This window comes from Azolla caroliniana, unplaced genomic scaffold (genome assembly GCF_043228905.1).
Source record: "Azolla caroliniana isolate FFs.n. ecotype wild unplaced genomic scaffold, voAzoCaro1.0.p SCAF_6, whole genome shotgun sequence".
NCBI classification, from domain to species: Eukaryota; Viridiplantae; Streptophyta; class Polypodiopsida; order Salviniales; family Salviniaceae; genus Azolla; species Azolla caroliniana.
In genome coordinates this window covers 5734569-5878747 of record NW_028230441.1, presented here as the reverse complement: position 1 = coordinate 5878747, position 144179 = coordinate 5734569, and the positions used below count along the sequence as shown (strand labels likewise).

At 38.9% G+C, this 144179-nt stretch overlaps 9 protein-coding genes across 14 annotated transcripts in view; 4 read left to right on the top strand and 5 right to left on the bottom strand.

The window, feature by feature from the left end:
* Window positions 1-6303, top strand: part of LOC147862813 (nodulin homeobox-like) — a 16089-nt gene extending 9786 nt beyond the window's left edge. Inside the window, exons 13-15 of the mRNA XM_087321079.1 lie at window positions 4772-4832; window positions 4917-5141; window positions 5220-6303. Coding sequence (XP_087177205.1) covers window positions 4772-4832; window positions 4917-5141; window positions 5220-5534 — 601 coding nt within the window. The 3' untranslated portion in view covers window positions 5535-6303. The remainder of the gene's footprint in view (window positions 1-4771; window positions 4833-4916; window positions 5142-5219) is intronic.
* Window positions 6304-11060: 4757 nt separating this feature from the next.
* LOC147862812 (citrate-binding protein-like) lies at window positions 11061-12897 on the top strand. The gene is made up of 2 exons (XM_087321081.1): window positions 11061-11341; window positions 12296-12897. Exons 1-2 carry the CDS (start codon window positions 11063-11065, stop codon window positions 12758-12760), a joined length of 744 nt encoding a protein of 247 aa, XP_087177207.1. The 5' UTR covers window positions 11061-11062; the 3' UTR covers window positions 12761-12897.
* A 113-nt stretch (window positions 12898-13010) lies between these two features.
* On the bottom strand, window positions 13011-17138 carry LOC147862811 (uncharacterized). The gene is made up of 3 exons (XM_087321080.1): window positions 16936-17138; window positions 15223-15333; window positions 13011-14724 (listed from the first exon to the last, which is right to left on the bottom strand). The coding sequence occupies exons 1-3, from the start codon at window positions 17005-17007 to the stop codon at window positions 13432-13434; spliced, it is 1476 nt and encodes a 491-aa protein (XP_087177206.1). The 5' UTR covers window positions 17008-17138; the 3' UTR covers window positions 13011-13431.
* Window positions 17139-26575: 9437 nt separating this feature from the next.
* Window positions 26576-31816, bottom strand: LOC147862810 (uncharacterized). Of its 2 annotated transcripts, XM_087321530.1 has the most exons (11): window positions 31328-31816; window positions 30492-30561; window positions 30296-30385; window positions 30060-30176; window positions 29591-29944; window positions 29096-29505; window positions 28523-28622; window positions 28356-28415; window positions 28003-28089; window positions 27751-27879; window positions 26576-27508 (listed from the first exon to the last, which is right to left on the bottom strand). In XM_087321530.1, the coding sequence occupies exons 1-11, from the start codon at window positions 31477-31479 to the stop codon at window positions 27170-27172; spliced, it is 1908 nt and encodes a 635-aa protein (XP_087177656.1). In that variant the 5' UTR covers window positions 31480-31816; the 3' UTR covers window positions 26576-27169. The 2 variants fall into 2 exon arrangements, with proteins under 2 accessions (XP_087177656.1, XP_087177657.1); XM_087321531.1 differs by lacking the exon at window positions 30492-30561 and having other exon boundaries at window positions 31328-31451.
* Window positions 31817-53846: 22030 nt separating this feature from the next.
* On the top strand, window positions 53847-66293 carry LOC147862809 (uncharacterized). 4 transcript variants are annotated; one of them, XR_015529980.1, is made up of 29 exons: window positions 53847-54310; window positions 54481-54702; window positions 55454-55613; window positions 55696-55788; window positions 55888-56008; window positions 56104-56266; window positions 56357-56531; window positions 56826-56960; window positions 57069-57548; window positions 57891-58578; window positions 58662-58726; window positions 58821-58940; window positions 59114-59350; window positions 59452-59499; window positions 59603-59767; window positions 60548-60691; window positions 60776-60838; window positions 61034-61144; window positions 61411-61494; window positions 61576-61623; window positions 61714-61788; window positions 61862-61957; window positions 63387-63467; window positions 63591-63662; window positions 63746-63790; window positions 64945-65028; window positions 65106-65209; window positions 65465-65670; window positions 65816-66293. XR_015529980.1 is itself a non-coding variant. In XM_087321672.1 (28 exons), the coding sequence occupies exons 2-28, from the start codon at window positions 54482-54484 to the stop codon at window positions 65580-65582; spliced, it is 3996 nt and encodes a 1331-aa protein (XP_087177798.1). In that variant the 5' UTR covers window positions 53847-54296; window position 54481; the 3' UTR covers window positions 65583-66293. The 4 variants fall into 4 exon arrangements, 3 of the variants coding, with proteins under 3 accessions (XP_087177798.1, XP_087177799.1, XP_087177797.1); XM_087321672.1 differs by having other exon boundaries at window positions 53847-54296; window positions 65465-66293; XM_087321673.1 differs by having other exon boundaries at window positions 57891-58574; window positions 58658-58726; window positions 65465-66293.
* Window positions 66294-76109: 9816 nt separating this feature from the next.
* Window positions 76110-78583, bottom strand: LOC147862808 (putative carboxylesterase 16). Its single transcript, XM_087321231.1, has 2 exons — window positions 77297-78583; window positions 76110-76741 (listed from the first exon to the last, which is right to left on the bottom strand). Exons 1-2 carry the CDS (start codon window positions 78286-78288, stop codon window positions 76204-76206), a joined length of 1530 nt encoding a protein of 509 aa, XP_087177357.1. The 5' UTR covers window positions 78289-78583; the 3' UTR covers window positions 76110-76203.
* Window positions 78584-84701: 6118 nt separating this feature from the next.
* Window positions 84702-90934, top strand: CHR1 (chromatin remodeling 1). The gene is made up of 17 exons (XM_087321424.1): window positions 84702-84815; window positions 85175-85326; window positions 85689-85745; window positions 85855-86055; window positions 86265-86354; window positions 86897-87255; window positions 87327-87513; window positions 87605-87780; window positions 87876-87939; window positions 88661-88850; window positions 88972-89067; window positions 89188-89282; window positions 89416-89535; window positions 89624-89743; window positions 89826-89924; window positions 90307-90411; window positions 90506-90934. The coding sequence occupies exons 2-17, from the start codon at window positions 85186-85188 to the stop codon at window positions 90746-90748; spliced, it is 2343 nt and encodes a 780-aa protein (XP_087177550.1). The 5' UTR covers window positions 84702-84815; window positions 85175-85185; the 3' UTR covers window positions 90749-90934.
* Window positions 90935-92574: 1640 nt separating this feature from the next.
* LOC147862806 (AP-1 complex subunit gamma-2-like) lies at window positions 92575-103627 on the bottom strand. The gene is made up of 18 exons (XM_087320794.1): window positions 103449-103627; window positions 101646-101948; window positions 101417-101558; window positions 101028-101201; window positions 99157-99333; window positions 98800-98954; window positions 98574-98664; window positions 97962-98125; window positions 97822-97876; window positions 95766-95888; window positions 95605-95700; window positions 95155-95282; window positions 94877-94981; window positions 94289-94590; window positions 93945-94187; window positions 93694-93863; window positions 93228-93332; window positions 92575-93127 (listed from the first exon to the last, which is right to left on the bottom strand). Exons 1-18 carry the CDS (start codon window positions 103463-103465, stop codon window positions 93032-93034), a joined length of 2646 nt encoding a protein of 881 aa, XP_087176920.1. The 5' UTR covers window positions 103466-103627; the 3' UTR covers window positions 92575-93031.
* A 2806-nt stretch (window positions 103628-106433) lies between these two features.
* Window positions 106434-118336, bottom strand: AAE17 (acyl-activating enzyme 17). 2 transcript variants are annotated; one of them, XM_087320778.1, is made up of 14 exons: window positions 117950-118331; window positions 115104-115233; window positions 114101-114357; window positions 113508-113712; window positions 111658-111698; window positions 111259-111387; window positions 110413-110486; window positions 110110-110330; window positions 109314-109408; window positions 108997-109213; window positions 107600-107725; window positions 107415-107513; window positions 107109-107318; window positions 106434-106746 (listed from the first exon to the last, which is right to left on the bottom strand). In XM_087320778.1, the coding sequence occupies exons 1-14, from the start codon at window positions 118207-118209 to the stop codon at window positions 106645-106647; spliced, it is 2166 nt and encodes a 721-aa protein (XP_087176904.1). In that variant the 5' UTR covers window positions 118210-118331; the 3' UTR covers window positions 106434-106644. The 2 variants fall into 2 exon arrangements, 1 of the variants encoding a protein (XP_087176904.1); XR_015529905.1 differs by lacking the exon at window positions 106434-106746 and having other exon boundaries at window positions 107177-107318; window positions 107415-107520; window positions 117950-118336.
* Between the last annotated feature and the right edge of the window lie 25843 nt (window positions 118337-144179).

Sequence of the window (144179 nt, the reverse complement as noted above, 5' to 3'; positions counted from 1 at the left end):
ATGCACTTAATGAACTCCAAAGTCTCAACAGACTGTATGAGGATTCTATATAGTAGTATTTAGAGAACCTATGACGACCATGAGAGCGGCTACAGATGTCCGATTCACAAGAGGATTGTTGGAGGACGCCAAGCCCAGAATTGATCTCTCCCTTCTGCCATCTCCCTCTGCATTTATTACAGTTTATTTTTAGAACCTACCACTACTTCATTACAGCATTTAATGTCTAACTTGAGAATCTCACATGTGCCGAAAACCAGATTCCCTCGTCTGTTTTTATCTTATTTACTTTTATATTTACTGAGTAATACTTATTTTATTTTGATATGTTGTTCTCAAGACGAGACAACACTTCAGATGTAATCTTTTGTTTGGTCTTATAGGCCATTTTGGCCTCTTAAAGGTGTTAAATCATTGTGTATCTAGGAATATTTTATCTTCTTTCATGAATGCATGGGTTATAAAACCCACTCATATTTTTGTACTTAAAGGTTTTGAGCTGCTGCTACCTCTTTGGCATCTTACAACTGCTCATAACAGTTTCTCACATGGTATCAGAGCTGTGAGGTCTTCATAGTCTCCACGCAAAATTTCATCCATTGAACTCAATTTTCTTTGAGTAGGCAACCATTTGTTTTTTTCCATTTCCATCCCTCCCACCCGAAAGAGAACACTCTCCAAACCGCCTATATTTTCCCACTTGAGCTATCCTTTATGGAGGAGGCAGCCCTTGTGCACCTGGTTGCGACAATCCATTTATATCTTTATAGGAACCAACTATTATCTCTTCCACCATTCCGCAACTTCCCAAAGAGTGCATTCTAGATGGAACCAACTATCTCTATTGTTTCATCTTCAACACCCACACAAGATGCTATTGACTCTTGGTGAGACAAAGATGGTCACGCTCATGCTTTCATGCTCTTCTACATAAAGCCTTAAGATGCTCGTCAATTTCTTAGCAAAGATGACAAGACAGCAAAATAGTTGTCGGATACAATCCAACAAAGGTATTATAGAGCCAATAAGGCTCAAATTATCACTTTGGAGAACCAACTAGCTATCTTCTAATGGTCCTGATATTATGGAGCAGATCATAGATTTTGCCTCTATCCAAAAGCAACTTGTTTCCTTGGGTAGCAAGGCCACTGAAGAAGAGTTTGTGCATCACTTAGTATCCAAGCTCCCAGAATCTTTGAAGCCATTTTGGGACACTATTTTCCTTCTTCCCACTGCTTAGCAATGGGCACGGTTCCGTTTCAAGGCAAAGAAACCAAACCAAACCGTTTATGAACTCTCAAGTATTTAAACCAAACCATTCAAGAAAAAGTAAACCAAACCGTTTAGGGAAAAGTTGAAACCAAACCTAACCATTTAAGTTAAACTAATTAAATAGTTAAATAAATATAATACATTAAATTAAATAAGCATTTAAGTTAAATTTATTAAATCAATAAAAGAAACTTTAATTGAACCATTAAATTAATAAACTATTAAGGTAAAAAAAAGTTAACCAAAAACCTATAAACCTTTAAACCAAACCTATAAACCCGAGTTTTAGAACCGAACCATTTATCGAAAATCTAAACCATTAATTTTTTTTGGAACCAATAAACCGTTAAACCATGGCTTAACGGTTCGGTTCGGTTTGAGCTGAAACTGTGCCCCATTGCTACCATTGCTCCCTCTTTGAATACATTTGTTGGGATGTTACAAGATAGGGCTGCAAGGCGTACTAGCAGTTCATCTTGTTGTTAACAGCAAAAGAAAATGGAATGCCTCACCTAATAACAGTAAATCTTCATCTTGACCAGCCAATAATCCAGCCCACAAGGAGCTTATTTGACACTAGTGTGGCTTTAAAGGTCACATCTAGCATAATTACCGAAAAATCTTAAGGGATAATGTCACAAAGACATTGTAGAACATTACACATTGACGTTTTAATTAGAAAACCTCCATATTGTATTGATTCTACACATCTGATTGGTTTTGTCACTCTTATGAGTTTCAGCTAGCCCTTCTTTTGCCTAGATCAAATTTGTTCTGGTTTCTATTCTTGTACATGTTTATTTGTTTCTCATGAGGACATTGATATCTTCCAATACCTTGAATTTAGAGGCAATTCAAACAAAGAGAAATTTAGAAGCTAATAACCTGGAAATGCTTCGTCTATGAAGCACTTCACATTTGCCGAAATATAGCTTGGATTGTCCCCGTCTAAATATGACCAAGGTGGAAAAGAATAGATTGATCCAAACTGATATTATTAACATGGAAAACAATATAACATGGATCAGCCCCTAAGTATTACTTAGTACAAAGATGGCCCACTACAAGACACACTTTCTACACACATCCAAGGATGGATTCATCATCAAGCCACCTTATATGGACATACATCTATCCTATGCACTGCGCAGTGGGATAGGGCAGCTGAGAACTTCATCACATCAGTTAGAGATTGAGGTAGGCAGATATACATGAATACCTCTAGAAAAAAGAATTTGCCAATTGTGTCATGAAGGACTGGAATCTGAAGAACACTAAGTTTGTCACCATAGTTTCTTTTATGAAATAAGAGGGAGATACCATTGCCTCTTTAAACAAGGCTTTGGCCCAGTATGCAAGGTAATGGAATATGATGACCAACAATGCCTAGGACTTTTCTTGCTTGAACTCAATAGACATAGGGAAAAGTTGTTGAAGGACAATAGTACAGCCACACAAGCTCATCTGCAAAGAACAATCATAACTTTCTTTAGCCCCATCACTCCTAATGCTACAACTCAATCAAGGGATACACAAATGGGCTCCCAACCAGGACATAACAAAGGGGTTAAAATAGATCGGGCAATAGCAATTTGTCGTGCACGTAAGCCTCCGACCGCAGCCTTGTTGTCATCAACAGAAGGCCATTATCTCCTGCCATCATAGGTGCTTCCCTCACTTTGGAGACCTCTTCATTCTTGATCAACCTATGCTAGAGATCTTTCAAAGACAAAAGTTATAATATATCTAACTTGAGAATTTCACATGTGCTGAAAACCTGATTCTTTAGTCTCTTTTTATCTTATTTATTTTTATATTTACTTAGTAATATTTATTTTATTTTGATTTGTTGTTCTCAAAGACAAGACAACACTTAAGATGTAATCTATTGTTTGGTCTTATCGACTATTTTGGCCTTTTGAAAGAAGTTAATATATCGTTCTTTCTTTCAGTCCTGATGTTATTGATCTCTGACTTAGACTACCCATAACTTACGAGTTTATGCCATCAATATCTCTTTTGACCCACAATCATAATTCGTGTTTCATGTTTCTTCATTTTCCCAAATTATGGCATTTTTCAGGCAGCTATGCATTCCGCCATGCATTCGTTTAAAAGGTTTCATCAAACTTCAGTGAAGTCCACCATCTTTTGTTCTACAATTTAAATCCTGGTTTAATTCCATCTCATACCAAGCACAGAGGACCTGCCAAGCTTAGACCTGCCAAGCTTATGTATCTTTGCATCTATATCCCATACAGATCACAAAGGCAATTAATTAGATTAGGTCTCAACCAAACTCCCAAATGAACTAGATATTGTAGCAGCTAATATGGCTGTAAATATCCGAATTAGCTGGCATCGTAGCACCCCTAAATTCTGAACTCTGAATGATAACTGATATCATATTAGAGTGGAAGTTGATTGTGAAGTAAGGCATACTAAGAGGATACTCATGAGTTGGCTCAACCCATAAAGAGATTATATTTCTGAACAAAATATTTTACTAGACTGTCAACCTTAGACATGCTCCTTAGTGAGCTCAGCTGAATAACTGTACCCACAGGTGTTCTGGACATCACCTGGAACACATCTGTTTTTCAAGAGTGGCAATATGATTACAAATAGCCTGTTATTGAATGTATTAGTCATTCCTACAAGTCATCATGCTACAGGTTCCTCCAAATGTCAGTTGATCCAACTGTTGCAGTGTTCTCTACATTTTTCGTGAACCAAAGGATACTGCACCCTTAATATATATGACTGTACCTCTAATTATATATTTGTTTATTTAGTTTGTTGTTCTTGCTCATGGGTGAGGAAAACATGAGTTTTACCGATTGATTGAGACAGCCATCATTGCGGCCCCTGACAACAATCTCTAGCTTTCATGGTAAATGATTCCCAATTATTTGGTAGAAAACATCACTATCAGGTTGCACACTGAGGGATATTTCTTATAATATCATTGATTTTGAAAGACTGTTAAAGATTTGAGAAGCTTGATTAATTTCTGATTATGTGCTCATTATTACGGCCTTATTGTATGCTCAGTCTTTCCATGAAGTCTTATTGTATGCTTAATTTCTGATTATGTGCTCATCATTACAGCCTTATTGTATGCTCAGTCTTGTTGTATGTGCTCATCATTACAGCCTTATTGTATGCTCAGTCTTATTGTATGTGCTCATCATTAAGGCCTTTTTGTAATGCTTAGTCTGATTATGTGCTCATCATTACAACCTTATTGTATGCTCGGTCTTTCCATGAAGCACATAATTACTGATTATGTGCTCATCATTACGGCCTTATCGTATGCTCATCATTACGGCCTTATTGTATTCTCAGTCTTAATAAATACTTCTACTTTAATCTCTTGATGTTCTCACTTTTTGTAATGTCTAATGTATAGTAAAATCTACGTCCAATATGTATAATATACTCAAGGGGGCAATATTTCCACTTCAAAGATAATGTTTGATATATTTGCCTTCTGCAGCAACTTCTATTCTGCTGTTCATGAAGCCATGTGCCCATCAGCTTCAGAGTCTACAATGCAAGTGAGGAATTCTGTATAAGCTACTAAGTTATTATCAGAAGTTATTTTCAACTTTGTCTAATGTATTATATCTTCTTTCCCTCAGGATTATCCTATAATTGCATATCTTAGAGATGCACATGAACAGAAACGGAGTACAATTCTCTCTCGTTGGAGAAGCTCCGAACGATGGCAACGTGTGCATGCATGGGAACCAACTGGTAAAGAAGATATTAATAATAATACTGGAGCCTTTGCCAACCAAAGTATGGCCAATGGGCCATGTAAGGAAGATGGTGATCAAAATCTCAATTGGAATAAGTTAATGCAGGTTAGTAACACACTAATCAATGATGGTTCAATGGTGTGTTTCACAGTTTACTTATGTGGGTAGTCTTTAAACTTGCAGAAAGCTCAAGAATTTGGAAGTGATCAGATGCTTGTGAAAAGGAAATGGGACAGATTAGGACTAGATGATCAGGAGTTTCCAATGAAGAGAGAATACCTGCAGCCGGTAAAGAAGGAATATTCAGATTGGAATACAAATAAATCGCATGTGGGTGCTGAAGACTATGCGAAGCCAGGAACAAACAATAGTAGAGAAAATGCAATGAATTGGCATGAGCATGAAAAATATGTTCTCAGAGTAGAGGGTACTGATCATCTTGATGATGTTTCCATAGCAAATATCATCAGGTCTATGAATTACAGGTTACCAGAGTAACCCATTCAATCTTTATGCTCAACAGCAGCCTTCATGAATCACTGATTTGTTTAAGCTCTCACAAGAGAAGAATCTGGTAAGGGCTAATGAAAGGACCACATATTTTACGAGATGGGAGATTCTCATAGAAGCTTCTGAAGGATTTGTGTCATTCATACGTATGCCTATGAAGAACTCTTCTCGGAGGAAACAACATGATTCCTGTGAGTTGAATTCAATTATTAGTCAGAATCAAGTTTGGATTGGGAGAGGTTGGGCATCAAAAAGTGGCCTATGTTGAAGAAGATGGTTGGCATCACAAAAACGAAGCCGCATCTAGTGGAAAGCTGGTATCAGGATGCAGTGACCTGAGATCTTGAAGTCATTACCTCCCCTGAAGCACTCGACAGACATGTTGCACGTTTTGATGTAATCATGTCGATGAAGTGGAGTTAAAAGTGATTGAAGAAGATATTCCATTTGCTCTGATGTCTCTGAAGTTCTCTATTTATTGTCCACACAAGGTACAAGAAAATAATAGGCTGATATTTTTTATGGCAGCAAAAAAAGCCATCGTATCATCAAGCTACATGTGAATGAGTCCACATCCAAGACATTGAAATCCTGTGTTTGACCGCTCTCTATGTTGAGGAATGTATCATCATTGTAACAATACAAATCGATATTTCATTCATTTTTTCAACGAAAATCTTGTTCCTATAAGGTCCCTCACGGGGATAGCTATAACATTGTGTACCATTAAGGCAAAAATATTATTTGTTTTTCTTTTGGTTTTCTGTTTTTTATTTTTTTGTGAGATACCTACCTCTCTCTCTCAAGATGATAATAGAATCTATCGATCTATTATTTGTGCAAACACAGTTACATTGATAAAGGGGTGTGAAAAACGCTACAATGGTAAGACAATTGAGTGTGATCACCATTGCAAGTGTAGTGGGACATTGAATTGCCAATAAATAAGATGAACACTCCACCAAGGAAAGAATTTCTACTTGCTTCAATAAAGAAGTTTGCGACAATAGTACTCCCTTAACTTTCATAGGTGTATTTTGACTTCATGCCTACATCAAATACTAAAGCTTTGTGCACATCCCAACTATGGTGCAATGCCCAATAGCTCAGAAATAGAAAAACGAAACAAAGAAATGTAAGAACACATCTTATGAGCAACCAAACATGGCATGGAATGATGAGTACTATCTTCTTCCACTTGAACAGTGCAATTGCCTATTGCTAGTCCACATCACTTTAGAGCAAATTGAAAGGCAAACCCCAAATCAATACTCTACAAATGAAGACCCATGATTATTTGACATCATCTTTGGTAAAAGAGATTAATAGTCCCTTGCAAAAATGCCATTTGATAGCATAAATACTAATCAACCCACAATTGTTCTTTAGTTTGTAGAGGTAATTAACCTTGCATCAATGTTATATTTTTTTAGTTGTTTCTAGATAAACCCATATAAATTGGGCGGGAAAATTCTTTGAGATCAAGCCTCAACTACATTTCCCACCTCTTTGGCCCCCAAATGAAACAATTAATGGAGCGTGCAATCACGCTTTTTCATGCCAATATCATTATCGAGAAGACATGAGTAACTCTTTTGCAAAGAATTACAATGATCTACTAGATTATGGTGCCCATACAAATAAGGCGAGTGCTTCATGCCATGAGACAACCAACTGTTGAACACATGAAAAATAAGGAATTTTAAGTGGAATACTTTTATTTAGTAATTGTCACCGTGATGTATTAATCCTTGTCCTCCCATGTGTTATACCCTTATTCTCAATGAAATATTTGACAATAAATCTCCATGATTGTAAGTGTGAACACGTCTTGTTATCATGAAAATCTATGATCCTCAAGGAAACCTATGTGATTCCCATCTTATTCCTCTTTCTCTACAACAAATATCGAAGAGGTTGCAAAACGGAATGCAAAGCTCTCTTTGTCCATGGTAATGATGGGAAATCATATAAGACCATGGTCTCCAACTTTCCATTATACATTATACATTATACATTATACATGAACTAAGCGTAAAAAAATAGAGTATTTTCTAACCATGGACACTTCCCATCCTAGACATTCCAAATCCCCTCAATACATGAGATGAGGCTAAACTTCTTCTAATTAATATGCAATCCAAATGTCAATGCAAATTTGTTCTATATGAGTCCATCATCTTCTCAAGATTTTCAATTCCACCACTAAGCATTACTTACCAAACAACATCTTGTCCTAATAAAAATCTAAGGCGAGACATACATGGTCCAACGCCCCCCATTGTATGCATTAACTCGAAAACAAAGGACCAATTATCATGATAATAAGTTCTCTTCAAATCTAATTGCACCATAATCAATTCTTGATAAGTGTGCCTTGCACAATGCATGGCCATTTGAACATATCACATCAAGCAATATGTTCCTACCTACAAAGAAATAGGTTGCCATTAGTGAAATGACTCTAGCGATGCCACATTTGGAACTAATTTAATGAGACCACAACCTTCATGCTTGAAACATACAACCAAAATCCCAACAATATTAAAACATCAAAGTTGGGGTCCCTCATCCTTTGTGAAATCCTCATCCAATTCATCACTAAGGAGGTTGTGCATAATATAACCAACCAAGTCATAAAATTCCAACCACCCCATATTCATTATAAACAATTGTATGCAATCAACTCCTTGAAGTACATAACGAACACAATTACAATTATTGTAATATTATCCAAAATAAAATCATCCCCTGCTTCACATATACCACATTAAATTCGTGCATAAGCAAGATATAATGTGTGGAAAAACAAATGAGATTGACATTAATTATCTATAAACCCATTCTTGAGTTGTTGCATCAAGTAAGGATATATGCATATCAATTGAACAATTGCAAACCTCAAAACAAATAGAAAAGCAATTTGAAGAGCTCACATATTGTATAACTATCATACGAAGTGATGCTAGTAAAAAGGAATCAACACGCACCATATATATTCTATCTAGCTAACTCCACTCATATGTTTATATTGTGCATATTGGAAGGTAAAACCTATATCATTCCATTGCAACAGCGTCCATACACCCAACTTAGTACCTCAACAACTAATGAAACCCAACCAATTTACTCATGACCATCAATGGTTGAATATTGTTAGATAGATTTTGATACATTTGCACGCATTAAAATCATCCATAAGCAATCCCGAGAAGTTGCATTATGGCATCAAAATTAGCCAAAATATAAAGGCATGTAAGGTATGCAAAGAAGGGCTAATGGAGGATGACTATCACTTGCTTTATAAAGGCCTATAAGGTATGCAATGAAATCTTGTTAGTTGGGTGTTTGACATTATGAAATGGTTTAAAGATGCGAAGTGGAAGATCAATTGGATCTTTCGGGTGATGTTATGAAGTACATGACCATTGAGGACATATAACTACGGACACCCAAGGATGAAGAGGCAAGATGCTATAATATCAAAATTGGAATATTAGGTTGCAGATGTTAACTCTCAATCTTGGCCCTAATAAAAGATAAGGAAGCCAAAATCTATCCAACTACATCTTACTACCTCCATCAGCTTTGGCTCTCGAAGACCCCTTAACAATCTATTGAACTCGCTCACACAAGTGAAGTGTTGAGGTAGCATAATGAAATCTTCATCCAAATATGAAGATTTGTAAGGCATGCAATGGAAATCTACAAAGGAGGAATCACACAGACGATGATATATTGTTTATTTTATCCTATATGTCAAATTTGGCCTCGTGGTGGATGAAACAACACTATTTATACAAATGGTGTGTGTGTGTGTGTGTGTTGTTGAACTTTGTTTCATTTATCATGTCTATATATAGTTGCATTATAGGAATAAGAAAGCATCACAAGATGCAAAAATACCTCCGCTCAAAACTAATCATCCATTTTCAGTTTATGATTACTTGCATATGTCAAGAAATAGGAAGGCATTGGAATATGTATCCACCATAACTTGTATAAAATGGAACAAGAAACACTCCTAGAATGTATTGTATTGGTTGCATTGCTTGCTTGAAACCTTGTTGTTTCATCCATGATGAAATTCAACAAATAAAGTGAAACAAATCTAAACTACTCAAGTTTTCTTATTTCCTAGAAAATGCCCTAGTGAATTTTGTTATTTACTTAAATGGTCTTGACTCAACCCTCAAAAGGGAGAAAAATATAAGGAATTTGACCATATAATTGCTCTTGAGATATTGCAACGAAAATCGGGGAATAACAAAAATGGGGTGGATATTGAGAAACGCAAAAAAAGGGAGAGTTAAGCAAGAAAATAATTTCTGGATCAAACGAATGCATTTACAAGGCTTGTGACAATTAAACAAGTCAAATCTCCATGCACATCATTCACAAAGGGGTGCAAGCTAATTATCACATTTCATCATTAGACGTGCAACATTAAACAATTTAATGAGGATGGGAGATTGTAACCTAAATATCATAAGAGTTTATCTTTATTTATGTGAGAATCTATTGAACGTGAATTCACAAATATCGACGATAATGGAAGTGCAAATTGCACACGTTTTCAACAAGAATAAATCACTAACTAACGTTGGACATATAAAAAAATGTAGGAAATAGCTTAGTGTATATATTTCGTAAGGGTTCTTATGTTCTTAACTTTCTCACTAGTCAGTGCAGGTTAGAGAAGAAACGTATTGTCGATGGGAAGCTTAAACATATGCAAGTAAAATGAGGTTGAAAAATCCAAAAGTGGTTTCCCATGAATTTGACAATGTTTGCATTCAACGACTTAAATGAATTTCATTTGACTTTTGCATAACTATATTAAAGATTTTATACATACAATATATATATATATATATATATTATATATAAGCTAAATCATTAAAAGTGCTTCTCATCTAAGGGTAGGTAATTTAAGTGTGACCCGTGGCTTCTTGGTAATGGCAACTCTACACATTGTCGTTTTGGTAATTTGAAGTCTAACCTACTTATCTGAGAATTTTTCTTAACATACTTTAGTGTAGATTTGGATTTATAATTGATTTATTTGTGCCTTTATGTGTATAGCAATACCCTTTCAAACATACAAATATGTTTATGTACATTACCTCTATGAGTATGTATATTGCATATGTATAAATATATAAATATATATTAAGGGGCGACAGAGATATGTATGAAGTAATAGAGGTGAGAAAATTGAGTTTCAAACCCAAGATGTAGTGCTTATAATATAACAAACTTACCACTAGGGTAAGCTAATTATGAAAAAAAAAAAAAAAAGAGGGAAGAGAGAGAGAGAGAGAGAAAGTCAAAATGTGAGTTGGTGAGGGATTAGGTAAAATGTGGGTGGCCATGCACAATAATAAAACCATATATCCATAGATATACATATAGATAGATCATCTAGTACATATTATTAACTAAACTTAGATAGAGACGATAATATAAAGAGAGAGACGGAGAGGATGGTGATTTTGATGGTGATTGTGATGATAATGGTCGCGGCATCCACTATGGTGGTCATGATAAATGGCGACATGAGCAATGGTACTCCTAATGTGTCGATGCCCCAAGTGCCTTTGTTTGTGCCAATCACTGCAGGCTTCAAGCAAATGGCCTTCAGTTGCGAAATCCAAATCCCATACAACATGGGGATGACTGACCGGTTTGGGTTCGATGTTGACACTGGTGTCTACAACATGTGGGTCCTCGCTACTGACAAACCCTATCTCCCCGGAAACCCCACCCTCCCTCGGTCTGAACTCCGACTTGCGGTAATTTAAAGATATTTTTAACCTTAAATATTTACTCCTCTTGATTTGGTGAAATACCCTTAACTTCTTCTATATTTCTCTTTATTTGGTGGCATATCCGCAAATTCCACTAGGCACGTCTTCCCCCACCACCACCACCACCACCACCACCACACACACACACACACAAAAAGTGTAAAATTAACAATATAGACAAATACACACATACCCATATACATGTATAGAACATGGCATGCATGTCATGTGCTTCTCTTTGTCGTCATTTTCTACATATATGAAAACCCTTACAAGCATAAATACATGTTTACATCATGCATAATTACTGTGGTGAATGTTCATATGGTTCTCAATGTTGGTGCTTAAATAGCGAATAAATAATATGGTACAAATGTTTGTTTGGTTATTGGTTCCATTGTTTAAATAATGCATAAGTATTGTTGTTAGAACATCTTCCACATTTACATCATGCACAAAATCGCATCAATGCACAAGTTCTCCATTAAATTCCTTCAATTTACCGATATTCTCTCAAAACTGAATGTATATGGGCTTCCTCACAAAAGAGGAGAAATTATTTTATTTTATTTTTATTTATTTATTTGTTAGAAATATTTATGACCCAAAATCCAACATAAATGTTTGAATTTTCTACTAAAGAAATCCTACTGTTGAAGTAATTTCTTAAAATTTTAAATTTGTCCACTGGAAATATTAATGTGTCTTACAATATGAATAAATAAATAATTTTTCTACTGCATTCTTCCCGTTACTTTATGATATTTTCCATGATTTCTGATCCATTGATGCATGAAATAGAAAAATAATTAAACCAACTTTATCCTCTTAGATCTTTTTCGTCTATGAGATTCAATGCTTAAGAGTGGAAGACAGCAATTTGCAAGTGTCTGAGGGGAACTCGTGCTTGTTTTTTTATGTTCTTTATCATCAAATTAGGGTGTAGATTACACTAGTGGAGTGTGGCAATTCGAAGGAGACTTCTTTGTTGCTTCACCAATAACTGGCATTTGTATCATGCAAGTGTTTGGGGGTACAAATTCCACAGCCACGGCCTTGCAGCTACATATATCGAATGGCACACTCGTTAGGGCTGGGGGCAACCTACCAAGTTCAAACATTATCGATGGTGTATATGATCGTTGGGTTCATGTAAATGTAATTCATGATGCTGATCAAGGCAACATCCAAATATATATCGACCGGATTCTCCAGTACTATGAGGATAATGCTAGCTACAAAACGCATTATTTCAAATGTGGGAGTGCCTATACTCAAAGAAACCCTAGCCCTTGTCTTGAAAGTAGGTGGAAAAACATTGCTGTATGGAAAAAACCAGGTCAAGCCTTGAAAGAGGAGGTACACACAGCCATGGCTACTACAGCTGCATGCTTTCCACAATAGCATGGATGTATATATTAGTCATCCATTGTACTCTTAATTTGGGCCACATAAATATTCACTTCCTAGCATTCTAAGACTACAAATTATGCAAGTATATGCAATAACCAAGCCTCAAACATTTACATTAACAAAAAGTTTTGTTTGTTAAGTGCCAAAAGAATCCAATATTTATGATCTGGTTCTAGTTGAATTCTTTACCAGAAATATATCATCAGATGTATGTAAAAGAGTTCAAGACTAGGATATTAAAGACTGGAAATGAAACCTTTTGATTGCTCATTAAGTATTTCCATGTTTGAGAAGTTAAAAGCTTTGGGCATAAAAAGACCTGGATAGTTCCCCAATACTATAATTAGTATACACTTAGATTTTAGCATTCGGGTGAACGTGAACCAACAAACTCATTTTACAAACACAGTTCCGTTCGGTTGAAGCAAAGCTCAATCTTCATGTTTTATCATACCATCTAGAGTAAGTAATCAATCTCCACCTATAGAACACAATTCCCACTTCACCCTCGCTATCTTTTAGTTAACTCCAAATCTTGCAGCAACAAAGTGTGCTCTTTTGGGTTCAGCTGAGATACCCTTCTATCTTCACTATTTCCACTATCATCCTATTTGTAAAATGCCCTTCTAAACTTACATGTTGCTGAGGGGCCTTCAGAAGCTTTACTTCTTGAGATCACAGCAAATTTGACTTTTTATAGAATAGGTATCTTTCCGCCTATCTCTACACTCTTCATTTTCTAAACCATAATCCAAAGCTTTATCTCTTTCTGCCCTGATTTGTGCTAAGCTCTTAGGTCCCACAAATGTCAATACATGTGCCTTCGTTCCTACTTTATCATTGCATCCACGTTGACCTTTTGATTTGTTTTTCACATGTCCATATCTCCTATGTAAGTTTCCTAACTGCATTGTATCACCTTCATAATCTAACCTAAAATCGCGACGTACTCTTTTGACCTCCCTATTATACTTTCCTCTTCCATATTGATATGGCCTCTTGTGGTTCTCTCCTTTTTTCTCAATCAACACATGGTCATTCTGCTGAATTTCATAAAGATTAAGATAATCCATTTCCTCAAAATTTTCACCATCTCCATTCACAGCAATAAATTCTTTCCGAAGTAGTCTTCTTTGAATAAGATGGTCTCGAAGATCCCTACCGGCTCTTATTCTTTCTCTTTGAGAAGAGCTATCTGGCCTCCTCGTTGTTTCACACATACCACTGTCATAATCAAATTCATGAAATTGCTCAGGAACAAGGTGTCCAATCTCATATAGACATTGAGTATAATACTCTCCATCTTCTTTGTAATATTCCTCATCTTCTTTATACACAGAGCCATTGGATTCATCATGAACAGAAGGAGACACTTCCTTTGATATCTCATTCTTATCCCTGTGTTCTTCTTTTTGCAAGAAGTTTTTCTGAGAATGTGTTCTCACAAGCACATGTGGCTGGATGTTTTTTGATTCTGGCTCTTGTTGCCGATTTGTCATGGCTTCTTGCCTCAGTCTGTTGCTTAAGAGAGAATCAGCTTGTTCTTTGGAGCAAAAGAATGTTACAGAATCACCAGAAACTCGTGTTTTTTCCTTATTGATCACAGGAGAACTTTGTGCTCTAACGTAGACATTAGGAAGATTTTGTGAAGCCCCCTTCACAGAAGGAGATGAAAGATCATGAACAACTGAGCCATTCCCTTTGAAAGGTGTTGATGACTTCTCATTTATTTCCAAACCTTTGCAAATTGGAATTGGTGCAACTTGTGACTTTTGAATTAATGTTTCAACCCCTGATGAGCTATGCAGAAATGTACAATTCTCACCTCTAGCACAGTAACCACTAGAGAAGAAGTAACAAGGTCCTCTAGGTTTGCTCGATACAGTTACTGACGCAGTGTGGGATGAGGGGACTGGAGTTGTCGTAGACACCGTATTTGGTCTTCCATCCAATGGCTACATTTAAAAGAGGAAATAAAAGAATAAACTGAGATTTTTAAGGAAGGTGTAGAGAAAGGATTATCATATGGCACGTAAGTTCATTTTCTAAGCATTTAATATTGTCAAGAATTGAAAATGCAATGTATATTGATAACTTTATCAAAATTCAATCATACAATGTATGTAATGATGTCAAGAAGTGAACATTCAAAGTATAGATCATAAAATGATTGGCATAGACTACATTAAAAGGAAATTTTCTAAAAATGCAACTAATCTTTAATATTTCAGAAACATAGAGTATGCAAGTTCAATTTCTAATCTGGAGTTGTGTGGAGGGTCGAATCTACAGTCTTATTTATGGATTGTTATAGAAATCACCACATTGGATGTAATTACACTAGCTTAATTATGCTAAAAGTTCAATTTCAGACTCCAGAATCTTGTGAAGGATTGTGTGTTCACAAAAGACAACCACACTCACATAAATACGAGGTAGAGGAACAAACTTACAGGGTGCCGAAATGAGCAATTTTCCATAAGACAATTTCCAGCAAACCAAAACCAGCAATCCCGCGGGTTCATTCGAGCTGATTCACTGTGCCTGAACTCGCATGCATTCCCCTAAGGGCAATACCATCCAGCATATTAAAAATCAATATCTAAGGAAGCACTTATGTGATGACAGAAAGAATCAAGACTTGGGTTCATCCCCTGTCTCAGTGAATATCATACTCCTGGTTTTATAGAAGTTTCGTTTCCCTTTGCATACCATTGTAAACAGAATATGGAAAGCAATAATTTGAAGTTGTTATAATAGAACCAACACTTGCATAATAAAGATAATGCCGCAATACCAAATAATTTATGGAAAACCACTATTACTGGAACCTCATCCTCATTCTTCATAGAAGAGCAAAGCACTGAATGCTTAATATCTCAATCTCAGATGAAGATGCAACACAAAGCTAACACAACCACAATCAGAAAGACAAATGAGTGAAAGAGAACAACAAGAAAATAATACTCTTGAATTTGATTGATTTTGACAAATGTATGCTCTATATTCAACAAACTGCATTCATTTCCTTAATTTCTACTAAATTGCTAATATATTCTCTATATCAATAAACCTCATTCTTTAATTGATTTCTTTACTGAACTTAAAACTAAATATTTGCACTATTATTAGGACCTTATCTTCATTCTTCATAGAAGAGCAAACCTTATCTCTATCTTAGATGAAGATGCAATACAGACAAACACGCCCACAAGCACACTAATTTGCTAAAGAAATATATTCTCTATATCAATAATCTCATAATTTAATTTATTTCTTTACTGAACTTATACATAGTATGTGCAACAAATTCATAATTTCCATATTTTGCTCAATTGTTACACCATTTCTTGAAGGATGTGGAGTCTACAATAAAAAACTGTTAACAATTTTACTGATTTTATACAGAAATGCATCCTCCAATCATACGTCCAAAAACTTCATTCTTTCCAAAACATTACTGACTTTCAACAGGAATATATCCTGTCCATTCAACAAACTTCACCATGAATGTTATAGAAACTCCATAATCCTAAACATTAAAAACTTGTTACACCATTTCTTGAAGGATGTGGAGTCTACAATAAAAAACTGTTAACAATTTTACTGATTTTATACAGAAATGCATCCTCCAATCATACGTCCAAAAACTTCATTCTTTCCAAAACATTACTGACTTTCAACAGGAATATATCCTGTCCATTCAACAAACTTCACCATGAATGTTATAGAAACTCCATAATCCTAAACATTAAAAACCTACATTGTTTCTCTAGGCTTTTTCCTAATTTTCTACATAAAAGGTATGCTCTACATTCAAAAAATTATATCCGTTCCCCTAAAATTTAGTGATTTCCTGCATGCATCACCATCTAAATTCAAAACCTTCATCCTGTCCCTACATTTAGCTGATTTTTTACAAAATCATGCTCTACGTTCACAAAACTGCATCCTTTCCATGAATTTTACTAACAGTCTCTAGAAGCACGCACATTCGAGATTCTTCAAGGAAGATTAATCCACTACATATCAAAATGCTTCTCTCCATCTCAGACGTCGAAACATGAGATAGAAACGCGGGATGGAAACGTGAGATGGGAATGCGACATAAAAACTTGGCACAGCGAGAGAGAGAGAGAGAGAGAGAGAGAGAGAGAGACCAGTACCTTCTTGCAAGTGAGGGGAGACGCGAGGTAATACACACAGTCTGTGTTGCGCTTCTGTGCATCTTCGGCCATGGAAGAAGCTTGACGAGGGATCGAACAGATTTAAGATTGCATCGAGAAGAAACACGAACGGGACAGAGACAGAAAGCGGGAGAGGTTTAGGGTTTTCTTCCTGCAGGGAGTTGTAAATCTTTGGTTTACGTGAGAGAGAGAGAGAGATTAACGTCTTCTAAGACCAAATTTGACCAGGAGGTAATGGGTTCAAATCCTATATTCCACAGTGACATCTAGTAAATTTAGAGGGTATGTAGGGAGCAATAGAGAGGTGAGAAACTTGGGTTCGAAACCCCAAGTCCTAGGGCTAGTAGTGTAACAACTTACCACTATGGTAATTACGATGAAGAGAAAGACAAAGAAAATGGCTCTAATGATGTTTGCCGACCCATGAAAAAGTTGAACTAACTCCCGGTCATCGGCCGATCAATAAGCTCCTCCTCGAGTTCTTTATTGGTTTGAACATGTTACGTCTAGCCCAAGCTAGTCTAGTGACTTTCTTTTTATCGTGTAGTGGTGAGTTGCTAGACTACTAACCCTAGATCTTGGGTTCAAGACCCAACTTCCATATATATATATATATATATATATATTATTACTTTACTAGATGCTACCATGGAATGTAGGGGTTGGACTCATGACCTTTTGGTATCCACCAGGTGGCCTTACCAACACACTCTAGTGGCTCTCCCTTTTTGTATGGGCTATCTTTGTGGGGATGATCAAGCTTGAGTACCTTTGGATCAAGAGAGGGCATCGATATCCCTTAAGTAAAGGGTCCAACTCTCATGATGTGTTTTGTGATATTCAAATGACAATAGGATCAACTCTCATCAAGTTGATGCACTCTTTGTGATGACCCTACATGTAAAAATGGCATCTTTGGATCTTTATCAGGAATTGGGCAAACTTTGGCATTTTTCACTACTTTTCGCTAGGCAACCCTATCCATCATTGGTATCCATGCTATCATGTTTATCTTTGATATCCTCACGTGTAGGGCATCTACAAACATAGTGTTCCTCATCTTCACCTCTACATGGCAAAGTTTGCAGTTCCTCTTTTCTCTAGATACTTAAGTTGCATAACAATCTCTAGATAGCATGAAGAAACTAATGAGTGGCCAATGTTTAAGAAGTTACGTGAATGATCTTTTTAATAGGACACCTTAGGCAGCAATGGCAATATATTGTTTTATAGGGAATACTCACTCTCACTATGAGCACAATAGGTTTTGGTTTCTAGTATCCTAGATCCATCTATCAAGTCAATCTTAAACTTACAAATGTCCATGCTTTTTATATTATATTGACCCCAGGAGCAATAGAGGAAATGTTGGAATAAGTCTTGGGTTTGTGTGTGCCTCAAATATCCAATCAATGGAGGCATTACAAGTTGTTCATTTGACGTTTATCATTGGTAGTTGACGAAGAAACCAACCATACATTGATCATTCTTGATAGTCATCTTCAAATGAATGTGACATCTAATTGTTTTGGCCTCTAAGATGACATACAAGCCAATGCAATCACAAATCCTTGTATGGTTTAAAGGAGACTCCTCAAGTATGCCATTGAAGCATTCACACTCCTTTTTTGCACTATATGTTTGAGAAGAGTTTTCTTGAATCTACCTTGTATGCGTTGTCGTGAAGAAAACCGTCCATAGGCGGAATCGGCACACCAAGGCGTGGGAACCGGTTCTTCACGCGCGCACGCTCCAAGTTGTACATAGAAGCGAATAAGGAGGATAATCGGCAGGAACGGGCCCTAACTCACGTGGAGACAAAGACCGCGCGAACAGTCTTTTCGGTGGCGCGCGCGAACTGTACGAGTCGGCGGCGTAACTACGCGGACGCGTGAAAAACGGAGCGGATCCCTGTCCAAAAGGGACAGGGAATAAAGCTGACACGACGGCCTGCTCGGCGGGCTATATAAGGAGCGGGAAAGAGCTGTTGCAGGGATCTCGCGCGGAGAGGAGGAAGTGCTGTCGGACCGTTTCTGGAGGCTTCTCTCTCTCTGCTTCCCTCCTTCTGGAGTTCCATAGCTTTCTGTGCAGGGTTCCGGGGAGGCTCGCGCTGTTTCGAGGAACGCCCGAGTGCTTCCGGCAGCACCTCCAACCTGCTACCCCCCATTCCCCCATTCCTTTTGTGCATCGAAGCGGACAAGTATCGGCATCTGTTCGCCGGCTTGTTCGGTTGTAACCAACCTGAGCCCCATCGTGGGTTGTAGTCGTGTTAGCCATTTTTGTTAATATACATCTTTAGTCGTTCGCATCTGTCTGTGTCGGTGTCTGTTCGCGTTCTCCGTGCTGAAGGGCCGTGTCCCTGTGTATCCCCGGCCCTGCGTAGCCGGCTCTCTCTCTTTCTCCCCCCTCGCTTGCTCTTTGGTTCGAGGCCCCCGCGGTCCCGCCTCATATCCACACGCACTTGCGAAACATCTCGACATCTTTGGTGAACCCGACGTGAAAGAGGCGGCAGAAGAGCGGAAGATGAGGGGGTCGGATCTCGCAGAGGCCATGGCTTCGGCCGTGGATCGGATTGTAAACGCGCGCGAGAGCACCGGTGCCCTCGACAGAGCTATTGAGGCGGTCGTCGGCACGATCGGCCGGTTCGATGGGAAGGATGCCACGAAGTATTTGGCGTCCTACGGTGCAGAGATGCTGATGCGGGACATTCCGGAAGAAAGGCGTCTTGCCGGATTTCCCCGAGTGGCGATGCCGAGCATCCATGCGGAGGTGCTCGAGGTGCGGACGGAGAGCCGTACCTGGGAGGAGTTCGAAGGTCGGCTCCTAGAGAAATACGGGCTGGACGACGCGCTCCGGCTTTCGAAGCGAAGGTTCATGGAATGGGTGGAGTCCCCGGGGAAGGGAAGAAACGCGTCGGCGCTCCTCCGGGAGTTCGAGGAAAACTTTGCGCGCCTTTCGGCGCTCGACCGAACCATCCTGGACACGAGCCGGGTCTTGCTGTTTGTCAAGTCGGTCGACGAGCGGGATCGGGAGCAAGTGGGCCTCTTGCTGGAAACCGAAGACGGGCTCACTACCGACTGGGCGGCTGTCAGGAAGGTCTGTGGCCGTTTCGACAAACGGCGAGAATGGGCGGATAACGGGGCGACCGGGTCGGGCTCGGTCGCAGCAAGGAAGCTCGAACCAGCGCCACAGGTGCGCAAGGAAGAGACCCGGGAGTGGTTGGAAACCGGTTCGGCTTCGACCGGCGTAGTCAGAGGCTCAACCGGAGGAGCGGCGCTGGAGGAATTGACGAAGGCGATAAAGGACCTCCAAATCGCGCAGGCCCGAAGGGAAGGAGGCGAACCGGCTCGTGACCGACGGCCGGCGGCGGGAAACAGGTGCATGTGGTGCGATGAAGTCGGCCACATTCGGAAGGACTGCGGCGACTTCGCGGAGGCGCTGAGGGACAGGGTGGTGTACCTATGGGAAGGACGGGTGCATGCCAGCGACACCCGAAGGGCCCTGAGCCGAAACGACGGAAAGGGTGGCATGAAAAGGTTGATGGAAGAGGCGGCGGCCCGACACGCGGAAACCGTCCACTACTCGGCGTCGGCCGGCATTCGAGTCGGGGGCGGCGAGGCCCGAAGGGAAAGCAAAGCCGGATTCTGGCCGACGATGCTGGAAGGCCTTGCCGGGGCAAGGCTTAAAGGGGAGGAATCGGACAGTGCGGAGAAACGGGTACGGGAGATGACCGGGTGGAGCGACCCGGTCGAGGAAAGGACGGGCTTCGTGGAAGCCGCTTGCCGGAACTACGAGGCTCTGGTAGAAGAGAAGCGGGTGGGGAGACCCGGGACGACCGGGCCCTCACAACGATGCGAGACCCGGTCCGGGCCACGACGGGACGAAGCCGGCGGGGCCGGCACGCAAGATAAACCCCAGAAGGGCGGGTACCGTCTGGGGACGGAGATAGAAAGGACCACGGACTTACGAAAGGTCCTGGAGGAACGGATCCTCGACAGCAAGGTGGAGCTGTCGTTACGAGAGGTGCTGGGAATCGCCAAGAAGGAGTTCCACGACTCCATCGTGGACCTGGTGAAACGGAAGAGGCTTTCGACGGAGACAGAACCGGAAAGACCGGTGGAAGTGCGGACGACGCACCTAGACGACATGGCGCTGGGAGACGAGTGGGCAGAAAGCCACTATTCGAGACCACACTGGGCCCGAGCGACCACGGAGACCCCGGTGAAGATCGGCGATGTCCGGGAACCGGTGATAGCTTTGGTGGACCACGGATCGGAGATCAATTTGATGTCCATGGACTTCTATAAGAAGGGCAAATGGTCGATCAACACCAAGCACGGGTGGAAAATAAGGGCGGCAACGCGCGCCACCGAGGAACTGCACGGGGCCTGTCCGAATGTGCGAGTCAAGATTGGCGACGTCGAGATTGACCAGCACTTCTTCGTGCAGGAGACGTCTTCGCATCCGGTCATTCTGGGAGAGCCGTACATCACGGCGGCGCGAATGGAGACCAAAGTGCTGGACAATGGTTCGGCCTACGCGAGGGTCAAAAGCCAAGACGGGCGCCATTCGGTCCAGTTTCTGACGGTAAGGCCGAACCACGAACGTAACCGCGATTCCCTCGGTTCCGAAAACCGAGAGGATTTTTAGAGAGGACTGCCAAGGCGTGGGGCCGCGACAGTCCGGATGCTCCGGGAAAACCCCACATCTGTACGATAAAACCGTGTACAATAGGTAGGAAATTTTGCTTCTCCGACAGCGGAGCATGTACGATGGTCGGCATCACCGGCCGAGAGAAAACAAAGACGGAGGGGAGACTTCGGGCGTGCGGAGTTCTCGGCCCTGACGAAGGAATCAACGGAGCCGTGGAGGCAGTCTCCTTCGACGACACCTTGGGAATGCTGGGGGGGGTAGTCGAAGAAGACTTTAACGAAGACCGGACGATACCGGTATGTTCAGAAGAAATGTACGAAGTCATCGCGGACTTCGGTCGAGGGCTCGAGTCGGAACGGACGGCCCGAGTGAGCACCAAGTACAAGACCGTGGACCGGAAGGTGAGGCCAGTCGCGGCACCCTTACCGGAGGGCAGCGAGTCCCGAATCAAAGGGGTTGCATCGGACCCCAGCTTACGAGATCCGGCCTGCATAGGACACACCTTCACCAACGAGACGCTCCGCGAGCTGAAGATCGGTGGGGGCGGGTTCCTACTGCCGGTGGAGGAAGACCGGTTTCGGAGAATGCTCGGAAGGCACGGGAAAGCCTTCGCATTCTCACCGGAGGAAATCGGGTGCGTGGACCCGACGATCGTAGAACCAATGGTGATATTCACGGTACCGCATGTACTGTGGAATCTCAAGCCAATTTCGGTTCCGAGAGCTCACATCCCGAAGTTGATGGAGTTGTTGAAGCAGAAAGTTGATATGGGCATTCTCGAGCCGTCGAGCGCCCCGTATTCAAACCGCTGGTTTACCGTACCAAAGAAAAACGGATCATTGCGCTTCATCCAGGACCTGCAGCCGGTCAATAGAGTGACCATTCGGAACGCGGGGATCGGACCGACCATAGACGAGTTCGCGGAGGCCTTCGCCGGAAGGTCGATTTACTCGGTCGGTGATCTATACTCAGGGTACGACCAGTTCCAGCTAGCCGTGGAGAGCAGAGACATTACGACGATGCGAACTCCCCTCGGCCTAGTGCGGATGTGTACGCTGCCGCAAGGAGGGACCAACTCGGTAGCCCACATGGTGAATGCGATGAACAAGGTGCTGAGGGACTGCATCCCGAACGTCACCATGCCGTTTCTAGACGACATCCCGATCAAGGGATGCCCGGTAGAAGAGAAGGACGAGACAATCGGGCCGGACGGATGCCGGCGATTCGTGACGGCGCACATCGACGACTGCGAGAAGGTGCTGCAAAGGCTAGAGGATGCGAGGCTCACCTTCTCGGGGGAGAAATCAGCCTTCGGGCAGTCGGAAATCATGGTGGTCGGACACTTATGTGGGCCATATGGCCGGAAACCGTCTCCGGCAAAGGTAGAAGCCATCTCCGCGATGAAGCCCGACTGCCGCTCGGTCACGGAAGTACGAAGATTCCTGGGGGCATGCGCATTCTACCACATATGGATCCCGCATTACGCCCACGTTGCGGAGCCGCTATACGGATTATTGAGGAAAGGGCGAAGATTCGAATGGCTAGACAAGCACACAGAGTCGGTCCGGAAGCTGAAGGAGGCTCTTTCGGCAGCACCGGCGCTCCGAAAGGCCGTCTACGGGAAGGGCACCCCAGTGTACATAACGGTTGACACGAGTCCGACCGGAATCGGGTGGGTCGTCAACCAAGAAGACGAGGACGGCAATCGGTTTCCGATCCGATTCGGCGCGAAGGTCCTCAGCGAACGGCAGCGAGGATACGCCCAGGTTAAACGCGAACTCTGGGGTATCGTTTCGGCGGTGAAGGCCGACAAGGACTATCTGATCGGGACGGAGGTAATCATAGAGACGGATTGCATGCCGATTCTTGGCATGGTTTCCGGATGCGCGACGCCGGACCTGGCAATGCTCAGGTGGATAGCGTATATCAAGTCCCTAGACCCGGTAATACGACACATTTCCGGGAAAGACAACGCCAGGGCCGACATGCTTTCAAGGGCGAGATTCGATAACGAGGGCGGCATGGTTTCGGAGGACGAAGAGGTCGGCGTGGACTTCTTCGAGACTGCGTATGTAACGACCGACGGAACAAGCACTCCGGCGCTTAGCGACTTCGACGCGAGCAAGTACGACGGGGAGTGGCTGCAGATCGGTGGGTTTTTGAAGACAATGACACCCGATGCGTCATGGACGAAGGACGAGGCCAACCGGATCCGAAAGAAAGCGTACCGGTTCTTCCTCCGGGATGGCTATCTATGGAAGCACCCGAAGAAGAGGGACGGCGCTCCGCTCCGGGTGGTGGCGATGAAGGAAGAACAGGAGGAGCTGCTGACGGCCTACCACGACAGCCCTTGGGCCGGACACCGTGGAACATGGGCTACGTTTGAGAAACTGAAGGGGAAGTATTGGTGGCCGGGGCAGTACCAGGACGTGCATCGGTTCGTGACGACTTGCGAGAGCTGTCAGATGCACTCCACAGTCCGACACCGGGACGAGCTTCACCCTACGTACCCTCCGACCATCCACTTCAAATGGATGGTAGATCTGGTGACGATGCCAATGGGGGTAGGACAGATGCGGTACCTGGCCCTAGCACGGGAGGATCTGACGAACCAGGTGGAAGGCCGAGCCCTCCCGAACAAAACGACCGCGGCCGTATGTCGGTTCCTAATCGAGGACGTGATATGCCGGTACGGGTGCGTCGGGAAGATCGTGGCTGATCGAGGGGAGCTGGACACCGAAGAAGCCGCGGAGCTGTTCGACCAGCTCGGAGTTAAGCTCTCGCTCACCACTGCGTACAATCCGGAGGCGAATGGAAAGGTGGAGCGCGGGCACGGACCGATCGTCAAGGCGTTGGTTCGGGCATGCGGAGGCCAAGTCGGTAACTGGCCGCGGCTGCTACCTTATGCTTTGTGGGCAGACCGGACCACGCACAGTTCGGTAACCGGGTACATGCCGGCGGAGCTCATGTTCGGCCAGAAGCCGATCATGCCGATGGAGCGGACGATCTCCTCGTGGGCAACGGTCGACTGGAGGGACGAGATGAGCCGGGAGGAGTTGTTGGCCGCGCGTATACGACAGCTCGAGCGGAGACCGGAGGACGTGGAACTGGCTGCGGAGAGGCTCCGGGTGGCGAGGGCAAAGAACAAAGCCAGGTTCGACCGGACGCACCGGCTCCGACCAAAGAAGATCGAAGAAGGTGACTGGGTGCTCGTCTACGACAGCAGCCTCGACAACCAGCACCGAGCTACACGGAAGTTCGCACGAAGGTGGTTTGGGCCTTACGCGGTACGGAGCGCCAATGGCAACGGGACATATCACCTGGCGGAACTCGACGGCACGAGAATGGCGATACCGGTTGCAGGGAAGCGGATCAAAGCGTTCAAGAAGCGACACGACGACGAGCCCGACCCGGCTCTCCTGGTCGGCAGTGACGAACGATCCGAAAACGAGGAAGAACCGACGGGCGAGGAATGAAGACGGGCCGGTTTTCTCCGTCCCAACTCTCTTGGCGCATACCGGAGGATGCGCGGTTAGGTGGGGGCGGATGTCGTGAAGAAAACCGTCCATAGGCGGAATCGGCACACCAAGGCGTGGGAACCGGTTCTTCACGCGCGCACGCTCCAAGTTGTACATAGAAGCGAATAAGGAGGATAATCGGCAGGAACGGGCCCTAACTCACGTGGAGACAAAGACCGCGCGAACAGTCTTTTCGGTGGCGCGCGCGAACTGTACGAGTCGGCGGCGTAACTACGCGGACGCGTGAAAAACGGAGCGGATCCCTGTCCAAAAGGGACAGGGAATAAAGCTGACACGACGGCCTGCTCGGCGGGCTATATAAGGAGCGGGAAAGAGCTGTTGCAGGGATCTCGCGCGGAGAGGAGGAAGTGCTGTCGGACCGTTTCTGGAGGCTTCTCTCTCTCTGCTTCCCTCCTTCTGGAGTTCCATAGCTTTCTGTGCAGGGTTCCGGGGAGGCTCGCGCTGTTTCGAGGAACGCCCGAGTGCTTCCGGCAGCACCTCCAACCTGCTACCCCCCATTCCCCCATTCCTTTTGTGCATCGAAGCGGACAAGTATCGGCATCTGTTCGCCGGCTTGTTCGGTTGTAACCAACCTGAGCCCCATCGTGGGTTGTAGTCGTGTTAGCCATTTTTGTTAATATACATCTTTAGTCGTTCGCATCTGTCTGTGTCGGTGTCTGTTCGCGTTCTCCGTGCTGAAGGGCCGTGTCCCTGTGTATCCCCGGCCCTGCGTAGCCGGCTCTCTCTCTTTCTCCCCCCTCGCTTGCTCTTTGGTTCGAGGCCCCCGCGGTCCCGCCTCATATCCACACGCACTTGCGAAACATCTCGACAGCGTAAAGGAATTTTATAATGTTATACTTGTCAACAATATTAGAGAATTATGTTAACAATTGATTGTCAATGTGGGCACTCATTAAAGAAATAGCATTGATACAGTAAGTAACAAAACAATGTGAACAATTGATTGCTAAAAATATTTTCTTGCAATAAATTTAACCATACGAGTCGTATCATGTACCCATCCCAAAGAATATTCTAACAAACATTATAGAGGAAAAAATATTCTTTGCCTTCACAATATAAATCACATGCCAAAGTCTCTAAAGAGTTACAAAAATTCTGGATATCGCAAATATACTCAACATTGGCAATTTTTTATACAAAGCCTAATCATAAGATCTTGTTAATTTTTTTATTTTTAAATCCACAAATCCAATTTTCATTGAAAGACACAAAATCTCTCCAATTTATGTTCCTATGTCCATGACAAATATGGGATGTTTATGCATGAACATTTGTGGAATATGTTGAAACTTGAGAACATGAAATAGCACAACATGTCAATTCATATATTCAAGAACCACAAAATATTCAAAATTGTCTACTTATAAGTAATGATTTTATTAAACTTGATTCCCTATCATTTTAGAGCCATAATGACAATAGTAGAGACAATAAGGCTTTGATTAATTCTCCACTACGAATAATCCTCGTAAAATTGTGTTGTTATTACGATGCATGTAGACATGTAGTTTTGGCTTTAGAATTTATAATAACTTAATTACAATCCGACTTGGAAATGGGTTGGTTTTGAATAGAAGTGTCTCCCATGTGTAAAGTTTGTCTGTCTTCAAAAACATGTTTGTTATCTAGACCTCATTTTGCCAGCAGTAATATGAGCTCATTTTTGAGATGTTGAACCGTTAGCAATTAGAAGGAGCCTTGGGCTCAAAGTTATTATTGGGCAATATTGAGGGGGTGTTCACTGCCTAAAACAATAGTGAATATTGTCATAAAGTAGATGTCTATCTTGTTTTTATAAGGTAAAGGGAATAATGATAAGATGCATCATTGGGTTGACAGGCCACTCGATCCCTTCTCAAAACTTTCAATATGTCGCGCCAATCATCACGATTGCAAAATGTTGAACTGCTGAAACACATCATCAATAAATACTAGGCCTGTAAATCCTCAAGTAATCGAGGGTTGATTCTCGAACCATATAACATGAATGGAACACACCCTCAACCTCTTCGCGAACATTAGATGGTTAACCAGCAAGGGGCGATGCGTTGAGCCTTAGGATGAAACATGTATCTGAAGTTAAAGTTGTAGGGCTGCCACTCTATGCAATGAGATGCATTCTTGTTCGGCCTTGATCGGATGCATTTGAGCAAGATATCCTTCTCTTTCTCATCTATGTGATGAGATAACCATTCTAGAAGAGCACTTGATGAAATCGATGCTTCTCTTGCATACCACTCCAAGATCTTCGGTAGAAGTACCTTCTTATCATTGCGGAATCCAATGCTGGCTTGTAAGTATTCAGATCTTGCAGCATCTAGTTCTTCATTCACGTTCTTTGATGTGTACACTCTGACCTGCTCAAAAAGTATGGATGCCACATAAACCAATGAAAGGAAGATCAGCTTTCTTTTTTCTTTTTTCTTGACATAATCTATGGTTATATGATCATTTTCCACCATGTCCACAACAGAAAACTCAATTACCAAAAACTAGCAAAAACTTGTGACCGAGATAGTATTTAATACGATGACATTTCCACTATGTGTGCGAAGTTTGATTTATCAAAATGAAGTATCAAAAACTCTTGACAGCATACCGCAGGATCTGACCACCCGCCGCAGCATAATGCAAAGCAAACAAGAGGTTCTGAATTTTTAATCGCATACGATCTCCGTTCGTCACCAGATTTGAGCTTGGACCCCGATAGTAACAAACTTTGCATCCACTTCACAAAAAATAAAGATGGAATGTGTGAACTCCATAGATCATATGCGTTGCCAGTATTTCATTATGTCTAGTATTTAGCGCATATGTATGTTTGTATATCTATGCATCATGTAATGTCTACCTGAGTTGGACGATGCGATCGAAATCCCAAAATGGAGTGCTCGATCGTATAAGCATTTATAGAGCGCCCTCCAATTCTATATGCAGCCTTCATGATAAACATATGTCGGCATGATGTATAGAGAGAACGATGAAAACAATTCAATATGATAAAACAATAACATACAAATATCACATGCATTCCTGCACACATGACTTTCATTCCTATGCATATAACAAGATGCATTCCTGAACATAAGACTACATGTACATTCCTATGCAAATACAAAAGGACGCTTTGAGTGACAAACAGCACTCTTCATCCCCACCAAATTTGAGAGTACGAAAGAGGAAAAATTAGCTTCAGTTTCTTACTCGTTGAAGCAGAGTCATGCGTTTCAGCTGGTTACGAGGTATTCCATAGGCCAGATATGCCTGACAAATCGAAGAATCAAAACATTGAACTCTTTTGCAGCGTATATAAAAAACTTCACACTAGCTTCATATCATTATTACAACAATTCTGCTCAATGTTTCATTACATGCATGAGAAGGGCGTTGTAGATGTTGATCCAAAATGCTAACTTCTCATCATGCTTGAGTTTACTAGGATCGACCTTCTCTAGCTGCTCAACCATTGACCTGAACAAGATATGCACATCTTAGTTACCACTTTCCTTGTATTCTTTCTCTTAATGGAGAGGTCAGTCGCCATTAATGGCAACAACTAAGGGCAGGGTCTGGAGTTGAGTGTACCTGACCTATGGCTATGGCTTAACCTGAAAGGGTCAGAACCATTATGCCAAACCTATTACTTATAGTGAGTTTATTATTATTACACTATTAGGAGTTATTGAAGTTAGAGTATGCTCTTTAGCTGTTGGACGGCCTTTGCTAGGCACAACCTCTGTAATCTTTGGATGGCTATAGTATAGACATAGTCTTACCCTTTCTGACTATTGAAAGGGTACCCATGTGCATCTCTCAAGCCTTAATTAACTCCTAATAGTGTAGTATGCTCATAACATCTTGGCTCTCACTTCCCTTGTATTGCATGGATATAGGAATATTCTCAGATAACTATTGTTGAGTCTACATATTGTCTGACTGATTACCTGAACTCACGTAGCAGGCGCGCAGCATGACTTAACCTCTCTTTATCCACACAGATCCACGGAACTTCTACCATGCAGCTATAAGCCCTAGGTACTCCACTTTTACCTTTTACTTGAAATGGGTCGATCAACAATTCATCATATGAATGTTCGGCTTTGTGTCCAGGAGACCATCCATCACTAAGAATGCCATGTATCGAAGACAAACTCGTTGATGATGATGTTGATGAAGATGGAGAGTCTGGCACTGGAAGATTCGTCGGTGCAGGATCTGAAAGCTTGCAATAGATAGTTACCATGCAACGGATCAACTCTTCTGACAACTTGTTCGGTGTTGCGGATAGATAGTCTCTCAAGGATCTTGGCCCATCTTCATTCAGAGAGCCACCAGTGCTGATCTTCGGGATGGTCTACAAGGACAAGCATCATATATACAAGTCTACTTGAGACAAGACACTTTATTCTTACGAAAACTCTTTTGTGAAGATATACTACCTTGTAGTGCACAAGGTTCTGAGAGTGAGGAAGATTGCCCAAGCTCATTGCTTCATTGGATTTACTACTCGCATCACCTAATTGTGGGTGGATTGGCACCAAAGAATCGTTGCGAATATTAGTGCCAGGTACATTTTGTAATTTGATGTGCTCTAATTGAGGTTTTTGATGTTGCATATTCTGAACTTCATCATAGATCATGAGCTCAGTTTGAGCTCCATTCTTTTGCCCAACATTAGATAACGAGTGAGAAAAGCACCGAGTGAAAATGTCGCGGTAAACAGACAGCACTTGCTGCTCAAGCTCTCCCACTTCCTCCTCAAGGATGCTTATCTCATACAAAATCTCTTGGGCCTTTACGTACAAAACCAGTTCAAAAAGCAAGTATCAATAATAAGAACAATTATATACTTTGCTTTAATATGCACCATGTCTTGAACTTGAAAATGCATGTTCTTTTGTTACTTACTTGTGGTGTAAGGTACTGATGAACCGTCGATATTGCCTCTGATGATTGGCCCATAGCTGTTTCAAGGGCATGCCTCACAGCTTGTTGGTTCTTGAGCTGTTTTTGAAGCTCTTCTACCTAAGCACACAACATAAAAAAATATAACATGATGCAAGAATTCACACCTCAAGCGAAAATTTAGACTTAAGAGCAAAAATCCCAGAATAAACAAATAAGAAGAGAAAAGAACTGCTTACATTTTGTTCCAGAGCAGCCCTTCGATTATGCAAAGAGTGTCGCCTCTCTCGTCCATCCTCATCATTTTGTGACAATACTTGAACCAAGGACTAAAAATGAAATATAGTGATGATTCATGTCAATGAGTTAGGATATAAAGCTTTCCGTGAAGAATTCACTAACAAGAAGTAAACCTTTTGAGCTGAAATTATTAACCTGCATATGTTGGAAGTTACTCAGTGATATTTTATCCCTGCTCTCCAAATCATAGGCATTCTCTGGAGCACTGTAGTAAAATAAGATTGTAATAGAATTCCATGCAAGAAAGAAAATAAAAGAAGATGATTGCATATGTTATGTGCACATAGAAAATCAAAAAGAAAAAAAACTCACAAAAGTATTTGTATATATAACATTTCAAACTAGTCTTTTCGAACAATGTTTACCAAAGACTAAGAGGAAATGCTACTAATATATATATATATATTAAGCACTTAGAATATAAATACAATAAATCTACCGATTCCTTAAGGTTATTCATATGCTCATAAACAGCACAGAGTAGCATACATCTTATCATAAAGTGCTCCAATTTGAAAACCAATTGTGGGCTGCTAATGAAGCCTAAATTTTGTTTGAACTGTTTGCAAAATGAAAATCAGCTAAATTCAAAAGAATTACACATAAAATATCAGTAATATGTACATATACTTGACAGTAATTATGAAATCTTTGAGGGGTTCACATTCAAGCTTTTGAAGCTTCATTATTGAATGCAAAACATGTTCCATGTGAAATCTTAATTGCCTTGGACTTCAAATGTAAGTCCAAACTACTGAATCCATCACATTATTTATAAAGAAAATGACATTAAGGATTCAAAGTGCAGATAATTTATGCTAACTAAAACAAATTGAGAAACGTTTGAAGGTTTAATTTTTTGAGACTTTATGGTGGAGCATAAAAGTTCCTCGTGAAACCTTACGTTAAGGCCATAACCCATAGCGCATTTTCTACCAAAATTGCAAGAATTGGCGAAAGGAATTCAATACCTTCTCGATCGGCAATGTGAACTCTTGTAATATGATGATGGTAGTGAAGATGGTGAAGGAGAAGAGTTGCAATGGGCTTTTAGTTCTAAAATGGACTCCTTTTTTAATTCATGAACTAGTGATGTTGGTCTTCTAGCCATGCCTTCCAGCATGATAATATCTATAACCCAATTCCACCCCTGAAGTGAAAATTCATGAACAAAGTCATTTTCCCTTTTCTCTTCCTTATCCCTCTTCTTCTTCTTCTTCTTCTTCTTCTTCTTCTTTTATTCTGTTTGCTACTGATGATGATGATAATGATGATGACGAGCTCCTCTGTTTTGTTATTTGTTTGACTTTAAGATATATTGTTTCAGCTGAATCACTACTGGGTGGAAAGAAGAGACAGGGGAGGAGAAACAGAGGAAATGGCAGGTGGGTGGGGGAATTAAAGCTATATAAGAATGAAAAGTGAAGAGAAGCTAAGAAAGATATGGAGAGAGAGAGAGAGAGAGAGAGAGAGAGAGAACAGGGGAAGAGAGAGAATAAACACCAGAGCATTAAATTTGTGAAAGGAACCCAACAGAAAGAGCTTAGTCAGTCTTTGGTGAAAGAAGCCCCCCCCCCATCCTACTCGATGGAAAAGCATTAGAGTGAGAAATGAGAAAGAGAGAGATAGAGAGAGAGAGAGAGAGAATGTGTGTGTGTGTGTGGTGTGGTGTGGTATGTGTGTGATTGTGTGAAACAGAAAGAGAGAGAATGTGTGTGTGTGTATGTGAAACAGCTAGAGAGAGAGAGAGGTAAACATTGTGCGTGTGTGTGTCTGTGTGTGAAACCGCAAGAGAGAAAGAGAGAGAGAGAGAAGGATTGGACATGGATGGTTCCACACATGTGGGGGTTATTAGGAAGCCCAACCTTCCAAATGACTTGGTTGTCCTCTCTCTCTTTATCGTAATTAGCTTACCCTATTGGTAAGTTGTCTCTACGTCTTGGGTTCGAAACCCAATTTCTCTCACCTCTCTATTATATATTTCATACATATCTCTTAATTCACTAGATGCCAACGTGGAATGTATGGTTTAACTTTGAACCCATGACCTCCTGGTCTCCATTGGGCAACCTTACCAACTAAGCTACATCTCTCACTCTCCCTCTCTTGATCAAGAGATCCTACCATATCTCTTGTAACATTGACAATGTCAAAAGTTACTCGAAGTTACTAATTGTTGGCAAAGTGCATGAAGTTTTCGGCTTCATGGGTTTGGTTTCTAGGTTGAGGAAGACATCGACTTTTTATGAATAGACAATTATTTCATACCCTGCGCAAGTCAATGATCCCAACAATCCACCTAAAAAATCACCATTTCTTTAACACCTTAATTTGCGTGGATCTAACTTATATTACCAATCGCATTGCAATTTGCACCAATAATTATGTATCTATGTCGCCTCCGTGTTGGCAACCTCACCGTTGGAGAATTGTTGTTATTCTCCCTTAATCGGGTCAAGAAAATCATTGCAATAGATCAGCCCACTAAACAAAAGCAAACACCAATAACAATTGAAGATTCAAAATAGAGTGCGAATAAAGAAAATCAATTCATTAACTTAGTTGGGTAAAGGAAATCGTTCGAGTAGATCATTCAGCTATAAATGTAAACATCAATAACAATTCAAGAATCAAATAGATTGTGAATAAAGAAAATAAATGGATTAACTCAATTGGGTAAAGGAAATCATTACATTAGATTAGTATGCTAAACAGAAGTAAACATCAATAACAATTGAAGAATCAAATAGGGTACACCGTACAAATAAAGAAGTCTCACTTGCTTAACAATCTTTGTTAATTGTAGGTTCCACATTGAGTTTGTCATTTACATTTTTTTTTAAACATGCTCCAAGGCCAACGTTTCTATATTGACAATCTCAATTTTGGTTATTGGGCATTTTATTGCTTCGAAGGGAATATAAGATGTTCCTTACTCGAACCTTACCTTGGCCATGTACCATGTCCTTTAATTTAAATGGCACAACTTGCAAAGAGGAATTGTGAATGGACTACTCAATTGATCCTCATCAATACATTATCCTTTGGTTTTCACATCATATTTTGATTCCTAGCCAATTTTTTTGTGGGTCATTTACTAAGAAGCAAATTTGTTATCATGCACAAAGCCAAACTAAATTGTCTCGATTTGCAAAGGCAAAGTTTCTATGAATAATCTCAATTCGTTATGTTTAATTGATGATATCCTTGGACATATACATCCTCTCTTAATTATTTGGCTCGATTTACAAAGGCGACGCGTGCATGACGTAGTTCTCGATCAATTCTCTTTGTAATGTTATCTTTTTTCTATTTCTTGTTCTATATCCAATGTCATTCTTTTTAATCGGAGGTTGTGGAAAACAAATTTATAGAACCATTATTTATGAGCAAATTGCTAATGTGCATGACTTCAAGCCTAATTTTACTTTAGTAAGTTTTGAAGAAGATGGCAAACAGTAAAAAATGGTGACTAACGATCAATGTTGCATGATCTTGACCTAAGATTATGAATATTTTTTTATACATGAAAAAGACAACATCAAGTACCTTGCTCTATCCATGAACCCACAATCGTGGTAATTTTTATATCCTTTACCAGTCATATTTATATAATTTGAAAGTAAAATTTGGATATTGTTTTGAGTCCACAACGTGTAAGTAATCATGCAAGGGGATGTTGCAAGTGTTATTTCTCTTAGACATGCTTTTATACAAAAAACAAATATACCCCAAAATCCACAAATAGTGATTGGAAATTTTGAAATATGGCAATTTGTAAGTAGTATTATGATTTGGTATATTTGGAAGGCAGTGTCCTTGAAGATATTTCCAAAATATGATAGAAAGGCCCTACTGAGACAATAACCAAGATTTGGACTAAGATTGTGCATAATCTGAGAGGTTATTTGGATAGCATAAAGGATGACACTAGTAGGGTTCTTTGAAGTTTGGAGTTTTATGCCATATTGGACAAATGTATATTTTATAGGCGTTTTTTGACAAGGTGGAGTGGTTCTACTCTATACCGAAGCATCTATTTAACCAACGGTTAGAACTTAACATTGGTAAAAAAAAGAGGGTAATTACCTTTATGTACGTATTTCATGTGCAACCTTAGGGCATTTTTGTAAAACTAAGGTAGTATCTTTTTCTTAGAAAAATAAGTACTAATGTAGGGGGCATGTAAAGGCTCCCAAAAAGTCGATGTGAGCAATTCAACCTATTATCAAAGCACAAGTTTTGATATTGCACCATCATGTTTTTTCTAAAAATTATAATACTATATAAAATGGACAGGCATCTCCAAAGTATTGTAAATGATGTATAAATGCAATACTTTCACATGTATGCTAGCAAATGATGTCTCACCTCTCACAAATATATAGGAATAATACGTGAGTTCAACAAAAAAGTGTTTTAAATCCATAACGACCTTCTTTTAGATACCAAATGGCATCATCCAAAAGGGTTATTCACACATTAAAGAAAGGACACATTTAATGCATGGAAATGTGACTGACAATTCTTATTTATCTTAAGCCTTCAACGCATGTGATATCATATATGTAAGGTTATAAACTGTGAAACACATGTGTTGTACTTAAGAGTAACATTACACAAATATCCAACTTACCTATTGACCGTTTCTGTTGTTTATTCTTATCTCATTCCATGTGTCCTTGTATGTCTTCTCGGACTACTTATGTTACGAGGATGTGCTAACCTTTCCCACGTATTATTTCTTTCATGTGTATTATATCCTTGCACATTTCCTTCTGGGGTACCTATGTTACAAATATCATCCGCCTCTATGCAATCTCACTTTTGATATTTTAGGTCATCTAGCTTATCTCCTTGTTTTATAATTTTATTTAAAATATGCACAAGCATGGTCTTCCTTTTTTTATATCAATGTGACAAACATTATGAACTTGGAAACCAAGATTTTGAAGTACGTTATATCTCATTACATCACTTGCCTCTTTTGTGATATTTTCAATTGCGTTGATCCATTTTGTGAACAAAACATTAGTGCCATGTAAGAAATAACATTAAGTCCACTTGGTAATCACGAGGACAAGTTTTACCAATATATCTAGGTTTGCAAAGTCATCGCATGCTAAAGTATGGGATCAAAGTCACTCCTTTTTATAATGATACAAGAGGCTCTATATATCTCATCCAAGTAAGAATTGGCAACTATAGATTCACAAGGTTACACCTTCAAAATTCTTCACCAGCGCTCAAGGTGTTTGTGCTTTGCAACCATAGCAAAGGTGTTTGATGTCAAGCTCGTTATAAATTATATGCAATTGTTGTTTTTTAAATCATGCACACTAGAGGCATGCTCTAAAAATATGGCTTTACAAACCTCTTTCACGCCCCAATTAGTTTTGTTTCCTAAAGTTAATACTAAAAGATTTACCATAAGTTCACGTCGCGAGTTGTTTTTTGACATACAAAGACGTTGTTTCACATTGTGGTTTAACATGTAATGACTCCATTATATACAAAAAGAATAGGTGCATAATAGGCCTTGCGACCTATATATTGCGTCATAATATATGTAGGTGTTCATTCATTTTGGTGTGATTCATTTTGTTCTTTCTTATCGTGGACTCTAGACATGGGATGTAACAACCATACAAATATCGTGTGTAAATGTAGTCACATATATTTCATTCATATTATTCATCGTTGTTAGAGTTGTAAACTATCGTTTCCCCTAAATGAGTTATCAAAACGATTGTTATGAGCAATCAATTAGTGTTGGTGACTCAACCTAATTAGACGTGGGCTTTTATGACAAAAACAATGCTGAACCCACAAATTTAATGTTGCAAACATCATGGTTTTATCATCATAACAATATGTATTCCATTCTACAGTTATGCAAGATGTAAAGTGCCCCTATTTTAGTTATAGCTATAAAGGCTATATATTTTACTGTATCATGATTTAGTACGTAATGTCATGTTGTGAGACTTCGTATGTATTGTATTCCCCCTTTATACAAGAGATAATATTAGTGTTTCCCGTAATTCTCATGTACTTCTGATTCTTCATATCCACTTGGCATCAAATTTTGTAGAAATATTCTCAACGATATATGTCCAGATAATAAGCGCGTTTACAAACACTTATCATGGTCACCACAAAATATTTTTAACACATCGTAGAAGTTCTCCACATTCAATGTGTGTGTGAAAACATGGTCTAAATTCATGGGTTCCTCATGCTCTTGTTGGCATGGATGAATGTAAATATACATCGGGGAGACATAACCAGTCCTTTCATTTCCTAAGGGTAATTTATAGAGTCCTTAGGTAAACATGAAAGTAAGGGAAACACTATGAATGTAATCACATATTTGGGTTCACCAAATGCATTGTTTTTGTAATCATGCCTAATGGCTTGAACAATCAAACAAATGCCATCAAGAAATGTAGTATAAATAACTTCATAATAGTATCAAACCTTTTTCTTAATATACAATGGAAAACCTGTCCATATTGACATCACCCTACCATCATACTAATTACAAGTTTACAACTAATAGTACTACACCTAAACATCAAACAATAGTATGTAAAATTAAACATCAACAACAGTTCGGTTTGAACTGAACCAAACCACAAAACCGTGGGTTAATGGCTAAAACGGGTTGATTCGGTTTAACGATTTTAAATAATTTAAAAAATATTTATTTATTTTCTAAACAACTTTTCATTTTAAAGCCTAATTCTCGAATTTTAGGAAAAATCTTCAAATGTTTGAAAAATTAAAATTTGAAATAATGAAAATTTTTAATTTTTAAATTTGACCTAAGTTGAAAACCGAAACTGTGCTTTTAGCGGTTTAATGATTTCGATTTTTACCTAACGGTTCAGTTTAAACGGTTTTGTGGTTCAATTCAGCTCGGTTTTTATTATTTAAAAGCGGTTTGGTTTGGACACTCTCAAAATGAACTGAACCGTTGCTGATTGTTAATCAACACAATAAAATATTGTAGTTCAATCACTAGAGATGTTCATACTGGAGTATACCTGTCAAAGACTACAAAAATAATCCTTAATAACTATTGCAAAATGACATGTAAACCATAATTAAAACCCATGTTCCCAATTGTATAGGTTTATCATCATATAGCCAAATTTACTCATTGAATACCACCGAAACGTGAGAGCTATCGTTATTGTATAGATTATGCCTTGGTATTTTGTGATTAAGCATATTGTCATTCATCTCTTTGTAGGTCTTACAAATGTAGACAACAATAGTTTCGCACCAAATCTATTAATTATATTTGTTTCAAACATGGTTTTCTTGGGCTTTTGCAAGATTATCTCCAAAATCAATGACGACATTTAATAATATGTTGGAATGCATAGGCTTGAGTTTATGAGCTTATCGTTTCAGAACATGGCGAAGACAAGTTATTCCAAACTGTCACAATAAATTTGCATTTTGATAACTTCGACATTTTGTAAGATATACATACATTCAAAAAAGTTGAGGTTATGATTCAATAAAGGACATAAATACTCACTAAACAATTGTCATCTTATCTAGGGTTACCTAGAATATATACAGTATATGTATATGTCTATATTACTACATTTTCACTAAGAAAGTCGCTTCTAGAAAAAGTGGGGACAAGATCTGACATAAATCGGGAGTCTCTCAAAGACATTATCTTTACTTGTAGTGTTTCTCCTTTTCATAGTAAAAAGGAAAAAAACCATTCTAGTGTTAATAGTCAAAACCTAGGTGCTATAAAGGGGCATGCTATTTAATATATTTAACCCTAAACCATGTAATCTTTTATACGTCCTCTTTACCAGTAAAGGTGTCTCTCCTACTTTACATTAATTCTCATCATATTATGAACCTAATTGAACAAATAAATCAAAATCAAGCATTTTGCCCACACTGTCTTCTTCCTTGAGTTTCAAAGACTCATTGCCATTGTCAGGTTTTCTTAGCAATGTTGGTATGATCTTCTTTGATATTTTGTTATGACACTGGTATTTGGTGATATTGGAGAGCATAATGGACGTTGATCTACAACTTAAAAAAACCGATTCGCCAAAAAGAACCCAATGAATGTTATACTCTCTTTTTGTATAACATGAGGATAAATGACATGATATTTTTATGTGTAGTCGGGATAACAAAAGTTTCTTGTATAATTATGTATGAAATGTACTATTGTAACATTTTGTCTTATAATCATTGTGAAATTTCGTATGATAGCTATTGCAACATATTGCATGGTAGCCAAATGGTGAGTATGCTCGAAGGCGAGTGTGCATTAACACTAGGTGGTGAGCACACACAAAACTAGGGCTACTATATATGTGAATGGCCCAATGATAGAGACCATTACGAGGATCAAGGACGTGATATTTTTATGTGTAGTAGGGACAACAAAAGTTTATTTTATAATCATGTATGAAATGTACTATTGTAGCATTTTGCCTTATATTGTGAAATTTCGCACAATAGCTATTGCAACATGTTGCATGTTAGCCAAATGGTGAGTATCCACAAATGCAACTATGCATTAACACTAGGTGGTTAGCACACACAAAATTAGGGGCACTATATTTGTGAATGGTTCTATGCTAAGAGACCATTATGATTCAATGTTAGTTTTTGGATAATTACACAAAACAATGAGTATTATGTCACCATATACAATAATTGAAGGTCATGTAGAAGACTCTCTCATTTTACAAATATCTATTACTCAAAGAAAACCAACAACTGTCCACACTCTAAGTCTCTCATTTATAGATTTAACCTTGCACAAAATTGAATGTGATGAGCCGAGGACATATAGATAGATAGATTCTATTATCGTCTTCGGATGTCAAATATGACCTATGAGACTAAAAATATTAAATTTCACGTTGTCACGAAGATTCGCACTTGCGGGTCAGCTGGGCGGAACCATCGGGGTCTTGGGCTAGGGAGTTGAGGAAATGAGGGAGTTGGGCACCCAACGGCCCTCGGTGTGACGATCTTCGGTTGTGTCGGCTTGCGTCATTCGTCCAAGTTGGTTCTTGACCGAATCGCATATCAATCGAACGGTCGAACCGGCTTCAGCCCACCCAGTGTCAATCATCTACTCTTGGGCCGATGGTTTCTGGCTCGTTGATCTTAGCTCGTCGAACGTTCGGCCTTGTGGAACGTTCAACGATTGTTCAACGAGTCATTTGTCAAACATTGGTGAGTGTTCGATGAGTCGCTCGTCGAAAGTTGGTGATCATTCGATGAGTCGTTTGTCAAATGTTGGTGAGTGTTCAATGAGTCGCTCGTCAAACATTGGCGATCATTCGACGAGTCGTTCGTCGAATGTTGGAGAAGAGTTCAACAAGCCACTCGCTGAATGATGGGGCTTGGCAGGTCCTCTGATCGCTGAGCGTCGAGCTTCCACACCGAGCATCACTCACCAACCACTGGTGTTGATCAACGGCGTCACGACTCAAATGTGCGGTTTCAACACTGTTGTGAAGATTTTTGACAACGGCAAGAAAGTCTACTAAAAGTGGGAAAATTGGGCATATGCACACCTGTGCACGCAAAGGGGATTTATGCACATGCACATTAAGAAAGGTAAATGGGAGTTCAACATGAAAAGTAGAGAATATTATGTACTTTAAGTCACACGTAGGAGAGGAGAGTCATGGGTAGGTGAGGAAATCAAGAAAGGAATGTTGTAACGGTTGCATTGTAACAATGACCCCACCCTGTGAAGCTATAAACGGGGAGGGTTGGTGACTGTTGGACTCTCTCGTCTATTTTGGGGTTGGAGAGGGCTTTGGTGTTCAGACTTTGGTATCCTTGTGAGAGTGTTCTCTATTACTACCGCGAGGCCTCCGCTCGCAGTGGCGAGCTTGTGTGCTCCCTGACTGGAGGCTCACTTGCATGTATTCGTTGTGATTTGATTGTTATTTAGTCGGCTCCACGCAAAGCTATATCAGTCTCTGTTGTTAATCAGATGTGTGTCATTTGTTGTTTACTAGTGGAATAATCGTCTATTGTCACTAAAAAATTTCTACTTTTTAACTAATAGATCACGTCAGATTGGAAAGTGGATGGTGGGATGTATATGTGCACGATCGCGCCCGATTGACAAAAGGGAACGATTGAGTCGATTGATCAAACAAAGTTGAAAAACACTAAGCGACCACCTAGACTGAACGTTCAAACCCGAGCCAGGCTAAGCCGCAACGATTAGTCGAATTGGGCTTGTCCGAATAGGTCAATGTATCCGACAATCGACTGAAACCATATCGATGTGATCAAACGAGTCGGTCAAATCCGATTCGGCCAACCAAACTAAACAGGTCGGAAGAAGAACTGGACGAGCCGACTGCTAGATGGACTCCGTCTGATCGGACATGAGGGCCCAATCTGGCCCACTTTAAAAGAACCCAAGCTCATCCTCCCTTGTCCCAAACCCCAGTGGTCTTGCCCCAGCCGACCTACAAGCTGCGGATATCCGCGACAACGCAACAAGTAAATGAGTTAACAAATGAACAAAGAAACATTGGGACATTTGAAACAAGTAATATGTCACATTCTCTTTTCAACTCATGGTGAGATGTTAAAAAATGCTTTGTTTTAGCATACTTTCAAAAAGGTATGATGCATGCGTACATGGTTTTTTAAAACATAGTGGAATTTAGAACTACATAATTTCATGGCAAGATGTGAATTCTATATCTCTTGTTTTGATATCCAATTCAAAATTGCAGAACAGAATTGCATGTAGTTTGATTTTTATTAACTGTAATTGTGGCATGGGAAAAAATAGTGCCCCACTTTTGGAAATTACATTTAGAGTTTTTTATCCTATATTTACATATAGTGAATCACAAAGTAATTTATGAAAGTGGCAGTTATCTATTGCGGTTAGGGTTTAATAGCATGCCGCCCAATTCGACATCCAAATGCATTATTGTCGAATGGTACCCACGATCCCTTCAGTATTCCCAATGCTACGAGTGATTTTGAAAGCAACTCGACAACACTTAGTACTTAGTCTAAGGAAATATTCAACATGTGTCGAATTAGGCCCTGCGTTGTGATCCATTACAAGTTGCATATGCAAAATAAGGAATGTATCTTGCTCCTCACCATTAAGTGATAAATACTTTTACCGCGTTCCCCTTAAGTTTACCTTTCCAATTTTAGAAAGACAGAGATTGCCACAACATGTCTTTCTTGAATCGCAAACAAGCTGACGATCAGAACATAAAAAGTTAAATCTCTTTTGACTAACATGTCGAGGAATTCTTTTAAATGTAAGAGGTTGAGTAACACCAACATCATCTGTAGAGGTTGCATTAGGCTCGAAGCTTGCACACATTCCGCTCTATTGGGTACCACTTTCACCCGGCCCATTGACAAGGTGAATTGAGAATAGTGAGTTTGAATTATTACAAGCATCATTGTTCATCTGTTGACCCAAGTCCTTTGGAACTCTTCTATATTTGTACTCATTTATTGAGAAATATGAGTTATTCTATAAAGCATAAGGGACTACAAGAAATAAAGATGTTCTATTAGAAGAAGATTACATTCTCAATACCCTCCCTTTATTTTAGAAATTATACAAGATTGTGCAACAACTATTGTATGCATACATAGTTACAATGATTTTTGGAAATAATCACCTAGAAGAAGTTATGTAGTATGTAATTAGATTGCATTTGTTTTTTAAAAAATCGATTTTTCCTAATTAATTAATAAAATAAAAATTTTAAAATTTTAAATTCCTATATAAGGAAAGGTCCACAGTTCATTCTCACCATCACGATTTAGAATTCTAAGAGCTTAGAGCACAATCGATATTTTCACAAGCAAAAGCACCTCGTCTCTAGCCTACCAACATGAACAAGGGAAAGAAAGTTGCCAAGTACGTCATATTCTTCCCAATTCAAAAGATTCCATTAAGATGCTTTTACAAATCGAATAATAATTTATTGTTTTATTCTGTATAAATATTGTGATATGCATCTGATTGTGGTAGGAAAATCCACAATCCGATGCACTGCGTCGGATTCTAGTGCAAATATACTAGAATTTGATGCACTGCATCAATTTCGGGTTGAAACGTAGGTATTTCAACTAGAATCCAATGCACTACATCAGATTCAGGTTGAAACATAGGTATTTCAACTAGAATCCGATGCATTTCATCACATTTGGGTTGAAATGTAGGTATTTCAACCAGAATGCAATGCAATGCATCAAAATTTGGTTGAAATGTAGGCATTTCCACTAGAATCTGACGCACTGCGTCGGATTTAAAAGTGTGGGAAATTTTTATATGTTTTTTTTTTGTTTAAGTTGAAGACTCGAACTCCGACAAAATGATATTCAAAGATATTTTTAAAAGACGTGTCCCGTAGGACACTGTTCGATTCAACACGGAATGGGACAACAAAGTCCTCTCTTGGAACCACAAAAAGTAACAAAACTATGCTCCTTGAAGGCAAGTCGTTCGAACATAAGTTTTAAAATTACTTGAATTTAGAATGGGCTCTTGTGTACGTCGAGGAAGATAAAGTGCTTCTACTAATATTAGCAAAGTCAAATGGTAAAGATAAGCTCCAGGTCGGGAAAACCTTTACATATGGGAAAGTGTGCAAGATTGAAATCCAGAATCGTCTTGGTTGGTGCCACAACGAATATGCTCGAGCTATTACCGAAAAGACACTACACGTTGCTTGTTGTTGACATACCATATGGTTTCCAAATCACGGGATCCACGTACGATGATGTGCCTTTCAAGTACCCCCAGATTGAGAAAATGGTAAAGAACTTCGCAGAGTTGACCTTGGCCCCGTTATGGAGGGTTGTCATATTTCACAACATGGGTCAATTGTTATCAGTCACAATTGCTCTGAAGTCACGATGTCATGCCACCGAACACATGCATTGGTGTGTTACACTTTGTTTTTTCATAATATGATATTAAAAATCTTGTTCTTATATGTTGCAAATTCAATCTTTTAACCATTTCGTCGGATGTCAATAGGATTAAAACGAATATTACATGTAGCCCCGACGACAGTATGGTTATTGCGGTTGAACATCTTTGTGTGGGTTACTACGATTCAATAACAAAGAAGAAGGCTCGAGCACATGTTAATGAACACAACATGGTCAATTATATCATGTACAATTGTGACGAAGAAGTTACAACATGTTTCGGGTGATAAGAGTCTTGTGAACCCTTATCAAAAACTGCAAAGATTAATCAACCGCCTCATAGAGCTCTTCTTAAACCCAAATGATTGGGTTCTCGATTTGGCAGAAGTAAACCCTAAACCCTAAACCCTTACTCAATTTCATTTAGATTAAGTTAAAGACTATAATTCTTATTTGTAGTTGTTCACTTCCATTCCATTATCATGTTGTACTACAACTTGTGCATTACAGATGTTTCGAAACTATGTTGCATCGGAGAAGGACCTTGAACAAGTAAACATCATCAAAATGAGGATCCAAGGTATCTGGGATTGTCTCGATCAAGATCAAGAAGTTGGAGCCAAGCACATAAATGAAACAAAGAGGTTCTAGATAACTTCAAGAGAACCAATGGAACCAATAGATGAAGAAACATGGGACCTTGTGGACCTAGAAGATGTATCAGAGTTTGAACATATGCAGGATTCCGCGGAGCATGAAGGTGATGCTAATGAGAACAATCTAGAACAATCAACTCTTTTTGAGAGCCCACCATATCGGACTTGCTTATAGATTGATTTATATGGCAAACTAAATAATTTGAGGAATATCAAATGTTAATATTTGACTTCTAACTTCTTTGTATATGTGAACAATATTAATCCTTTATGTTTTAATTTATGTCACTGGTGCATTTCCTCACATTTTGCACAAAATGTTTAAGTAACTTTCATATTTTGGAACTTTGGGTATTCACGTGATATTATACTTAGTCATTTGTTGTAGAATGATTGGATAATTAAGCTTGTTCTATGATATTACACGTGGAAGGTGTCAAGCAACATAGGTTAAAAGGTTGTTTTCAAATTGTATCATTTTACGCGGTAGATAACTGCCACATTCATAAATTACATTAGGATATATATTATATGTAAATATACTATAAAATTATCATTGTACCACTTTCAAAAGTGGGATACTATTTTTATATTCGCCACAATTACGGTAAATAAAATTGAACTTGCATGGAATTCTATTATGCAATTTAGAATTGGATACCAAAACAAGAGATATAGAATTCACATATTGTTTGGAATTTATTTAGTTCTAAATTTCGTTATGTTTTAATAAACCATGTACGCATGCGGCGTACCTTTTTAAATTCTACTAAAATAAGACATTTTTTAACATCTCACCAAGATGTGAAAAAGACAATTCGACATATTACTTGTTTCAAATGACTCGGTGTTCATGTGTAATAACATAGAACAAATTTAACTATCCAATCATACTACAACAAATGGCAAAGTATAATATCATGTGAATACTCCAAACTAAGAAAGAGCATTTAGACAAATAGTATATATATATATTGTTAGGATTTCGGTCCCTCCGGATGGGATATGAGTACCCGACAAGGAAGACCCGGTGAGAACCTCTCACCGGATAAAGGGACACATAGATAAATATGTTTATGAGAGCCCGTTGGGGCTATACTTGTAAATAGTCATAATGTCATATTAGTATAAATATGACCTAGGGCAAACAAAGCAGTGGGTGCGTGGATCATTGTTGTTGTCATTATTTTGTACAGAGTTATTGGTGTAACTGATGTACAGAGCATAGCAGAGGGAAAGAGAGAGAGAGACAGAGTGAGTCTCTATTGTAACCGCCGCCAGGCGAAGATAGTGTGCACGAGGTCGTTGCCTCTATGCCCCCTGTTGTATTCCTCTTGACATAGTGATAGTTTGGAGTCTGTGGGCTCTCGTGGTTTTTCCCATTTAGGGTTATCCACGCTAACATCCTGACAATGTATTCTCTTATGTTTGTGTACTTACTTCCATTTCTCATCTTTCTATGTTTGATTATCATTAAGTGATCTAAGTCTCGGTTGTGGTCGAGCATTATTCCGCATATATACGTTACATACACACACACACACACACAATTTATACTATTTTGTTCAAGAAGTCAGGAAATGCAGCGGTGTAATATTGTTCAAATATACAAAGAAGTAACAAGTCAAAGATTAACATTTAACATTCCTCAAATTATAGAGTTCACCATATAAATCAATCTATAAGTAAGTCCGGTATGGCGGGCTCTTCAGGAAGAGTTGATTGTTCTAGATGGTCCTCATTAGCATTGCCTACATGCTCTGTTGAATCATGCGTATGTTTAGACTCTGATACATCTTCTAGGTCCACAAGGTGCCCTGATTCTTCATCAATTGGTTCCATTGGTTCTCTTAAAGTCATCTGGAACCTCTTTGTTTCATTGATGTGCTGGGCTTCAACTTCTTGATCTTGATCAGGATAGTCCCAAATACCTTGGATCCTCATTTTAATGAAGATTGGAACAACTAAGGAAGTGTTGGAAAAGGTTGTTTTTCAAGATGTGAATAGCTATCTGGAAATGCTTCGATGGACAGGTATGCCAAATGTGGTATGTTTGGAACAACCAAGGAAGTGTTGGAAAAGTTTGTTTTTCAAGATGTGAATAGCTATGTGGCAATGCTTCGATGGACAGGTATGCCAAATGTGGTATGTTTGGAACAACCAAGGAAGTGTTGGAAAAGTTTGTTTTTCAAGATGTGAATAGCTTGCAATGCACTCATTATAATATATGTCCATCATGGACACGACCACAAAGCACTCGATTCATTTGAACAAATGCAAAGCATGGGCATTTCTCCAGATATGGTTACTTTTATCTATATCTTGAAGGCATATGGGAGTACTAGAGCCATAGAGAAGGGGAAACAAATTCATTATGTTATTTCCAATAAAGGGTTTTTTGGAGAACGATATTATGCTTGGCATCGCGTTGGTTGATATGTATGTGAAATGTGGATGTCAATTATAAAAATGATGCCATTTTCAAATTACCCTACAATTGGAGGTTGGGAAATTGAGTTTCGATCTGGCAATACCATTGGATAATAGTTGAATGTAAGAATACGTCTATTTATTGATGATTGCCATAGATCCTTGAATGATGTTTGGGTATTCAAAGTCATTCTCATGCTTATGGGATAACTAAAAATGGCATAGGACAAAAGGTCATGTGGCGTTATAGCAACAACTAACTTGTTGCAAAAGCTTCCTGATGAGCCTTCTTTATCATCATGGATGGTTATTTTAAGATATTGTCAACGTCATGGAAATGTTGATGTGGCAAAAGAAGCAATTGAAATTTATCATCAAGTTGGAGCCAAAAAAAAAACACTGTTGTTGGCTTTTTTTGTGGAGGTTGACTATGCATCTTGCTAATTTGGAGAATGGGGAAAAAAGAGAGAATATAGTCTCTTGAACAACATTGATTTCAAGTTATGCTGAAAATGAGGGTGGGGAGGATGCTCTTATGCCACTCATGATACATTGGGAAGGTATATCTCTTAATGTTGTGGTCAGTATTCGAGCAGTAGAAAAAGACAATAAGTGTACAACAACATCTGCAAACAGGGTCAATTGGTAGTCTCTTCAATACTTGGTTGACAATGATATACCTTCAAAAACAAGCATTATCAGGTGCAATAAAAGGATCACTATTTTGGCATTGTTGGAGCTTTCGGTGAGGTGCATGAAGATGGATCAATCAACAAGGAATTTCAAGAACTTTAGGAATTGTTTACTAAAGGAAAAACTGTTCCAAACGAATCAGTATTTTTTCTTACAAAGAGATGCAAAAAAGAAGGAAACTTGGCTTGTGCTAAGCACACAACCACTAAAGGTTACAGTTTCGTTGCAAATACAAGTCCAACATAACCACTAGAGATGGAGAGGCACTCTAATTAACAAGGTCCACGCCCCAAACCCAGGATTGTTTGATTCCAACACAAAGGCATACAAAACATTATTAAGTTGAATAGGTTAATCCAACACAAGAAAGATAATAGGCAAGAAGGCGGTTATATATCCTACAATTATATTAAGTTTGGATTCTAGGTGGGTTGGAGATATCAAGGGTCACATATGCCTTGTCTATCCTATGTCAAAGATGTTAATCTCTTCTACCCTAATCACAAATTCCATTAGAAAATCCTAGTAGATGATGATGATGACAATTATGAAGATCAAGAAAATGGTTTGTTAGCAAACATCATTATCACAAATAAGATGATAGACATGATAACCATACAGTTGCAAGTGGATATGACTTGAATGTATTTGTGAGCAATGCTCTTATATACATGTATTGCAAGTGCAAAGACACTGACAATGCAAGGAGATTATGAAAAAACGTGAGATGTCTGCTGAGATTGAAAGAACGGGGTTGTTGAATGAACATTGTTCTTGGATATGCCAAATATGAATAAGATTGGCTAGAAAATTTATTTATCTTTACCGAGAAAGAGGAGATTATGAAGAAACGTGAGATGTCTGCTGAGATTGAAAGAACGGGGTTGCTGAATGAACATTTTTCTTGGATATGCCAAACATGAATAAGATTGGCTAGAAAATTTATTTATCTTTACCGAGAAAGATTGGCTACAGTCATTCGACATGGCTATACAATATTTGTTGTAATATTGGATTATCTTGTATATTGTCCACTTTAATTTTAATACCAATGGAGGATAGTTTTTTACGAAAAAAACAAATGAAGTTTACTTGTTCAGGGTCATTCTCCAATGCAACACAATTTCGAAACATCTTTAATGCACAAGTTGTAAGTAGTACCTAATGGCGAAATGAAAGTGAACAAGTCCAAATAATAATTATATTCTATAATTTAATCCAAATGATTTTGAGTAAATTTATATTATATATCTGTGCTAGAGAACAAATCTAGAACCCAATCATTTGGGTTTGAGAAGAGCTAGATGAGGCGGTTTGATTAATCTTTGAGGTTTTTGATACGAGTTCACAAACTCTTGTCACCCAAAACATGTCGTAACTTCTTTGTCACAACTAGGCACATGATATTATTGACCACGTTGCGTTCATTAACATGTGTTCGAGCCATCTTCTTCATTATTGAATCGTAGTAACCCACACAAAGATGTTCAACCACACTAACCATATGGTCGTTGGATGTACGTGTAATATTTGTTTTAATCTTATTAACATCAAATGAAATGGTTAAAAACTGAATCTTCAACATATAAGAACAAGATTTTCAATACCATATTGTGAAAAAACAACATGTAACACACCAATGCATGTGTTCGGTGGCATGACATCGTGACTTCAGAGCAATTGTGACCGATAACGATTGACTCATGCTATAAAATATGACAATTATCCATAACGGGGCCAAGGTCAACTTTGCGAAGTCCTTTACCATCTTCTCTATCCGAGGATACTTAAAAGACACATCATCGTACGTGGATCCCGTGATCCATAATCCATATGGTATGTCAACAACAAGCAACATGTAGTGCCTTTTCGGCAATAGCTCGAGCATATTCGCCACATCCCCATTGAATACCCTGTAATGTAGTTGTTTGAAAGGATTGGCTCTGTGCAAAAAACTTTTCATTGTATCCGAATCCTCCGACAATTCCAACTCCTTTCCCTTTGTCATTCTCTTCTCGTATTTAGCACGTTCTAAGTGCATGATGAATGAACTTGGAATGTTGTCATTACTGTCACTAACTTTCTTTGATCGAGGTGGCTTCTACATACGACGATTTTATAAGGAAATAACATAAAAAATCAATATATTCAAATTGAAATGACCCATACTCATTCTCTAAATACAATGAAGTATTCTTCCAATGCCTTATATGATGATGTTATTGGGCAAGCTTGTTCCACTTATTCCCAAGTTGGCAAGCTCAATTTTTGCATCATCAATTCTTGAATCTTCATGTATACTTTGTGACATAGAAATAAATAAAATGTGAGGTTAGTCATCAATGCAAAAGAACAAACAAATATATGAGTAGCATAATAGTATTACTCAGTGACCATCTCGTCTAAGTTGAACTCCTTGGCAGCAACCCGATAAAGTACAAATATTAATAATTTGTCATATTTAATACCTTGCAATGACCTCCAAGGTAGCAACTTCATGTCTTCCGCCAGCTCTTCAATAACTAAGTCACTTTTACACGAGTTTGTCTTCATTTCCACATGCAGATCTAACTTTCCCTTTATAGTCCTTTTCCCTTTGACCTCTTTACACTCTCACATGCTATATTTTGTCTTGAAGTTCCCATACCTCACCGGTTCTAAAGGCCAACTAAAACCACGAGTCATATTTTTGTAGTCTTCCTGATTTTGTACTCTCATCAATTGCAATCCCCACCTCTAGTAGACACCGACGACGCAAACCAGGGTGCAACATGGGTCTAAACCTTTGCAATGCATCAAGGTCATAGTGAAAGAATTTGATGCGTTCGATACAAGACATCTTCTGTCTATAATCGTTATCATTGTTATGGTCCCAAGCCAACAACTTGGCCTCTTCGTGAGTGAGACTTGCATTCAACGTACTTAAAGAATGGGGTGAGAGGATATTCTTTGACTAATTGTTAACGGGCTTCAATTGAATGAGATCCTCCAGTAACATAATATGTGTAATCATCTACAGAGCTATACTTGAAGTCTACAATTGTCGGACATTGATCAAGGTCTACCATAACTAAGAATGGTATGACAATTGCATGTGGATTGATCTTCATTTTGCTCTTCAAGTTTTGTACATGAACAACGTGCGGTTCTCTTATCTTGAGCAGTCGTCGTCCTGTTGTAGGATCAATTGGAGGCCTCTGTATTGAAATAATGGGTAGATGGAATAGTTATCCTTTACATACAAGTTTAGTTTGGCTATGTTTTCTCTTATCTTATTATGCTCAGATGTCAATACACCAGAAGATATCTGTCCTCCTAGAGCCACTACCTCAAGTTGTTGCTCGTCCTCTTACTCTTCCATGAACTCTAAGAGTTCAAGCTTTTCATCACCCGATCTTGCTTGTTTTTTATACCTCTTGTGTTTAGGTTTTGATTTCCGGGACTTCTTTTTTTTTTTTTTTTGGGGGGGGGGGGGGGGGGGGGGCGGTAATCCTCTTTTGTGCTCATCATCTTCCCAGTTACATACGGCCGAAGAGAAACTATTATATTATTTTTAGTTTGCACATCTTTGCGTAATGATTTCGGGTGGCAATTGTCAACTACCGGGTTTCCTTCATTGAGTCGCACTTGTTTGGTACCAGCCGAGCTCTCTATGTCAATGAAGATATTGGGCGAATCACTATCTTCATATTTATATTACACACTTTCCCATAGGTAAAGGTTTTCCCTAATGGGAGCTTATCTTTACCCTCAGACTATGCAAATATTAGGAGAAGCACTCCATCTTCCTCAACGTACACAAGACTCCATTCTAAATTTATTTTCTGAGAGCTTTTCTTCGAGGAGCATTAGTTTATTGTTTTTGGTGTTTCCTATGGAGGATTTTGAGGCCCCATCCCCTACTGAATCAAATAGTGTCCTAGGGGACATGTATTTTGCAAATGTATTCGAGTCTCGTTTTGTCGGAGTTCGGATCTTCAACTTAAAAGCTGGCACTTTCTGATGAGACTCACTAAAATGTACAACGGATAAAAAAACTTCAATTTTCATACCATTTTGTGGAATAAACTTAAACTAAATGCAAAAATGCATGGCAAATGAGACCATATTATATATTTCTAGCCTTAATTTAGTCCAAAAATGATATTGATTTCAACTAGAATCCGATGCATATGAAAAGTTTATTACAAAAAAATTACTAAATCTTTAATCAATTTGTAAAAGCATCTTAAGGGAATCTTTTAAGTTGGGAAGAATATGACGTACCTGGTGACTTTCTTTCCCTTGGTCGTGGTGGCTGGCTGGAGACGATGTGCTTTTGATTGCGAAAAAATTGAGATTGCTTTGTGCTCTTGGAATTCTAGGTCGTGATGGTGAGAAGAGGGGTCGACCTTTCTTTATATAAGAAATTCAAAAAAATATTTTCCTTTAATTTTATTTATTTATTTTACAAATTAATTACTTTTATATAAATACAAATGATTTTTTTAAAGAAAATCTGTTTTTTAAACAAAATTAAAAAAACCCTATTATGATATAACTTATTTTTGTACTTATTTTTAAAGCTATTGCTATGCAAAGGATAGTTGTTGCATAATCTTGTAGTCTGAAATAGAGGGAGGATTTTGAGAATGTCTTCTTCTTCTAGTAGAATGTCTTATTTTTAGTAGCCCCTTTTGCTTTATCGAATAACTCGTATTTCTCAATCAATGATTACAATTACACAAGAGTTTCACTTGACTCGGGTCAACAAATAAACAATGGTGTTCATAATAATTCAAACTCACTTTTCTCAATCGACCTTGACAATGGGCCGGGTCAAAGTGGTACCCAACAAAGCAAAGTGTGTGCAAGCTTCGAATAGAATGTAACCGCTACTGATGATGTTGGCGTCACTCAACCTCTCACATCCAAAAGAGTTCTTCAGTAGGTTAGTAAAAAATGATTTAACTATTTATGTTCCGAACGTCAACTAGTTTGCGATTCAAGCAAGACGTGTTGTGGGAATTTCTACCTACCTAAAATTGGAAAGGCAAACTTAAGGGGAAGACGATAAAAGTATTTATCATTCAGTGGTTACAAACAAGATACATTCCTTATTTCGCATATGTAGCTTGTAAAGGATCACAACACATGGCCAAATTCAATGCATGTTGAATATTACCTTGGACTGAGTAATAAGTGTTGTCGGGTTGCTTTCAAAATCACTCATACCATTGGTAATATGAGGCTCTAGAGAGTTCAACAACGAATAGTAAAGGGATCGTGGTTACCATTCGACAATAATGCAACTTGATGTACGGGTCTTATTGGGAGACATGTTATTAGGTGGATGGAAATATATTTATCAAAACAATGCGATATTATGCCTACTATTGGAAGATTTCATTTGTCTTATAGCTTCACTCGTAACGAGGTTTACCAAGCATATAAGGATGTCATGTTGTTAGAAGGTGTACCTTACATACAATATATACATCTTAATTGATTATCATGAAGTTACAAATTTAACAATGTGGTTATACAACATAAGGTAAGGATGGGTGTTAGTTCAATATGCACAAGTTTTAAAAGTATGGCAAGGGGTGGATTGTCGGTCCCTTCACTCCTAAGTACTATGACCTACATTGACAATCACCACATCCTAACAACAACCAACTATTATACTAAGTGAGTGGAGGTAAAAGTGTTCTTAGATAACATGGTATCGCCAATGGGTGCCTCCATGTGAACATATAGATGTCAGTTTAATTGTATGATCAAACTAGTCAATGACCAAGGAAGCCTTTAAGACATTAGGCCATTTAGGACCTCACCCACCAATATGGCATGGTCCACAAGTGCATCACAACATACTATTACCACAAGCCAATGATTTGGTTGAGTGATCGTACAAGACACTACAACAAATCCCGAAGAAAAGTGTCAACAATAACCCACTGAGTTTCGGACCAAGAGCTCCATTCAATGGTACGGGTGTGTATGATGAGCTACAAAACAAGCATCCAAACCACCCCTTCACTACAATATGAGATTTTTGCCTCCCTAATTACTTAGAGCACTTAGCCTCCCTTGATATTTGGACTCTCTAAATCTTTTATCGACCTACCTTATACGAGGTATTATTCACCTCCATTGTCACTCCGTTCAAACCTTGCGCCCATCCCCACATTTGTGTAGGCCCACCTAGGTAGCCTCATAAAACTCTTCCTCTTCTACTCTCTCAAGGCTTCCGATCCTCTCAATGCATGCATGGCTGCCGGAGCTTGTACCGAGAAGTTAGGACTCTAGTACAGATAGATAGATTTCTGAGGCGCAGAGCCCACCCTCTTTGGTATAGATAGATAGATATCTGAGGCTCAGAGCCCACCCTCTTTGGTATAGATAGATAGATATCCGAGGCTCAGAACCCACCCTCTTTAAGTTTAGGCTCATAAAACTCTTCCTCTTCTACTCTCTCAAGGCTTCCGATCCTCTCAATGCATGCATGGCTGGCTGAGCTTGTACCGAGAAGTTAGGACTCTGGTACAGATAGATAGATTTTCGAGGCTCAGAGCCCACCCTCTTTGGTATAGATAGATGGATATCTCCCTCTTTGGTATAGATAGATAGATAGATATCCGAGGCTCAGAACCCACCCTCTTTAAGTTTCATGGAATGCATGGTTTACCGTCTACTTGATGCAAAAACTCACATTATAATCTATATGAAATAATAACATACATATACATATATGTATTGTTGTATCTCTGTATGCTTACAGAGCCAAAAGAAAAGACGGAAGATTTTTCTTTCCCTCCTCAGAGCTCAATTTCTCTTTTGGCGATAGCGTTTCTAAACTCATACAGAGATCAAAAGAAAACCCTAAAAAAAACGACCTACGCTACTCTCCTTTCAGATTAGGGTTTTGCAGGAGCGCTTTCATGCTTCCTTCAGGGCAACTCTCGTGGGTTCCTCGGAATTAGGGGTTCCGGGGTCTTTTGAATTAGGGGGTTTCCATGAGCTCAGGGCAAGCACAGAGAAAAGCCTAAACCGGTCGCTAATCTTCCTTCAGATTAGGATTTTGAAACAGAGTTTCGTGGTTACTTCGATTGAGTGCTTTCATGGATTCGTCTTATTAGGGTTCTATACGAACTCTGAAGCTAGTTTCCATGGTTTCTGAGACAGGTTTTCATTTGGGCTCGTTCCCTCTCAACTAGCTGCAGAAAAGGTTAAAAAACTGTGGTAATTATTTTTAATATGTATTTGAAAAATAGTGTAATTCTGATTTTGTCTTTTGTTGTTTTCTGTAATAGTGTCGAGGATATCAATGAAACTTAGTTTGTAGAAGACGATATGGAATATGAATACAACTTGTTTTTTAAGTAGTAGAATTTTTTTTTTCTTTGTTTTAGCATGGAAATGGTGGGCGTTATGGGTTCTCTAAGAGACCAAGCTATGGCCATATTCAACGATTTGAAGCTTCAAACAGATGTGTCTGCGAAAATAGACATACTGAAAAGCTTGAAAGAGATGGTCATGAATAAAGATGCATTGTCTCTCCTACACGAATTTGTTCCTTTGCTCATGGATTTGAAGAATGATGATGCTGTTCCTATTAAAAGCTACCTTTCCCAGTAAGTGTCTTATCTATCTCTTGATTGCTTTGATTGATTTTCTATATGATGAATATAGTCTGTAGAGTTTCCCAGTAAGTGTCCTGGTAGACTCAACAGAAGTATAGTGATTTATCTTTTCACACATGTAAAGGTGCCTCTAATACTAGCAGGCTCACTCAACTTAAATGTAGTTTTTTTCTCTAATGATTCTACATCTATTGATTGCTTTTTGACTCCTACTACCATGTACACGCAAATGATACACACCGATGTATATATATGTGTGTGTGCACATATATATATCTTAAATTTGAAGAATGATACTGCCGATACAATTAAAAGCTACCTTGACCATTTAATATCTTAAAATCTCTCTCTCTCTCTCTCTCCCTGCATTTTGAAAGTAGTCTATTCTTGGAAGATTGTTTTCCAAGTCTTCGATAATGAAGAAGATCTCTAGTGTTAATCTCACTTTTCAGTTTTTTGATTCTAATGCTAGATGACCAATGGCTGAGGTTCCAATAGTGAACTAGTATTTATCTCGGGTTTCACTATTTTATCTCGAAATTTAAGGCGAAGCTTGATCTAGACATTAAAAGACCCCTTTCCAATTAGGAGGCATTCGCGACCGAAGTTTAACATTTTTCTTATCATGCACAAGTGTATATAGACAGATACATGTCTTATATCAATTGTATCTTTTATAAAGCTGGCCTTCAAGGCCACTGATACATAGTATTTGTTAACACTCCTATTCCATACTCTATAGGGTTATCGAAGAAATTGGATTAAAGCACTTAGAACGCAATGCAGCAATGGTTCCTGTTCTTCTCACACTTTTATCAGATCACTCCCCAACAGTCGTACGACATGCCATCTCAGCTAGTTCTAATCTATTTGGGAACACATTTTTAGAGGTGGCTAAGCAGGTATGTGAATTGTGTTGAAACTTAACTCAGACTGTCGTTAACTTCATTTAATCCTTCTCACCTTTTGGAATAATGTGATAAGGGCATCTATGGTGGATGTGTTGGCAAATTTCTTGAGGAATCTTGGCATTCTCTAATCACACTCAAGGATGCTATATATGGCATGGCAAGAGAGGTAAAAAAGTCAATTCTCCACTATCCATAAGATTCTGAATGAAATTCTTGTTTAATCTTCTGAATGTTGCGTATTGTCTATGTCTTCCCCTGAATGCAGATCCAGAGTAAGAGTGATGGCTTGCAGCTATTAACAATTAAATTCTTAGAAATGACAATTCTCCTCTTCACAGCAGATCCAAATGGGGCATCACAACCTCCTACACAACAGAATTGGGATGGTAAGTAATAAGAATACATCACATATAAAAAAATCAAAATGCTGTATAATTCATGACTATTTTAATACTGGATCTGAAAGAATGGATTTTGATAGGTCACATCTTTAATATTTCTTGGCTGGTGGGTGGACACCCTATTCTTGATGCTGAACAATTGGGACGGGAAGCTGATGGAAACCTTGCACACCTTCTTGATCAACTTCAAGCACAACATTTTCTAAAGCTACCTGGTCCTGTTGCCATTGTGCTTGTAAACAGGTTGGTTTTCTTTTGGATTGATGATAAGGAGAACATGGCATATTTTGGGACGTTGTCATTTTCAATTCTGATTCTAGATTTTCCGTTCAGTTTGGCTTCCATTGCAAAGCGGAGGTATGCAACTTATGGGAGAATTCTGCCTGCCTTGATCGGGCTTGGCCCAATCTGTGAAGAGATGAAAGGGCCTCAAAGGGCGAGTGTCATTCATGCAGTAAAAAATGCACTTCTTAATCTCCTCAAATGTACACATTCTGGTGTTGGACTTGTAAGTGCCACCTCCATGTTTTCTTTTACTGGTTGCTGGTTCTTGTTATGAAAATGATTTTAGGCCTTAGTTGAAAACAATTGTGCTTAATTCTACCAGATTTAAGCTTCTCTGGGTTGAAATAGAGTTAGCTTTTGTGAAAAGGAAATGGTAGTTCAGCAATGATAAAGTCTCCCTCTGAAATGCTTTTATAGATATTGCTAGTTATTGATCTGTCAATCTGTCATTTTCTTGTTCTGTATGTTTTAGTTGAAAATTAGCAGATTTGACTAAAAGTGTGATATTGACTGGCAGTGGAGAGAGCAGTTGAAGTCAGCTCTTAAAGCAATGAATGCTGGGGATGCTGCTGAAGCAGCTGTTCGACAGACTGACAGAATCCTTCGAAATGCAGAAAAGGAGCGAGCTTTTCGTGAGGCACGTCTACCAAAGGTTAACACTCTTTGTGTTCATTTGATCGATGCATACATTATATCTTGTACTTTGTGAACCTCATAATGAATTGCCAGCCCATTGATTCTCCTTATCATGAAATGTAAGGATGAGAGTTTACAACCATTGGACCACAAGAGACCTTTGCAAGAGAATGGGTGTGTATCAAATGACTTGGAAAACTCAGGAAAACGCATAAGACCCACATCAAATACTATGATGGAAGGCTCAGCAGATAGGCAAACCAGTGGGGCTAATGGTCAAGGTGTCAATACAGAATCAACCCTTCATAATGAGGTGTCACAATTGCAGCAAATGATTGATATAATTGGAGCGTTGGTTGCAAAAGGTGAAAGGGCAGCAGCTTCAATTGAGCTGCTGATCACAAGCCTCCCACCTGACATGCTTGCGGATGTGGTAATAGAGAACATGAAAAATCTACCATCAACAGCACCTGCTCTACCCTCTGGCATCACTGGGGTGCAATCAAGCACAGTTGGATCTGAAATGCCACAGGGACTAACTATACAATCAACACCTGCATCAGAACTTCCTTCATCTGTTGATCATCGCCGTGATCCACGCAGAGTAAGGACAATGCTCTAGTTGATTGAGAATGCTAATTAATTGGCTTCAAAAGTAAAATTTCAATTGGCTTTAAACTTTAACAAGAACTTGCATTTGTGTTTATAATCTAAAGCTGATTATTTGTAAATCATTATTGGCATGGTGTATTTCAAATTTATCGTCGATTGCATGGATGGTTATTTGTAATCTTATAGGTTTTTATAGTATACCAATGATGATTATGTATTATGTTTTGTATATAAAATAGAATGTGGTGATTCGTCTCCTATCTGTGGTTGGTAATCACATCTTTGATTGTGAAGGCATAAGATTTACTTTGATCTTGCTACTTCATTTTCTCAGGATCCACGCCGGCTGGACCCCCGTCGTGTAGCTGTATCAGTTGCTGTATCTCAGCCTTCAGTAAGCATTGCAGTGAAGAGTGAGGAACAAGAAGCAGATGTGCCAAGTCCTACAAGTGTAGCGGCAGTTGAACCATGTAGTAGTCCTGGTAGCATTTCGATAATTGGGGACATAAAAGAGGAAAATGCCGTAGCATCTTCTATTCCTGAGGAGATAAATTCCCCTCCAAGCATTCATGAAGCCAAAACAAGTCTAGAAAGTACATCTGATGATTCCTTGCTTGATGCCATCATTCCAGATGTAGATTCTTCACAACCAAAGCAAAGTTGTCTGGCCATATCATTGGAAACTATTGTAAAACCTTCAACACCTCCCAGTCCTCTAGACACAGAAGACAATACACTGCTGCTTGAGCCTATGGACATTGAAGAAAATGGGATTGACTTATCCCCTGGAGTTGGTGAAGCAAATACAACTGGATTAACAGATATCATAGAACCTGAAGATTCAGAAATGGCATTGAGAGCCAGTGTGCAAGTAACGCCGTCAGTGCATATTCCTGATGCTCAACAATCAGAATTATGGAAGATGATCATGCTACGTATTTTGGAAAGCTATAAGGTGGCTGGATCTGCCACCAGCAGTCATTTATGCTTCAGTCTGGTGGCACGATTAGTTTCCCAGGCTAGTACATCCTTGCGGCTTTATGTTGATTAGTTTGCAATGATTCTCTTTTCCATGACAACTTTTTACTTGTCCAATTCCAGACAGATGGGAATGAGGAAGCTGCGAGTATTCTACTGAAATACATACTGTCGGACTATGTGAACAATAAGGTATTGCAGAAACTATTCGTACCTCAATTTATATTTTGAAGGGACACAAACTTTCAATCCCTGTACTTTACATCATTCTTTTTATATTTTGAAGGGTCATGAACTTTCAATGCACATACTTTACCAATTATGTGCTGAGAAGGCGTCTTGTACAGATGAGGGTGATTTAGGAACAATCGCCTCAATAGATTATGAATTCTTCTTCATTGCTGTGGTGAGTCTATAGAGAAAACTGCATTATAAGCTTGTGTCCACTGAATGCAAGTTTAGGTTTATAAATATTCTTATTCTCCACAAATTTTCAGGGTCAGGTGAAATTCTCCAATTTAGGTACAGACAGGAAGCTGTATTTCATTTAACCTGACATTGTTAAGAATATCTTTGCAGGCGGAGGGACTACGGGATACACTTCCACCTACAGACAAGTCGCTAAGCAAATTGCTTGGAGAGGCGCCTGTTCTTCCTGACAGAGCTCTGAAACTGTTGGAATCACTGTGTATCCCAGCTAAGGAGAGTCTTCAGCCTCCAAATGGTGATCGAATAACTCAAGGTTTAAGTGCTGTTTGGGTTCTGATCTTGCTACGGCCTCCAATGCGTTCAAAGTGCTTAGAGATTGCACTGAAGGTTGTTGCCTTTTACATTGGATGTGTTCCTGAATTAAAGCTAACTCTTCACCTATATTGCCCCTGAATTCACTGATTGATTTTCCGTCACATTATTTTCAGTGTGCAGTGCATGAATTTGATGAAGTGCGGACAAAGGCTATACGTCTGGTATTTCAACTCGTATCTCTTATTTGTGTTGGTTTTTAGATTGAAGATGAAAATCTTTGGTTCCTCATGAAATATATCATAGTCTCTGGTGTCTAAATGACAGGTTGCAAACAAACTTTATGCTCTCCACTATATTGCTCAAAGAATAGAAGATTTTGCAACCGGCATGCTACATTCAGCTGTGGGAAGGGAACTAAACTTGAAGCAAGGTGCTGCAAAAACTTCAGGGTGTGATGATGCATTATTAGACAACCAGCCTACTGAACAGGTTTGTTATCGTGGCTTTTGGAAAATTTCTTATTTGCATCATGCATGGATATGGTAATCTCTTTGTTTCACTAAGATACAATATTGTCAGGACAGTTATTTGTCTGATCATGTTGACCAGAATTGGTTGGATCCTCAATATTACAGGTTTACGTCTTGCTTCTAAAATATTTACTGCATAATCCATGTTTAAATTATAAATAGTTTTTTTAGATACCCAAACAAATATGAACTATTGCAGAAGAAAATGGAAAAGTAATCACATTTAAATCTTATATGTGAGCTCTATGCTTTGGACAGTAAAAAGGGATTCCAAAAGGAAGGAAAGAAAACATGTAAATCCAAACTCATATTTATAATAACAGTTGACCATTATTTTGGGTATAAAACCTATGCTATCTCTTCATCATTAAATCCAAGTATTGTTAAAAGTTTAGTTAACAAATTGGGGTACTGTGCTATGCTTGCTTCGATTCCTATATTAGAAAAAATCATTGCCTAAAGGTTGTGTGCAGCTTTGCATAGTAGTCTGTGCCTAGAAATAAGCACCTTTTGCTATATATCCATGCATACTATGACTTGTCATAATGTTGGCTCATTTGTTAATATCATGATTGAACAATGATTGTTAATGTACCAGTGCTATGGCAGATCCTGTCAATGTCATTATGTTTACCACATGTCAACAATGAATTAGATTGATATGAAGCCTTTCTTTGGTTTTGCTTATCTGCAGTGACTATATATTAAGAAGTTTTTAAAGACCTTGAATTATCTTCAGGTTAAAAAGGAACAGGATGTTTTTGTTGATATGGCTGCTGAAACTCGATCTGATGGGGAAGAAGATAAACAGAAAGCAAGGACGCCTGTGTCACTACAAGAGGCACAACGGTGCATGTCTTTATATTTCGCCCTTTGTACCAAGGTAATTTGCATATGTGAATAAACTTTAATAGCAAAAAATTGCACTTGAATTCAATCTGACAGTCCTTGTTTGTTGTGTACACAGAGAGTTACTCTTCTTCGTTTAATCTTTAGTATTTATGAATCTGCACCTAAAGCAGTGAAGCAGGTATGTTCTGTTCTGCTGTCTCCACGTAGTTAAAAAATTTCTTGTACTGTGAAGCTTTTCTGTCTAATCCTAAAAGGTACAAGGTGTTGCGTGGAAGTATATCAAATCCCACATGTGAGGAAGACACATTTTGTTTGGAAGAAACTTGTTATTTCGAGTTGTTTGTGATGGTATTAAATTCGTATGTTTGTGCAGGCAACTCACAGGAATATGCCGGTTCTTGTACGAACTATAGGTCCCTCATCGCCAGAGCTCTTGCAGTTGATATCAGATCCTCCTACAGGCAGCAAAAACTTGCTACTTCTGGTTTATATCACTTCATCTCTTCTTTTCTGTGTATAATAATGGCAGTACAGTGGATGCATGACGTCCTAAGAATGATAAAGATGATCATTATGTGATTATCCGTTTTTACCTTGTATGCATGTAGGGTAAAAATAGGTTTTCAACAAGCATTTTCGCGACCAATTAGTCACATTGATTGCTCTTCACTTGTTGATGCATGGTACAATGAATTTGCATGGCTTCATGCCCTTTTTCAAGACTGATGTGTGTAGGATTTTGTGTGCTAGGTTTTGCATTTATTGACTGAATCAGCTCCACCATCATCTGAATTAATTGCTGTGGTTAAGCGGCTATATGAGACCAAACTAAAGGTAATTTCTGATTGGAAAGTATATTAGTATAACTCTAATCCATCTAATGTAATCATAATCTGGTTACTTGATCAACAACAGGATGCAAGGCTTTTGACTCCAATTTTGTCATCCTTATCAAAAGAAGAGGTATATATTAAGGATATATTACAAATAACTTCATTTGTTCAATGTCACTGTTCCTGAGATATGCAAGTCATTTTTATGTTGTGCATGAAGGTTCTGCCTATTTTTCCACAACTTGTTGCTCTTCCATCTGAAGATTTTAAGGCTGCGTTGGATCGTATTCTTCAGGTATTCCATGAAACCTGCATTATTGTTTTCCCTCAATTGTAAATATCTCATATTCTTCTTAATGATTATGCAGGGTTCGGTACACACAGGTCCTGCCTTGACACCAGCAGAGGTCCTTATTGCAATTCATGGGATTGATCCAGAAAGAGACCATATTCCTCTGCCCATGGTAGTTTTATCTACGATAACTGATTTAAAATTTTTTATCTCGTCTCCAGAAAAGCCTATAATAAAAGCTGTAGGGTTTACTCATTGGCTGCCATTACAGTCTCATTTTGTTCATTGGAGCAATATCTCAGTTTTCATCTGTAATAAACTTGGCTGGGAGCCTCAATCTTTTTTTATAATATTCTTTAAGTGCAAAGGCTCGCAGCATCCATGGACATTGTTCCTTTCTAACATCCCATTCCTCAAGCTACTTGTAAATTTTCATTTACAAAGCATTCCCCCTTTTCGAAAGAATTCCATTCTACCGACACTGACACTGACATTGTATTTTATCATTTTTAATAATTTTTTACTTTTAGTGTTGATGATATCATATAGCAGTGCAAAGTGTGGATTCTGATCGTCTGTCATTGGCTTATAATGAATGAATGAAATGTTAAATTGTTAAATGAATACTTGGATTAGAAGTTTTCTGGTTTGTTTCTTGCTAGATTGGGACGGTCCTCGGCAATAACATGATTATTGTAATAATTCTGCTTCTTTCTAATGGTTTTTGTATTCAGAGAGTTATAGGTCCTCGCCTTAATGAAAGCAGTACTGATTCAAAGCAACTTCCACACCTTTATCTATGTTGCTTGCTGCAAATCAAAGTGCTGTTGTTAACTTCCCGTTGTCCTAAATTCTGTTTTATTTCTCAGAAAAAGCAGGTCTAGGTAGAAATGGTTAGAAATGGCTGATGTAGAAATTAATCTCTAGATATACTGTAATTACAATGTGTCTCTTAAGAGCCATTGCTGATTGCTGCAAGAAATGTGTTGTTGGGTCATAGTGAATGTGGTTATGGAAGGTATTCTGCCTTCTCCTAGAAGGCAATGAACAGAAATGGCAAAAGGATATTGAAAGAGCTTCCTATGCAACCACCTGAGATTCACCGAAATTTCACTTCATTTTTAAATACATCATATGCAAACTCTGCACTGCAGCATCCATAAAATTTGGGCCACACTTGTACAACCAATAAAAGGAGAGGCTGTCATCAATGTTTCTAAGCAATACTTCGTAATACCCCTTTGAGGTCCAACACAATGAGTAAGTTGATTTGATGAAAAGGAGCATACCTAACTGTATTGGTTCTGCCTCATTGGTCACAGCTATAGTCATTATGGATATAAAAAGCTAATGTAGAATGCCATCAAGAATGTAATCACGTATACTTAGTGCTTTACGGTAAGTTGAAATCCCAAAGTTTAATATGCTCTGTGGAGTATGGAAGATACATAAAACAGAGAGGTTACTGGCATAGAGATCATCATTTTCTGAGTGGCTAGATAAGTTGAAGCAGGTTTGCTGTGTCAGGATGCTGCTGATAAGTTTTCTCCATTATTTTACACTGGCTATGTCAACTTATATATAAGTGGTTTCTTTTCCAGGTGAAAGAAGCTTGTGCAGTTTGTTTCCAACAGCGAACAGTCTTCACACAACAAGTCTTAGCTAAAGTTCTCAACCAACTTGTAAGTTGAAGATAGAAAATTAAGGCATTAACATCCAGTATCATATCTAATTCTTTAACTGAACGCTATTGATGAGTTTGAAAAATATTTCTCTCATTTTGAAAATACTTGTCTTTCTTGCAGGTGGAACAGACTCCAGTTCCAATGCTCTTCATGCGGACTGTAATTCTGGCAGTTGGATCATTTCGGTCATTGGTATTTATTGAATTTCTATAGTTATTGGAACAGAAATTGAACTTGGTTTGTCCTATTGCTCCTTACTGTCTTCCTTATTGCAGGTTAGCTTTGTCATGGAGATTCTTTCTCGTCTTATAACCAAGCAGGTACGACCCTTTTCACATTTAAGGGATAGTAAAGGAACAACTCATTCTTTATGCTAACCCATTTGAATTGTGCTTAATGGGAAGTCTTTGGCACGAGAACTATAAAGAGATGACAAATTTCCTGTTATTTTTTAGCCCATCTCTTAATCTTCTGAACATGTGTTGAGCAAAATCCACATTTAAAGGAACCATTGAAAATGCAACATAGTTTTATAATAAACCCATTTATACCACTGTTTGCTTTATTTAAACGTGCATGGCATAAGAACTAAGTATGTATGGCATGATTACTATGTATGGCTGAACAAGAGGCGTAGAACACCTATAAAAGACAATTTTGTTACTATGTTTTTTTCATCTCTTCCTTGACATTCATCAAGCGGAAAATAAAACCCTCATTTAAGAGTGCAATTAAGGAGAAAGTAATAACAAGCATGAAACTTTTGAATCACCCGTTGTTTCAATGATATCTCGTGACATGAGAACCATGGAAAGAGAAGTTGTTTCCATTTACTTACTCTAAATGGGGGAAGAGAATGCTGGAGTGTGACAGCCATTTTGTAACCTTCCTGAACGTATTTGTTCCTTTTTGCTGTAATGCAAGTCGAATATGTAAATGTATTTGTTCCTGTTTGCTGTGATGATGTGGATCCAGGAGCATGGCAGCGATTTTCTTAACCATCCTGGATATATTTGTTCCGATTTTCTGTAATGCAAGTGGTATATGTAAATGTATTTGTCCCTGTTTCTTATGCTGCATGTGGAGTGTGGCAGCCATTTTGTCAACCTTCCTGAGTATTTTGTTCCTATTTGCTGCAATGTAAGTGGCATATGCAAATGTATTTGTCCCTGATTGTTTTGATGCATGTGGATGCTGGAGCATGGCAGCCATTTTGTGAAACTTCCTGGATATATTTGTTCCTATTTGCTGCAATACAAGTGGTATATGTAAATGTATTTCTCCTTGTTTGCTGTGATGCATGTGGATGCCGGAGCTTGGCAACCATTTTGTTACCTTCCTGGATGTGTTTGTTCTGATTTATTGCAATATAAATGGTATATGTAAATGTAATTGTCCCTGTTTGCTGTGATGCGTGTGGATGTATTCGTTCTTTTTTGTTGCAATACATGGAGTATAATTATTGTCATTGCAGATATGGAAATGGCCAAATCTGTGGATTGGGTTCCTGAAGTGTGCTGACCAAACCCAACCACATTCGTTTCATGTTCTGTTACAGGTATGTTATGCAATGTGATCAACTTTTTATTACATGAGAATGGAATGCAACCTGATTCAAATGATTGTTTTAAACAGCTTCCAGCTCAGCAGTTGGAGAAAGCTTTAATTAGGCATCCTAATCTACGAGCTCCATTAGCAGCACATGCTAATAAACCAAGTGTGCGGAACACTTTGCCAAGGTATATCTACGGATGAATTGATGCACTGGAAATTAGCTTCTGCTTCATAATGTTTGTCTTTTTGGTCTTGGGGCTCAGATGCCCAAAATGTTATTGTTTGCCATTTGAACCTGAACTTTAAGTTTAACCATGGGTATCTAGGCACTTTTTCAGGCACTAATAATGGTAGCTTAGTTATTAGATGGTAGATGGGCACCTGGACCGCTTTCTGAAGTATTAGACGTATCATTTTCCATGGGTTTTTACTGTTATCAGGTCCATACTTGCCGTTTTGGGGCTAGTGCAAGATAATGTGCCTCCGGAGGTGGTTACATCCCGACAACTTCTTCCTGATGTGTCATCGACCAATGCTATCAGGATGGACAAAGAATGAACCTATGATAATGGTGCAAGGTCCTGTATGGCATTCAAGAAGCTTTTATCTGTTTAAAAATTTGCAGATGAAGCACATTGCAATTTTGGTAAGGTTTTTTGTTGCTGGAAATTATGCCTCGGAGATCCAAACAGAGTTGGATCTTTCAGTATAAAAAAAAGCTGAAATGCAAGATTTTGATTCAGTAGTAAAAATATAGCTGAAATACTGTATCTGATTGGATCTTTTGGTAGGAAAAAAGCTGAAACACTGTATTTGATTCAGAATCTTTCAGTAGGGAAAAAAGTCATTTTTATTGGTCAGCCAGAAACACTGAGATTTGGAGCTGTGCTGCTCAATATGAGCCTCTACATTTCATTTGTAGAAAAGAGGATTCAAATATTCTAAAGCCTTAAGTACTGATATGACCCTTTCGAGAGGAAGAAGGTTTGGATATTCCAAGTCCAATCATATTCACCCTTGGGTTCATGACAAGTTGTAACAAAAATTTCAACCTTTGTAATGTATATGGGCATTGTTTTGAAGGCTCTGCTGCAAGCTGTATATGAAGACATACTATTTTACACTGGTGTTCTATTTTACTCAAGTCCGCAGATTGTATATTAAAATATTTTGGTTTAGCCTTTTCCCTAGTTTGGGAGCTCAACTGCCATGCCTGCTGGAGATGGCTTTCAATCAATCATTAAAAGAAAAAGAAATTGCATGCCTAAATGTATCGAGTAACATATGGAAGTATGGAACTTCTAGTGAAGTTTCACATGGATTTGGATGAGCTGTTTTTGCCATAGGCACATAATTGATCTTTCAGATGAATCTGGAGAATTTTGAGTAGAAGTCTTGCAAAACTCACTATGACCTTGTTTTGATATAAAAATAAGTTTGCTCTTCAATGGAATTCTTGCCGAAGGATTAAGAGTTTTTTTTAAGGTAAAAAGGCTAGATGAATGAAGTTGGAAGGTACTCGCTTAAATGTACTAGCTTATATTTTACCAATTGGATCTAAAAATTCTCCTAACATGGAGACTGTTCCTCCTATGGAATACATCTCTGCTATCCTAACACTAGACATGACATTGATTGTTGGATTGTTGAGCTATTGTGTTTTTTTATGGTATTTCATGCATAATCCTTTGACCTGTGCTTGAAGTGAAGTATTAATAATTATTTTAAATTTGTATTTCTTTTCTTTATACTTACATTATCTTTTTGGAGGTAAGTTATCTATCTAAGGAAACCTTTGTAGGGATATTTTGCCTTTGATGTATATCTTGTCAACTTGAGTCATGGTGAACAATTACTTTTATGATGTTGTGCAATATTTTCTCTTTATTTAGAAGGTAATGTAAGTGTTTATCCATTAGGATGATGATGTAGTATGAATCAATGCTATTTAGGATGAATGTCAAAGTTAGTAAAATGCTACAATTTCTGTAGTGGCATTGGTAACAAGGGAGGATATGTGGGACCATCATTATCATCCTATATAGATAGATAGTAAACCGATTGGACATCGCAGACTGATCATAATATCATGGACTAGCACTGAGAAGCATGCATTTCATATGATTTAAAATATAAAATCTACTAATAATTAGTTAAAAGTAGTACAAGCATGACTTCTGATTTTCTTAGACAATTACCGATCTTAATTTCAACACCATGTAATTGTTAGACATAGTCTTCTTTTGGCCAACCATGGTCTATAAGTCATGTCATGTGAAAATGTGAATGGTGTAGGTTAACAAGTTTTTTGGAGTGGCCTTTATTGTTTAAAAATTGATTGACAACCAAAGGACTCATGAGACACTATGTCATAGTATGTAATATACTCGAATGCATTGGCAACATTCTTTTTCATACGAATATGTATGTTATCAAAACATTCTTATGTCTTTTTTTTACACTTTTTACCTTAATATTCTTACCTTAAAAAAAAATTTACTTCATAATAAATAATGAATACAAAAGAATGGTCTCAAGCTATGATGCCATGTAAAAGATTTGGAGAAATAGATGATAGTTCTCTTTCTCTCTCTCTCTCTCTCTCTCTCTCTCTCATAAACACACACACACAATGACATAAGTATGTATATTAAGTTTTAACAATAAGAATACACAATGAATCAATACGTTACAAGACCATAGAAGGTTGTTTTATGTAGCATCACCTTCTCATTAGTTTATAATTAATCATTCACTATCATTAGGGATTTAGATAGAATCCAAGAGAGGAAAGGGAGGCTTCTCCTTCTAGGATGACAGTACTATGTGAATGAAAGGTGACTTTAGAAACGAAGTCAGAAGAGGAGAGAACAGATAGTCTAGGTTGAGAAGATGGATGAGGTGTTGTCAAAATTGAACAAGTGAAAACATTGGTGAAATACACGAAGTATGCTAAGATTGTAGTGTTTGGAGGTTTGATGGGAACACAACCACCACCTCGGCATCCAGAATATGGAGGACGTGGACAAACTAGAGGTCGCGGTCGCGAAGGTTGAAGAGGTGGAAGAGGAGGTCACCATGCAAACCTGATGGTAGCAGAAGAAGAGGAAGGAGCTAAGGTGATGTTCACCAAAGAGGATCAAGCTCTCTTAGAAAAACTTAGGAGGAAGCAAAGAGGCGCATTCATGCGAAGGGGTAACATTGTTACCTATGCTTATTCGGCCAAAGGTACTAGTAACACGCATACTCTTGCCTCTACACCAGAATGGATAATTGATTATGGTGCATCTATGCATGTGACAGGTAATGCTAGCAAGTTCTCCTCATATACTCACTTAACAATACCAGAGAGAATTCAAACTATTGACAGTACAACACAACCTGTAATTGGTATAGGTATAGTGAAATGTGTAACCGACTTTGTGACATTGTCTAATGTGTTGCATGCTACTTCATACCCAATAAACCTATTATCCATAAGTTCTATCATACTCGAACTAAAATGTGTTGTTTCTTTTGGTATTCCCAAGGTGACATTCCAAGAGAAAGGGAAAGGTCGGAGACTTGGGATTGGCACATGGCATAATGGACTATGGTATTTGGATCGTGAAGTGTTGGATTCAGCATTAGCATTTATGGTAGAGGGAACAAATGTAAGGGGATCTAAAATGAGTTGTGAGAACTTGTTGATGCTTTACCACCAACGTACATATGGGACATACCTCTTTTGGGGTTTTGAGGCGGGTGTATCCACACCTTTTTGAAAAGGCTGATAAATCGAAACTTGTTTGTGATGCATGTGAATTTGGTAAGCTTACTAAAACCGGGTATGTTAGTTCAGGTCATAGGAGTCCCCATGTGTTTGATGTGATACACTCCAATGTTTGGGGACCGTGTTCCTCAAGTTTTATTAAGGGATATAGAAATTTTGTCTCTTTCATTGACTGCTTCTCTCATGTTACTTGGTTATATTTGATGAAAAATAAGAATGAAGTATTTGCTTGCTTTAAAGATTTTCATAGAGTTGTTCAAACTCAATATGGTACAGTAGTAAAGGTGTTGAGGTCTAATAATGGAATAGAGCATGCTAACATTACGTTTAGGGCATAACTACCAAATTAAGGAATACAATAGCAAATTGCGTGCCCATATACTCCGACACAAAATCAAGTAGCAGAGAGGAAGAATAGACATCTTCTAGATGTAACAAGAAGCATGATGATTTTGTATGAATGTCCCAAAGCATGATGATGATTTTGGAGTCCAGTGGAGAAGAGATTATTTGTGAGCATAGATGTGCATTTCTAAGAGTCGGAGTTGTATTACAAACAAGAGGTAACTTCACGTTGTGATGATTTAATTGAGATTGAAAATATGAGGGAAGGAGATCATAGTGAGAGGTTGCCAAAATAGGATCAATTCCTTTTGTTGATCCCTACACCATCTGAGAAACAAGTGCGCGTAAGAGATGAGGAGATGAGGAAGAAGGAAATGAAGGTAAGGAACCTGTATGTGTTGGGACTCAAACTGAAGACGAGCTAAAGTTGTATACCTAGAGGAAGAGGCAAAAGGAAGGAAATATGAACACGTCTGCAGTGTCACTTGTGCCATCAAGTTCCATGTCTCGACATGCCTCAACTTCTTAAATACCTATAGAACTCCCAAACTCAAAAATCACCGGTGATATGATTTCCTTTCTTTCTCCTATAATGGTTAGTAGAACCTAAGTCTCACAGTAATGCAGGGGTCCCTCCTAATCGTTATTGTTTTCCTCGTGTTATTTCTCAGTTTAACTCTTATTCTAACATATCACCTACACATAGAGCATTCATTGCATCATTAGACTATGTCACTTTATCCAAGTGTTGGCATGTTGCTAAAGAAGATCCAAACTAGAAAGTAGTTATGCAAGAAGAACTCAGAGCTTTTGAGAAGAACAAAACTTGGGAGATTGTGTCACTACCACCAAGAAAGAAGGCGGTTGCGTGCAAATGGGTGTTTACAATAAAACAAACCCCATAGGGAAAAATAAATCATTACAAGGCGTGATTAGTGGCTAAGGGATATAGTCAGACATTACGATGAGACTTTTGCACATGTGGCGAAGATGAGCACTATTAGAACATTTATTTCCTTAGCTGCAGTGAATAAGGTTTGGAAATTACATCAATTAGATGTAAAAAAAAATGCATTCCTTCATGGAGAATTGATGGAGGAAGTGTACATGGATATCCCCCAAGTTTTGGTACAATTCAAACAAAAATATGTATTAGATCTTCTCACAAAAACTGGAATATTGGGTTTTAAGCTTGTAGCTTCTCTGATTGACCCAAAGATCAAGTTAACTAAACTTGCAGAGGAGAAAGTTTATTGTGAAAGGTATCAAAGATTGATAGGTCAGCTGATTTATTTGACTCACACTCGCCCAAATATTTCATTTGCAGTAAATGTGGTAAGTCACTACATGCATGATCGGAGGAAAGATCATATGGATGTAGTGTACCAGATTTTGAGATATCTCAAAGGTGCCCTAGGGAAGGGATTGATCTTAAGAAAACATGGTCCTTTTAACATTTAGGATTATTGTGATTCTGATTGGGTTAGTTGTGTTGATGATAGGAAATCCACATTAGGATATTGTATGTATGTTGGGGGCAATCTGATCTCTTGGAAAAGTAAAAAACTATTGGTAGTAGATTGTAGCAATGTCAACAACAGAAGCAAAGTATAGAACTATTGTTGTAGGAGTTGCGAAGATGTGGTTAAGAACTCTCCTTGTAGAACTAAAGATGAATCAAGAAAATCAGATGAAGTTGTGGTGTGACAATAAGTCAGCAATCAGCATTGGCAGCAATCGGGTACAACATTATAGGACCAAGCACATCGAAATCGACTCCGAAATTGAAATCCGTTGGGCTATAACTTTAATCAACTCCGAAGCAAATTGACAGTACCACATGACATTATTAGAGTTGAGTTCACTTTACCCCCGATGTTAGTAGAAGCACTTTTTCAACTTGTATATTTATTCATAGGATACATAGCCAACCACAAGATACAATATCTCGTCAAGCTTTTGAGGCATCATAATCACTCTATGTGTCCAGATATACTAGTTCATGGTATATCACGATGGTGAGTTGGCTTCTTGCAAATGTCCTAGACATTTAATAACCTACCTCCCCTTAGGTACAACCACGAGATTGATAAATCACATTAGGACCGTAATAAAGTAATACACCAAGAAATATGATAATTTTACACTTAGTATAAATGGATCGCCCCACTAGAGCCACTCCCATCTAAAATGTTGTACTATAAGGAACACTTCATGCACTTCTCTAAGTTAGGTTTTATTACACGACCAAAATACCTAGATGCATTCTTACCAAATGCATTAAGGGTTGTCATTGGACAAGTTAGAATATCATCTCACCAACTTGAGATTGAGAATGGTCGTACTAATGGAGTCCCTAGAGAGGAAAGGATATGTAGATTATGTCACATCGAGATAGAAGATGAGTACTGCTTTACATGCAAGACTGTGTCCAACTTACACCGAGATAAGGGCAAAATACCAAGACATACTCGGACCCTCATCCACCCTCTCCAAACTATTAGATACTCTAGATATAAAGAAATTAGGCAAATATATCTTAGAGCTAAAACATCATATATGAGAGAATAAGGTACAAAATGTTAACAATAATTTTTCTAATATTCATCAACGTGTAACCAATGAAGTTTTTCAGGGACATGGGGTGATAAAGAATGTGGACACACCTACACCACACGGCCTCTTCCTTGATAAAGCAAAAAACCAAAGAAAAACCAAACACCCTCGGATGTCGAGTTTCAAAGCAACTCGACGTGGTGTAGACACAATTAAGAAAATAAGGGAATGTGAGCCTCCTAGAAGCCAGCCATGGTTGGGGTACCTTCTACATCGGCGCCACTGGTCACACCCACATTGAAACCCTTTGACCTCCCGTTTCTTTTCGAGAGACTTGGATGGAAATGAAACTAGGCCTGGTACAAAGTCATTTCCTTTATAGAATATGTTACACCATAACGCATTTTGTACAATACTAGAACTCTTTTAGCTTAAGTTCTTTTTTACTTCTTCTTTTGTGATTTAGTAAATACCCTATTTTGTTATAAACCAATTGTCTCATGGGCCAATTTTGACCTTAAAAGACGTTAATATTTCTTTCTTTATTTCTTTCTTTCTTGGGACATATGACACATTCTGTAAAAGTAATTTAAGGATTCTTGAACATATAATTTCCTATTTAGTATGCTTTGGAAGGCAATACAAAGTGCATTGATGGTGGGAAATCAATTGGTGTCATAGCTATCCAAGAAGAGCTCAAATACCATACATGTATACCCTTTGAGAGTTTTGTATTAAGGTGTTGGGGTAGTTCGTTTGCGTTCCATACAAAGAAGAATGATGTTAACTTCATTCCACATTGGTTCTTTCACATAAATGTTGAAAACTCGATAAATACAAGGTGATGGTGTGGTGGAAAATATGGAAGGTGTGGTCAATGTGGACGGTGACATTGAGCTATAGGTGACATGTTAACTACTAAGTGAGCTTTTAGGGGGTAGGCTTGAGTCATAGTACAATCAATGTTGAACCAACACTAGCTTAACGCTACTCATCGGAATGATTGGATACTTGATTTTGAATATGAGGTGATGATGTGGTGGAAAGTATGGAAGGTGTGATCAATGTGGACAGTGGGGACATCGTGACTTCCTAAGTGAGTTTTTAGGGTAGTCTAGACTTATAGTAACATAAAATAGCTTGGCCTCGAGGGCACAAGAAAACTTATTTAATTGGTTGGTTGGTGGCTTGTTGTCTTATTGTAGTTCTCGAACATACATTAAGCAACTCCTTCATGGTCATCAACTATTCATAGCACTTTTCTACCATCATTGTGTCTTTCTAGCGATATACATTAATCCACCTTGTTGATGCCTATTCCTCTCTTTGTACCCTACAAAAAAAACTCTCAAGCAATGATATGTTATGATGTTGAAAGTTTAGATCAACTTATACTAGTTGATGCATTCTGCTATAAACATTCATCAAGGAGGGTGGTATTGTATGTTTAGAAAGTTCTACCTCAAACATCTTTGCTCTCACATTGTTCCTATGACCTCTCTTGTGTAACATACATGGGTTGGAAAATGTCATATACAAGTGGAGATGGGAATTGACAACATAGTACCAAAGAAGGACACCATTTACACATATGAACACAAGAGAAGCACTCACAATTGTCACGATATTATATTACAATGTACATATCCTTTGACTGATAGTCGATTAGAAATCAAACTCTTAAAAATGCATCACTCAATCATCTTACAAATGGTATTATTGTGGGTCGTTATATTGTCCTTTAATGTTAATGTTCTGTTCATTGAGTTGTTGCTTGACTAGGTTTCCCTATCATATTATAACTAGTCCTGCAACCTAATTAAGTATATTTATTTTTGTAATTAGACATTATGGCATTTCTCGCTAGACTGCCAGTATGCTTCTTTTTATTAAACTTGGTCACTTTTATCCCCTAATTGGTGTGGCATAAAATGACAACCTACTCCTCTATCTAGCACTTTATATGGACAAAGTGCCAACATGGTTGACCTCTATCCCCTTAAAATCACGGGAACGGTTTTTGGAACTGTCTAGTGTGCAATCGTCTTGATAATGGCTCTAGTTAGATTATTGAGCTCCCAAAAGGATGCCCCAAGCATCATATGTATTCGATTGGTCTTTTGTCCCACACCTCCCCAACACAAACCTAGGGAAATTTGGATACTCAAGATCATGACCAATGTCATCAATGATTCGATCACCATCCCTAGACTTGAGTTCCTAGCATCAATTTACATCTTTCCAATACTCCAAGCATTGTTATGGGAGCCATCCTTTTAAGACAATTCCTTTCATTTGTGTGAATACCCAAAAAAGGGTCTCGCCTTTGACTTAATTAAAGAGATCAATGTGCAACATATGGAAAATCTTAGACACAACTCGTTGTGCCCTTACAATTTTTCTCAACATGATTCCATGTTCGTAGTCAACACCCAATTCAAACAACTCTTTGCTACCTTTGGACACTAACCCTAATCAACGTTACCTACATACATAACCTTTGGATATTGTCGCAACATGACATAGTTTATGACGTATACCTCGATGGTGCCAAAAATGCCACTACACCCCAATTAACTTTCAAGCCTCCCTCTATTGACCCACGCATCCATATGCCAATCATTGATCTTGCCTCCATGTTGATATCCAATACTACAAGACAGTATATGTTACAATCCTTACCTTCAACCACCATTACACTCACATTTGCCTCTCATACACCAACTCATAGTCCCAATCCCCTTTCCACCTAACATTCTCTTCCAATCTCGATTTCCATATCCTACATCCTATCTCCACACTTGAGGATATATTTTTCATCCCATTCTCCATCCTAACCTCTTCTCATGTCATTTCCCACACTAGATTGGCCGACTAACAATACCCAAGAGTAAACACACATTAGGTTAGGGAGGATGTTTAGTCATTAGACACTACACTCTCTAGGCCTTTTCTAGTGCATTGGCATAAGTCCAAAGTCACAATGTAAAAGGGGTAGATGACAACATTTAGAAGCTAGAGAGAAAGCATGTTGTGTTCACATGAGTATGAAATGGAATTAAGGTAAAAAACCATTTGTAAAAGAAGTATAAACATCATTTTTTTACTCTTCTCAAGCTTCTTAACTTTTTTTACTTGAGTTAGGGCTCTCTTTAAGTAGTTTTTAGTCAAATCTTGTACCTTAATTGAATCTCTAATTGAAATAGTTCTTAGAAGCACTCAAAGTAAAGAATGCAAGTTTGAAGTATAATGTCCCTTAGTTGGTAGACAATCAAATTGAAATTATTCATGGGTTCCTAATAAAGATTTCATAAGGTGATGTTACACACGAGACAATAGATATCATGCCAATACAAGCAATTGTTTCTTCTGTAATCAAAATAAATATGAGTTTGCTCACCTAGTCAAAATAGTGAGTTCAATAGCTGGTTGAAATACTTTATAACGTCTTCCTACAAAGCTCCATTCTTTAACCTAACACCATGCATATTTATCAAACTAATACATATTCACTACACACAATGTCACAACTTGGAGGTCCTTTTTAATTGGTGCTTTAAACATTCTCCTTTCATGTATTAGCATGCTGAAACAGCATCTTCGAAAGTAGAATGGCATGTTGCAATAGTAATTTTAGGTCTTGCCATTCTTATATGAAATATTTGGTTGCTTAAATACATTAGTGTGATTGTTTTGAATATACTTTTTATTTATTTTGTGTAGCTCTAATTATGCACAGAGAGAGATATCATATGCCATTTGGTTTATGGTTGTCTTGGAATCTCTCCAAATATCTTGAAGACATTCATCTTGGAGTCTCTCCAAGGTATCTCGGAAAAAAAAATCAATTGTACAAAGTGTCGAGGATGATATATGATCAAAGCTCATGATTCTTTGAGAGCCAAATAACCCAAGGAATATATTTTCGAATCTCTTTAGATGTTGGTAATTTGAGAGCTAGGAAAAATGCAACATCTGGAACCTTGATCAAAAGGGGGTAGATAAAAAAAGATATATATACATTCAGATAAAACCCATGTTTCCTCACACATGATTTTCTGTGTGGTTTAGTGAAGTTGAAAGAAGCCTGGTCAGCAATGGAACTGTAGGCTGACTAGGTCAGTACGGAGAAAAGAATTTGAGCTATGAGACATGATACAACTGACAATAAGGAACTTGAATGTTTATTTGTCAAAGAATGTTTTTCCTACTAACATTAAGGATTGTTTTACGATCCCATAAATCATTGTTAAAAGTATATGTATTGAATGTTTAAAGAGCTAGAGGGATGATGTTTGTATGGAAGGAATTTGGTGGAATCGAGTAGCATTAGAACAAAAAGATTTTTACAAGTAAAATAAAACTAAAGTAGAACACTCCACTATGAGCTTCGACACTTCTCACTTTTAAAGTTGAGAACCAATCGACTAGCATAAAAACCAAGAATTCAAAAATAAGAACTCGGCTACAGACGCTTCAAAACTCTTGTTTCTTGTTTCAATGCCTCTAGTAAGAAAGTTCATGACCCTTGTGGGATATATACTTCTTCATCCAAATAGCAATGTCTTCTCGGCATGCCTCAGCTTGCCGGGAATCAACAAGAAAATCCAATGTTGCAAACTCATGCACTGCATCTTTATACTCTAAAACAGGGGCATCGAGGTTTACCTTCCTCAACTCTTCAGAATAAGCAATGGCACGATCCTTCATCCAATCCAATTCTGCAACCACAGTTAGTGTAGGAGGCATGTGTTTCAAAGGTGGGTCTCTACATTCAACAAGAGGGTTCGCCACGGGATGGTCAAGGGAGAATTCTCGTTCTGGAAAGAAGAGCTTCCATGCGAGAATACAGGTTGATTTGTCGTAGAAATACGAATTCGCAAGCTTGATCTCGGATTGTGTCTGGATTGATCCAATAAAGAATGGATACATAAGGACTTGTGCAACCACTTTGATCGGCTCTAGTGAACGACCTGCTTGAACCACTTTTCTTGCAACAAAATCTGCAATGTTTCCACCAGAGCTCACTCCAAGTAATACACATCTGGAATCCACCAGCATATATTAAAAATTCAAGCGTTTCATGGGCATTGCAGCATGAGAGAAATTAAGACAACAATTGCAAATTTGCAAACCAAGTTTTAGACAGCAAATCACAGAAATGTATATCGGATGCACTGGAGATGACCAATGAGGACACATGATGCACGCAGCTCTTAGAGGAATTCAATATATGTATGTGCATGTAAACATTTTGATGTTAAATCAATGAGGTTTACATCTACATGTATAAAAAAACACTGCTTTGCTGTTACCAACATAAACAATAGACAAAGACAAAAATCCAAACAGAATTGACCCAGAACTCTTTTTCCCTCGTCAAACTTACCCCGTCCCGTCTATTCCCAAAACTCTGCATATAAAATATATACCTATTATCTACCACATAGTGTGTGAATGGCCAAGGTTCACCATTACCGCTAGCATGGTTGAACTAATACCAGAACCATGTTGATTTAAGGCAGAATAAGTTAAACATTTTTGTGTGGATAACAGTAAGGAAAGATCTCTTCAAGCACCAAGAAATATATAAATTTACCTGGACGGGTCACCATGAGCAGCAAGCCAGGGCTCCACAATGGTAGATCCACAAAAAGTATTGATCAACTGCCTGTGATTTGATAAGTGCAATGACAGATTATTAAACCCCACACCCGATTTCGTGCACTCGGCTAAATTCGCTTGCTTTGCGAGCCAGCTCAATGCATCAAAACCATCATCAAAAGCAGCTGGATACTTGTGCTCAGGAGCAAGTCTGTACCCGACCGAAACCACAATTGCATCGCATAGTTTGGCCATATGTCTACAAAAGATGTCATTCCCAGCCGAGTCTTTGGTACCAGTAACGAACCCTCCACCATGGAAATGCACTATGATAGGAAGCTTCTTGTGATCACGGGTAGTAAAATCTGGTATATAGCCATGGTAAGTAGCAACAGAACCCCTCTTGCTTCCATGATTGTCGACTCTGGGTGATGCTTCCGGAGGCCGATCTGATGGTCGTTTCACATCTGTAATGGATGCTATAACATGGTTCCCTTCTTGTGCTATCACTTGACTCGCTTCATCTATTCTAGGCTCATCGAGCCTTTCAATCCTTTGCATATGGTTCCTCGTCGATAGATCTCCACCCCAACTTGTTCTCCTACCCATTTCCTGACCTTCCTTCTTCTTCACATGACCTGCATCACTGTTTCGCCTTGTTTCTTTCCTTTCTAGGTATGGCATGGCATCTTTCTCTGTGTCTTTTCCTCTTCTGATGTCTCCATGAGTACTTGCACTCATCAAATCTTCTTCACGTAATGCAGATTCGGGCAAGAAAATCCTGAGAGTAACTGAGTGATCAATATTGACATCTTTGGTAGCCACTCCATCAACAAAGGAGGCATTGGCAGGTACTCTGTTTGAAGAAGAGAGAAGAGCTCCATAGCCATGCTTACTCTTGTTGGTCAAAGCCTGTGAATTCAGAAGTCTATGCTTCAACAGAGTTTTGAAGTAGAAACTACGAAGCTTCACCACTACACTGGGCATATCTTTGTATCAATTATTGAGAACCTAGAGCTTTAGCACTGGATAACTATATATATATATATATGTACTTGTTTGCACCCGTCTCTGGTTCTGAATCTTCGGCAAAGTGACTCAAAAGAAAAGCATGGAAAAATGGAATCGTGAAGAAACAGAACACCACGGAAAGAGAAACAGAGGATTGATGTCATACATTTTGTGAATAAAACAGAGAACCACATGCAGAGAATGTATCCAGGATCTTATTTCATAGCGTTTTCTGCTTTAGAAACGAACATGTTTTCTGTTGTACAAGAAAACAGAGCACTTGGTACAGAGAACAAGATGGAAATACGGTGAATTTATGAAGAAACAGAATAAACAAACAGACATACATATATATCGATGTCGGAAAGGAATGTGTGGAAAAGAAAAAAGATAACAATGAATTTGTTTGTGAAGAAAGAGAAGAAAATGAAGATACGGAACACAAGTAGATAGATCAAGTGAGAGGAAGAAGAAGAAGAAGAAGAAGAAGAAGAAGAAGACTCAAGAAGACTGTGAGAAACAGAAACAGGGGCCAATGTATTTTGTTGGAGGATCAAAAGGAACCAACCCAATACACAGAGAGAGAGAGAGAGAGAGAGAGAGAGAGAGAGAAGGAGCGCTAGTCTAAGTTCTAACAAAACTGAACCAAATTTTGTTTGTGTGAATGAGAAGGCAAAGCCAAAATCACTCAATCTCTCTTTCCATGCTCCTTTTCCTAATGGATTCACTCATTCTCTGCTTCTCTCTCTCTCTCTCTCTCTCTCTCTCTCTCTCTCTTTGCCTTCCTCTCTTGCTTGTGTTCTCTTCCTCTTCCTCTCTCTCTCTCTCTCTCTCTCTCTCTCTCTCTCTCTCTCTCTCTTTGCCTTCCTCTCTTGCTTGTGTTCTCTTCCTCTTCCTCTCTCTCTCTCTCTCTCTCTCTCTCTTTGCCTCTCAGTCTGTCTCTCTGATTCCTCTCCATGTACACAGAAAATGAAACAAAATTGGCCAAACTAAAATAAAAGGAAGACTCTTTTCCCACCTCTTCCCTCTCTCTCTCTCTCTCTCTCTCTCTCTCTCTCTCTCTCTCTCTCTATTGTCTTCTGTTCTGTTCTGTTCTGTTCTATTCTGTCAGAGCTTATTCACATGCATCAATCATCATCATCATGTCTTCTTTTCTCACACAAAGCCTAATTCTGTGTATATTTATATATGTGTGTACATACATACATATATGCATGCATGCATGCATGCATGTATGTATTGTATGTATGTATGTATGTATTGTATGTATCATGTATGTATGTGCCCCCTCCACCATGTTCCAATTGCTAACCCTCCAAGGGCCATCTTTACTTTGGCCAGGTTGTTCCTGTCCCTGCCTTGGGGCCGAATGTGCCTCGTGGATCCAGATGCAACACAAAATTGTTTGTATAAGAAAAAAATGACCCGATGAGAATGTCGAGGAGAATGCAATGAAAGTCTGAGTCCCCACCATCACACCATTGTATAACACCAATGTATTGCGATGAAAGTCCTTGTAAGCATCACATCACACCATCAATCAAATCCTCATCCAAATTATGCTCTGGGGTTTTGTATAAGCCACATGTTTTTCGTTCAGATTGACGATGTCTTCTTCAGCCTTCACATTCATTGCCCTCTCGTTGAATCCTCGTTGCCTTTTATCGATGTCTCGTACAACCATGTGTAACATTCGTATTCTTGAGGCAATCAACCTCCGTACGCATTGTCAATCAAACCCTCGCAAGGTTTCCACCAAACCATGTTTTTTGCATTCATATTTCACTATGTGTTTGTCTATGCTCCTTCCTGGCTCTTGCGACACTTAACCTAACGTGAAAGGGGTCATACGAAGAGATTGTCCTAAGCTCTTTGTATGTCGTGGGTGTGTGATTGGTCAACTAGATGTTGAGGTTGGCAATGTTGTTTCAGTCACAAATGATAAAATGTTGGACCAAATTGCTTTCCATGTGAGTGACATATTAAACTCTTGCCCTGCCTGCCAAACATATGTATAATCATTCTATTAATAAAATGATTTAAGCTCACTTTCTCGTGAGCATAACCACCATTTTTCTACTACTCTTTAACATAGATGAGTTCACATTGTGAAACGAAGCCATGGAATCCCATAAATATGACGCTCATTCAATTTCTCAACAATATGATGCATTTGTTTTAAGCTCTACAGGTATGGATACGATGCCATGCTACCTATGACACTTTGCCTGCCAAACCGAGCATCATAACTAAGTAGACTAATTGAATAATTTACTATCTAAATTAATATTGGAATATTTGTAAAAAAATGTGCATGATAAAGTGTTTCAACTCCGTATCTACGACTTGGGAAGTATTATTCGTAACTACCGATAAGGAAGAATGTCATAAACAATCAAGATCCATGAATTAATATACTAAATATGATTAATAAGAAACTCCATGCCCAAATACATTGAAGCTAACTCTATAAACTTAGACAAATCCACGAACCCAATGTGGTGTTATGTGCTCACCAATCCTGGCATGGTTGGACATTTATAAATGTGTGTGTGGGTCACGAGAGGTGAGAGAAGCTAGCAAAGATTATCATTATCATATGTATAATGTAAGCTTCTATGTAAATAATATACAAGGAGCTCGATTTTGTCTACTTTTAGTGTTTCTTTCTTACGGTTATTCTACATATGCCATTTAACCAAGTCCTCGATATATCTTCATCAACCCGACCCATCTTCCGTTCAAAACCATAGAGGTTCCACCCACCCATGCCACTCACATATCCAAAGCCCTTTCACACAACACTATGGACCCTTAATGCAATGTTTAAATAATAGATTACTAACATTCAAGCATTAGCAAGGAGTCAAGTGAACATGCTCATGATCCTAGTGTGTTAAGGTTTTATCATTTTTTCTCTTTGTTCCATAGAACTTTAATTTTAATAACACTATTACATTGGGCAAAGATTGTGGATACTGGGAGAAATTTGTGAGTTATATGGCTAAAAAAGTTTTGCTTTTCATTCACAGACATATTCTTTGGATCTCTTGAGTTTAAACTAACACTTAGGGTATTGGGATAACGAGAGGCCGATTTTTCAATAGACACTAAATTAGACCTTCACGGGGGTGTGACTTTCATGAAGCAAACGAACAAGAGAACGACACATGAATTCTGTGTTTGACTTGTAAATGTCTCCCTGAATATGGCAACAATGCTCGTAGTTTCTGGTGCTAAACATTAACCATTTGATTGTCATGACTAATGTTCGAAGATTTCCTTCTTTTTCCATAAAGCGTTTGATCATTGCATCCACGTAAACGTTCTTTGCATTTCTTAGGCATCAAAAGAGAGAACTCTACGCACCAAAGTGGGAAATTCATTAGCAATTATCAATTTAACTTTTAGATGACGAGCATGAGCATATGTGTATGTCTATGTAAATACACATACACATTCCTTATAATTTGAACAAATGGATATAGTTTAATGGATGATGACTTGGAATTTCAATTGCTGAGTTGTTCCACCATCGCATCCGTGTATATTAGATTCCATCCTTTCTATTTCATGCATTTCGATTCATGAGTGAACGTGCATTGCGTGGCTTAGAAATCCTAATAGGTAGTTGTGCACACATCATTATGTATGTATTGTAGTTTGTAATATAGGTGGGCCATATGACAATCTATGATGCAACAAAATAATATCATTGTTTATTTCTCTTATGTAGCAACACACATGCAAGTTTTAACTGTTTTGTATACTTTTTGTGTTGTGTGATATGGAGATTCATCTAATGCTATTTGAAGAGATGTTGACACTACAAATGCATTAGTTAGTCGACTCTTTTATCTTGGGAGTGAAGTCATACAAGAGGTATGAGTTGAGGCCGTCTTTCAAAAAATTGACCTAAACCCAACATACTTGGAAACTCCCAAATATTTGCCCATTTTCAAATGGTTGGAGAAATATTTAATTAGATGTTGCATGCTTAAGAAATGTTTTGCCACAAATAATCATTATTGCCGGTCAATAGATTGAAGTGAATGTGTTTTATAAGTTTAGCTTCACATTTTACAACGATAATACGACAAACCAATAAACAAACATCCATTTTGTACAAGAGGCTAGTGAAATTGTTGAAATTATTGTCGATAATACGATTGCAATGATATATACCATGACATTATGTCCAAGTGGTTTGTCAAACATTTGATTTTCATATTAATTTTTTTAGCAACACTTTTATTACTAGTGGGAAACCTCAAAGTGAGGTGAAAACCCACAAAGAATAAAGAAAAATATATAAGTGTCGATTAGACGCTAAAGAGCCTAAAAGCACTCAAAATAAAGATTGTAAATTTGTAGTGTGATGTCTCTAAGTTGCAGACAATCAAATAGAGATTGCCAGAGGGATTGCTTAAAGAAGCTAACTTCATGCAATTAGTTTCAATCAAAGACCTTATTATTGCGGGTTGTCCAAATGGTCCAGAGTGCCCAAAAATCGTGTCCATTGGAGAAAATAGGCATTGTTGGATACGACGCACTAAGTTTGTCCAAATATCCAAAAGTGTTTGCCAAACCTTTGGCTAGGGAATCTATGATAAAGATTAGTCTTTGTACAAATGTTACAGTGAAAGAGCAAGTCCATAGTAGTGTGGGACCGACATTTGATTTTCATAACACGAGCATGTCCAACAATACCATGCATTGAGATGACTAAACAAGCTACTTTAGAGCGAAAAAATTGATGCTTTATCTATCCACAATTGTTGCACACACCGACACATGAGAATATGATTTTGTTGGAATCACGATAAACAACAAATGAACTCAATCCAATATAACATTTTATTTGTGAGTTTGAAATAGTCGCATCCCTATCGCTTTGAGTTTGTGTTTATGGACTACTAACGACCTAGATTTCAAGTTGACAAGACAAGTTTTAAATCTTACATTACATGAATATCAAGCACTTATTTATTATCATGTATGATTTCTTTCACACGAATACAATGTTAAAATGTTTGACTGGCTTATGTTTGAAATGTTTTTTCGTAAACATTGAATTACATGTTGAGAGTATAAAAAATTTAAACAAAGCCACAACATTTTGGCATGTTCCCAATGCATTTGTGAACCCAACCTAATTCATGCGTTTTATTCACATTGAATTCGTTATTAGAAATCTGTCAACCGATGATACCTAATAATTGAAGTCTTTCGCCACATTGAGCGGCAATATAAAAACAAGGGCTAAGATAACTCTTCTGACAAGCACATGGAAGGTGTTCACATTCTTGCTTTATTCCACAACGTGCATAACAAATTCATTCACTCTCGTTTGCAATGTCTCTCATTGGTCAATCTATCATGTCTATGAGGCAACAACGTATTCAAGTTTCGAGTGAAACTATAATTACACTCGTGATATTTATTTGTACTTCACACGTGTGATAAATTTTGGTTTTGTGTATGTTTGGTTCACTAATTGGAGATCATGGACTATCTTGATGTCATGCAACCATATATGTTGCAATCTTCAATCAATCCAGATTCCAAACCATCGAGTTTATGTTCTTTACCAATAAATAGAGAACAATCGTATGATTGTTTAATGAAACATCACAAATGAATTACACTATTGTTTTTCATTTGCCACAGAGCGAGACAGGAGGCAATAAAATTTGTAATCATGCTCTACATTCCAAGTCGAGTCAATGCATGGCACAATTTTTATGAAGGAAATATTTCCATTATCTAGGGAATGTGTAGTCTGGCTTTAAGAACATAAGACCAATCCTATGATGAGATATAGGCGATCGGGGGAATATACACATTGGCGGTGAAGAAGGGGCAATTTTCGTCGACCGATACAGAATGCCTATACATAGATACACAACTAACTGTTTGTACGAGGCTCGACCAGGTGTTAGAGAGCTGACATGGGAACTGCTGCGAGTCGGCGTTCTTCGCAGGCAGGAGCTCTACAGCTACCGGATGCTGCTCCGACTGCTACTGCTATTGCTACTACTATGCCTCCCCTTGAAGGAGGAAGTAAGAAGACACCCGACCGGCCGACCCGAAAGAAATGTGGTCCGAGTCCAGAGTCCCAAATGGTACTCCCACACAACCAATCAACAAAACCAACAAAAGCAAGAAGCAAAGGCAAAAAAAGCAGAAAGCAGGAAGCAAAAAGCAAAAAGCAAAAGAAACAGAGAAAAACCCTCCATTTCATTTCCCGCGCATTCTCTTCTGCTTCTGCTTCTGCTTCTGCTTGCTCTGTTCCCCTCAGAAGGCTTTGGAACTGCTCAGGAGACGCCATTGAAGCTCCTTTTGCTCCTTCTATCCCTTCCCACCTTCTCTGCTCCTGTCTTCTCGCACATCTCGCTCCTCTTTCGATCGTATTTGCATCAACTATATAGCTCACCGCCAGGCGTCGCCGCCCCTCCCAAAACCAACCAGAAAGATTGAATCACATCCGATCATCTCAACAGGTCTGTAGCTTAACTCTCAATCTCTCTCTCTCTCTCTCTCTCTCTCTCCATCCCTATCTTTGTGCCAACATTTCTCAGCGTTTTCTTTCTCTGAGGCCTTTCCTGTCTCTTTGCATGCGATTTTTACAGGTTTCCATGCGATTTTCACTTTCCCCTCTCTCCATTCCATGTCAATATTTCTCTCCTTGTCTTGCGGATTCTTGATGATCCCGAGTTTTCAATTAGAATGTATTTAAGCGTTCCTTTAAATCGTTCTAACTCTTTCTCTCTCTCTCTCTCTCTTTCTGTTTTCTGTTTTTGCTTCTGTACGTTTCTTTTTCTTTTCTCCTTGCTTTCTGACACTATTCCATGTTTATCAGATATATAGAGTATGGATCCTCAGGTAACTGAAGAGATTCTTGTCAGCAACGGCGAAGCAGATGGTATCATCAAAGATACCTGTGAATCTACAAATTTTTCTACTTTGAAAACAGAGCTCACAGACTCTCCTGTTTCTGTTCTGGAAGATGAGGTGAAAATTATATACTGCTGGCTTTTCTGAATCCATTTGAGATATAGTGGTATCATGGTTATCAGAAAATGAAAAATGAGATAAAGGAAAATGCTCGTGAATCTTCCTGCCTTTGAGATCTGGTGTATTTATTGTTATGTTAACTACGAGAAGAAGAGAGGCGAAGTTAACTAAGGTGTTTTGGAAGCTCTCTGATTTTGAGATATGGTGTTTTTGCTATTATTGTTGCTATGAGAAGATAAGTTAAGGCAACATGCTTTGGGATTATTATTTTTTGTTTCTAGATGGATGCTGTATTATTGTTGATTTAGGAAAAGATGGATCTTTGTAATGTAGGCTATTTTTTTTTGTTCTCTGTGTAGAATGATCCTCTTATTACTGAAGAAATGGTTGAAGAAGAGAAGCAACTGCTTAATGAGGTGAATACAATGCTTCTGAAACCTTTTTATCTGATACATGCTGTTGTTTTAGTATAATCAGAATTAGGATCTCTGTAAGAAAATGACATTTCTTCTCTCATATTTGTAGAATGATCCTCTTATCACTGAAGAGATGGCTGAGGAAGAAAGAAAATTGCTTGATCTGAGGGTTAAAGAAGAGACCAATCAAGAGTCAAATGTGCCTCCTCCTAGTTTGGGTGATTCAATGTTCAATAAGCTTGATGAGCTTCTCAGCCAAACTCAACTCTATTCACAGTTCTTGCTTGAGAAGATGGACGACATCACATTGGTAAGATCAATGAGAAAAAAGTCTTAAATTAAATGCTGTGCTATTGTATGGATAAGTCTCACTATTGCAATATCGTCCATCATGCTGAACTGTTTTCATGATGATGGCTGATATTTCATTGGTGAGATGATGAGTATAAGGTAAATGATTGTTCCATTGTATGAGAAATATGGCTAATTTCTCTGCATTATTTTCAAATGTATATATAGACATCATCTGAAGCAGTGTCTGAAATCACTGTAAACAATGAAGAAAAGAAGGGTGGACGAAAGCGGAAGGCTGCAACCTTGCAGAATGCAGTAATGTCTCACATTATTGAATTTTTCTAGCTCTTTACCAAGTTGGTCGATATTTTATTTTCATCCATGAAAGAAATTTGAAAAATGATGGAAAACACCTTAGAGTTGTATGATAGCGATTACCATATAACCATATATTTTAAACTGGCAGGCAAAAGAATCTTTAGTGAATGAGTAACATCAAGTTACAGAACTGAACAAGGCAGTAAATGCAAAGCACAATCATTGCTTTGTATGAAGTCATGAAGTCATCTTCAGAAACCAATGGCACATATAGGGAAAAAATTGCAATAATTTACCCATATTGAAATGCACTCTAAATATTATTTGACATTCATTAAGAGAAATTGGTCAGAATAAAAGTTTGAAAACTTACTGGATGATTTTCCTAAATCTACCTTGCATACTTATTACATTCCAAACACGGATTTTTAGAGCTGTTAAAGTTCGGCTCGCCAAAGTCAGTGCCAATAACCTCAGCACTGCATCAGCTTGTGTCTACCGCACTTTTCTAATGTATCAAAATAGTATATGTTTTACAGGGCAAGAAGAAAGCTAAGGCAGCTGTAGAAGCAATGCTGGCAAACTGTGATGAAGAACAGAAGGTATCAGAGGAAGCAACTTTACTCAGTGAGGAAGAGAGGGCCTGGAAAGAGCAAATGGAGATTGTGCCCCTTTTCACTGGAGGAAAACTGAAGTCATATCAATTGAAGGGAATTAAATGGATGATTTCTCTTTGGCAAAATGGATTGAATGGTATTCTTGCAGATCAAATGGGTCTAGGAAAAACTGTTCAAACAATTGGGTTTCTTGCTCATTTGAAAGGAATGGGTATGCATGGACCTTTTCTGGTTTGTGCCCCATTGTCCACTCTCTCAAACTGGGTCAGCGAAGTTACAAGGTAAGTAAGCACTATTTATGCCCATACATTTTGATTGGGTTTATAAATGTTAATATTTTGATATATACCAGATTCGTTCCTTCTATGGAAGTGCTTCTTTATCATGGATCAAGAGAGGAAAGAGTATCATTAAGGAGGAAACGTATGCCCCTAACAGTAACACCATCGTTCCCAGTCATTGTCACTTCGTATGAAGTAGCAATGAATGATCGCAAGTTCTTAGCCAAGTATAAGTGGAAATACATAGTGGTTGATGAGGTATTCTCTTGCCATATTTCTTGTATCTTTTCATTGGAATTCGGTAGAACTAAACAACAATGCATAATTGTGGTGTTGGGTGGCTTAACAGGGCCATAGGTTGAAGAATTTTGATTGTAAACTTCTTCGAGAACTAAAGCAGCTGCCAGCTGACAACACACTTCTATTAACTGGAACTCCGCTCCAAAACAACTTGCCTGAACTTTGGTCTCTACTGAATTTCATTTTACCACAGATTTTCACATCTCTCAAAGAATTCCAGTCTTGGTAATGCTTTATATAGGCAATTAGATGAATCTGAATCAATAATGCATCTGGCATTATGCTGTTCTTCTTTTCATTGTTGTGTGTTCTTAATGTAGGTTTGACTTTGCTGGAAAGAGTGGGACTGGGCAAGAAGATATCAATGATCAACGGCAATTGAAGGTAACATGTGTAATTCCTTTGCATTTGCTTTGTCATAAAAGGATGATTGTCCTCTCAAGGCACATCTTATATTTCCCTAAAGAACCAACATGACCCTTACCCGCAAGTATTATTATGACTGTATGAGGATCATGATCAAATCTCGAAAGTCTGTCTTCTCATAAAGGACTAGCTGTGGGATTGGCAGCAGCACTTCCTAGTGGCAAAGACCAATAACAAGCTTCAAACTTAGCACTTATCTCTTAACTCCATGCTTCTGTAGAAGATGGAAGGCTTTGTAACATTAGCTTAGAGTTAATATAAGCTTAATCACTATTTAATGAGAAACATAGATTTTTAAATGAAATAGAATATTATACAGGAAACATGGTTATGTAAATTAAACAGAGTGAAAAGGTTGCATAGAAGAAGATGACTGTTATTAGGAGGAGAGTGTATTGGCCATTGGCACATAGTAAGGGTAGTTCCCATGCAAAGCACAATATATGCATGTTTCTTGTATGCAAGGAATAGTTCCTACACATGAAAGGATTTCTTGTATACATTTGGAACGTTCAATATCTTCAATTGGAAATATCTAGGCTGATGGGGATATCAGAATATGTTTTTATAGAAAATATGTCATTGTTTTCCTCAACATATAAACGAATGATTTGTCTTCTCTCAACGTACATTGTACGTTTATTTTGAAGATTTTTGTTAAGTTTTCTTTTCTATGCAGGTGATCTCAAAGCTGCACCTTATTCTTAGACCATTTTTATTGCGAAGATTGAAGGAAGATGTGGAGAAGTCTCTACCACGGAAGAAAGAGATAATTCTCTATGCGCCAATGTCAAGTCAACAGAAAGAGTTCCACGACTTTCTACTCAATAAGACTCTTGCGAAGTACCTACAAGAGAATCAGGACCCTGGTATGTTTCATTTTAATCAAGCATGCTGCTTACTGAATCATCATTGATACTGTTTTGTGAAGGCTCTTTCTTGTGGCATGTATCTTTAAAAAGCAAGTAATTTATGGTGGTCTTGTTTTAGGTTTAAATGTGAAGGCACAGCTGAATAACACAGTTATGCAATTGAGGAAAAATTGCAACCATCCAGACTTGTTGACCTCACAGTTTGAAAGTGATAGTAAGTCTGATTAAGATTATATCTACCCTGCTGTGGATGAAAACTCTTGTTTATGGATTAACTTTTGGTGATTCTCACCTGGGAATTGTTTTTAAAGATTTGGGTTTTGGTCTGTTGTAGTCAATTGGCCTCCTGCTGAAAAGCTTATAGAACAGTGTGGAAAGCTTAAGCTTCTAGACAGACTTCTCATGCATTTGAAAAAGAGAGGCCATAAGGTTAAGTTTGTCAACTGATTGTTGTAGTTGGTTGTTCTTTGCCAAATTAAATTTACTTGAGTTTTTAGATCTATTGGTTGCAATAATTACTTGTTCTCTGTGTAATTGAATTTGGTTGGAATGACATTGCCAGGTGCTTATTTTTTCTCAAATGACGAAAGTACTTAACATTCTGGAATATTACTTAGGAGAAAGAGGATACAATCCTTTTAGAATAGATGGAGGAGTTGCACAGGCAGAGAGGCAGCGCCAGGTTATTTCCACCATGTATTCAAGCTGCTTTTTTTCTATTAACTTGCAGATGAAAGTCGTGATATCTTACAGCATCTATATTATTGCAGATTTATGAATTTAACCATTCTGAAGGAAACAATTTCATATTTTTGCTGACCACTCGAGCTGGGGGACTGGGTATAAATCTCACCTCTGCTGATACTGCAATCATATATGACAGTGATTGGGTAAGCTCTGGCAGAAAGTGCAGGATGAACAGTATATTTTAGATAAAGCGATCTAAAAGGTTAACACATGGATTTATTACAGAATCCCCATATGGATATGCAAGCCATGGACCGATGTCATCGGATTGGACAAACACGCCCTGTTCATGTATATAGGCTTGCAACTTCTCATTCTATTGAGGTCAGTAAAACTTCTATGCCTTGTATTTGCACTTCTGATTTCCTGTAGTTGCATAAAACTTCGATAGCTCAAAAAGTAAACATATAGTACGGTCAATAATTTCATAAGAATTTTCTAACAAGAGAATAGAACCTAAGAGCAGCATTTCTTCTAGATCTTTTTATGCTTGGAGTTGATTTTAAAATTCCTAAGCTGTTATAGATTTTATAGACTCAAAGTGGCAGTTGAGCTTCGTGGTTGTAGGACTTGTAATTCTTATTGCCAGGGTCTTGTTATTCTAATTTTGGTTGTAATCTTGAACTTAGGTGCTGGTATGCTAATTAAATCATGTCATGCTGGATAGATATTGTTACACAAAGGTGATCTTGTTTTGCTCTTTTAGGGTCGAATGCTGAAAGTTGCTGCTGATAAGCTGAAGCTTGAACATCTTGTAATTGAAAAAGGCCAATTTAGGCAGGAACGTGATCATCCAAAGATAGTTTTGCAGGTTTTGTTTTCAGAACTTCCATTTTCTATTCTGTTCATGCATTCTGCTCTGAAACTTACTCTTAATCTAATCTTTGCTTCTCCATTGTGCATAGGAATCTGATCTACTTGCTTTACTGAAACAAGAAAGAGATGAAGAAGAGGAGCTAGTTCAAAGATGTGAAATAAGTGAAGACAATCTAATGAAGCTGCTTGATCGGAGTGACTTGGAACTGAACAAAGAAGATAGTCAAGGCGATAACAAACTTCCTGAGAAGGGGCCTGGATGGGAAGTTGTAGTTAGGTCTGGTAAAAACAACCTTTTGTCGTCCATTGAAGGCTACAAGAAATTAACCTGAAAAGACTTCATTACAACGTGTCATCTGAAAGGGTATCTATTGTCTTATTGAATGTACATATCTCTGCTTCAATTCTCAGGGCTCAGATATAACTCTATTGACAGCTAACAATTTTGTTGTAGAAAAATTCTACTTTTAGATTGTGATGGCTAGCAATTTTTGTTACAGAATCAGCTTTTCAATTGTTACGAGTTTTGATCAATGAAGTAACTTGTGCTAATATAGTATACCCTTGCTTCAGAAATCGAAATTGTGAAATTCAAGATAATGGGTTTGCTCTCCACAAGTGGATATTGTGTTCCTCTACTCACTTCAGAAATAGAATTCGTGAAATTTGGGATATCAGTTTGCATTCTCTGAGTGGAAATTGTGTTCTTCTACTTAATTCAGAAGTAGATGTTACAAAATTCGAAATATGGGTGGCTCTCTCCCTTGTGGAATTCGTGTTTTATTCCGCCACAGTAAGTGTTAATCTAATGAACTGATATTGTGGTGTCCCTTGGATGCAAGTGCATGCCTTCATGTTGGGCGTGCATGTGTTCCTTTGTGCCCCTTTTAGCATACCCTTGTTTAGCATGCATGCATGCCTTCATGCTATGGTGTACATGTGTTCTGTTGAGCCACCCTTTTAGCATACCCTTGTTAGGACGCATGTAGCTAAGTAAAGCCAACCCAAATGGGTACACCTTTGTATGACTATAAATTGAATAGGAAGTAAGAAACTAAGCAAGCTGGTTTGGATTCCATTTATGTGCAGTTCACAATATCATTACAATATGCTAAATAAACATTTATGTGCAGTTCACAATATCATTACAATATGCTAAATAAACATTTATGTTGTAGCGGCACCAATATTTCATGTAGGAAGACATACATTAGATTTGTCATGTCTGTTATAGTTATCACATTACGGGGTGCCCTTCACTGTCAAGAATTTCGTTGATAATGCAATACCTTTTTATGAACCTGATATCAACAATATTGGGAATAATGTAATGCCAGTATATCAATAGTACATTCTCTTGACAGTAATGTCAAGAATGCCATTGGACATTATGGACATTATGTCAAGAATAATTACTGTGGTTTATTTTCACCTTTGGATGGAGATGCTGCAAAGCATATTCACCTGCCATATACTTTATTTCTATAGAGATGAAGTCATGAAGGAACAACCTCTCAGATATTTGCAAAATGTACAGATGGATTTAGGAAGGGATGCGAATAATGCAGTCTTAAAATGCAGTGGAGTTCTTTCAATGATGCTATTGATTCACCCCCTTCGCACATATTTAAGAATTCCATAGTTCATCAGTAATGTAATTACTTGTAAATTACAGTTGTCAGTACAATACTTTTAAATGAGATGTGTTCACTTGATAGTTAAAACTGCATTTTATTCACCACTTTGGTTCCCTATGGCATTCCCCCAATATATACACAGCATTTTATTGGAAATAAAATCCTTCATGACCTTCTAATGACCTTCATGACGTTCTAATGTACATATGCATTGTCTTTCCAGTAATATGGCAATACTTTTATTTGCCACGTTTATTTACATAGATGTTGCTTCTCACATTTATTCTCCGTTCACTGTTCACATTGGCACCAGAAGCCCTCAATTCTATAATATAAGAAAAGGTCCTCAAAAGATAGAATCACAGGACTGCGTTCTTCAGCAAATTGAAATTACAGTCAAACTAAATACCTTTTAGCCGAACTGCAAGAAAATCTGACCTGATAATTTAAATTGCAATGAATATAATAGAAACATGCCTTTTCAAAATCTACCCATTTATTTCCTGAATCTTAGAATAATGTAGCTAGACAGATCAATGCTATAATATTAATTGCCAAGAGTAGTCTTGCATAAATACTTATAGCCATTTATGCAGTCACTGATTTACAACTGTAATATACTGTTTTAAAAAAAGGTATCCTCACGATGCTCTGATACATTCATCATATTGATCAAGAAGACTCTTCCAATGGTACAACAAAACAGATAGCAAATGACTAACTTTTTATAGCCTCAATGCATTCCCTTGTTAAAATGTCTTCACCATTGGATGAGGCGTAGATCAATTTAAGGTTTAGAATAAAATCTCACAATTTGATCCGGTCAAGAATGAATAAATATCGACATCAAAACTGCTGAATCTCCAATGCATGTATAAAATTCCGACGTCATCTGAAAAGGCGTAAGCTGGGTACCCATCAGCTCCTTGTAGCTAAAACCATTAGATATACACATGATTTTTCCGATCAATCATCTCCTTACAGACCCTGAGGAAAATTAGTAACTTGGCCTTGCTCCAGCATATCATGATTGTTAATTTTATATGCAATCCTTAATTTCATTGCCAGATTTTTCTGCAGGTCAAAAAGCAAATAAGAAAATGCACAAACTTTTAGAAAATTTATACAAAACACTTTTACATAGTTTATGATGCAGTAAACCCTAAATCCTTACCTGTCCATGCATATTGTTGTGAACTGTAATGTTTTGCTTTATTCCACCCTCTCCATTCCGAGGAAGAACACTGCCACTTGCAGGTTCTAAATGCAATTGCATAAACTGAAAGAAAACAGTCTAGAGCTTTACAATCACAGCAGGAATAAGCGATACAACTAATCTTTTTCACATAATCCAAAAAGCACTAGTCTCTTTAATCTAAAAGTCAAATGAAACAATACCTAATGTTATATATCAAATAAAATATGCAGTACTTGGTAATGTTATATATCAAATAAAATATGCTGAACTTTGTGAAGTTAATATATTACGCACGCACACATCAATGTGCAGGTTCTGAAAGTAAAAATTGCTGGAAAACATTTAAGACAGAGATTGAAGATAAAATATATCAAAAGAAACAGGAATTGGTGACCCTAAGCAACCAAAATAAATTTATCTACATGACACCTTTTTGTGTTACCTTCGGAACAGCTGCTTGAAAAATGAAGTCCATATATGGTGTATCTGATAGATTTGTATACTCAGCCTTTATCATGGTCGTTTGAGGTTTACCAGGATTTTTCGAAAAGTTGAATGTCACCTTCAATGATTTGCTCAAATAGACATCCACAGATGGGAATTGCATATTCGCTGTATACAATGGAGGATGTACACGAAATTAAAATAGTGAAATTAAATCCTAACACTGAACCCTGAAAAATTAGCGTTTACCCTTGTGATCTGAATTGGTGGTTGGCGTGATAAAGTCACCAAACAAATCTGCACCTCCCAGACCTGTTGTTGATCCATTTGTGGATGGTGTAACTTTTGTGTCTGAGGAAGAATCCAACAATGAGTTTTGGGTTCCTTCAAAAAGAGGAATGGACGGCAATGGTTGTATGATGGGTGGTGAATCGGCATTTCCTAGAGAGAGTAGATCTAACAATACATTTGCACCCCCAGTTGAGGGCTGAGCTGTGTACCAAAATCCATAGAAGCCATAAAAGTCTCAGACAAACGTCAAGCATAGGTTTCTTTTGTTATAGAACCTTGATGTGTTTCTGAGAGAATATTACCAGTCGTAGCATTTGAGGGTGATGGCACTGATGTCACACCCAACAGGTCTTGGAGAAAATCACCAGGTGATTGGGAAGGAGCAGGAACATCCTCGACCGATAAATCAAGAAGATCCATCAAGGCATTTGTGGGTGTAGTGAATGTTTTGGAGTGTCCATTAGTAATAGGTTTGACTGTGGTTGAAGCAGATATCGATTCAGCTTTTCCATTAGAGGTAGAAATACCAATTGTAACCTCATCAGACCTTTTCGCAGCATATGCTATTTCATCCAGCACTGGCATCCTTTCCACAAGTGCTTCCCTGAATATTCGTTGCCCAAAATATCAGTAGGAAAAGATTGTCTATGCTCTACATGAAAAAACCACATCCTATCTTGTTATGAAATGGCTCCATATGTGATCATCTGCCCCATAAGCTTTTCTACTAATATAGTTATATTGCGCTATATTCATAATCTCTGTTTTATGTCCCTGATTTGTGATCCAACTTATCAAATGAAAATTGGTAATATTATACCAAAAAATATTATCACAGCAAGTTTATGGCTGATCATTACATCTAAATCTCTTTAAGCAAATTAACTCACTTAATATTCTGATGCTTTGTAAGAATAGATCCAAACTCGATTGCTCTTTGCTGTAATTCCAAGAAAAAACTACTTTTATTTTGTGATATCAAATCTTTGATGCGCCTGCAAAAGCAAAGGAAAACAAGGATCAGATTTCAACTGGAACACCAAGTAGTAGATTCTGGTGATATGATATAGGACATATAATACTTTTTACCTAGTTCGGGAAGTTTCAATCTGAGGTGTAGATAAAGCCATGATTAGAAATAGAAATGCTAAAACTATATAAAACTAACCCTGTACAAACAGGAAACCGAGAAGAGAGTTTTAGCAATGCCGTGAGTGCTATTGCATGCGTATCAGGTTTCACTCGAGGATCCTTGACAACCTTTTCAACCATATCCACCACGTCTGATTCCGTCACCTGACAAAAATGTTTTTTTTGACTTCACATGTGAATGTTGTCGCAATAAGGCATTCCATATCTTCAGAAAATTATTTGTTTTAAAACTTAGTTAAGGCGTGTTCTTCTTTAGTTTACCATATGAAATTGACTTTATCAATGTTAATATCTGTTGAAGAACTTTTTCAACAAGAGTAGTAACTGAGAAAAAAACATGTATTTTCTTCTTGATTCTAGTTCTCGTAGAGGTAGTTCATTTGCAAGTATATGTTCAATGAAGTGGTGCTATATGTACAGTAATATTACAGTTAGAGAAAACATAACAAGAATGCAGTTGGCTTACAGTAATTGGTTCCTCCACTTCTAGCTCATGAACATGATTGATAAGCATCTCACCAAATTCTCCAATGCACCAAACCGTTACTTGTGCAAATGATTCCTGAATATTCCATAGCATGAGATTCTAAACATAAGACCTTATATTCCAAACTCTTGAAGTCTAACCTGTCCAGCCCAATCTTGAAAAGCTCGATATAAAGACCGCACTGTGTAACCTTGTAAGTCAATAGCATTACTAATGACCACTACAAATGCATTGGTAACTTCCTCTGTAACATACGTTCCTGCCTGCAACACAAGGAAGATGTCATCATTTCATGTCAGAGATTGTTTTTGTCCCTCTAAAAAGAAGCATTAATAAACTAAATAAGATTTTTAGGCACTGTCTCTATAGTTTTGAGAAGCCTTGTTGAAGAGTTTATATGAAGCCTAAATATACAGAGCAAACTTTGATCGATTGACAAACAAACTTCTTCCTTCAATTAAATAATGTGTTTTTATATTGAAAAATAGTCTTCAGTGTTTTCATTTTATACATAGTTATGATACACTGTCTAGGAACCATTGCAAACACAGTGCATCATCACATTGTGGTTTTCCAGTAACTTGATTAACAATGATATAATATGTAATTTATGTACACATGATCTTCAAATGAAGCTGAATATCTATTACTAATTGCTATCAAAATTTATATATACTCTGTGGCTCATTTTTACGTCTTCCACCATACAAAAAATGCATTGATGATGGAGATACCGATATAATCAGTTTCAAATAAATTCTAGAAAACACTACAAAATTGCCAAAAATATGTCTGGGTAAAAGAAGAGCGGATGCGGCATGAGAGACAAATCAATGTGAGTCATTGACATCAACGAAGCACTAGATGACACGCCCAAACACAAAGGAAGGACACTTTGTAATAAGCTTCGATATGGCAAGGAGGAAGGAACCCCCTTCACCAAAGCCAGGGGGCTGGGAAAACACACTACTACTAGAACTTGATGTCTCATATTGCGATTTTTGAATGGAATGGGAAGCCTTGCCTTCCTAAAAAAGCAAGTCATACTGCAAGGGTTGGATGGCCCTCTTATCATTTTTGACAACGGCTCCATGAAGCAGTGTCTTGTGACACTGCAACATTTATCTCTTTTAATGGAATGCCTTCCAGAATGCTAATCTTACACAGCACAGACGAGAACAGCATCCTTTTGCCCATTACCTAAAGGTATTAAAACCCAGCTCCTTAAACTTCAAATGTCAACAAAATTTCAATGGATAAAAAACAGTATAATATCAAATGTACTGGAAATGTGCCACCAAACGTAATGGTCATTGTGAGTTGAACTCATCAAACTGTATGCTTCATCCTCAATTTGTGACATTGAGAAAGGATACGATGGTACAGTACTATCCATAGATTTGAAATATGTTTCCAAATCGACTCTTGGATATGTCTTCTAGGGAATTCTCTGATCGTGTTTGTATAGTTATGGATGAGCACTCAATAATTTGAGAACTACATACATTGCCTATAAAGAGGCTGGGGCAGTAAACCAAGAGCACGATGCCTGATATGAACCCAGAAAGTACAGTGTCATGTTTCATAAGCATATAAAGAATTCCAGGCCACATTTGCATCTTATCTTATATGAACTTCATCTCTGATACCAGCACATTCTCAAGGCATTATATCTGAAAATGTTACCTTGACAACATATTTGTGTGAGTATGTACATTCATCAGCTATCTCAGAGACAAAGAGATATTGTATCTCTTCTAGAACGTTCCACCATTACCTTTGCTAGGGGCCATCTCATTTATAATAAAATTTGAGATTATTATATTGATCACTATTTTGTCTAGACTAGTCTGCCTTTTTTGTTATCCAACAATGCTAGAATTAGACTTTTTTGTCTAGACTAGTCTAGACTATATTAGAAATTCTACTGTCTGAAGGCTTGGCTGGAACATCTACACACATTGTTGTGTAGCATGTAGCAAATTTTATTCTTTGTACTTTCTATCTTTTCTATTTCAAGTGGGTAAAAATTTCCAATGCTGAATTTTGCAGCTATAGGTTCAGGAATGAAGTAAAGAAAGCATCAACCACTTTAAACAGCTGTGTTAGAGGATGAAAAAAATGCTCATGATTAGGAGCCAAACCATTGCTAGTTTTATAACTATGCAATTTGTAAGGAATAGCCCAAGAAAATACCTCTGCCAGAACTTTTATCATCTGATCTATATACCAAATTTTGTCTGGGGAAAACCTGGATAACACAAACATAGAAAATAGAAAATTATCATAAGGGTAAAAATAGACATCAGCATATCTTGAAATGTCAATTTTCTCACTTCTCCACAATAGAGCATATCTTAGCAGTTAAAAGATCTTTGAAATCAGAATCACTTGTTTTCAGATGCCCCAGAAGTTCCTTTGTCAATGCTTTTACATTACTTTTATTGACCAAGGCATACACTAGCTCTAATGCCCTTTGTCGGATTGAGATATCTGTATCCTGTTTTTATCGACACATGGAAAGAAAAATATCAATACATCTTTAAGTCAGAAGAAAACCTAACAGCCAAAAGCATAACAGAAGAAATAATGGCACTATGTTAACTTTGTTTATTGTTGCATGCCCGCATCATGCATCATGCACATGCAGCAACTTGTGCAAAATCTGTGACATTGGAGTTTGAAGTGGAATGAAATAACAGAAAGATGCACATACTGATTTCAGGAGCCAGACCATATTGAGATTCAAAGCCATAATTTTTAATGTTTCACTTTAAAATTCTTCCTATAAGGCTACTAAAATTAGAGCAATTGAAAGGGCATATTCAGCACAAAATGTCCAACCTTCACATGAATTCTCATTTGTGTAATCTAAGATAAGCTTTTATCTACCACAATTACAGGTATCATTCTGTAAGCTTGCGTACTTCAATAGGTTAGTGGTATACCTTCACACATTCAACTATAGTTGTTCGATGTCTTTGAACTGCTTGTGTATCCACCGAAACTACCCTGAGAAGCATATTTAATGCAATATATCTGAAGAACAAAAAACTCTGCAGCCATCAATATTAAAGAACCACAGAAATCCTATTAAAGTTAAGAAGTTGAGTGATTCCAATTTTATTTCGTAAAAGCAGCAATCTAACATAAATGGAAAGGATAAATATGAACCTGATATTGTTGTCACGATTTGACAAAAAACGGCCAAGAATATTAACAGCTAGCACTCGAAGCCCACTTGTAGCTTCAATACCCATAATTGTCTGTACACATTCATAAAGGATAGCATTTCCGACATTCTTATTGGATTCAGTATTTGTAGCCACCTGCCATGCAAGTTTACATCCATAAGAACATATCTTGATCCTAAGTATAGGGTGGCTTCATATATGGAGCTGCATCTAAACTATTAGATGCTTCACTATGTCCTAATTATAAATAATCAGACTAATTAAGCTAGTGAAAAAAATACAACATAATTTTAAATGTTAGGAGAGGAAACAATAGCAGAGGGGTCATAATTCATACTTGTGCAAGAACGTCACTCATGATGTCACTTGAGTTAGAATCATTATGTCCAACAAGCTGAAGAAGCCTTAGTAGTCGAATCTGAAGGAACGGATCTGTAATGCCATTCACATCATATTCATGTGTATAGCCACTTGTAAGCATGTTTTTTAATGTGCGTACAACAGCTGATGTTTGCTGCACAAGAAAGAGTAATGGTCAGGAAAGGTTCCAAAAACAGTATATAGCCTAGCGCATCTGACCCTTGATTCTAAATTACCTTAATCAATCAGGGGCCATCGTTGTCACCCATGATATTAGCCTTTTTAAGCATTTAGTTTTTATGTTAAGATAGGCATTTTAGATACTTATGGACAAGATATTTTAGCTTTTAAACTATTGAAGTGCATTGTTAACAAATCCAATCCATTCAATATCTCATCATGTTAAAAATTGGTATTTCGAAGAAATTAGTTGATCTTCCAATTAAACAGCTGAATCACATATTTTGCCCACTTTTTAATTCCTGTTATCATTGTTCACATTGTTTATAGAGGATGGGGTTCTTGATGAATTTCAGTGTTTCTCCAGACTAAACTCATCAAGTGATTTGCCACCTACTGTGCTAGCCTACATATTATCTTACACCTCCATCTCTGCCAACACAGCATAGGTATGAAAAAGTAAAATGCATCTGTTTTATTACTTTTGGTTCAAGGCAAACAACAAATTATTCTAAGCCCTATCCTTGGATTTATCATTAAAGAAGCATCCAATGTAATCCTTTTAGGTAACTCTCAACCCATCTCTACTCTCAACATTGGCCCCAATACAAGGTGAAATATGCCAGAACATATCCAACCACATCTTACTATCCCCATGAGCCTTTGCTCTTGGGACAGCCCTTGCACTTCTTCGAACTTCCTCACACAAGTTAGGCGCTGAGATAGCATCATGGTATCATCACCATAGTATGATGATATGCAAGGTATGCAACAAAAGCCCACGGACGTAGAATGTCCTTCTCACATGCTCAGCATTTAATGCAATTTGCGAGAAGTACATTGAATTGTTAGACAGCCATGATAATTTAAGTGCCATACTCAAATCTCCACCAAGAAGGGTGAGCACATAAGTGAGTGCATTATTTTCACATTTAGATTTTTTACTATAGAGAAGTAACCCCCCATATTAGGAAGGAGTCCCATACAAGATGATGCATTTATTCAGACCCATATGCCAAATTTGGCCTCCTCGTGGATGATAAGAAAACTAATCTAATCTAATAACTGGGTGATGTCTGTGCCATCCTGGAATATATTGTGTTTCCATCATTTAGCAAGACATGAATATCCAATGCATTATTTTTTTGTATCTTCTCGATAATATCAGTACTGTAATTGGGGGGTGCATGATGGCAGGCATCAATGCGAGTATCTTGGAGTCCATTATGAACACATGTAAGTGGGACCTTCGATGGGTCCCTCATCTATAGACTATCGAGTCTGGATCTGTATTCCATTCTCTGATTGTCTGGAAAAGTTATCCATAGATCCCAGAGGTCACATTCATATGCATATGATTACGGTTGAGTATGACGTTCTGATAGTAAGCATGACCTTTCAGCCTTTCAGATTTCCTGAATGTTGTATCCAAGTCCCAGTAGGATATGATTTACCCTTGTAATATAAGATTCAAGTGTCCGTAGGGTATGATTTGAGGGATTCATCGTGTGTTTTTCATTTATATACCACTTCAAAAACCATATCATTGAGAAACAAACACTAATAAAGATTTTCAATGACACACAGCACTAGGCAATCTATCACTTTCCAGATCAATCTGGAAATTAGCATAAATCAATGTGCTAGTAAAGTTTATAGATTCTTTACCTTTCGAAAGTGTTCCAATGCGGCGGTATTTGACTTGCATAATTCTATACATAGCCTCACTCCTGAAATAAGAGCTCCGTGATGTTTATCAGAGAGCAATGTAGTTGCTGGGTCTACATAATTGTCTGCAAGATCAGGTACTTTTCGCAATATGCGTACTGAACATAAAGCTGCCTGTAATCAATACACAGAATTAACAAAGTGTGCTTGCTCATAAGACATGAAACCATGAGCTCTGCATTTATATAACGTCCTACTTATAAAATGAATGACATAGATAACACATTTGTCATAAAGAAAATGAGCCCAATGTTTATTGTGTGATTAGATGCATAGATAAAACCAAAACAGAACAGAGATAAAATTTAGGAACATTGAAGTGTCTTTACCTTCTTTCTGATATAGGAATTGTTGCTTTGAAGAAGCTTTTCAACTTCGCCAGCAAGATCACGAGCCATTTCAGCTGAACAGATATTTCCCAAGGCACAAAGAGCAAGGCCAACGATAAATTGGTTACTATGGTTGAGATCACTGCCATTGTTAAATTGCAAAGATTAAATAGTTTATATCCAAGTCAAAATTATATATCATCAACTGTGGAGCACATTCTTAACTCACTTTTTCAATGAATTTGTCACCAGCATTAGCACTTCCTGTCGTTCATCTAGAAGCAACATCAAACCAAGATAACCTATCCGTTTTTCTGGAAATCCTGAAGAAGCAATCAGCTTAAGGCACTCCATTTGTCCAAAGTGTGTCGGATAGCCAAGCATATGTATGAACATAAGCTTTGACAAATTCCGGTGACTATAACTCTGATCATTCTCATTAAAAGCTGTGCGCAGCGCGGCACATTCTTTTTTTATAACTGCCCGTTCTTCAGCTGCCGTTTTACATGCTCTTATTGCTCGTATCATATCCCTGATTAAACAAAATAAAAATTGCAATAACATTTCCATAAAAATCCACATCTGCATGCAATTTTCAGCAATTTGGTTGTAAATCCGTATTCTAAACTAAGAAGCAACCAAATTCATTTCTTGTTAATGATATCCGTCTAGGATGATTATATGACATTTATGTCAAGAATTCGTTAGGAGAATAGGGTTTCCAGTACACGCTAGAGTCAGGAACTCGACTGAAACTTTGAGCATTAAAAGTGCAGCAAATATGATCAATTTTACACACTGAAGAAAATCCTTGATTCATCCCTCTAATTACTGCCAAAGAGAAGTGACAAGTTCAGGCCTTAATGGAATCTAAACACTAGTTTTGATGGGCATTATCTGGTATATTGATAAAGGTGTTCACTAGATTCTAACTTATATGTGTGCAAAAAGAATAATACTATGCTATGGAATTCATAGTGAAATTTCCAATCAGAGGGCCAAAAGTTAAAAATTCATGCTTAGTACATACATATATTCATGCATATATAGAAATTTCTACATATAGATTCATTACCAGACAAAACATTTCAGATGTACACATTTAAAAAGTAAAGAGATTTCCCAAAACATACAAAAAAAGCAACAGAAGTAAAGACAATTTGTTACAATAAAAAACAGCCAGGTGTAAACATGTATCATCATATTCTGCTAGTCTAAAGTGCAAATCTTGAGATCTGGATTATCATCAACTTCATCACGCATAGATATGGCATCACTAATCACGTCATCAACTGGCATATTATGATGGCAGATAGATATCACAGTTTGACTCTTTGAAACTCTTCATCATGATAGGTTAAACTGCATATGATTCATTGGAAGAGGTATCCCCTGATCAATAAAGTGGTACATGACATTATCACTGTCTAAGAATGCATTCTCGTCTGGAAAGAATCATATCCATCTGATCCAATAATCATTTAGGTGCATAAAATGACCCAAGAAAACTGATATTGTAGCTGCCCATAAAACCTAGTACATGTTAAACCAGTGTAAATAACATCAGGAGACAATCAGATCAAACAGATCCGATCCGATATTTCCCCAGTAATCATAAAATTACGTGTTATTTATGCTTCATCTGTCTCTGTATTGTACTTGCGTAAAAAAGGTACAAAATCTAGTAGATTGCAAGTGTTTTTGTTCCGATTACACTATAATTTATAGTCCAAATTTCACATACTACATCTAAGTAAATGCATTGAAATTTTTCACATAAACTATCTAAAAAAATGCTTGAATTTTAACATAACCCATCTAAAGACTAGTCATCTTGATGAGCTTCGTATTGCTCATATTTACAATCAAAATGGAATTAAAAGCACAGAAAATAAAGGGTTTTTCAGCTGATCCATTCGATTGATAACGGAATCTGTTCAGTATCCATGACTCTTTGACAGAGCTTTAACCTAAAAATTCAAATTTCATAAACACTTTGAAACAAATAGAAAAGATCAGATCATAGAGCTACCTTAATCGAGTCCCCATGATCGAGAAGAGAAGAATCTCCCAGTCGAAGTACGGGGGATTGGAGAGATCAGAGAAGAACGATTGCGAATAGATGATGGGACCCCAGATAGATCTCTCAGGAGAAGGAGGAAGAAGAAAGACTGTGAAAGAAGGAAGGTTTTCACACTATTGGAGATTAACAAGAGGGATTTGACAATGGTTAAAAACCAAAGAGAATCTAGAGAAGAAGGAGCCTTTCACACAATCTCATTACCAAAGAATGGGCTTTCCATTCAGACACTTAAAACTCGAATGCCAATGATCTCGAGAGGTTTGAGTTTGCGTTGTATTCCGCTCGTACCATTTTGAAACTGATCAGACTGTCACATGATACTCATGCCACTCAAGACGGGAAGGAAGGACATGCTAGGCTCAGATGTTGATGCTAAACTTACTGCCTAGATGGAAATCCATGTCGTTGTGGCATCAAACCACATTGGCCGCAAATATATATGTGGGATTCTCGTCCCGGCCAAATTTTCGAACCTTGATAGAATATATATCCAATGGGCAAGCAGGGATATGTGTAGACAAAATATGATAAAGACCTAAGGATCATCGTTAACTTCTTTACGTAGTCCCTATGCCATGCAACATAGTTGTTGCTTGTTTTTATATGTTAGCTCACTAATAGTCTCGAGTGAATAGCAAGCATTAAACAATGATATGAGAAGTTTGGGCATGTTATATTGGTTTATTGACATTTCAAGTTCTCATGGCTTAGAAGTCGTTAAGGGGATAAGATGCAAGAAGTTTGTGTTATGATGTATCCTATTACCATGAAAAATGAAGTGGGTCTAGACGAGTTCACTAGATGAATTACAACATTTATACATTGGTATGACAAGTTAGGGTAATGCTTTTCTAGATTGGTTTCATTTCAACTTGCTTTGCACATCAACCATTCAGGGAATAATATTAATGCAAAAGTTTGAGTTATAAGGTATTCACTTAACATAGGAAATGAAGCGAGATGGACGATTTTCATAAGTGGATATAAAGAGTATAATAACTCAACAGTAAGAGAATACATCCTATTGATGTTTACTTTGGTCGAGTACATATTACTTGCAGTTTGTCGAGTGGCACATGTTTTTGTGAATGAGGCTTCTCTTACTGTGAGATTTAGTTTGAATGATTCCTCTAAGGTAGAGCCAAGCAAGCACTCTATGTTGTGACAAACTAAACATAGCCCTATGAACGTGAAGGACCATAGTAACAACATTGCCATCATGGAGGAGATTATATATTATGTCTATACTTCTTCACTATAATAAATTTATTATGAACATCGAATAATTTTCTGAATGGTTGGAGACAACATTTCTCTTAAGGATTCTCCTTAAAAGGAAGTAATTCTAACCCTTTTACACTAAAGCTAGACATGGTGTTATACCTTTATTCATGTGTTCATGGATTTCGATTCTTGATATAACGTTGTTTCCTCATGTCATGCAATAATTAGGGTGTTTGCTTTATACAACTCTATATTGCTATAAGTGCCTTTTTTCTTATGACACATTAGAATCGAATGCAACAATATTCTAGCACAATGTAAAGGATGTAAATTTGAAGTAATCCCTTGCATGAAGTAGAAATGAAGGCGTACATGTGTGGTGAGTTAAATGTCCTCTTATCTCCATCCTCCATTCGCAACACCTGCCATGATTCTTCTTGCTTTTGCAAATGTATTTTTCCTGAAACATTTTGTCGTCTTCCTACACCATGAACTAGTGCGATAGGCAAGAGGATATACAAAGCCTTGTGTAAAGAACACATTCTAAGCATAGGAAACTATGTGTTTATAGTTATGATACTAAAATTCTATTATAGTTCAAAGGAGTGGATGGAAACATAATTGAGCACTATTCAAGGGTTCCCTTATCTACAATACGTCGCATGAAAAATCTCAATATCTATTTTATCTCATTCTTCAAACCCAATGGTTTTTCATCAATGCATTTTTGAAATGCTACAAGATGCGTTAGTATTGATGATTCTCTTAGTAATTTAGCCTCCTCATTTCATCACATGCTATATCTATTCACAATTCCAATCACATCTTGAACCATTTGACCATTTGGGCCTGCTATACCAATCGCCTTATTTCAATACTTGATTGATAAGTTTACGACACAAAAGAGAAGATCCATACACAGACAATGAAAATCAATAGATGATCAACAAGTTTAATTATATATTCTCAAGTTCTCAATTTAATTGATTATGTTAAGATAATAGCTAAGATCATATAGAAAATCTTGAAATGAACAAAGAGAGAGGCATAGACATAACAAAGTTCTGCAATGTCAAATGATTTTAATATTTTGTTTGATATCCATATAGATTATGGTAAGACTCCACATAACACACATATTTAAGCAAAAGAAGGAAACGTTATTCATCTGATTGTGAAATCTTCAATTCTATTACCACCATAGTCATTATTATTGACGATGATTGCTCAAATGGCTCGAGTCAATGGATTGTACAATAGTTTGATTGCCATTATCCTAGTATTAGCACTCAATAAAATAATTTGAAGCTTATACAATTTACAAAACAAATGTTCTCGTTAAAACCCTAATCTATGTTTGTGTTTGGCCAAGCAATGAAACATTCATAGACTTGGCTCACCTAATATTATGAAGGACATGTTTTATTTTCAAGCTGGGATATTGAACCTAAAAGCTTAACCTAGGGAAGATATTTGGACATGGTTAATTCATCATAGCCATCGTAGTAGGGGCATTAATCTCTCCTTATCATGCTGATTCTCTATCCTATTTGCATTTGAGACTATCCATCAGTAGAGACAACAATCACACATAAAAGAATAAACATTTTGTTTCAGAATTACAGCCCCGAGAACAGCCTATGCTTTTCTTATATTTGTAACCGAATAGAATCCAGATGGGTACAAAGATTGACATATTTATCGAGAATGTTAAACAAATGCACATTTATTTATAAAGAATAATTTCATAAAATTTCCAATATAAAAAATACAGATGGGAAGTCATACATCTCGTAACATACATACATTATACTCACACACCTTTATAGATTGTTCATTGCAAGAAACATTTCAAGTTATAAACTCCAAAATGTCCCTCAATAGACAACTTTTCCTTTACCAGGTGGCATTGTATGAAAAATCAGAGCTTATTCATACTTCCGAATTGAGTCCGAAGCATTCTCCTCATGATCTTGTTGGAAGCAGTTCGAGGTAGGAGATCTGTAACTACTACCAACGCAACCTGTTGAATCAACCAGTATTGTAATTTGGTAGTTTGCTATGCTCATTCAACCTTCCAAATAAAAAAACAATGTAATATGGTATGCTTATTCAGTGCATACAAAAATAGGATTATCATATTGCTGAAACATAATGAGGTGTATAATGTATAGAAAAAATCCTCTGAAATACCCCTAAGTTTTTGTTATTTCCTCAAATGCATCTGATCAACCCTTGAAAGATAGAAAATGTGATGAATTGACCATATATTGCTCAAATATCACACATAATTTGAGTACTTGAGAGGAGGTTGGACAAAGAACATGTGGGTGGGAATAACAAAAAGTGAGGGGCATTTTGTAGTTTTTCCTAATATATACATACCTTGAAGAGAGGATTCAATTTTCGTTGAATGGCTGAATTGAAAATCCGCTTTAACTCTTCGTTAGTACCAGCATCAGAACCCGCCTTTAACACCACTACCATGACAAGCTGTTCAGGACCCCCACCTGCTTGAGGTACTCCTATGGCAGCAGTTTCCACAATGCTCGCATCGGCAGAATTGCATATTCTCTCTATCTCAATTGAGCTCACCTATATAAAATTTGAATGCTAAAACATCATAAGTAAACATATCCTAGAGATTCATAAATCATAATGGAATGAAAAATCTGAAATATTATCACATACTTTGATGCCTCCTAAATTCATTGTGTCATCCACACGGCCATGTGCTCGGTAAAATCCTCCAATAGTAAGCTCAAATTCATCTCCATGCCTTCTCAACCTCTGCAAACTTTTTAAGTGGCTTATTTACAACCTAACCAAAATACTAGATGAGAACCATAATCAGCCCAATCGAAACATTTGATTACCAATCCATTGACACATGGCATGCCATTGAAGTAAACATCGTAATGGTTTGCATTTAACAATGTTTTTGAGCCTCCAAAGAAGAGTGGATCAAGAGCAACCTCACCCACACCAGGTTCACCATCAGGCTGGCAAAAACACAAAAACCAACCTCTCTCTCTCTATATATATACACACACACACATATATAAATTATGTGTACCACTCACTCAAGGAGATTGGCTTCCCAATTTCCAATAATTTTTCAGATAGGCTAGACTTGAAACATTAACAATAAAGAGTTAGCACAACATACTATATCTTAAAAATACCCAACATGAAAGCCAAGCCCAATGAAGCGTGAATAAATTGCTCATATAGAGACATTGTGCACAAACTGTAAACATTCAGCCGTACATGCTGGATATTGAAGCCACAACTGGAAGTTTGGTATCAGGTTGGTGCCTAGAATTCTATGTTCATACCAATTTACATGAGCACACCATTACTTTAGGTGTCCTAGAGTGTTGCGTGGAGATTCATCTCAAGGTAACACTAAAATAAGAAGGGATTTCCAGAGTGTATTTCCATAAAAATACTTTGATATTCCTGCTAATTGTCAAATAACACACTTTCAAGATATGTAAAATCTTTTTGAGGTGAGAAGCTACTCTTGAATCTGGGGAGTAAGTGAACAGCCCATTATCTTGAGAGTGAACCAAACAAAATGATATGTAAAAATCTCTTGAATTCATGAATGATATCTTCTCTGGATCGAGAGTTGAGATTGGGATTCTGATTGAGATGATCATAATCATGATATACCATTAGCTTTGTGTAGTAGAGCCCCACAAATGATGGGTTTGGGATCTTTCTAAAATGAGAGTTCTTTTAAGACTCAACAGATTAGTAAGCTGAGTCACCTTAAAGAAGAAAACGAGATTCCTCCAAAAAGAAATAATTTCTAAAAGGTTCATCTTAAAGAAAAGAATGCAAACTAATGTGGAAACACGAAGATTTACAAACTAGAATAGGAAAAGAATACGAATAGAATTATTAGGAGGGACGGATTCGGTAGTTGTAACCGATCCGGATGGTTGCCTAAGAGCACCGATTGTAATCTGGCCGGATGCCTATAAAAGGATCCGATGTTTTGTAATGAAGTTACGAAGAATTAATATAGTCTTGCTTATGTTTATTGCTCTTGTCTTCGTCTGTGCTTAAGTGTAATTATCATACGCGTGTATTAACATCCTATCCCTACCACCCCTTTGGAGAAGTGTCGGATAGACACATGTGTTGTGGCTAGTCCAGCCAGACATACAACATGCAACAGCAAAAATGATGAATCTAGAAGGCCCTAGCACATTCAAGTAGAAGGAAACTATGATTATTTGGCAGTGGAAGGCATTCAACTGACCAAAGGATTCCCATTTGAATCAAGAAGAAACAACTTGCAACCCATTGCTGGTGTGCTAAATGTTGCAAGTGCTTGTGCCTGAAGCAATGATCCTGTGGCAAAAGCTCCACCAATTTCTGTGCCTCCACAGTACTCAATGACTGGCTTATAGTATGCTCTTCCCATCAGCCATAGGTAGTCATCTTCATTTGAAGCCTCTCCACTAGAGCTGAAGCACCTGATATGGCATGATTATCGACATACATTCATTAGATAACAAGAGCAAAAAGAGCCATATATTACTAGGGAACTGGATTGCCACAAGTTACAATACATACCGGATACTTGACCAGTCATAGTTGAAAACATCAATTGTGCGCCTCCACCCCTTGACTAGGCTAGGCACCAAGCCAAGCATTGTAACTCTTGCATCCTGGTCACCATCACAAGTAACGTTATGATTTCCAGATTATAATTCATCAAAGAAACCCTTAAAACATTTTGACAGACAATCACTCCAATACAATCTTGGGCTATATTTACGCCTCGAAAACCTTAAACGAAATGGTTTGCATGTTATCTATCCCTAACACAAACTATAAAAGAGAAACCAGACACAAGGGTTGGAGTATAACCGAGGATTTTAAAGATTTCTAACTTTCCAGCAAAAATGTAGTCATTTTTAAAATCATTGTATCCAAACACATTTGGGCATTCATATTTTAATAATTATAGTTACTAATTTTAATAATGGTTAAAGATTGAAAGCCAAGTGTTGGGCCAAACCTTAAAATTTTAAAAATAGCGAAGACAATGCAAAAATAAAACACAATACAAGTAATCTACCATAGTCCAAAACATTTCAAATGTGGGAAACCTATTTATGGAAAGAACCCACAGGCTTGTCAAAGCATTTCAAATAATTTATTTCCTTTTTTAAAAGAAAAGGATGCAACATATATTACGATACAGAAGAGGTTCACCAAAACCCATGGCTGCACAAGTGCCTCATACCATGCAGTGATATTAAAGCTTGCGGCCAAAAGGGTGCAATAACTTTACTTTAAGACAACATTTTCTACAATTAACACGACCTCCTCGGTATTTAACACATTTAATCCAAGAATATTGTACCTGTACAAATTTGACAAATCCAGATCCAAGGGGAGATCCATTGTATAAAGCTATGCTAGCATTATTGAAGAATGCAGCATAGATGAGCCATGGTCCCATCATCCATCCCAGATTAGTTGGCCATGCTACCACATCACCATCTCTGATATCATGATGGGCCCAAGCATCGGCAGCTGCCTTTAATGGAGTCAAATGAGTCCATGGAATTGCTTTCGGTTCCCCTACATAGTCAAGCATGCAAACATTAAAGAAATCTCAAAATGAAATGCCTTTATTATTAATTTTCTTGAGATGAACACCAACCTGTAGTTCCAGATGAAAAAAGAATATTGGAAAATGAATCTACAGGTAAAGGCACAGCTTCGTAATTTTCTACGCTGATATTCAGAAAACCACCAAATTAATAAGATGTGTATTTGCATTGCATAATTGATTGAATCAATCAAAATAGAAAATCTGAATTTTTTCAGTATCAGATGTCAATATGTTTGTGACATAATCGGGATTTAATTTTGTAATTTTATTGGACACCATAAAAAAGATCCATTCACCACTTTACGTCTCTTCTCTGGAACTGTGTAACCTTCATTCTGTTTCCATTGCCCCAATTTTCAATTCCTTAACACTTCCAACTCAAAAGGATTCAAGTCTATGTGTTATCATTTAAAAGACTTCCAATCACAATCAGTTGATGTAAGGACTACCTAATTATCATGTAGCCAAGCTTACAATCAAAGCAACAAGACATTATATACACATTATGAGAGCATCACAACCTATGGGTTCAAATGCTAATAAAGGAAAGAGTTCTAAGATGCACATAATGTATTAGATTCACACTCAAATATTGGGGATACAATGTGCATAGTTTAATCAATCTGCACCATCATGATTGGAAAATAGAAGTCTTTAAAATTAAAATCCACAGGGCCCCCAATGTCTTCTTTCTTCTATTGTGTTCACTACTGTTCTTTTAATACTTCTCCTAGGGTATTTTCTTTTCAACAAGACCAAGTTCAGCAATTGAATATTCAAAAGCAACAAAGAGAACTAAATGTGACAAAATATAGGCATTTTTATTTGTTTAATACATATCTTTCTTTATTTCCTTCAAAATGTGAATTCTGAGTTCCATGCAGCAAAATTTACCTGCTTGTGCTCTCAGCATTAGCCAAAAAACCATTCCAAGAAATATCTCCTTCCCGTAAAGTCACTGCCAATGTTGTTCCATCAACTGGAAGAACAATTGCTGTAGGTGCTTCACATTCGACCAATCTCCTGCAAGCATAAGATGACATAGTAAGAAGCAGATTTCTGACAACCTGACGACATTGTCATCGCATTGTTTGATTATAAAATGTTTGATATTTGCAAATCTGGAACCTATCATGCATTCATGTTTGTAATGCATAAAATTTTAATTTAGTATGCTAATGTGCTGCCATCCTAACTTTGCCAACACTCAAGAATATAAAACCTTTGCCAATCCTTCAAATTTTGTAATATTTAAGGCAAAAATGATCGAAGATGACTTTTCTTTGTACATACATGTACAATGGAAGTGTTTTTGAGCCTCGCACAATTACATCCTGCAAAATTAATAGTTTCAGAACATCAGTTTTTTAAGCCATCAAGCTCCAGGTCAATAAATTTAGTTTTCATTTTATACAGAAATTAAGCATGTGATTCTGCACGAGTGAACAAAAACAATAGCCCTGTTTTGGGGGACTACAGAATGATCATTGAAGTGGATTCAATTTTACGTGCTATGGCTGGATCTGACATTCTGTAGTCTTTAACAGGAGAGAAGTTTCTTCACATCCCAGATTTTACCTGTTTTCTATTTCAGGGTCCAAATGAAGAACATGATAATGAAGAATATCTATTTATATGAAAATAAGATTTGTACTTGGTCAATTGGCTTACAAGGGCCAAAGGCATCTATATGAAGAAATAAAAAGAAACATTGTTTTATACTACAGTGAATAATTATATAAAGCTGGTATGAATTAAAGCACTTTGGTTTTGACTAGAAGAACTCTTGCAAATTATAAAACACTCACTTTCCCTTCTCAAAAAAATTAATAAACATTGAGTGTAATATTTTCTGTGAGATGAGAAACATTTATAGCATTTTAAATATCAGCAAAACTCTGTACATGTAAAAGTAAATATTTCCTTTAAAGAACATAGCATTAGGCAACTGCTTTCTGGGATATTTAAAAGTTCAAAAGAAATTCACATTAGAAGCCTACACCTTGGGTTAGAGCTATTGTATCTATTTATTTTGAATTAAAATACTTTTGCTGAATTTGGTTAGTTTCTTTGTAATCAGCAATTTTTTATTAGAGTCATTAAATATTTTTGCTTTAGCTGCAGTTGGTGATTTTCTATGTAATCAGAATTGTTGTAATTTTATCTTTTGATATATTTATTTTCCTTGATCATTTTATTTATTTATTTATTCTTTTGATATATTTCACATTACTTTTCATTATCACCTGTTGATGTAATATTACTTTCCTAATTTGAAGTCAAGGATCACTTCACCTGAATCCAAAGCAAGAATCCAACAAACAATATCCTTATCATATAGATTGAGAAAAGAAGTTCTCTTGGTGATTTATAGTGAGCTTTGATCAATTTTCCAATCAAATGCATCTGTATCCTTTCAAGTAAGGATTTACCATATCAGCGATAAGCAAAGATTCCCAGTAAGGTAATATAATTTATGAAGTGGTGACAGTTCCATATGTTGGTTTCTCAGCTATAACCTTGATAACTTTTATATGATCATTTCGTTTTGTTCAGTGTAGATATCATACGGCATGTGTAGGGGAGGATAATAGAATGGATTACTGTGTAAATAAAAGTGAGAAAAAGTCAAACACTGTATCAATTAAATAAATAAATAATGTAATCTTCATAATATTGGAGCTTGTATAATCTAATCACAAAGCATAGGTAACATTCAAGCAACCTACGGAAATTGTACCATTGATTAGAGTAATTTGTTAATTCATAGCAGTGAGGTGAGGTCAATGAACTTTCACGTGTATGCATACCATGTCGGGTAATTTTGAGACAATCAGTCACTTTGGGAATTTAGAAGTTGGAAAAGCCTCAACGACATCTTATAACTTAATCAACCAGGAAGTCCAGTGCCATTCCATATATTCTAAGTCACAGTCAACTTAGTGCCAACCCTTATTTCACTTATTGTAGATAAACTTTCTTCACTTGGGCAGAATTCAATTACTGCATCTAATAACATATGTACTAGTTCTTCTCAATATAATCTACAAAAAACTATCAATAATAACTGGCATGTATCATATACCAAATTGTTTTTACATATCCTAAAAGTTTGTGCTCCATGAGTTCATGTGAAAACATACCTGAGTGAAGATCCCCTTGGCCTTTGAAATAATGAGACGGGTTTTAATCTCAGAAGCTGCAAAGCTGTCAGCTATTGACACTACAACACGCCCGGAAAGTACTATTCCAAGATAAATGATAACTGCCCAGATAGTCATAGGCATATTTACAGCGATGGCATCTCCTTTCGAGAAACCATGGACATCCAATGCAGTGGCTACCTGGCTACATGGTATGAAAACATAATGAGATAAATTAGCACATTCTAGTATTTTTCTTTTAAGAAAACAGATGCTTTAATTATTTTTAGAATTAAATCTGTTGTCAAACAGTGAATCATGGTTAACAAATAGATTAAGGCCAATAATTTCACATACCTCTCAGAAACAAAATATCTATCACTATCTTAGTGAAAGGAAGGAAGAGAGATAAAGCTGCAGCTAGCAACTACTTGAATTGAGAAAGAGCACTAAAATAGTTACAAGATAGAAAGAGAAACTACAAATATGGCAGGAAAAAGAGCCTCTAATTCCATGTCACAAAATTGGAAAAACTAAAACTACCAAAGACAACACAGGTTAATTCAGACAGAAATACAAAACCATAAAATTACCTCACTTTTGCTCTGAGCTTCCCAAATGAAAGAGATTTTAATGGTTCATCATCCATTCCTTCATCCCTCCATAGAAGAGCAATGTCTTCGTCTCTTCGCCCTTTGTGTGATCGCAGACAGCTTTCTGCAGCATTGAGGCATGCTCCTGGCAACCATCTTCCTCCAGGACAGTCTTCAAGATTATCAGTGTCCAAAATGCACTCAGGTTCAGTATGAAATTTAACATCTAGTTCATCCATTATGACCTTCCAATAGAGCTGAAATATAACAAATAAACTATTATGACCTTCGAACTGAGTTTAATTATAATAGATGTAATTAGTTCTGCATGAAATTTTCAGGTCGAGTTCATCCACTATGACCTTTCAATGGAGTTTATGATAGTAAATCAACTGTTCGAATTTCGAATAGAGCTGAAATATAATAAATTAACTAGTGTGACGTTTCAATCGAGCTGAAATATAATAAACAAACTATCATGACCTTCTAATCTAGCTGAAATATATCAAATAAGCTATAATGGCCACCCAATAGAGCTGATATATAGTAAATGAACTATTATAACCTTCTAAATGTAGATGAAACTATCCTGAACTTCTAATCGAGCTAATATATATTAAATAGGCTGTTATGACCTTCCAATAGAGCAGAAATATAGTAAGTAAACTATTATGACCTTCCAAATAGAAATGAATAAACTATTCTGAACTTCAATTAGAGCTGAAATATAGAATATATGAGTTATTATGACCTTATCAATCAAGCTAAAATATATAATAATCGAGTAATTATGACCTTAACAGTAGAGCTAAAATATATTATGACCTTCCCAATAGAGCCGAAATATAATAAACGAACTGTCATGACCTTCCCAATAGAGATCAAATATCATAAATGAACTATTATGACCATACAATTGAACTGATATATAATAGTGCAATGCCATGTGTGAGAAGTGAATCTTATCTAAAGTATGCATTCTAGACAAGAACACAGCATATACCTTTGAGTTTTCAACTGAGAACTTCTGCAGGTTATTGAAACTGGAAATAGGATCTTTATATGAAGATCCAAGAAGCTCCTTCCCCATTCTTTCCAGAAGCTGTCCTACATTTGTAAACCTTGCTATCTCCCTTCAGAAAAAGAAGTTCATGTGAGAAATTAGTCATGAACCAGAAATACAAGAAGTCGGCATAAATGACAATATGCTGCTAGCCAGGAATCACTTGCATTGCGCATATGCAGATAATACTCGCATGCATATACCTTCATAAGACCAAACCAAGAGTTTGAACTTACATATGCAGGGAGCCCAAAATATATGCATATTTTCATTACTCTGTACACACCCAAAACTATTCAATTGAAAAGAATCTCCATAGGAAGAATCAAATATTGACAGCTGAGAAATTTGATGAATATCAAATAAAGAAAAGTAAATTTTCAAGAAGCAATAAATTAAAAATTACATTAATATAAGCAAATAGAAAAATGATTTCAAATTCTATGCAGGGAGCCCAAAAAATATATGCATATTCTAATTACTCTGTACACTCCCAAAACTATTGAATTGAAAAGAATCTCCATAGGAAGAATCAAATATTGACAGCTGAAAAAATTGAATATAAGCAAATAGAAAAATATTTTCAAATTCACAAACAAGGATTCATGAAAGATACAATTTCGAGTAATCCAGCAGAAATAGTTCAGAGAAATAGAAAGCTGCCACTGAAATAAATAGGTTGGGGGCCACCTGAATAAACTACACTTTGGAAAAGCTTTCCTTTAAAAAATTTAGTCTAATATTATTATTACTTTCCCCAAAACAGCCAATGGCACTGAAAGTTTCAGCTCTCTCAAGTATTATAACTCTTTCTCAATAATGCTTATATTCAGGGTTTCAGCCAGTTGGATTGACAGCCTTTTCTTCCATTTAAGTATAACATGAGGATTGTCTCCAAAATGCTTATAGATCGCTTTAATAAGTTCATTGGAAGCATGGAAATGCAGAAAAAAATGAAGCTGAGGTGCTTATAAACATAGAAATGAAAGAAGGAAGAATTCAATAAAATTAAATTTTGGGGGTATACAAGAGAGAAAGGAAGCAAAGACGGGATTGACAAGAGATTATCTCATCATGAAGATGGATATACAGCATACTTAAGTTTTGTTATAGATTTTGACACATAAGAGCTCCTCTAAGATCCTTTAACCTCGTATCAAAACTTTTAAGATTCTTTACAGTAAACAAGGAAGGAATTGGAGAGAGATTAAAACAATGTACACAACAAAGTCGAGAAGATTTTACCAAGAAACTTTAACTTCATTGCAGACATTGCAATTCAAATGGAACAGATCGACAAGAGTTGCAATGTATCCTACTAAAAAATCACATAGATGTCAACGTGAAACTTAACTTCGTCGCAAACAAAGAACTGAAATGCAACAAGGAAGAGACTGAGGAGAGATGCTACAAATTCACATAGTTTACACCAAGAAACTTTAATTTTATTGCAAACAAAGAACATAAATGAAACAAAATAATGAAGAGTATTGTCACATATGTTACCAATTTATATAGATTCTAACAATAAACTTATAAGGATAAAGATTTAGGTGCTTATGCTTACAAGACTGAAATGGAAACAGAATGGTGAAGAGTATTGTTACATATGTTACCAATTTATATAGATTCTAACAAGAAACTTACAAAGATAAAGATTTAGGTGCTTATGCTTACAAGACTGAAATAGAAACAGAATAGTGAAGACTATTGTCACATGTGTAACCAATTTATATAGATTCTAACAAGAAACTTACTAGGATAAAGATTTAGGTGCTTATGCTTACAAGACTGAAATGGAATAAGGAGATTATGATGTTCACATAGATTCACATAAATGCTCATCAATTAAGTGCTCATCTTAAAAACTTTAATCTGATCACAAACATTCCAATACAATAATACAAAGTTTCAAATACATTTCCGTCACTGAAATTCCTTAATAAACAGTCCCAGGAGAGGCTTCCATGCATGCAACAAATGCACGTAAAATTTCAGCAAGAAACTTTAAGTAAAGATTTGCAGTGCGACAACATACATCTTAGGTGATTCAAGAGACAAACTCAAACAATGACGGGAGATTAAAACGTGTATTATAATTTCCAATGGGTGATTGGATTTCACCGAGGCACTTCCTATTACTCAATGAAAAACATGAAATCGCAACAAAATTCACATGAACTTTCTTGAGGAACTTCAACTAGTTAATGGTAAGCAAAGACAGAACTCAGAAACAGATGGAAACATTCACAAAGATTTCACGGGGAAGTTGTCATAGTTGTAGAATACTTAGCATCCAATACATGCAGAATACGTATGCCTAGTATTCTATCATTTTTTTAAATATTTGGAATACGTTTACTATAGATAAAATATGTGAAATATGTTAGATACATAGAATACAGGTAGAATATGTTAAATGCTTCTTTTTATAAACAAAAATTTTAGCTTTTTGGAAACGGTAAATACTTAGAATATGTCAAAAATTAGAACATCTAGAATACATGAAATATTTTTAAATGGCAGTTCTAAAATATAGAATACCTCAGAGTATTCTAAAACGTATTCAAAACATAAAATAGGCATTTTTTAATAACTAAAGAAACTGCAAACAATGGCAAAAATACAATCGAACACAGTTTAAGATACAGGTGCCGTATCATTATAGGAATTCACAATATATGTTGAAATGTATGCTACGAAATTCACCATAATTTCACCCCACGGCATTGACCACATCAATGAAATTGCAACTACAAAAAATGTGAATATTTACGCACACTTACAAAGATGGCATCCATGCAGGAGGAGGACCGAGGCTTTTATTATCCCATCTTCTGTAATTGGAGTAGTAGAGAAGATGGTGGAGAAGGAATGGATGAGAAGGCAGAAGGATCTCTGAGCAGATCAATTTCCATGTATGCGAAGGAGAATCGCAGGTCTGAGCAAGGATTCCCTGGATTTTCTCGTGGATCTGAGCGGCAAGGGACTGGGGGATCCCGGTGAGCAGAAGATCTTCTACGGAGAGGGAGTCGATGGACGCCATCGCGGAGGAACGGGCGAGATACGGGCCAGGAGTTCAGGAAACGGGGGAAACGGGGGAAACGCTGCAGGCAAGGAAACGCGAGCTATAAACGAAACGGTCATGAAAGGGGGCGGGAAGAGAGAGAGAGAGAGAGATAAAGAAAGATATATGTACTAACATCTTCTAAGACCAAATTTGGCCCATGAGACAATTGGTTTACAAAATAAAAAAGAAAATAAAAGGGGAAAAGTGCATTTGTCGTGGTTGTCTTGGTGGGGCATCCATATTATATTTTATTTTATTTTTCCAAAAAAACATCCATATTGAATTTTATACGAGCAAGAGCATCTAGTGGCTCGTCAATTTATTTCCATTCGATTTATGTTTTGAGGGTGTACAACCTTAGATAGATATGGTTGCATACTTTATAGAGATGATAGGAATTAAGCTCGGAAACATGAGACGGTTGAAGCTAATCGGTGGAATATCATTAATTCTGTAAGGAATGTCGAATGTGCAGGTTCTCTGATAGTTAATCATTTTGCTCGCATCTTGACAAAGTATGTTGGGTTTTGTAGAATGGCATCCTCCACAAGAAAGGGGATGTGCCAATTCATTACAAAATGAAGGTTTTGGTGACATCAAGGTTATTGAGGTGGGAAGGTAAACGAATTCTTAACCTTTGATGGTTAGATTGGGTTTGGTAACAATCAAGGATGCTAAGTTGATGTCACAAGGAAGATTGATGGCCTTTCGAACAACAAGATCAACATTTCGTATTCCAAAAGGTTATACCTTTATTTGGGATAAGTTGCAAGAATTACTATCTTTGTATGAGAAAATTCCTAATTTAGATGGGGGATCTCAAGAGCTTGATTGGACATTTGTTGGAAATAGGAGATTGACTATGATCACAGATTCACAACAAATGATGCTTATCACAAGTTGATTGACAAACATTAAGTGGATAGAATAAAGGGTTATAAAGGTATGGGGTTTTCATAAGCGCGTTACTTGGTGGTTTCATGTGATCAAGACAAGTTGGTGTTCTCAATTGATGGTACGAGCTAAGGTATTCATTCCTTTGGAGAGTTATGGTTGGAGCTTTACCATTGGGGGATGCATTAAAAAAATAAAACATTACTTGAGGAACATGTTTCTTTTGTTTGATAGAATTGGAACATAGTAAGCATCTATTTCTTTCATGTTCGATTACTAAGATTGTTTGGAAGTGTATCGATTTAGTGTGGATCTCTCTAACTAGAGTAAGCCTATCTTCCTTCAGTTGAGTTTTTGCACATATGGAGAACAATGAACCAATGCCTCATTTCCAAATTATTTTTAAGTTCTTGAGGTATTGGGGGTTGTAGTTCAATTGGATATATGTTGAACGCCTTCACTTTTGAATCACAAGTTGGGGTGAGAAAAAACGTTGTAAAGTTAAAAGGACTTCTTTTGTGGCAATTGACAATGCTAGAGAAGTCACGAAATCTCAACCATGAAAAGAGAGGAATTCTGCTAGGTCACATATCATCATATTCGCCATTTGAATTAGTGTGTAAGGTGGCATTGAGTTTGCAATTGTAGTAGTATCTAGCTCTTGATAAGGGTTCTCTACTTTGTCGTAAGTTAGTGACGATAGTGTTTTCTTTCTTTCATAATCAAAGCCATTATTTACGATAGATAGATAGATTCTATTATCGTCTTCCGAGGTCAAGTATGACCTATGAGAACAAAATTATTACATTTCACATTATACATATGAAAGTGAGTAGCAATTCTCAATGTTCAAGAACTTTACCAATGAATGTTGTAGTTGAGAGTGCACGTTGTGGTTGTGAGAGAAATTTGTGCAAGGATTGGGCTTGGCTAAAGATGTGTGGAAAGCATGGTTGAATATGATCAAAGCCAATGCATTGTATCAAAGTGTGATACTCAGACTCTCGAACTTGTTTGGACAAAGTGTGCATAGTCGACCACTCTCATCACTTGCGACCCAAAGCCTCGTCTCACATCGCAATGCATGTGAGCTAAGTCGCATGGAAGCAATGGTTTGAATGGCAAATAATGAGATGGGCTCTGACATATATCGATGTGTACGGTTTCCCCGTTCCATGAATATGGTTTTGTAGTTAGGTACAACATGTGTAATATAATGTATGAAGCGTGATCCTCCACATTTGTCCCGTGTCATGATACATTGGTGTTGCAAAAAGGCCTCATTTACAAACGAATCTAGTCATGCATCATGAAGCAAGTGTGTTGCATCCCATCAACCAAACCATTTTTCCATATCTTACATTCAAGCGGTACACAATATTTTGCTTTTTATGTGCCTTTTGGATCTTTTTGCTTGCTTCCCATGCAATTATAGGAAGTTGATGTGAGGGACTTTTTTGAACCTTGAGCACATATTCAACAATCCTTTCTATGGCCATGATCTCAATGGGAAGTGATCCCATAGAGAGAGAGAGAGAGAGAGAGAGAGAGAGAGAGAGAGAGAGATGTTTAAAAATGTGTCTTAGCATTAAAAATTGAGTGTTCCGTCTATCGTTAGAGAAATATTTAAAAGATATTCTAGCTCATTCGGGGAATATTACCATATAATATCATTAGGGCCCACATATATCCAAGATTATAAAGTTGACTCATTCTAGCTCTCCCTATAAGTACATATTTGGGTTTAGCCTTCTTTGCCTTCTCTTTGTATGTTGTAAGAAAAGTCATATTAACAATATTTCAAGTCATAAGATATGGTGAAGTGTGATGGAAAGAGTTGATTGTGCACTATATTTGCATGTTTCAATATGTTTGAGTCATGTTGTGATGTAAAGGGACATAGAAGGACGTGTTTTGATGAATACTATATTTATAAGGACATTAAGGTGGAAGGGCATCTTATGATGGCAACTTGGTGCTAGAAACATGTTGTAGAAGCGTTGTCATCATAAAGTAACTTAGCATCTATTGGACACATGTTTAAAAGGTGATACACAAATTTCAAATTCATGTCAATAAAATAGCTCACCAAGTGCTTTTTGATGTCTCTAAGCTTCATAAAAACTATTTGTGAACTAGGTAATGCATTGTTGATATGGTCAAATGTTATTAGATGAAAGTTTCAAATGACTTGGGTGGGAAAACACAAATAGATGCGAGCAATGAAGGTCAAGACACAAAAAATTATTTTTACTTTTGCATGGCTGGTATCGCCTTAGGCTGAAATCACATCGATGTTTGATGGCAATAAGGGGTAGATTACTCGACTTATAAATTGCAATATATGCTATGATAATGATTGAAGTAATTAAACTTATTTATGTCCTCGTATGTTTACTTAGCTCCTCAATGTTCAATTGTCAATATAACTTTCACAAATAGAAATGGGCCCTGGGGTACAAATATCTAATTGTATGGCTTTGAGTACGAGAATCAATAAGATAAAATAGACGTTAAGTTGAAGTTAATTATAAAGAGAGAAATTAAGACATAGGGAGAGATATGGGTAACTAGAAGAAGTGACATTTCATTATTAAAGTAAGAGGCATGTGTCAATTCTTAGTTTCAACCACACACTAAACGCGCTTCTTTTTGAGACATCTAATTGTCATACTTATTATGATGACTTTCATTCAACTAATAGTACCATTTGCATGAATGCAACTTCATTTATTTCATTACTTTACAAATGCTTTATAATTTATCCATGCACCTATTTTCTTCTATTATTGCATGATTATAAGCTTCTGAATATAGAATTTTAGGTGATATTGGTCTTAATATTTATAATCTATTGACAAAATACTGGTCATATGTATTTCGAATGAGAGATTTAGTGTTTGTTTAATAAATAAACATTGATGTATTCTGCATAGTTTTGAGACTCTTCCCATCATAATTAGATGGAGCAAACCTATTTTATCTTTATATTTGTCCACATCGTTGTATTCCACTCCTCGTCGGCGCCTTCCTTCTCTCCGGTCTCATGTCGGCACACGGGCTCGACCACCGGAGTCTCCGGATTCCGCGTGGAGGGCTCTTCTCCGCTCCCGACCTTGTCCTCGGTCGGCAATTCTCCGCAAGTCGAGAGGGCATTATGTTCCACACCCTCTCCCGTGGTACCGGTCTTCCACCATCGCGTGGGGCAAGTTCGTCTCCTTGGTCTCGGCTTGCGGCCTTGATCTTTCCTCTTCCTCGAGCATCACCTCGAGAGCTGCGTACGTCTCTGCAATCCTGGCCCCAACGCCGACCCTTGCCGACTCTCTTTGCCGTTCGGCCTCTTCCCGCTGTGATGGCACGCTGTCGCGCGCCTTCCTCTTAGCCTTCTCGGCTCGCTCGTCATCTAGCCGTTGGCACACCCTTCCGACCTTCGACCAGTCCTTGGTGAGGCCATTCGCTCCGTCCTCGTCTTCGAGCTCAATCCCGATGGCCTCCCGTTCCGCTCGATCGATTGACCTGACGAACAATAGGACTTTGTCCGCCCCCACCAAACCTTGTTCCCACTCTGGGAGCCGAGCAAGCCGCCGCTTGTACTCTCGGAACGCCTTCATTGCGCCTTGGTGGGTCTTCGCCGACGATATCCATTGGTCGAAGTCACGCCTTCCCCAGCCTTTCGGCCGCCCTCCGTATGCCTTCAGGAGTGCCTGTCATGATATGGCAAGACCTGAACCCATGACCTTAGGTTATATGGGTCGAGCTCTTGACCATTAGATAATCTATTGTAATACGTAGGATATTATTTTCATTTACATTTTATTATAGGAAATTAATGTATATTCCAAATTTCTCTAGAACATTCTAGAAGCTTTAGGATTACTCCTGAAAACACTATAAAAGAGGGCACTAGGCATTATGTTGAACCAAATTGGTTCAACGCTAGTCTTAAGCCTTTTAGCCACCATTGTATATTCTCTTCACATAATACATATCTTTCTTATCATCACTCTCTCCCTCTCTCGATTTCTCTCTTTCTCTCCCTCTCGCTCACTTCTTCCTTCTCTCAAAGAAGTTCTACACCTCTCATAGTACTAATCCTTCGTTTAGTACTAATTCCTTCTCTGTCTTAGTACTGTTCCTGACAGTTTGAACCAAATTTCCTACCTTTTGTCTCTCTCATTTCCTACTAATCTCTTATTCCTCTTTTCTTTCATCCCATGGCCACTGTTAGCGCTGAAGAATATCAATCTGTTTTCTCGGAATTTCAATGCTTGAAAGAGAAGTTCCATGCTTTGGAACAAGAAAACCAACGGTTGCTGGGGGATCTTCAGCAAATCTCCTTAGAAAAGCAGCAAACGCAACAACAACATGGGGAACTTGCGTTACGCGTGCAACAACTCGAAGCAACCATCGTAGCGATGCAACAACAAGGGCTCGGAACACAAGGGATTTATAAAGAACCCAAGATTGGCCTTCCCACGAAGTTCGATGGAACACGATTGCAGTTTAGAGGGTTCCTTAACCAGGTACGATTAGTTATTCAAATGCATCCTTCCCGATATCCCACCGATGCATCACGAGTGGGTTTAGTAGGCACTTTGTTAAGTGGTTCAGCATTGGCATGGTTCGCTCCACTATTAGAAAAGGAATCTCTGTTACTCAACAATTTTGAAGAGTTTCTAGGTGCGTTTAAAGCATGTTTCGGAGATACTGACAGCATCAGGACCGCAATAAACAAAATTCGGTGATTACGCCAAGGTGATCGTCCAGCCTCCGCATACGCTGCAGATTTTCGCCTACTCGCCGCCGATATCCCTTGGGATGATCAAGCGTTGATGGAGCAATTCCGTTATGGTTTATGCAACAACATCAAGGATTAATCTTGACCTTCCCCGAAGAGCCAAAGTCCTTAACAGAAGCAATCACTCGCGCGGTGAGATGTGACAACCACCTCTTTGAGCGACGTTCGGAATGACAGCTACAGATGCCGAGGGCAAGATCAGAGCCCACCTACACTTCAGTGGTAGCAAGACCTTTTCCGAGGGAGTCATATAATGCGCCTCCAGCGAATACTCCGACTCCGATGGAGATTGACACTACACGTCGTCGAGGGTCATTATCCGAAGAAGAAAAGCAGCGACACCGTACAAATCGACTATGTCTTTACTGCGGTGGACCAGGACATATTGCAATAAATTGCCCCCACAGGCCAAGAAGACAGGTAAACCAAATAGTTGCTAGTTCTAATTGTACTAAACCCGAGCTTATTTCAGTAGGGATATCTGATAGTCCTAATAGTACTAATAGCCCAGATCTAGCGATCAGATTTGATGTCCTTAGTCAGGTAGAAGAAGAGTTAAACGACTAAGTCCAGCCAAAATAGGAGCCGTTTGGTTGGACAGCCCTAGATCTGTGCAACCCATTAGCGGTTCCATTCCCTCTAAGCAAGTTAGTGATGTGTTCGTAGCCCAAGTAATAGTTAGTACTAAAAGTACCCCTCCAGTACATGTCCTAGCACTCCTAGATTCCGGAGCTAACTCTTGCTTTATGGATAAGAAATTTGCTCAAGCTCATAAGATATCCCTAAGAAAACTCCAGTGTCCAACCTCTATAGTAGTCATTGATGGATGTCCCATTGCTTCCCAAAATATAATAGAAGAGTCAGAGCCCATTAATATTGTCCTAGATAACTTAGCATGTGTAGTATCATTTAATATTATTAGTATCCCAGAACATCCTATAGTTTTAGGATTACCGTGGTTCGAGTTACATAACCCAGACATAGATTGGAGAACAAGAGAAATCCGGTGTCGACAAACCCAAGGATCAACTCAGAAGATGGCAACCATTTCGCTACGTCAGTTGCGTAAAGAAGGGCGCAAGGAGGAAATGTTCCTCTTTGCAATATCAGTAAACCCTCCAGCACCACTAAAGAAGAATCCACCGTTCAACTTCCCGAGAAGTATCGTCATTACGCTGATGTGTTCGATAAAGTACAAGCCAACACACTTCCTCATCATCGACCGTATGATTGCCCCATCGATTTACAACCGGGAAAAGAGCCGCCATGGGGACCGATCTACAATTTGTCACCAACCGAGCTGGAAGTCCTTCGGGCCTATATAGAGGAGAATTTGGAAAATGGTTTCATTCGGCATTCAAAATCTCTAGCCGGCGCGCCCATTTTCTTCGTTAAGAAAAAGGATGGATCGCTTTGTCTTGTTGTAGATTACCGTGGCTTGAATAAGGTTACAATTAGGAATAAGTATGCTCTTCCCCTTATCTCAAGTCTTTTAGAATGGATCAATGGTGCTAGGTTCTTCACGAAGATCGACTTACAAGGAGCATATAACCTCGTACGGATCCGACCAGGAGACGAATGGAAGACCGCGTTTCGCACCAGATATGGGCACTTCGAGTATACGGTCATGCCGTTCGGCCTCACTAATGCGCTGACAGTCTTCCAACACATGGCTAATGATATATTCCGAGATCTATTGGATGATTGTTTGATCATCTATTTGGATGATCTACTGGTTTATTCAAAGACCCAAGAAGAACACGATTCTCATGTACTATTAGTACTAAAACGACTTCGAGAACATGGTTTGTATGCAAAGCTGGAAAAATGTAGTTTCAGGTGCAACCAAGTGGAATTTCTCGGCTACATCATTTCGTCAGAAGGCATCTCCATGGACCCAGCTAAGGTCAAAACGGTGGTAGAATGGCAGACTCCGCTCCGCGTTCGGTGCGGGATGTGCAATGCTTCCTAGGCTTTGCCAATTTTTATTGGAAGTTCATACAAGATTACTCAAAGATCATTCTACCTCTCACACAACTTACCAGAAAGGGACAACCGTTCATCTGGTCTGAAGAAACGGACATGGCTTTCAAGAGTCTTAAAAAGGCATTTACATCGGCTCCAATTCTAGCTCATGTCGATCCGGAAAAACCATTCATTATCGAAGCTGATGCATCGGATTTTGCATTGGGGAGCATTCTGTCACAACAGGGCAATGATGAGAAGCTACATCCTGTGGCTTTTCACTCACGCAAGTTTGACGCCGCCGAAATCAACTACAAAATTCATGATAAGGAGCTATTGGCAATAGTGGATTCTTTTATGCAATGGAGGCATTTTCTGGAGGGATCCTCTCATCCAGTCACCGTATTTAGTGACCACAAGAATCTTGCCTACTTTCAGGATGCTTGTGTGTTGAATCGACATCAAGCTCAGTGGTCCCACTTCCTCACGCGTTTCGACTTCAAAATTACATATCGTCCGGGGAAGCACCAAGGGAAGGCAGATGCATTATCACAACGTTCGTATCTAGCACCCCGTCCCGGCGAGCCAACTTTTGATAACCAAAAACAAGTCATCTTGGGACCGACACGACTACAAGCAACACAGATCTTTGACATGCCCATGGATTCCCGCATTATCGTTACCATATGTGAAGACTTGAAGACAGATGCGTTCGCCCAAGCTATACTAGCACAAATTGATCCCTCTCGAGTGTCGTGTTCACAGTCGCAACCACCAGGTACGGACTATCGGCAATTCAAATACCATGATGGATTACTCTTCTTTAAAGAACTTTTGTATGTTCCTAATGGTTCTTGCCACCTTCGAGTAGTACAAAACTGTCATGACACATATACAACTGGGCATTTTGGTAGTACTAAAACATTACATTTAGTACAACGATCATTCTGGTGGCCCTGTATGCGACAATTTGTCGAGGATTTTGTTCGGACTTGTGATACATGCTGCAGAGCGAAAATGCCAAGGCATCATCCATATGGTTTATTAGAACCATTACCAATTCCAAGCAAGCCGTGGCAATCCATTGCTCTAGACTTCATCACAGATCTTCGAGTCTCTAAGGGGTTCAATGCGATTCTAACAGTGGTCGATCGATATACGAAGATGGCTCATTTCTTGCCATGTACTAAGGAGATCTCCAGTGAAGACACTGCCGAAATTGTCATGCGTGAAGTATGTCGGCATCATGGACTTCCCGATAGTATCATCAGCGACCGTGGACCCCAGTTCGTGTCAAAATTCTGGAAGCACCTTTTTAACATGCTCAAGGTCACTTGTAACCTCTCCTCCAGCTACCACCCACAAACCGACGGCCAAGCTGAACGAACAAATCAAACGTTGGAGCAGTATCTGCGGTGCTTTCTCAGCTATCATCAGGATGACTGGGCAGATATTCTCCACTTCGCTGAATTTGCCTATAACAACTCTATCCACGCATCCACTAAAGTTACGCCATTTTATGCTTATACGGGATGTCACCCCCGGTGGAGTGTACTTGAAACCCCAGAGGTGTCCACAAATCCATGCGCGGAGGATCGTTTGGAGCGGTTACGCAAGATACAAGCGGATTTATCTACTCATCTCCAACAAGCTCAACAAACACACAAGGTCTACGCGGATCGTCATCGACTTCCATCCAGTTTTAATATTGGAGATCGGGTGTGGCTGCTATGACGACACATCAAGACTACTCGCCCATGTGAGAAGTTGGATTATCGGCGATTAGGTCCTTTCCGTATATTGGACAGATTAATGATGTCGCTTTTCGTCTCGATCTACCTCCTCAACTTCGGATACATCCGATGGTTCATAGTTCTCTCCTCGAACCCTATCACGAGAGCACCATCCCAGGACGTCTTATACAACCTCCACCCCCGATCGAGCTTGAAGATGGGCCGGAGTACGAGGTTGCCGCCATCCTTGATTCCAAGATTGTCCGCAACAAGCTCTACTATTTAGTCGATTGGCTAGGCTATAGTCCTAGCAAACGTACTTGGGAACCGATCAAGAATGTGACCAATGCTCGTGCTCTTCTTGAAGACTTCCATCGTCAATATCCACACAAACCGGGTCCTCAATCCAAGACGACTCGTGACACTCGTCGTTTTAAAGGGGGGATAGTGTCATGATATGGCAAGACTCAAACCCATGACTTTAGGTTATATGGGTCGAACTCTTGACCATTAGATCATCTATTGTAATACATAGGATATTATTTTCATTTACATTTTATTATAGGAAATTAATGTATATTCCAGATTTCTCTGGAACATTCTAGAAGCTTCAGGATTACTCCTGAAAACACTATAAAAGAGGACACTAGGCATTATGTTGAACCAAATTGGTTCAACGCCAATCTTAAGCCTTTTAGCCACCATTGTATATTCTCTTCACATAATACATATCTTTCTTATCATCACTCTCTCCCTCTCTCGATCTCTCTCTTTCTCTCCGTCTCGCTCACTTCTTCCTTCTCTCAAAGAAGTTCTACACCTCTCATAGTACTAATCCTTCGTTTAGTACTAATTCCTTCTCTATCTTAGTACTGTTCCTAACAGTGCCTCTTCGAAGGCCTCCCACGAACTATGAGCCGCAAGGAGCTCCTTTACTTCCGCATGCATCCGGACAGCTACGACCCGACAGAAGAACTCCAGCCTCAACGCCTCGTCTACGCCACACACTTCCATTTCCGCGTTGTAGGCTTCCAAGTAGAATGGGACCTTGTCCCCGTTGAAACGACCGACTCTTTCGACCACTCGCTCAACCGCTTGTTGTGCTGCTTCTCGCCTCATCACCACTCGTGCAGACTCCAACACCACTTCGGCCACCATCTCCGCGAGGTCATCATCTTCCGACTCCATGCTCCCTTGCCGCCCTTCACGTCGGGTTCACCAAAGATGTTATGATGTTACGCGCGTGCGTATAGAAGGGACGGGACCACGGGGGTCTTGGACTAGGGAGTGACGGAGCGTAGGAAGCCGACTTCTCTCCGGTCCCGGCTGCACTGGTGGTGGCGCAAACCGGAGTGATTCCGGACGCGTACTAGTGGCTACCAAACGTGAGAGAGGAAGAGAGGGAGAGAACACGCGCGCAACACCGACACAACACAAACCTCTTATGTACAGGAAACACAGGGAAGGGAAAGCATCTGACACCGACAGAGACACGAATATGCACAACCCTGTGTATATATATATATGATTACAAGAGTGAGTTACAACTCCTACTCCGACTCGGACTGAGGTAGGCTAGGTCGCAACGGCAGTTTGCCGCCAAGCTGCCGTCAGGGAGCTCTCGGGCTCGTCGCGCCGAGCGGGGTCTTGCATAGGAGGCCGAGTAGAGGCAACCTACAACAGGGAGAGATACAACCCCGGCCGCGAGCCGGCTACGCACAGAAGAAGAAGAGTTAACCTAATAGCTTTCCTGCCATAGCTGCCACTTGAGTTCTCGAGAAGGAGAAGGAGCAGAGGAGAAAAAGAAAGAATGTCACTAACCATAGAAACGAAGCACAAAATGGTATACCCTTATGACTCAAAAATGGGTAACCCCTTCACAAGAGGCGCTCCCTTCCTTTTATAGAACAAGGAGGGAGATGCGTTACAATGTGGGATAAATCCTGACTTACATGGGATTCTCTGTCCCGACTTGACTACTCTTCGACACCATAAAGGCGCCTTCGTTATTCACACTAAATGTACAAGGGTGAGCGCACATGCTGCACCCCGCCGATGTAGCCAATATTTCCCGGTTTCCGCCTCTGGCCGAAATTCTTCACGACAACATGTGTAAGTGAATAACCGACTCTCGATGCCAAGAACTTTGTTAATGAATGTTGCAATCACGAGTGCACATTTGGTTGTGAGGGAAATTCATGCAAGGATTGGGTTTGTACGGTTTTCCCGTTTGATGAAGAATATGGTTTTGTAGTTGTGTGAAACATGAGCCTTCACATTTGTCCCATGTCATGAATCATTAGCATTGCAAAAAGGCATCATTTACAAATGAATCTAGGGATGCATCATGAAGCAAGTGTGTTGCATCCCATAAACCATTTTTCCATATCTTACATTCGAGAGGAACACAATATTTTGATTTTATGTGTCTTTTGGATCTTTTTGCTTGCTTCCCATACAATTATAGGAAGCCGGTGTGAGGGTCTTTTTTTAACCTTAAGCATGTATTCAACAACCCTTTCCATGCCCATGATCTCCATGGGAAGTGACCCCGTCTCAAGGAGGAGGGTGTGTGGCGTTTGTTTCTTAACTTGTAAAAATTATGTAAGAAAATGTTTTTGGACATTTTTAAACTCTTTCCAAGTAGATTTAGGGGTGCCACCACCCCATACTTCCACCCCATAGAGAAGTGTTGAGATGACAAGCTCAAGTAAGACAAGAGTGTGTCATTGTCAATCATTAGGTTGGCTAGGATTGAGTGCTCATGAATGAGCCGAATTGTCAGTCCCTACTTTTATGGGATGAGCCGAATTGTGAACCCCTACCTTTATGAGAGGGATTCAGGCCTTGTATAAAAAAAACTCTATGAGCATTGTGTATTGTGATGACTGTTTTGCTAATGATAATATGGTCTTCTGTTTTGGTGTTAATCTTTGTATTACTGTCTTCACCTTTATCTCTATTTCTAATTCTATCTCCGTGTTTCCATTACTGTGTTTTATATGTTTGGCTAAGCCAACTATGTGTGTCAACTTCCGCAAACTTTACAAGAACCATCAGTATCACCAAAGTGTCGAAAAGATAATTTCTTGAGGACCGAACCCTTAATATCTCCATGATTGCATGTGTTCTCAAATGCATAATATGCTCTCTTTCCCACCTCTAAGTGGCGTGTAGCACATTCATTCCAAATATGATTTGAAGGAACTTCAAATCATAGATAATTGAAGCTTTCCACACATTCACGTGGCTCATTATTCTACATAATGCATGATTTATCTTTTTTTCCGGCTCTTCATAAGCATAAACTTTGTTTTAGAGATGTTGACACTTAATTTAGTATGCCTGCAAAAAATTTCCAATGCCTTCATAAGCTTTTGTACATCTCCTAAAGTATTTGCAAAAAGCATGACATCATCTGCATATAACAAAAGCATAAGGACTACATTACCAATGACAACTTCTTCAATGCCTTCTTTTGTTACAAACTTGGCAACCATTGCATCCAATTCATAATGCATAGATGAAATAGAGTCAATGAGAGTGGGGATCATTGCTTAACTCCAATATTGTTATTCAAAAAATCTGAAAGTCTATCGCTCATATGCACACAATGTATAACCTTCTCATAGATCGGGGAAATTGCAAGCATATATTCACTTGACACCCCAAACTCTTCCATTCGCCTCCAAAGATGCTCATGAGGTACCATATCAAAAGCTTTCTTGAAATCTATGAAGCAACAATACAAACCTTTACCTCAAAGGAGACTTTCCTCCATCAATAGTCGAAGGGTGACAAGGTGATCAATGGTGATATGGTGTTTTCAAAAGCTAGCTTGTCCATAAGCTCTCTTACCATTTTTTTGAGCCCAGGCACTTATATTTGATTCCATTATACATCCAAATAGTTTAAGCATTGTAATGCACTCTCAATGTTCAAGAAACATTGTAATGAAATATAAAGTTATGAACATTTATACCCTCTCATGTATAAAGGTAAACCCCCTTTGCTAATCACTTGGCCCTCGGAGCTATAAACATTTTAGAAGATTCCCTCTTCATTCTAACATTCTCCCTAAAGCTAAAGTTAAAGCGAAAACCTCTCTCTCTCACACTCTACTTCTATTTGGAATCTTGAGTGTATCCTTAGGTTGGAGTATCGAATGTGAGTTGTATGGTGTATACTTAATAGGTGTCAAGGTTCCCTTTAATCAATGCTAATACCCTTGTCCTATAGGTATTGGTGCATCTTTTATTTCCAAAACACAAAATAACTTTGATCAAGATTTTCTACTTACAATGTTGCATCAACACTCATGATCCAACAATGGCCGATTACGAGTGCAATTTGTTGAGAAACCGGTCCCTCTAGATGGGAACCGGATGAGCTAGATTGGATGAGCCAGAGGAAGAAATCGAACCAAATGGATCCGGAAGGTATTTAGATGGATCTGGTGTGAACGAAAAGTAGGGACATATTAGTAAATATGTTCGGATGTGATTGTTGAGGTCATATTTGTAAATATCCCTAAAGTTATATAAGTATAAATATAACTAGGGCAATAATAGTTTCATAGAGAAAGTTGTTAGTTATTGTTGTACACAGAGAGAGAGATAGATAGAGGTAGAGAGAGAGAGAGATACAAAAAGCTTTTCTGTTGTAACCGCCGGTTGGCGAAGACAGAGCTCGAGGTCGTTGCCTCCGAGTCTCGTATTGTAATACCTCTCTCAGATAGTGATCCTATTCGGAGTCTGAGAACTCCCATGGTTTTGCCTTTCGAGGTTTTCCACGTAAACATACAATGTCGTCCATTCCTGTGTGTATCAATCTTCATTTCTATTTCGTTTCTTCCATAGTGTGTTTGGATCTCGGTTGTGGCCAAGAACGATTCCTCACAAACTAGTATCAAAGAGAAGTTGGAAATTTCAAAGAAAATGGAAGATTCATCTAGAGGCATGTTCAAACTCACCGGCTCAAACTACTTAGTTTGGAAGTCAAAGATGAGGGACATGCTAATGGTCAAATATCTATGGTTGCTGGTGTCACGTGGCGCATGATACACGTGTCAAACTTCGCGATGTGCATGTTATGATATAGCACGATATAGCATGGTATGGCTTCAAAAGGATTTAAACCCATGACCTTGTGGCACATGGGCAAAAACCTTACCATTAAGCTATAAGTTGTAATACATTATTTTACTAAGGAAATCCATATATATTATAGATTTCTCTAGAACATTCTAGAAATGTCAAGAGTATTCCTAAAGCCACTATAAAAAGAGGCACATGGCATTATCAAGAACCAAATCGGTTCAACACCTGTCTTAAGCCGCATAGTTATTCTTGTACTTACTCTTCATATAATATATCACATGTTATCATCACTCTCTCTCTCTCTCTCTCTCTCTCTCCTCCCCCCCCCTTTTTCTCTTTCTCTCTCTCGTGAGTCTTACACAATCCCTTCCTCTTAGTACTAATCCTCATAGTACTTCCGTTCTCTAGTACTAATTCTCTCTTTGTTTTTAGTACTATTCTTGACAGTTTGAATTGATTTTGCATCCTCTTATCCCTCCTTCCCTTCATACTAATCCTCTTATCCTCCCTAGTAAAATGGCAACTGTTAGCGCTAAGGAATACCAATATGTTTTCTCGGAGCTTCAGTTCTTAAAAGAGAAATTTGTAGCACTAGAACAAGAAAATCATCATCTGTTGGGGGATCTTCAACAAATAGCTCTAGAAAAACAACAACAACACGGGGAGCTGACGTTACGTGTACAACTTGAAGCGACTATTGTATCACTACAACAAGGATCAAGCGCTCAAGGGGCTCACAAAGAACCCAAGATTGGTCTTCCTATGAAATTTGATGGGACCCGATCATAGTTTAGAGGTTTCTTAATCATGTACGCTTAGTGATTCAAATGCATCCTTCTCGATATCCCATCGATGCATCACGAGTGGGACTAGTAGGCACGCTACTTAGTGGCACAGCTTTGGCATGGTTCACCCCCCTCTTAAAAAAAAGCTCTCCCTTGTTAAATGAAGGGATTTGACGCTATCAAATCTTTCGCCTCTCGGCCACAACCGAGACAACACGGATCAATGCAGCAGAAAATGGGAAAAAAAAAAAAAAAAAGGACACAGAGAGACGAATACACAGGGTATAACGTGGAAAACCCTAAACGGGAAAAACCACGGGAGTGCACGACTCCAACTATCACTATACACTGGAATATACAATGGCGAGCTGCAAGGCGACGACCTTGAGCTCGCTGTCCTCGCCACAGGCGGCGGTATTACACAGAGGCGTCGACCTCTTCGTTTCTATCTCCCTCTCTCGGCTGCTCTCACTTCTCATGAAAAATAAGCAACAACATTATAACTGTTTGCCCTAAGTCATATTTATACATATATGACTTTCGGAATATTTACAAATATAGCCTCAAGGGCTCTTAGCAAACATATTCACAAATATGTCCCTGCATCCGGATCTCTCTCCGGGTACATTCGTCATCCGGCTCCGTAGCCGGGGTCTTCATCATCCGGATCCGTATCCGGGTACTCTTCATCCGGCTTCATGCCGGGTACTCTTCATCATCCGGATCCGCATCCGGGTACTCTTCATCCGGCTTCATGCCGGGTACTCTTCATCATCCGGATCCGCATCCGGGTACTCTTCATCCGGCTTCATGCCGGGTACTCTTCATCATCCGGATCCGCATCCGGGTACTCTTCATCCGGCTTCATGCCGGGTACTCTTCATCATCCGGTTCCGTAACCGCAACCGGGCTTGCCGTCATTCATCTCCGGACATCCCATCCGGAGGGACCGTAATCCCAACAAACTCCCCCTTCACTTCGGCATGGGATGTCTCTCCAATCCGATCCTCTTCCGGCATGCTTCCAGCTTGTCGGGTGTGAGCACCTTGGTCAGCATATCCGACCCGTTCTCGTCAGTGTGGATCTTCGTCAGCACGAACTCCTCGTCTTCTATCCTCTCTCGGATCCAGTGGTATCTACGCTGGATGTGTTTCGTCCGGGAATGGTAGGCCGCGTTCTTCGCAAGGTGGATGGCACTCTGACTGTCACAGTAGAGTCGGTACTCCTCCTGTTGGATACCGAGCTCTCTAATGAAGTCCTTCATCCATATTATTTCCTTGCCGGCTTCAACAGCTGCCATGTACTCCGCCTCCGTGGTTGACAACGCAACCGTCTTCTGCAGCCTCGACTGCCACGAAACGGCTCCCCCTACACAGGTCATCACATACCCTGATGTGGACCGGCTGGTATCTGCATCAGCCGACATATCCGAATCGGTGAAGCCGTCGAGTTGGGGCTTACCGGAGCCGAATCAGAGGCACACGTTTGTCGTGCCCTTCAGGTATCGGAGTATCCACTTGACCGCGTTCCAATGCTCTTTGCCGGGATTTCTCATGTACCGGCTCACCACTCCGACTGCATATCCTATGTCCGGTCTCGTACACACCATGGCGTACATCAAGCTCCCGACGGCTGAGGCATACGACACTTTCATCATATCCTCCTTTTCAGCCTTTGTCTTGGGACTTTGCTTGCTGGACAGCTTGCAGTTTGCCGGGAGGGTCGATCCGACCGGTCTTGCTTCCGACATGTTGAACCGTTGAAGCACCTTCGTTACGTACTTCTCTTGTGACAGCCACAACTGCTTCTTCTTCCGGTCTCGGATGATGTGCATCCCTAGTATTTGCCTCGCCGGACCCAGGTCCTTCATTGAGAAGGTTCGGTGAAGTGCTTTCTTCAGCATCCGTATCTTGACCTGGTCCCGTCCGACGATCAACATGTCGTCCACGTACAGGAGGAGTATTAGAAAGTCTCCTCCTTCGAACTTCTTCACAAACACGCAGTGATCGGACTGCGTTTTGTGGTACCCTTCGTCTGTCATGAAGGAGTCGAACTTCCGGTACCATTGCCGGGGAGCCTGCTTCAGACCGTAAAGGCTCTTCTTCAACCGGCATACCAGGTGCTCCTTCCCTTTCTTCTCGAATCCTTCCGGTTGCTGCATGTAGATCTCTTCTTCGAGGTCACCGTGAAGGAATGCCGTCTTCACGTCCATCTGTTCTACCTCGAGGTCCATGCTTGCCGCTATGCTCAGCACCGTCCGGATGGAGGTCATCTTCACTACCGGGGCAAATATCTCGTCGAAGTCGACGCCCTTCTTCTGCTGAAACCCCTTCACCACGATCCTGGCTTTGTATCTCGGGGGGTTTCCGGCATCTCCCGGTTTCAGCTTGAACACCCACTTGTTTCGAAGTGCCCGCTTTCCTTTCGGCAACTCCACAAGTTCATATGTGTGGTTCTCATGCAGGGAATCCATCTCGTCCTGCATGGCACTCAACCACCTGCGGCTCTGGGTGTCGTGCTTTGCTTCTTCAAAGCTCTCCGGCTCCCCCTCGTCGGTTAGCAGCACGTGCTCTGGTTCCGGAAATCTCCGGGGGGCCCTTCTCTCTCTTAGAGGATATCTCCGTTCCGGAGCTTCGGTAACCGGTTCTTCCGATTCTTCTACATCCGAAATCATTTCGGGATCGGGGCCGGTTCCGGTATCATTTTCATCTTCTTCGGCCGGTTCTGTTTCTTCACCGTCTTCGGCCGGATCCTCGAGTGCTAACCGGTCCCTTGCCGGTCGGGACTGCTCCTCGTAGAGTTTATCCTCACCGGTCGACTTGGAGCTCTTCATCTTCTTCTCCGACTCCCAGTCGGCGAGCGTCTTGTCCTCCATGAAGATGATATCTCGACTCCTGAATATCTTCTTGTCGACCGGGTCCCATACTCGGTAGCCGAACTCGTCGTCACCGTAACCGAGGAATATGCATGGCCGGGTCTTTGGATCTAACTTTCCTCTCCGGTCCTTTGCCACATGAACGTATGTGAGACACCCGAACACCTTCAGATGCCGGTAGGACACTTCCTTACCGGTCCACACTTTCTGCGGCGTGTCTCCGTCCAAAGGTACTGAGGGTGATCTATTTATCACATACGTCGCCGTCGACATTGCCTCAGCCCAGAATCCCTTGGGTAGTTTCGCATGCGCCAGCATACTCCGGACCCTCTCCATTATGGTCCGGTTCATCCTCTCGGCCAGCCCGTTCAGTTCCGGCGTCTTCGGCACAGTAAACTCGAGTCGGATTCCCTTCGAACGGCAATACTCCTCAAATTGCCCTCGGTATTCTCCTCCGTTATCCGCTCGTATCGCTTTCAGCTTCTTGCCGGATTCCCTTTCCACTCTCGCGTGGAGTTCTTTGAAGACGCCCAACACTTGGTCCTTTGTCTTCAACGGCGCCGTCCACAGCTTCCGGCTGTGGTCATCAATGAATGTCACGAAGTACTGGGCTCCGCCATGTGACTTCGTTTCTACTTGACACACGTCAGTGTGCACCAGCTCCAATGGTGCACTACGTCTCATCGGTGGCCTTGAGTGGAAGGAGGTCCGGTTTTGCTTACCGGCCAGGCAGTCGGTGCACTTCTCCAGGTGCACATGCTTCACTGGAATAAGGTTGTCTTCTGCAAGCCTCTTCATCCCCTTCTCACTCATGTGGCACAGTCTCTTGTGCCACAGCTCACCGGCAGTGTCGGCTGCCACGTTCAGCTCCTCCGGACATAGCCGGGAATTCATCAGGTATAGTGTGTTGGCTTTCCGGGCCCGAGCCACTATCAGGCTCCCCTTGCTGAACTTCATTACGCCGTTCCGGATGCTACCTGTGTAGCCTTCATCATCTAGCCTCCCGGCCGAAATCAGGTTCAATCGAACCTCCGGAACGTGTCGGACATCCTTCAGCAGCATTTTGCATCCGGTTGATGTCATCAGCCACATGTCTCCTATGCCAGCAATCCGGCACGTACCTTCATTTCCCATCCGGACACAGCCATGCTCACCGGCTGTGTAGGATGAGAAGTATCTTCTCTCCGGGGTCAGGTGGAACGATGCTCCGGAATCGACCACCCAGGTCGTCTCATCGCCGGCAACGTTTAGTTCACCTTCTTCGGTGATGAGCATGATTTCTTCCTCACTTGCCGCGAGTGCCGTTGTTCCTTTCCGGTCCTGCCCTCGCCGATCCGAACCTCTCCGGTCCGTGGCTCCCCGGTATGCACCGTTTCTATCCGGTGACTTCTTCGAATCGGTGTAGACGGCTCCGTTGTCTTTTCGGTAATGCCGACAATTCTTTCGGAAGTGCCCCGGCTTCCCACAGTGGAAGCATGTGGGTCTTCCTCTTGACTGCGACCGGGTCCCCGACTTCTCCCGTCTTTGCGGACTCCGGTTCCATTGTCTTCCTCGTTCCGATTCGGTAAGCAGCGCCTTCGAGTCGGAAGCCGGTTCTTTATCTCTCCGACGCGCTTCTTCATTTAGAATACTTGTCTTTACCGTTTGTAGAGACAAGTTATCTTCGGTGCAGGAGGTGCTGAGAGTCACCACCAAGTTCTCCCAGCTTTCCGGCAATGTGCACATCAAGATGATGGCTTGCATTGCATCCTCCAACGGGAACTTGATCGCCGCAAGCTGGTTCACGAATCCCATGAACGTGCTTACGTGTTCCACCATACTCTCGCCGTCCCGGTACTTGAGGTTCACTATCTTTCTCATCAGGGAGGTCCGGTTTAACGCATTCTTCCTCTCATAGAGGCCCGACAGCTTCTTCCACATCTCATAGGCGTTCGTATCGTTCGCCACATGTTGCAGGACACTTACATCGACATATTGCCGGATCGTCGCTACGGCTTTCCGGTTCAGGAGCTTCCACTCCGACTCTATTACCCCCTTGGGTATCTCGGCATTGTCGATCGGTTCGTACAGGTCTCGGACGATGAGAAGGTCTTCCATCTTTATCTTCCAGTCGGCGTAGTTCTGTGAGTTCAACACCATCATGCCCGGAGGCCCACTACCGCCGCCTTCCATTTTCTGTGTTACCGTGCTCTGATACCAGTTTGAAGGGATTTGACGCTATCAAATCTTTCGCCTCTCGGCCACAACCGAGACAACACGGATCAATGCAGCAGAAAATGGGAAAAAAAAAAAAAAAGGACACAGAGAGACGAATACACAGGGTATAACGTGGAAAACCCTAAACGGGAAAAACCACGGGAGTGCACGACTCCAACTATCACTATAAACTGGAATATACAATGGCGAGCTGCAAGGTGACGACCTTGAGCTCGCTGTCCTCGCCACAGGCGGCGGTATTACACAGAGGCGTCGACCTCTTCGTTTCTATCTCCCTCTCTCGGCTGCTCTCACTTCTCATGAAAAATAAGCAACAACATTATAACTGTTTGCCCTAAGTCATATTTATACATATATGACTTTTGGAATATTTACAAATATAGCCTCAAGGGCTCTTAGCAAACATATTCACAAATATGTCCCTGCATCCGGATCTCTCTCCGGGTACATTCGTCATCCGGCTCCGTAGCCGGGGTCTTCATCATCCGGATCCGTATCCGGGTACTCTTCATCCGGCTTCATGCCGGGTACTCTTCATCATCCGGATCCGCATCCGGGTACTCTTCATCCGGCTTCATGCCGGGTACTCTTCATCATCCGGATCCGCATCCGGGTACTCTTCATCCGGCTTCATGCCGGGTACTCTTCATCATCCGGTTCCGTAACCGCAACCGGGCTTGCCGTCATTCATCTCCGGACATCCCATCCGGAGGGACCGTAATCCCAACATTAAATAATTTCGAAGAGTTTATTAGTGAGTTTAAAGCCCGTTTTGGAGATACCTACAATGTTAGGCCGACAATCAACAAAATCTGAAGATTGCGCCAAGGTGAGCGGCCGGCCTCGGCTTATGCTGCGGATTTCCGTCTTCTCACCATTGATATTCCCTAGGATGATCAGGCATTAATGGAGCAATTTCGTTTTGACTTATGTAATGATGTCAAGGATTTACTCTTAACTTTCCCCGAAGAGCCAAAGTCATTGACAGAAGCAATCAATCGTGCGGTGCGATGCGATAACCGTCTTTTCGAACGACGTTTGGAACGTCAGTTCCAGATGCCAAGGACAAGATTAGAGCCCACCTACGCCTTAGTTGTAGCAAAACCTTTTCCAAGGGAGTCATATAATGCATCTCTAGCAAATACTTCAACTCTGATGGAAATCGACACCACATGTTGTTGCAGACCATTATTGGAAGAGGAAAAGTAGCGACGTCAAGCAAATCGACTATGTCTCTATTGCGGTGGACCAGAGCATTTTGCAATGAATTGTCCCCATAAGCCAAGAAGACAGGTAAACCAAATAGTCACTAGTTCTAATTGTACTAAACTCTAGTCTATTTCAGTAGGAATATCTAATAATCCTAATAGTACTAATAACCCAAATCTATTGAACAAAGTTGATGTCCTTAGTTAGTTAGAAGAAGAATTAAACGACTAAGTCTAGCCAAAATAGTCCGAGCCGTTTAGTCGGACAACCCTAGATCTGTGCAGCCCATTAGTGGTTCCATTCCCTCTAAGCAAGTTAGCAATGTGTTCTTAGCTCAAGTAACAGTTAGTACTAAAAGTACCCCTCCAGTACATGTCTTAGCACTCTTAGATTTCGGAGCTAATTCTTGCTTCATGGATAGGAAATTTGCCCAAGCTCAGCAGATATCCCTAAGAAAACTCCATTGTCCAGCCTCCGTAGTAGTCATTGATGGTCTTCCCATTGCTTCCGGAAATATCATAGAAGAGTCAGAGCCAGTTAATATTGTCCTAGATAATTTAGCGTGTGTAGTATCATTTAATATAATAAATATCCTAGAACATCCCATTGTTTTAGGATTACCATGGTTTGAATTACAAAACCCAGATGTAAAGAATCGGGTATGATTCTTGTGTAGCGGAATAGGTGAGAGATGTGCGTTATGTGTGTGAGAGAGAGAGAGTTAGAGGAGAGAAACAAAAGATAGATTTCTAAGAGACAATAGAATAGTCAAGAAGATGTATATTACAAAGGAGATTAATTGACAACATTACAAAGTAGGAGGAGAGTGCTTTATATAGTCACTCTCTCTCTTCATTAACTACCGAAGCTCATGGGTCATGGGGAATGTGAAAACTCATTAGTTATGTGTAGATAAGAGTGGTGACTTTTGACCATTGAGTGCACATTCTCAAGGGTGTGTCCACACACTAGACTAGGTTGAGCTTGATTCTCAACACGCCCCTCAAGCTCAATTTTGGTCGGCTGCTTTGGTTGATGTCTGCTTCGGCTCGTATCCGGTTCGGATGGTATTCGATACATCCGGCTCGTATCTGGTTCGGACGGTATCCAACGGTTTTCGTTTGTACTCCCTCTCAAGCTTGGCAAGTCAAGGACCGTCAACCCAAGGTCTGACAGGAATTGCCGAAGCTTGTCGGCTCCTAGGGCTTTGGTGAAGATGTTGGTTGTCTGAAGACGTAGACATATGTTGAAGGTCGACATCGCCAGCCTGAACACGGTCTCGAATGAAGTGATAGTGCACTTTTATATGCTTCGTGCGTGCGTGGAACACCGGGTTCCGAGCCAAATAAATACTGCTCATGTTGTCGCAGTAAAGGAGAATCGGATCTTTGATGGGAACGCCCAAATCCTTTAATATCCTCTTGAGCCATACGACTTCACATGCAGCCACCGCCACGCCCCTATATTCGGCCTCTGTGCTCGAAAGAGCGACGGTTGGTTGCTTCTTGCTACTCCAGGAGATGACTCCACTTTCGAGGGAGAAGACAAAACCAGAGGTTGATCGTCGGTCGGCTTTGTAGCCTGCCCAGTTGGCATCTGTGTACCTCTCGAGTTGAATTGGCGTGGCCGACTTGTAGAGAATGTCATAGTCCATCGTTCCGCTCACGTATCGTAGCACTCTCTTAGCACAATCCAAATGGATATCTCGTGGCGTTTGCATGAACTGGCTAAGAAGGCCGACCGGATAGCTTAGGTCTGGTCAAGTGATCGTGAGGTAGATAAGACTACCAATCAGTTGTCGATACTGAGTCAGCTCACACTCTATGGTGCCAGAATTGGCATCTTGTTTGAGGTTTCGGTCAAGATGTGTTGCCACAGACTTGCACTCTGTCATCCCGAACTTGTATACAAAGTTGAGAATGTAGTGTCGTTGGGAGATCATAATCCCGGATGGAGTCCAAATTACTTCGATGCCAAGGAAGTAATGGAGCTCTTTCATGCCCGTCATCTCGAATTTGTTGGAAAGGAGGGATTTGACCTCGTTGATGTTGACTAGATGCTCACCTCCAATGACCAGATCATCCATGTACAGGATGATGATGATCAGACTTTTGGAATCACTTCTTACATAGAGAGAATTGTCGGATTTTGACATTCGAAAGCCGATTCGATGAAGATATTGTGTTATCTTTGAGTGCCAAGCACGTGGTGCTTGCTTAAGGACGTAGAGAGGCTTCTTGAGTCGGCAAATGGCTTTCGGATGAATGTTGGATTCGAAGCCGGGTGGTTGTACCATGTACACCTCCTCTTCTAATTCGCCTTGAAGAAAAACGTTCTTGACATCCATCTGGTGGAGGTGCCACCCTTTCGCTGCTGCAAGCGCTATCACGGTTCGCACCGTTGTCATCTTTGCCACCAGGGCAAAGGTCTCTTCATAGTCGACACCCTGTGTTTGTGTGTAGCCCTTTGCTACGAGTCGAGCTTTGTAGCAGTTGACGGAACCGTCGACATTATACTTCACTTTGTATATCCATCTGTAGCCGATTGCCTTCTTATACGGTGAGTGAGGGACGAGATCCCATGTCTCATTCTTGCTGAGAGCTTGCATCTCCTCGTTCATCGCTTCGACCCATTGAGGATCTTTAGTGACTTCGACAAAGCTCTCCGGTTCTCAAACTGCTGCCACCTTCATCATAAAGGCATGGTGGTATGCCATATAGTCGTTGTAGCTGAATCGGCTAACCGAATTCTTCTCTTAGGTGGAGTGACAGAGTTTCTTATTTGACGATGTGAGTGCTTTCTCAACTCTGGGTGTTACGGGCATGACCATCTAATATCCCGTGGTCACAATTTACCGTAGTATTCTATACACGTGGATAAGTGTGAGGGTTAAACGAGAGTGTAAAGAAGGGGAGGATTACTTTTAATCCTCGGGATTGAGACAACCCATTAGGCCAAGTGTGAACTTGCCTGGGGGCCTTGCGTATCGCTATAAACAAGAGGCCTAGCTACCCTCATTTCATCATTTGGTTGACTACGTCGAGACTCTGCCTTGTGGTAGGTCAACTCTTGTCGCGAGCGCGCCAACACCAGGTACGACTCGACGCCACGACGGTGGTATGGGACGTCGATCGAGGCTCGAGTCCGTCTCGATCCCTTCGCATGGGGGTGGTCGGGTGGATCAACACCCTTCTTTCTCTCTCTCCTTTCTATCTAGATCTATATTCTATCCTTATCTAATGCTTACATTAGTTCATGTCTCTAATAGTTGGTATCAAAGCTCATTTTCTAATGTATCTTTTGTTGTCTTTTGTGTTTTTGATTGATGGCGATCGATCTACGTGCGGTCGGCCTTCATGCAGACAAGGATCAACAAAGGAACTTCGGTAATCTTTCTTGTTTTTTTGTCTATTTTTTGCTCTCTCATCTAATCATGTGTATAGTTAATATGTAGATTTTTTTCATTAATTCAATGATGTTGTAGTGGTAATTCATTGGTTGTATAAAACGTTTACATATGTGTATGAGGTCAATACCTCATTTGACGTATATTGAATATGTGATGAGTGTCGTATGCACACGAGGTTAATACCTTAATTGCGTATTACATTCACAAACATATGCTACATTTGCGTATGAGGTCAATACCTCGATTCGTTGTAAATGATATGTGTTTGGTCTCGTATGCGTAAGAGGTCAATACCTCAACTGCGTATTATGATTAACCCTTATTTTTGGATGTCTAGTGTGCGTAGAGGTATATGCCTCGATTACGTCATTTTTGGCTATTAAATATAAGGATTTCTTTAATATAGGCATATGTGGTCACATGTATACGTAGTTGATCGTATATATGTGATAATATACATATGTGTATATAAGTTATTATGTGATTTTAAATCGTATGTTTTCCTTTTCGAGGAATTTATGAGAATAGCGTTGTCACCATCCCTTTTTTCAACAATTTTTTATTGTTGAAATCCCCGTTGGTGACTTCGATATTTCGTTACATAAAGAAACGCCTATAGCCATAATGATGTTGAGTACGTAGGGCTTGACCCACTTCATGTGAGGTCGCTCCTATGCCATACATATCCAACATCCCTCCCTCATTACATGGATACGATGCCACCATGAGATCATTCTTACGAGAGGCATTCGTAATGACATGACCATGTGATGGGCCACGTGGGCCTACTACGAAAAGAGGGCTCATTTGGCTTGACCATTAGGTTGCACTTTGGCGTATGCCATCATAATTACGAGACTTGAGGGTAGGTAATGTACCAACATAGTTGTAGTAATTGAGGGGGACATAAGGACTCTTGACATATATGTTTCTTTTAAAAGAACATATGTAATGGGCAAATG

Bases quoted from the DNA above. Each gene is read 5' to 3' on its own strand.
- LOC147862812 (XM_087321081.1), top strand. From the start codon at position 11,063: ATGGTCGCGGCATCCACTATGGTGGTCATGATAAATGGCGACATGAGC. The intron at 11,342-12,295 runs GTAATTTAAAGA...TCATCAAATTAG, and splicing joins GGTCTGAACTCCGACTTGCG to GGTGTAGATTACACTAGTGG.
- LOC147862811 (XM_087321080.1), bottom strand. From the start codon at position 17,007: ATGGCCGAAGATGCACAGAAGCGCAACACAGACTGTGTGTATTACCTC. The intron at 15,334-16,935 runs GTACTGGTCTCT...TATTGCCCTTAG, and splicing joins CTCCCCTCACTTGCAAGAAG to GGGAATGCATGCGAGTTCAG. The intron at 14,725-15,222 runs GTAAGTTTGTTC...TTTTAAATGTAG, and splicing joins ATTGCTCATTTCGGCACCCT to CCATTGGATGGAAGACCAAA.
- LOC147862810 (XM_087321530.1), bottom strand. From the start codon at position 31,479: ATGCTGGAAGGCATGGCTAGAAGACCAACATCACTAGTTCATGAATTA. The intron at 30,562-31,327 runs GTATTGAATTCC...ATTTTACTACAG, and splicing joins TCACATTGCCGATCGAGAAG to TGCTCCAGAGAATGCCTATG. The intron at 29,506-29,590 runs GTAGTATATCTT...TTGTCCTTGTAG, and splicing joins AGAACCTTGTGCACTACAAG to ACCATCCCGAAGATCAGCAC.
- LOC147862809 (XM_087321672.1), top strand. From the start codon at position 54,482: ATGGAAATGGTGGGCGTTATGGGTTCTCTAAGAGACCAAGCTATGGCC. The intron at 56,532-56,825 runs GTAAGTGCCACC...ATTGACTGGCAG, and splicing joins CACATTCTGGTGTTGGACTT to TGGAGAGAGCAGTTGAAGTC. The intron at 65,029-65,105 runs GTATGTTATGCA...TGTTTTAAACAG, and splicing joins CGTTTCATGTTCTGTTACAG to CTTCCAGCTCAGCAGTTGGA.
- LOC147862808 (XM_087321231.1), bottom strand. From the start codon at position 78,288: ATGCCCAGTGTAGTGGTGAAGCTTCGTAGTTTCTACTTCAAAACTCTG. The intron at 76,742-77,296 runs GTAAATTTATAT...GGTGGATTCCAG, and splicing joins GCTCATGGTGACCCGTCCAG to ATGTGTATTACTTGGAGTGA.
- CHR1 (XM_087321424.1), top strand. From the start codon at position 85,186: ATGGATCCTCAGGTAACTGAAGAGATTCTTGTCAGCAACGGCGAAGCA. The intron at 87,781-87,875 runs GTAATGCTTTAT...TTCTTAATGTAG, and splicing joins CTCAAAGAATTCCAGTCTTG to GTTTGACTTTGCTGGAAAGA. The intron at 89,283-89,415 runs GTTAAGTTTGTC...TGACATTGCCAG, and splicing joins TGAAAAAGAGAGGCCATAAG to GTGCTTATTTTTTCTCAAAT.
- LOC147862806 (XM_087320794.1), bottom strand. The intron at 95,701-95,765 runs GTTAGACTTCAA...TGGAATATTCAG, and splicing joins TTCAAGATTGGGCTGGACAG to GAATCATTTGCACAAGTAAC. The intron at 94,982-95,154 runs GTTAGTTTTATA...TTGCTTTTGCAG, and splicing joins CGGTTTCCTGTTTGTACAGG to GCGCATCAAAGATTTGATAT.
- AAE17 (XM_087320778.1), bottom strand. From the start codon at position 118,209: ATGGCGTCCATCGACTCCCTCTCCGTAGAAGATCTTCTGCTCACCGGG. The intron at 113,713-114,100 runs GTAATTTTATGG...CATACCATGTAG, and splicing joins AAGCTCAGAGCAAAAGTGAG to CCAGGTAGCCACTGCATTGG. The intron at 107,319-107,414 runs GTATGTGATAAT...AATTTTATATAG, and splicing joins TGAATTTAGGAGGCATCAAA to GTGAGCTCAATTGAGATAGA.